This window comes from Callithrix jacchus, chromosome 9 (genome assembly GCF_049354715.1).
Source record: "Callithrix jacchus isolate 240 chromosome 9, calJac240_pri, whole genome shotgun sequence".
Classification (NCBI taxonomy): Eukaryota; Metazoa; Chordata; class Mammalia; order Primates; family Cebidae; genus Callithrix; species Callithrix jacchus.
Window position 1 is genome coordinate 87,503,847 of NC_133510.1, and position 144,179 is coordinate 87,648,025.

Below are 144,179 nucleotides of genomic sequence, written 5' to 3' on the forward strand. Positions count from 1 at the left end.
ACAATATTTTTAAGGTCTCTTTGTCTTGCCGAAGAGACCTAGGAAATATATTTTCCCAAAATTGTTTCCCTGCGTGGTTCCAGGTTAGAGCTGAGCAACTCATGGGAGAAGGGAAGCCATGATTCTCTGGAGGCAGATGCGGCCTGATGCACTGGCAGATGTGAGACTCAAAGAAACTTCCTGGTGAAAGCACGAGAACTACTCTTTTTCCTGTTAGATTCTAATGGAGTCAGTAAAAGCTTTTTAGATACATTTGAGAATAGCAAGAGCTTCTTGAAAATTGTTTTACTTCCCCTTAAGGCTGAGTCTCTCATATGTCTATCTTCATCTTACCTTCAGGAATGACTTTCTTGGGATTGTCCCTAAATATGCCAATGTTTGTGCAAGTCCCTAATGCTATATTAAACCTTTTGTCCTGGTATATGTGCAATAGCATCTGATTTCCTGAGCAAGTCCTTGTAGATAAAAGCTATTAAAAAAATGGGGAGGAGGAGAGGAAGTGGAAGTGTGAGTGCTTCACAGCAATCAACAACATTTAGAAATGACAAAACAGAAAGCATCCATATGAGTGGACTGGGAGTGGGGCAGTAAGATAGGGGATGCAGAGACTCCTTTGGTAGAAATCCGTTTGTATTTCTTATTATGTATTTGTATTTACTGCTTTCATGACTTCCCTTCTGTATTACCGGATTTTTCCACATAGTAGTTAGTTTCCTACTGCGCTATAACAAATTACCATAAACTTAGTGGCTTGAAACAATGCACATTTATTATCTTAGAGTTCTGGATGTGAGGGGGGTCTAAAATGAGTCTCATTGAACTAAAATTAAGATTTCAGCAAGGCTGTGTTGCTTTTTTTTTTCTCCTTAGGACAGAGTTTCACTCTTGTTGCCCAGGCTGGAATGCAATGGTGTGATCTCTTGCCTCATCATAACCTCCACCTCCTGGGTTCAAGTGATTCTTCTGCCTCAGCCTCTGGAGCAGCTGGGAGTACATGCATGCACCACCACACCCAGCTAATTTTGTATTTTAGTAGAGTTTTCTCCATGTTGGTCAGGCTGGTCTCAAACTCCTGACTTCAGATGATCCTCCTGCCTTGGCCTCCCAAAGTGCCAGGAATACATGTGTGAGCCACCACACCAGACCAAGCTGTGCTACTTCTGAAAGCTCTTGGTGAGAATCAGTTTCCTTGCTTTTTCCAGATTATAGAGACTGCCTGCATTCCTCAGCTTATGGCCACTTCTGTCTTCTGAGTGAGCAGAGCAGCACATTCAAACTTCTTTCTCATTCTGACTCCATTCTGCCTCCCTCTTCTATTTTAAAAAGACCCTTGTGATTGCACTGGGCCCATCAGGATAATCCAAGATAATCTTATTTTAAGGCCAACTTAAAATAAACAACCTTACTTTCATTTGCAACCTTAACGACTCACTGCTGTTTCCCAACTTATCTTTGAGAGAGGCACAAAATTATCTCATATTAAGACCCTTCTCCATTCTTAAAATCCTTTAGTATAAAAGGAACATTTTGAGGGGGAAAGGGAAGCATAGAGCCTGTTCTGTAGATAAAACACTTATTTCATTATTTCAATGCATATGCGATGTTAATCCATATCTGCTATGCTAAGTATTTGAATTAAACAAAGAACAGTATATAAATCAATTAATTAAGTGTACTTTTAAAATACCTACTATGTATGAGACAATGTGCTAAACACTGGGATTATGAGTAAATATGTTAAACACAGTCTTGGTAATTGAAATGAGTAGGAAAATAAAATGTACAACTGTAAGTTTAAATATGTCTTTTTTTTTTTCTTTTTTTTAAAGTTTTAAGTTCAGGGATACAAGTCCAGATTTGTTACATAGGTGAACTTGTGTCATAGGTATTTGTTGTACAGATTATTTCATCACCTAGGTATTAAGGCTAGCATCCATTTTTCTTCCTGATCTTCTACCTCTTCCCACCCTCCACCCTCCAAAAGACCCCAGTGTGTGTTGATCTCCTCCATGTGTCCATGTGTTTTCATAATTTGGCTCCCACTTATAAATGAGAACATGCAATGTATGGTTTTTCCATTCCATCATGCTTAGGATGATGGACTCCAGCTCCTTCATGTCCCTGCAAGGGACAGGATCCAGTTCTTTTTTTATGGCTGCATAGTATCCTATGGTGTATATGTACCACATTTTCTGAAGTTACACATATGTCTTTATAATAGAATAATTTATATAAAGAAAATGTGTCCAGCCAAACTGAGCTTCAGAAGTGAAGGAAAAATAAAATCCTTTGCGAACAAGCAAGTACTCAGAGATTTTGTCACCACCAGGCCTGCTTTACAAGAGCTCCTAAAAGAGGCACTACACATAGAAAGGATCAACCAGTACCAGCCATTCCAAAATCAAACTGAATGCTAAAGAGCATCAATATAATGAAGAATCTACAACAACTAACAGGCAAAACAGCCACTTAGCATCAAAATGGCAGTATCAAATTCACACATAACAATATTAACCCTAAATGTAAATGGACTAAACGCACCAATCAAAAGACACAGACTGGCAAATTGGATAAAAAGCCAAAACCCAGCAGTGTGCTGTATCCAGGAAACCCATCTCACATGCAAGGATACACAAAGGCTCAAATTAAAGGGATGGAGGAAGATTTACCAAGCTAATGGAAAACAAAAAAAAAGCAGGAGTTGCAATTCTCATCTCTGATAAAATAGACTTTAAAGCAACAAAGATCAAAAGAGACAAAGAAAGCCATTACATAATGGTAAAAGGATCGATACAACAAGAAGAGCTAACGATCCTAAACATATATGGACCCAATGCAGGAGCACCCAGATACATAAGGCAAGTTCTTAATGACTTACAAAAGGACTTAGACTCCCACACAATAATAGTGGGAGACTTTAACACTCCACTGTCAATACTAGACAGATCAACCAGACAGAAAATCAACAAGGATATCCAGGGCTTGAACTCAGACCTGGAACAAGCAAACCTGATAGACATTTACAGAACTCTCCACCCCAAATCCACAGAATACACATTCTTCTCAGCACCACATCACACCTACTCTAAAATTGACCACATAATTGGAAGTAAAGCACTGCTCAACAAATGCAAAACAACTGAAATCATAACAAACAGCCTCTTAGACCATAGTGCAATCAAGTTAGAACTCAGAATTCAGAAACTGACCCAGAACCGCACAGCTTCATGGAAACTGAACAACTGGCTCTTGAATGTTGACTGGGTAAACAACGAAATGAAGGCAGAAATAAAGAAGTTCTTCAAAACCAATGAGAACGAAGACACAACGTGCCAGAACCTCTGGGACACCTTTAAAGCAGTCTCTAGAGGAAAGTATATAGCAATAAGTGCCCATATGAGGAGAATGGAGAGATCCAAAATTGACACCCTATCGTCAAAATTGAAAGAGCTAGAGGAGCAAGATCAAAAAAACTCAAAACCCAGCAGAAGACAAGAAATAACTAAGATCAGAGCTGAGCTGAAGGAGATTGAGACACGAAAAACCCTTCAAAAAATCAATAAATCCAAGAGCTGGTTTTTTGAAAAGATCAACAAAATAGACAGACCACTAACCAGATTGATTAAAAAGAAAAGAGAGAACAACCAAATAGATGCCATAAAAAATGATAAAGGGGAAATCACCACAGATTCCACAGAAATTCAAACCATCATCAGAGAATATTACAAACAACTCTATGCACATAAACTAGTAAACCTGGAAGAAATGGATAAATTCCTGGACTCCTGTGTCCTCCCAAGCCTAAACCAGGAGGAAGCTGAAACTCTGAATAGACCAATAACAAGGTCTGAAGTTGAGGCAGCAATTAAGAGCCTACCACACAAAAAAAGCCCAGGTCCAGACGAGTTCACAGCTGAATTCTACCAGACACACAAGGAGGAGCTGGTACCATTCCTTCTAAAACTATTTCAAACAATCCAAAAAGAGGGAATCCTTCCCAAATCATTTTATGAGACCAACATCATCCTGATACCAAAACCCGGCAGAGACCCAACAAGAAAAGAAAACTTCAGGCCAATATCCATGATGAACATAGATGCAAAAATCTTCAATAAAATATTGGCAAGCCGATTGCAACAGCAAATCAAAAAACTTATTCATCATGATCAAGTAGGATTCATCCCAGGGATGCAAGGCTGGTTCAACATACGCAAGTCTATCAACGTAATTCACCACATAAACAGAACCAAAAACAAAAACCACATGATTATCTCAATTGACGCAGAGAAGGCATTTGACAAAATTCAACAGCCCTTTATGCTAAAAACCCTCAATAAACTCGGTATCGATGGAACGTATCTCAAAGCAATAAAAGCTATTTACGACAAACCAACAGCCAATATCATACTGAATGGGCAAAAACTGAAGCATTCCCTTTGAAATCTGGCACTAGACAAGGTTGCCCTCTCTCACCACTCCTATTCAATATAGTACTGGAAGTTCTAGCCAGAGCAATCAGGCAAGAAAAAGAAATAAAGAGTATTCAAATAGGAAAGGTGGAAGCCAAATTGTCTCTATTTGCAGACGACATGATAGTATACCTAGAAGACCCCATCGCCTCAGCCCAAAAACTCCTGAAACTGATAAGCAACTTCAGCAAAGTCTCAGGATATAAAATCAATGTGCAAAAATCACAAGCATTCGTCTACACCAATAACAGACTTAAAGAAAGCCAAATCAAGAGCGAACTGCCATTCGCAATTGCTACAAAAAGAATAAAATACCTTGGAATACAACTCACAAGGAATGTAAGAGACCTCTTCAAGGAGAACTACAAACCACTGCTCAACGAAATCGGAGAAGACACAAACAGATGGAGAAACATTCCATGTTCATGGTTAGGAAGAATTAATATCGTGAAAATGGCTATACTGCCCAAAGTAATTTACAGAATCAACGCTATCCCCATCAAGCTACCATCGACTTTCTTCACAGAACTGGAAAAAACCACCATGAACTTCATATGGAACCAAAAGAGAGCCCGCATAGCCAAGTCAATTCTAAGCAAAAAGAACACAGCGGGGGGCATCACACTACCGGATTTCAAACTATACTACAAGGCTACAGTAATCAAAACAGCATGGTACTAAACAGAGATATAGACCAATGGAACAAAACAGAGGCACCGGAGGCAACACAACATACATACAACTATACAATCTTTGATAAACCTGACAAAAACAAGCAATGGGGAAAGGATTTCATGTTTAACAAATGGTGTTGGGAAAACTGGCTAGCCATGTGCAGAAAGCAGAAACTGGACCCCTTCCTGACACCTTACACTAAAATTAACTCCAGATGGATTAAAGACTTAAACATAAGACCTGGCACGATAAAAACCCTAGAAGGAAATCTAGGCAAAACCATCCAGGACATAGGAGTAGGCAAGGACTTCATGAACAAAACACCAAAAGCATTGGCAACAAAAGCCAAAATAGACAAATGGGACCTAATGAAACACCACAGCTTCTGCACGGCAAAAGAAACAGTCACTAGAGTGGATCGGCAACCAACAGAATGGGAAAAAATTTTCGCAATCTACCCATCTGACAAAGGGCTGATATCCAGAATTTACAAAGAACTCAAACAGATTTACAGGAAAAAAGCAAACAAGCCCATTCAAAAGTGGGCAAAGGATATGAACAGATACTTTACGAAAGAAGACATATATGAGGCCAACAATCATATGAAAAAATGCTCATCGTCACTGGTCATCAGAGAGATGCAAATCAAAACCACATTGAGATACCATCTCACGCCAGTTAGAATGGCGATCATTAAAAAATCTGGAGACAACAGATGCTGGAGAGGATGTGGAGAAAAAGGAACACTTTTACACTGTTGGTGGGAGTGTAAATTAGTTCAACCATTGTGGAAGACAGTGTGGCAATTCCTCAAGGCCTTAGAAATAGAAATTCCATTTGACCCAGCAATCCCATTACTGGGTATATATCCAAAAGACTATAAATCGTTCTACTATAAGGACACATGTACACGAATGTTCATTGCAGCACTGTTTACAATAGCAAAGACCTGGAATCAACCCAAATGCCCATTGATAATAGACTGGATTGGAAAAATGTGGCACATATACACCATGGAATATTATGCAGCAATCAGAAATGATGAGTTTGTGTTGTTTGTAGGGACATGGATGAATCTGGAGAACATCATCCTCAGCAAACTGGCACAAGAACAGAAAATGAAACACCGCATATTCTCACTCATAGGTGGGTGATGAAAAATGAGAACACATGGACACAGAAAGGGGAGTACTAAACACTGGGGTCTATTGGGGGGAAAAGGGGAGGGCCAGTGGGAGGGGGAGGTGGGGAGGGATAGCCTGGGGAGAAATGCCAAATGTGGGTGAAGGGGAGAAACAAAGCAAAGCACACTGCCATGTGTGTACCTACGCAACTGTCTTGCATGCTCTGCTCATGTACCCCAAAACCTAAAATCCAATAAAAAATTAAAAAAAAAAAAAAAAAAAAAAAAAACAGGGATTTAACTTGGCTAAGCTCAAATTAAGAATTCCTGTTTTCCTTTCAGTAAAAATAGCTTAAATCTCAGATCATTTCATTTAGCCTCCTCTGGACTGCTTGGAAACGTCCCCCAAGCATACATATTGAGGAGTCATGCAAAGATGTGTGAAGAGTTTACATATAGAACTTGGGATTCCCCTTTTTACTTTCTTCCTCTCAGGACTTCACCCCAGCTTTCCAGTAACTTTGGTTCTGAGCTCTGCCTTGTTCTCACACAAGCAAGACTGAAGGTTTTTCATTGAAGTTTTAACTGAGGCACATGTATAGTCTCAGACATGCCTCCAGGTATGTAGTATACTGTAAGTGACAAACTGTAGCTATAAGATTACCAGTACCCTTAGGCCCACTCAAACATCTTGCAATGCTGACACTATGTGTCAGTTAGCAATATAACCCAGGGATTTTCAGCCCTGGCCCGAGGACTTCAGGAGGCAAGATCACCTCAGCACAGATGAAACTCTCAAAAACCTAACCATAAAATAAAGCTTACCCTTACAAGTATACTTTAAACTCCCTTTAAGAAAGAAACATCTGTTAAATAACCTACACTGAACACTGGCATAAGAAACAAAGATGTATCCTCCAAACTCTGAGAATGGTCTCCAGATGTAGACCTTCTTGGGCAGACAGTCCTCTGACCTCTAAATACATCTCTATATCTGGCCCATACCACAAGCCTGCTTACACTATCTGTGGTGGCATCTGCCAGAATAAAGTGCTTGAGCATCAGAGGGTACCTGAATCTCTTTTGTTGTTTGTTTGGTTTTAGACATGATCTCACTCTGTTGCCTGGTGGCACTATTATACCTCACTGCATACTTCAACTTCTGACTCAAGCAATCCTCTGATCTTAGCCTTCTGATTAGCTAGGACTGCAGGCACATTGCCACCTACCTAGCTATTTTATCTGTGATGGAATTCAAGCTGAAAGTGAAAAGTAACTCCTGGGGAAGCTGATTAACTATGATCATCCAAGAGCCCTGTGTATGACAAGGTAAAAGCTATAAAAATGGGGAAAATCACCTAGCGTAATTCTTTTCTTTTCTTCCCAGTGTGACCTCCTTTTCTGTATCTACCTACTTTTGGCCACCTTCCAGTATTCTGGTAGTGGCTTATATATTTTCCAGAGGTTGTGGTTATTCTTGGTGGTATGGCTGATACTGATTCAACAGGAGCTGCACAACCCTAGATAATTATGTTAAATAAAGACACTAATTGTTTTACATCCATTTATATGTAGTAAGCCTTTTCCTCCACCAATAAAATATATTATGATGTAGTGTTACTTTTCAATAAGATTGATGATTTTATTCCAATTTTGTAAAAATCAATGGAAAATACTAGGTTTAACAGAATATTAACTGATAGTGGAAAGGTAAGCCTTAAAGGAAAAAAAAACAAAAATAAGTTTCTGTTTTGTTTGATAAGTTTATGCCAAACATGTAAATAATCCAAGAACAGCACTATTTCCTTTACTTTTACTTTTTAGAACTAAGTATATTTTATATATCCAATAGACAGCATTTATGCTAGTCTGAAAATATCTTTGCTATCTGAGAGAAAACAAATATTTTAAGGCCAATGCCTTAAAAAAAAAACTTAAGATTGGCATTTGGAAAGAATTAGAAATAAGAAGTTATAAGATGTAAAAGTGTAAAAGGTAAAAGTAATAAAATGCAAATAAATGAAATCCAAATCAAAACCAGCTTTGCAAAAATAAAATGAAAAATGCCATTTAAAGGTTGGAAAGAACATATGCTGAATATGTTTATAACACACCAAAGGCCCAATCACAGGGCACCTAAATGTGAAGTCCAGTTGATGTAGCACATAGTAAACATAATTGTAGTTAAAATTGGAAAAAATAATTAAGATTGAATTGGTTAGAATATGAGTTTGAAAAATACACATCAAATAAAGTAAATAAAAGATAAGTAGTCTATAACAAGTTGGAATAAACAGTGCTTGAAATACATCACTTTCCAAGGGTCCAGTTTCAGATTGGATTATGCTTTCCTTCTATAGATGAAAGAATGTCAATTGATATTTGTTGCTTTCTATCTTTTTTATAACTTTTATTTTCTTAGTCTCAATTAGAAAGCTTATGTTCAGATATACTTAGAATGGGGTTATAGTACACTATATTTTTTCAGCCTGTGACCTTAAAGAAGTCTTCATTTCCAATCCTAAGGGAATTCAATGGATTTTTTTTCTCTCTTGAACTCATAAAAATGAGTAAGTCTTCTAGTCAAACAATAAAACAAAAAGTGTTCCATTTTGAAAAATCTTCAGTGAGATTTGGTTTACACACACACATGCATTTAAGAAAACTCCCCATTATATGGACTCCTAAAATTTCCAAGTTATACTGTCTACATTTGATTTATTAGCCTGCTTTAGATTCCATTTCCTAAAGTAGATAAACTATGTAATAAATGATTTAACTACATTCTTCAACATAATTCTTAGATAAGAAAAATGTTGAAGATTTTTGCATCTATGTTCATCATGGATATTGGCCTGAAGTTTTCTTTTTTTTGTTGAGTCTCTGCCAGGTTTTGGTATCAGGATGATGTTTGTCTTATAAATGAGTTGGGAAGAATTCCATCTTTTTGGATGGTTTGGAATAGTTTCAGAAGGAGTGGTACTAACTCCTCTTTGTATGTCTGGTAGATTTTGACTGTGAAGTCATCTGGACCTGGGCTTTTTTTGGTTGATAGACTATTAATTGCTGCCTCAACTTCAGCCCGTGTTATTGGTCTATTCAGGGTTTTGACATCTTCCTGGTTCCGGCTTGGGAGAATGCAAGTGTCCAGGAATTTATCCAGTTCTTCCAGGTTTGCAGGTTTGTGTGCAGAGAGTTGTTTGTAGTAATCTCTGATGGTAGTTTGTATTTCTCTGGAATTGGTGGTGATATCCCTTTTATCATTTTTTATTGCATCTATTTTATTCTTCTCTCTTTTCTTTTTCATTAATCTGGCTAGCAGTCTGTCTGTTTTGTTGATCTTTTCAAAAAACCAGCTCCTGGATTTGTTGATTTTTTGAAGGGTGTTTTGTGTCTCTATCTCCTTCAGTTCTCTGATCTTAGTTATTCCTTGTCTTCTGCTAGCTTTTGAGCTTTTTTGATCTTGCTCCTCTAGCTCTTTCAATTTTGATGATAGGGTGTCGATTTTAGCCTTGCTTCTCATGTGGGCATTCATTGTTATAAGCCACTTGCTTCTCATGTGGGCATTCATTGTTATAAGTTTTCCTTTAGGCACTGCTTTAAATGTCTCCCAGAGATTCTGGTACATTGTGTCTTCATTCTTTTTGGTTTCTAAGAACACCTTTATTTCTGTTGTAATTTTATTGTTTATCCAGTCAACATTCAAGAGCCAGTTGTTCATTGTCCATGAAGTTCTGGATTCTGAGTTAGTTTCTTAGTCCTGAGTTCTAATTTGATTGCACTGTGGTCTGAGAGAAAAAACATTTGTTATGATTTCTGTTCTTTTGAATTTGCTTAGGAGTGATTTACTTACAATTATGTGGTCGATTTTAGAGTAGGTGTGATGTGATGCTGAGAAGAATGTGTACTGTGGATTTGGGGTGGAGAGTTCTGCATATGTCTATTAGGTTTGCTTGGTCCAGATCTAAGTTGAAGTCCTGTATATCTTTGTTAATTTTCTGTGTCATTAATCTGTCTAATATTGACAGTGGAGTGTTAAAGTCTCCCACTATTATTGTGTGGGAGTCCAAGTCTCATTGTAGGTTGTTAAGAACTTGCTTTAAGGCCGGGTGCGGTGGCTCACACCTGTAATCCCAGCACTTTGGGAGGCCAAGGCAGTGGATCACGAGGTCAAGAGATCAAGACCATCCTGGTCAACATGGTGAAACCCCATCTCTACTAAAAATACAAAAAATTAGCTGGGCATGGTGGCGCATGCCTGTAATCCCAGCTACTCAGGAGGCTGAGGCAGGAGAATTGCCTGAACCCAGGAGGCGGAGGTTGCAGTGAGCTGAGATCACGCCATTGCACTCCAGCCTGGATGACAAGAGCGAAACTCCATCTCAAAAAAAAAAAAAAAAGAACTTGCTTTATGTATCTGGGTGCTCCTGTATTGGGTGCATATATATTAGGATAGTTAGTTCTTCTTGTTACATTGATAATTTTAACATTATGTAATGCTCTATGTGACACATATACACCATGGAATACTACGCAGCCATAAAAAATGATGAGTTCATGTTGTTTTTAGGGACATGGATGAATGTGGAAACCACCATTCTCAGCAAACTGACACAAAAACAGAAAACCAATCACCTCATGTTCTCACTCATAGGTGGATGTTGAACAATGAGAACATGTGGACACAGGGAGCGGAGCATCACACACTGTAGTCATTTGGTGGAGGGCTAAGGGAGGAACAGCAGGGAGTGGGAGGGTGGGGAGAGATAACATGGGGAGAAATACCAGAGAGAGGTGACAGGGGATGAAGGCAGCAAACCAGCTTGCTATGTGTGTACCTGTGCAACAATCCTGCATGATCTGCACATGTACCCTGGAACCTAAACTATACTAAAAAAATAAAAAATAAAAATAAAGAATCACTTAAGAATATGGATACCAGTAGTTACCTGAAAATGTTCAATTGGTACCTTCTGGCAAAATCAACAAAGTGCTAGGATTAAAAGTTAGAGTGTTTATCAGTGCCTTGTATGAAAATCCTGGAGATAATGGTGAAGCTCTTTTAAGAAAAAGAGCATCAACAACCTTCTTGATGACACAGAAAAATGATACTGTAAGGAAAACCATAGAAATTGAGGACTAATGTAGAACTGATTAAAAAAATTCAGACTCTAAGTGGGAAAACATTTCAGTGAAATCTTAACCAATGTATTTCACTTAGATTTTTCTTTATATAAACACACAAGATGTGTGTGTGTGTGCATGTGTGTGTGTGCGAGTGTGTGTGTGTGTGGTAAAAACTTTCAAAGACAGAAATAAAACTTAATATTGATTCTAAATGTTTCTCTTCTTCTGTTAGAATATCTGAAATAAATTATTATTACTGAAACTTAGTAACTAACAGTTTTTGTTTCATATGCAGTACACATATACTACCTTTTCCTGTAAAAAGAGGGGACTTCTGAGGCCAGACTTTGGAGTTCAAATCTTTTCTTTGAATGCTTAACCTAGTTACTTAACTTTTTCAGTTTCAGTTTTATTATCTGTAAGATAGGTATAATATGTTATATCATAGATTTACTATAAAATTAGCATGTGTAGAGTGCTTACAATAGTGCCTCCTATATCATTACTGTTACAGTTATGTGTATTTACTATGCAATGAAGAGGAACTGAAAATTTAAAACTATGAATATTACAAACCATTAAGTTTTTACTTATCGATCTTTTCTTATCTTTTCATCAACGTGATCTTTGAAACAAAGAGTGAGGGATGAAACATATGGAAGAATATCAGAATCAAAAGAGAATTATTTTATCCAAAATTCTGCCTAGAATCCACATAATGCCTACTGATTCAGCATTTGGAACAGGGATGCGGTAAAGAATAGAGATAATATGTGTGGGTCACCCTTTTATCCCCAATTATTGAAAGTCATTTTTTTAAGATCTAGGTTCCAGAATGACTCACAAAAATGAGACTACCCAATGTTTCAACATTGCAACCTCCTTTTCTGTTTCTTAACAGCCACTTTGGAAGAGAAAGATGTGGCACATTTTTAGTTATTTTCCTCTAGAGAGTCAAGGAAAATAAAATTTTGATAGCTCATGACCTTCTTTGTTTCCTTTGCCTCATGGAAGTTTCCCTCTTTCACCTGAACTGTAATGTTACAGAATGCCATGACTCTTTCTCTTTGATAATAACAGTGAACATATTAACATATTTTATTTACAAGATCAAAAAAACAGGAAAGCAAGGCATTTGAGTTGCTAGCTTTAGATTCTAAAAAGTAAAAACAAAAAAAAATAGCTTATCTTTAATGATTGTTAGTGTGATGTGTTGTGCTTTCCTTAAGAAAGGGTAAACCAAACTTCTTTAACAACAAAAATTTGAAAACTTGAACCAAAAATACAATTAAAAGTAGGTAATGTGTTTACCTTTCTGTTCCTGATTTATTTCACTTAGTGTAATGTCTTCCAGTTCCATCTATGTTGGCATGAATGACAAGATTTTGTTTGTTTTTTTATTGCTGAATAGTATTCTGTTTGGGTGTACACCGCATGTTCTCACTCAGTGTAGAGGCTTTAAAATTTTGATCTCACAGAAGTAAAAAGTAGAACAGAGAATATCGGAGGATAAGAAGGGTTGGGGAAAAAATAGGAAGAGATTTGTTGAAAGATACAAAATTAAATCCTGATAGGAGGAATAAATTCCAATGTTCTATATTTCTGTATGATGACTATAGTTAATATATGAAATAGTTTCAATGGCTAGGCAGAGGATATTGACTGTTCCCAACACAAAGAAATTATAAATTTTGAGATGATGCACATGCTAATTACAGTGATCTGACACTACTACATTATATGAATCACAACAACTATTATGTGTCAGTGTAAAAATTTAAGAAAAAAGAGTTGGTATATATACTCTCCTCTTAAAATATTGCTAATAATAGTCAAATATCACTTTATGTTTTAAAAATAACTGGTAAATAACTGATAACAAACTTAGATCATCAAATTTTGCCCCAGTGAATATGCCTGCTTATAAATAACTTGTGTAACTTACTGTAACTGTACATTAAATTGTATAGCAGACTAACTTTTCTATGAATCTAAAAGTCTTGCTTATAATCTTTAACCTTAACTAGGGATCCAGAAATTCCATTTAATGTCCAATCTATATGCATGGATAAACATCAATAAATAAAACCCTCAAAATTTAGGTGCAATTTATTATTTTTTCCGGTCTATAGAAAACACATTATAACTGAAACTCACTCTAACTAAGATTGCATTAGGCTCCTCTCTAGATACATATGATTATTTCTGAAATGTTAGCTCTGTTTGGTTCTTTGTTAATTTGGAGGCTGCTCTTCAGTTCCCTGTATTCGTGTGGCTCCTTCCACACAAGGGAAGAATTAATGGATCCTTCATTTATTCATTGAACGTAATTATTTGTGAGCTTATTATGAACCTGACAAAGCAAGAAACCAGAATTCAGAACCCTGTCTTCTGAATCACTGGAAGAAGAGTCTACGCTTTTGAAAAAAGAATGTAAGGGAGCTCTCAAGCTAGGTTTCCTTGAAGGAAGAGTTTCACTAGGAATTGAGAATTTCAGGTTAAGATCTGAGATGAAGGGGAGATACTGAGAAGGAAAGCCCAGCATTTTAAGCAAATGTTTTCCCTTGGTTTATAGGTGACTTTAGAAGCAACAGTCATGGGAATCCTATCTGAATAGAGAGAAATAATTTCTTTTGAATGCACCAAAAAGGTACTCAGAAAGAATCTTGGTGTTCATAAACAGCATTAATTTAGTAAAATTCATACATTTTATTTATTCAGCCATTTAACAAACACTTTTGAGTGTCTATAATGTAGAACTATGATAAGCTTTAGGAAACAGACCGAGTAGGTGAATTCTTGCAGTTTATACTTTAGAAGCGCCAAAGTATATTTTTAAATATACTTACTGTGATACATCCTGTGATAGAGAAAATAAAGCAAAAAACGTTTCTTCAGTATCTATCATGTGTGTTCAGATATAACTCTAAGTAAACCAGAATGGCTCCCGATAGCTGAGGAAAACATACCAGTCAAATACATAAACAGATATGCCAGCCGACACATGCAACAAAGTGAAAGTATGGTGTGTCACATGAGAGTACATAAGGGGTGACTGACAAGACTGGGGACTCAAGGAAGACGTTCCTGAAGAAATGATGACTCAGCTTATAACCAAAGGACCATTAAGAGTTAATAGTAAAGCGAGATGGTGAATAGGGGTGGAAGAAGCAGGCCTAGACCAAAACCTTTAGCAATGGAGATATACCCCAAAGGCCTGATCTAATACTTTTCATAGCCTGAGTTCTAATCCACTATAGTGGACACTAAAGTTACCGTCATTCTGCTACACTTTGCAAAATGAGATACTGAAAAAGACTAGAGAAAACAAACAGTGATATTTCTAGGAAGAAACATTCCTTAGCAGAATTCTGTAGGAAACTATTTTTCTCCATTCGAAACCATCAAAGTGAGGCAAAAAGTCCTTCATTGGGTTGATACAGAAAATGCAGGTAGGACAGATTATGGAAGTCTTAGAAACCAAAATGGACATTTTATTGTGTGTAAGGACAGCTCTGCCTAAGCCATAGAGTTAACATGTGGGCACTGAGACCTATGGACCTGATGACAAAAACAAAAGGAAGAGCATGAAGCCCGAGACATTTTAGGAGACCAGATGGCAAACTAAGTAAAATATCTCTTTAACAGCAGGCACAGAATACGGTGTGAGGCAACCGAAGTCAAGCAAAACCAAGGCAATGTTAAAAAGGAGGAGATCAAGAAAACATAGCAGTGGCAGTAACAAAAGAAGCCATGCTGGAGAGCATTTTGTGGTGCAGTGCAGCAAGCCCTTGCACTGTGGCACTGTGAGGCTATCCCTGAAAGTCACTGAAGGCAGCCTAAGAGCTCCAGCATTAACTGAAATGGATTATGTATTTATTCATCAGTTGACCAAATATTGGTTGAGTTCCCACTCTATTCTTTTTTTTTTTTTTGAGACGGAGTTTCGCTCTTGTTACCCAGGCTGGAGCTGCAATGGCGCAATCTCGGCTCACCGCAACCTCCGCCTCCTAGGTGAGCTCCCACTCTATTCTAAGCACTGTGCTGGACATAAGGGATATAGCAGTGAACAACAACAACAAGAAAAACCTAGCCTTTATTCATTTAAAGAAGATCAATAAAAACGTATAAACCAATCTCTAGTACAGCAAATATTTATAAGTCCATGGGGGAAATAGGTGGGATTAGGAGCTTTTTATTGTTGACAACGGACCTTAATATCTTCATGAACTTTTCCCCAAAGAAGATGAAATTAACTATAATGCAAGTAACATGTAAAGATTGATTGCTATTTCAGTGTTTTTTTTTTTTTTTAGAAAATAGACAGGGACCACCTGTTCATTGAGCCCATCTCAGATGAAGTGATAGAATTATAATTGCCTGTTCCCATGAGCCATTGTTTCTGCCCAAGAGGAAGTCATAAAAGTGGCCAAATTCCTCCTTACTTTGCAACAGTCACCTGGGTGTAAGCAACACCAGAACTTCCCTCTATGGGAAGCCCAGAACTTCTCAGAGATTTAGAAAAGAAGGAAAAAGAGATGTAGTCATTCTAATTAGAAGTAAGGGATGAAACCGGTGGAGATAGAAACTGAATGTGTTTAATGCTGGTTTGGGATAAACAACAAAAAGGCACAGTAGACTGATTTCTGCGTCGGTGTCATTTTTGTTTCTTTTAGAAGAACCAAATTATATGTATATGTTTTCTGATGTTTGCTTTAAAATATTCTAGAAAAAAGTTACAGAATAGACTAAACAAGATTGGTAATTATTCAAGTTGGATGAATAAGGGTGCATGAGGGTTTATTGTTATCCTTCTCTCTTCCTTATGTATGTTTGAAAATTACATAATAAAAAAAACACTGAGTTTTAGCTTAGAAAAATGGTGTCATCTCTGATTTTAGGTAGCTCTAAAACAATGACTTTAATAAAGTGCCCCCGGCCCCTGCCCCGAGTCGCCTAGGGAGGTCTGGCCTTTTGTATAACAACACCTCTGTTGAAAACATTTTCACATATACTGGGAAGGGAAATGGTCCTGAAGCTTTAGACCATAATCAGTAAAGAAGTTGCATGCAGTGAGTTCTGTTTTAGAAGTGAGAGAATTGAGAAAGAACACTTAAAAAAATCTGCTTCCAAATGATCTAGTTAGTTGAATATATAACTACCTTCTCTTCATATATAGTAGCAGAGAACGATCCTTGAGGAATACCTGTGTATTTCTACACGTATCTGAGTTCCATAATAAGTTGCCAACTGCCTCTTCTTTGAAAGGGTTGCCTTCAATTCTGACAGTATATTCTTCCTCCATTTTGTATTCCAGTGCCTTTTCTTTATGAAGTGATGAGGCTAACATATGGTAGTGTGGAAAATTTTTGAAATCTCATTTTGTATTGTTCTGCAACACTGTTTTGAAATTTTTTTTAAATCCAAAAATACTGTTTTTGTTCAATCTTTTTTGTCTATTCCATCCCATCATCTCCTTCCTTTAACTGCTTCTCCCATTTATTTACTTCTATATTTTTTCTCCTCTATTCAATCAAGTCTCATCATGTTGAGAAGTTTGTACAATCACAGTTATTTTTCTAATTTTTTAAAAAATAACTATTCATTCTGGTCACCATCTAAGAGATTTTCACCTTTTTATATCCAACATTTTTTTCAGAGCTGTGTTGGTTGATGGTGATTACATTAATAAAGTTTAGTTTAAAGAATGGAAATACTTAATGTAGATGACAAGGAGATGAATGCAGCAAACCACCGTGGCATATGTATACCTATGTGACAAACCTGAACATTCAGCACATATAACCCAGAACTTAAAGTATAATTTTTTTAAAAAAAAAGAACGGTAACTATACTATTTATTTTATAGACATAATTTAATATATGTAATTTGTTAAAGAGGTATTGGTAGGCCCAGAATATTTAAAAATAAAAAAGATATCACTGGCTGAGTGTGGTAGCACATGCCTGTAATCCCAGCACTTTGAGAGGTCACGTCCGGCAGATATCACAAGGTCAGGAGTTCAAGACCAGCCTGACCAACATGGTGAAACCCTGTCTTTACTAAAAATACAAAAAATAGCCAGGCATGGAGTCACATGCTTGTAATCCCAGCTACTCAGGAGGCTGAGCAAGATAATCGTTTGAACCCAGGAGGCAGAGGTTCCAGTGAGCCAAGATCATGCCACTGAGCTCCAGCCTGGGTGTCAGCAAGACTCTTTCTCAAAAATAAATAAATAATTAGGTATCACAAAGTGAGTAAAGGGAAGAAGCAGCCACCATCCTTTCACTGGAGGAAAGGGAAGAAGTTGAAAGGATTAGAACTTAGAAGTTTGAAAAAGGAATCCTGTAGTTAAGGCTTGGTCTTCTTAGAAAGGAAGAAGACCAAGTAGTGCTAATATTTTAGGAGACAGGGAAAGGAACTTGGCTAAGCTAGGATGTAGGCCTTGGGATAAAGATGCTGCTTGGCTGGTGCTGGTACCTCAGGAGCTCAGATCCAGTGCTTTGCAAAGATGGGACTCAGATCTCTAAAGAGAGGACTCTACTAGTTGCATCTGGAACTAGTACCTCTAGGGAGACATAATAAGGCTGTCTGGGGAAGAAAGTTATTGCTGAGGTAGCACTGTCAGGAATAACACTAGCATCACGGAGCAGAAAACAAGTGTATGTTCGGAGATAAGAGAAAATAAATGACCAACAGGATGAATCCCTTCTGCTGCTAATCACCTGTACACACCTTTCTACATATATTAAAATGTCCACATAACAATAAGAATAATTTTATGCAAATAAAATAATTTTAGGCAAAACCTCAAAGTATTCAATTATCTTTTATACACATGAAGATGTTCTCATCTACTCCCTAAAAAGGCAGACAAAATCTAAACAGTCATAGAATCCATCTCTGGATATCATTCATTACTCCATACCTGAAAATACTGTCTGTAATTTACATTACAGACTTTACAGTCTTTACAGACTAAACTATAAAGCTGACCACCCATGATAATCCTTAATATGATAAGGATAAGAGTGGGGTACAAAGTAACTGGTACACACACACACCCCACATCACAACATGCTAGGAGAAACACAAGCTTAGCTGCTATAGTACTTGTTTTTGCAAGCAGTCATAAAGCCTTAGTTGATATTATGCCCTGATTTGTAGTGATAGCTGAATTCTGTGCAGTAAATATTCTCACAAATGCCAATTTCAAGATGCCAAGGTGATGTCACTAAAAACAGTTGGGACATGTTGGGAAATGACGCACATCAGTGATTCTAGGGAATCCATATGAACCTGTTACAGCGTGACACCTCTTTCATAGCATGGAGGTTAAACTACACCTACCCATCTTGCATTTGGCTATTTTCCACTCCTCATGCTATTGAAACAAGATGCAAAGAGGATAACATACAGGCCAGGGTGATAGATCCTAACAAACATAAGGTGGGATTGCAACTGCACAGGGGAACAAGAAAGGCTGTGTCTAAAACCTGTGGGATTCTTTAGAGGCTCCCCTCACTCCTCCATTCCAATTGGTAATGATTATTTAAAAACAAAAAAAACCCCTTTAATGAAAAGTTGGAGCAAAGTGCAAAACAAATGAAAACAAAACAAGAAGCCATAAAACAGATGAGGCTGGTCCGCTCATGATTCAGAGCTTTCACAAATGAAGGCTGAGATCACTGCCAGGTAAAGAACTTCAGCAAGCTGAGACTCCTAACAGAAAAACAGGGACATACAGAATATGTAATGAAAAAACAATACTGACTAATCCTATTTTTGCCCCAAAATCCAAGAGTGTTTTCGCACACTTAAATGCTCGAAAAAGTATCTCCCAACTGAATAAAATTTGCCTACCAGGCTAATTATCTAAATTAACATTAAATAAGTGATGTTTTCTGAACTAAATGTTCAAATATATTAATGTCTTTGGATTTGAAATCCCATTGCCTGATACAAGTGTGTGAAAATATAACCAAAAAGTGACAAAACTAATTTTACTAACCTGAAAAAAATCTTCTGAGTAATCCTGTACAGAAATACCCAAATTTATCACTTTGCTTTTTATTATATTGATGTGAAGATTTTTGAAGCACTAAAGATAAAACATTTATCTTCACCTGACTTGAATGGCAGGTGCTGAATAATAGCAATTAATTTGGACACTGAGCTTAAAGAAGAAATAACACCAATCCACCTGTAATAGACATTGTTTGCTAATTCTCAGTATCATCACTATCCTTCAAATCTCTCCCCAAAACTGCAGGGGTAAAAAGCTAAAGGACCCATTTCCCTAATCCCCTGCCACCCTAATCCCCCGTCAGTAGACCTGAGAAATACTCATATAATTCTGGGAGGTAAAAGATAAGGAGGAGTATTCTGCGACAGCAGTGGGCAAGTGTGAGGGCATCTGCAGCCAAGCAGCAGATGAAGAACATTTAGGGCAGGAATTTCACCTAAGGATTCTCCATATTAGTGTTCTATGACTTGAGATAATTAGTAGAGGCTCCCTGAGGCTTTCTCGGGTCCTTCAGAAAATAACTCACCCTAGCACTGCAGGCACTGAGGTCATTGGAAATAACTTTCCTGCTCTACTTTCATTTCTCAATTTTCTAAAAGTCCCTTTCTCAGCCCTTATAATGGTTTTTGGAAGCTACTTGTTATTTATTTAAATCTTTTCCCTGTATTACATTAATCTATGATCACCTATGCATGAAACACCATGTGATCCCATACTTTTCCTTCATAATGGCATAATGAAGACAGATGAAGCAGAAGGAATAAGCAGAAAAGGCAAAATAGATCAATATTTGCTTATTTTATTGGAAATTAATACAAAGATTTCCAAGTCCCAGGGATATTTACAGATGGATCAGATGAACATTTGTCAGAAAATACTAAAAACCAGTATTGTTTTAGGAATCTAATAATTATGTCTAAAATTAGCTTTAATGCTACGATATTCTATTTATATGAACCATCATTCAATGGTAGGCATTCTGGACCATTGTGAAATTGTTACTACGTTATCTAAAATGTGATAGAATAATAGCAGTAATAGGATTGATAGCTTATATTAGCACTTAAAACTATTTCAAGGTACGGGATTGCATAATTTCCTCCTAAAACTTTCCCTGTGGAAGCATTATTCTACAAATCTTTTCACTCTTCTGATTATTTTCAAATGATATAAAAATCACAAATAAACTTATATATAACACACACAAAGTATTTTATACAGGCAAGACTCTATTCTATACATGTACTATGGGACCTAGCAAAGAATATAATTTACATGCTCCCTGATTTTACAGAGAACCTCAGAGTAATTCATAATAGCCAAGGGCCTGCCTCCTCACCCCTGCATCAATAGATTTTCCTCCCCATCCCACCAACACCAGCAAGGCAATTTAAACTCAGCATGGAGAGTGCAGCTTTAAAATAAAGCCAGGATTATGCCAATTGCCTAATTTAAAACTTTCAGGACTTCCACTTTTTTAAATGACAACATCCATAAGCCTTTGGTCACCAAAGTCCTGCAAGAGAGGGCTCATGCACATCTCTCAAGCCTTATCTCATAATAATGCACCATTTCCCTTCCTATGCTGCAGCCACTCTGCCCTGCCCTTCTATCAACCACCTTCCTTTGCGTTAGCATCTTGGCATTTTCAGTTCTCTCCCTGGTAAAATCACTGTTGTCTTTTTAAAAAAGTTATTTTGAAATAATTTTTGAATTTACATAAATGTTGTCAGATACTATTAATAACTCCCAGAAAAACTTTTTCTAGATTAGGACCCTTGGATCGATAACCACAGAAAAATAATAACAATCATGAAATTATCATTGATCAATATTGATTAAATATTATTATCTATTCCACAAACCACATGCAAATCTCCTTGATTGTCCTTGTAATATGCCTCAAAGGACTAGAATCCAATCCAATATTGCATCATGCATTTAATTGTCATATTTTATTAGCTTTTTAAGATTGGAACAGTTGCCTCAGGCTCTCCTTTTATTTCATGGCTTTGAGAGATTTGAAGAATGCAGGCTAGTTACTTTTCATGATGTTTTATATTGATCTGTATTCTCATTACATTGTATCAGAAAGTACACAATAAGTAATTGTCATTTTACTGATGATGTTAACTTTTATCTTTTTGTTAAGATAGTGCCAGATTTCTCCACTGGAGAATTAACTAATATATGCATTAATTAATACATAATTTTAAGCATTTTGTAGAAATATACTCTGTCTTGTTCCTCATCAAAATTCACCCAACAATTTGCATCCATTTATGATTGTGATGATTGCCAAATGCTGATTATCCAATTCCAGCATTTCTTTTGCACTTTAAATTAGTTAGCAATCTTAAGCAAAATTTGCCCTCTTCTCTTTAATATTTATTTAATTATTGTTTATTTATTTATTTATTTATGGGTTTTGGATTTCTGTTTTACTCAAAATGTTGACATTGTTACAGTTATTTTGACATTCAAATTATCATATTTTGTCAGTGTAAGCCCCTTCAATGTTGTTGCTGTATGTATTTGATACATCTCTGTTACTCTTTGAGCACATTCTTACTCCAAGCCCAACTGGTTCCCAGCTCATCTTGTATGTCCCTGCCCAAGCCTTGGAGTCAGCCACTTCTTCAAAGAAGGTTTGCTCATTTTAGTGAAGAATTATATTTATAAACCAAGACCTATGTGCTAATGTGCACATTTCAAATGAATCATCATTATTTGATGATCTGTGGAGAGAGATTATATTGGCTGGTCTGTGGAGGGATTTGAGAAATATGCATATGTATATACTCACAAACACATATATATACCAACTCATACATGTGTATCTATTTTAATATCAACCATTCTAAAATTTATTCTTGAAAATTATAATTTCACACTGCTACTTCCAATTCTAGCCATTCCATTTCCAGTCTGTAAATCCATTTTTTAACAGTGTAAAACTTAGTTTCCTTTTTCTTCAGTTTGTTTGCTTATTTTCTCCATCCTCTTATATTGTATTTAGCAATCTTCCAGCAGTCTTGGCAAAAGCTCAACACCTATGGAGGGAGGAAAAAAGAAAAGGAAAAGGAGAACGAAAGAGACGATCTCACCATGTCTTCCAGCTAATTCTATTTCGCTCTTGAGGTCTTAGATCAAATGCAACTACCTTTTAAAACTGGCCTTTTCACACAGGGCCCCACAGGGCCCAAGTAAAAATATAGGAAAATTGACTACATGGCTTTTATAATATTTTATTTTTTTAATGTGTCAAATGTTTGGTGCTTTATCCCAGTATACTGGGTTACAGTTATGATCTTAGAGTTTTTGAGATTTGATTCTACCATTTATTAGCATTGTGAACTTGGGTGATAGATTTTAATCTTCAGTTATAAAATGGAGCCCATAATACAAAGACCATACAGATGTTGTAAAGAACAAACGAGATCAGAACTTAAAGTTCTTGACGTGAGTTCTATCTGGCATGTAGTAATCACTTAACCAAGAAATGGTAGTTGTTGTTGAAGTCTATTTGGGTGGTATTACCGTTGTTGCTATCAGGTTCAATTTATGTTAATATTACCATTAACATGCTTCAGATGTTTTCCTGCAATAATTTATGTATCTTCCAAATCATAATCATATATTGTACAGTTATCATTAAACTATCTGAAGATTTTTTCTTAAGAAACATAATAAATTTACAGCAATAAAAATCTTGCATACTTTCAGCATATTATTCCTAATGATGTTGGAATATATTGATTGTGATAGCCTACCTGTTACATACAGATTATATTATTTTCAAAGTTGTTTCATGACATTTTACACACACTAATACACACACACACATATAGACAGATAATACATGCCTAAGAAATGATGAAAAAAGTGGTGAATTCATCTTTTAACTGTTTATATTTTAATCAAAAGTGTTTTTACTATATATTACTAATGTCCAGAATTGTTACTAAAAAATCAATACATTATGTCAGTTTTCTCGATGCTTGCTTTTATTTAGAAAACCAATATGTTTAATGATTGTATCTTGTTTTTAGGAATCAATAATGTTAGTCTCTCATGCTTTTTAAGTAAAGATTTTATTTCTATGCAGAAATAAAATACATTTTATTTGAAAATTGCAAGATAATAGAGGTATACAAAATAAAGCTTCAACAAACAAAAAAACACAACGACAAGAAGAGGGTTTTACATAAACGTGCACCTTCCAAGGAACCAATTCCCATAAATTTACTTGGACGTAACATAAATGAAAATACTTGAAAACCTATTGTTATGGAAATGTGCCACTGCCCTCTTATGGAAAATACGTGAATGACACTCCGTGGTTTCACACAACAGTTTTGCAGTGGAGATATAAATAAGATTAAACAATATAGTTCGATTCGTTATTCTTTATTCTGTTCACTTATTGTTTTGATTTTTGTAAGGTAATTTCCTGACTAAAAATATTTTACAATTATATTTTTATCATGTTAAAATTCTTAAACTAATCAGTATAAAATTTTGACAGATTTCCTTCTTACATAGTGTCCTTCAAGCTTGTATCAGAATTATAATCATATGTTTAGTAAAAAATTAAAATATAGTAGTTGAGCATTTATGTTTGAAGGTGGGTGACAATACTCATTTTAATGTTTAAATTATAGCTGGTTAACACAGATGGAAAAGCTGGATAGATGTTGAAAATAATAGTTAACCCTATATAATAGGTATTATTTCACATGCATCGTTCTAGGTATAAAGCATTCTACGTTATTAATCTAATGTATTCTTATATCAATCTTATGAATGAAGTACTGTTATTATTTCTAAATCAGATTGAGGCATGGAAAAGTTACATGAATTATTCAAAATCACTTGGATTCAAAGTAGCCGAGCTGGTATTTGAGCCAAGGCAACCTGGTTCTGAATAATTTATATGAAGATCTTACACAGGCCTAACTTGTTTTATTGCACTTTGCTTTACTGAGGTTTGCACGAACTGTGGTTTGTCTTTTACAAACTGATGGTTTCTTCCAACCCTTAATCCAGTCTATCAGAACCATTTTTCCAACACCATGCTCACTTCATGTCTCTATGTCATATTTTGTTAATTCTTGCAATATGTTAAGCTTTTATATTATTATTATAACTTCTATGGTGATCTTTTATGTTATATTGGTGTTGTTTTGGGGTACCCCTAATCTTCCCCTTATAAGACAGCAAACTTAAACAATAAATGTTGCAAGTGTTCTGTTTTATCAACTGGCTTTTGCCCAGTCTCTGTTACTACTAGGGACTCCCTATTCTCTGAGACTCAAGAATATTAAAACTAGGCCTTACAATGTCCTCTAAATGTTCAAATGAAAGGAAGTGTTGCTCATCTCTCACTTTAAATCAAAAGCTAGACATGATTAGGCTTAGTGAGGAAGGCATGTCGAAAGCTGATAGAGGTGGAAAGCTGATAGAGGCTGAAAGCTAGATCTCTTCTATTAAACAGTTAGCCAAGTTGAGGATGCATAAGAAAAGTTTCTTAAGCAAATCAAAAGTGCTGTTTTCGTTATCATACCAATGATAAGAAAGCAAAATGGCTTTATTACTGATATACAGAACGTTTTAGAGATCTGGATTGAAGATCAAACCAGCCACAACATTCTCTTAGTACAAATCTTAATCCAGAGCAAAGCACTAACTCTCTTTAATTCTATGAAATTTAAGAGTAGTGAGGAAAAAAGAAAAAAATTGAAACTAACAGAGGTTGGTTCATGAGTTTAAGGAAAGAATCTATCTCCTTGACATAAAAGTACAAGGTGAAGCAGAAAGTGCTAATGGAGAAGGTGAAGGAAGTTATCTGGAAGATCCAGCTGAGAAAATTAATGGGATAACTATAACTGCATTTTCAGTGTAGGTGAAACAGCCGTGTATGGGAAGGAGGTGGAATCTAGAACTTTCATAGCTAGGGAGAAGTCGAGGTCTAACTTTAAATCTTTAGAAGACCGGCTGACTCTCTTGTTAGGTAATGCAGCTGCTGACTTTCAGTTGAAGCCTTTACTCATTTATCATTCCACCAATCCTAAGACCCTTTAGAATTACGCTAACTCTACTCTGTCTCTGCTCTGCAAATGTAACAACACAGCCTGGATGACAGCACATGTGTTTACAGCATGGTTTACTGAGTACTTTAAGTGCATTATTGAGAGCTCCTCCTCAGGAAAAAAAAAAAAAATCCTTTCAAAATCTTATTGCCCATTGACAATGTACCTGTTTATCCAAGAGCTCTGATGGAGATGTACAAGATTGATGTTTTCATGTCTGCTAATACACTTATTCTTTAGCTTAAAGAACAAGGAATAACTTTGTCTTTCAAGTCTTATTATTTAATAAATACATTTTGTAAAGCTATAGCTGCTATAGATAATTATTCCTTTGATAGATCTATGCAAAGTATGTTGAAATCCTCTGGAAAAGTATCACCATTCTAGATGCCAATAAGAACATTAATGATTCATGGGAGGAGGTCAAAGTATCAATATTAACAGCAGTTCAGAAGTTGATTCCAACCCTCATGGATGACTTTGAGGAGTTAGAGACTTAAATGGAGAAAGGAAATATAGGTGTGATGGAAATAATAAGTGAACTGGAATTAGTAAGTTGAATCTGAATTGCTGCAATCTAATGATTCAACTTCAATAGATGAGAAGTTGCTTCTAGTGGATGAGCAAAGAAAGTGGCTTCTTGAGATGGAATCTAGAATCTACTCCTAGTGAAAATACTATGGACATTGTGTAAGTTCTGGAAACACAAATCTGAACAAAATAAAACATCTCACTTTTGGGAGTTCACAAGCTAATGTAAGAAACATAATTTCAATATAGCATGATGAATGCTTTTCCAAGGGTGAACAGAGCACATAATCTTGTCAAACAGCCCCAGAAAAGAAAATACCATCTAAACTGAGAACTGAAAGATATGTTGATTCTAGTAAAAGATTAAGGGAAGTATGTAGAGGAATGTGGATATAAGTATTAGCATGTACAAGGAAATGAAGTAGAATAAATTTAGAATACTTTAGAAAAATATAAGTATAGCAGTTGCCAGTTCTGTAAGAGGCAGAAACTTATTGCAAGGAAGGAAGGTTACCATCTTAAAGACTTTATACTGAAGCAAATACAAAGATTCAAAATGTTTTTGCATTTTGGAAGGTGTATGTTTATGTAAAATCTTGTTTATTTGTGTTTTTTTAGCTTTATACATTATTTTATACACCTCTACTATATGTAATTTTAAAAGAAAATGTACTTTTATTTCTCTGTAGAAATAAAACCTTAGTAAAAAAAATTAAAAGGCTAACATTATTGATTCTTAAAAACAAAGTACAATCATTAAACGTGTTTTCCTAAATGAAAGCTAGCATCAGAAAACTGATATCATATATTGATATTCCAATAACAATTCTGGACATTAGTAAAATATTTTGAAAACACTTTCATTAACATATAAATAGTGAAAAGATGAATTAGTAAGTTTTTTTTTCATCATTGCTTTGGCATTATTTTGTGTGTGTGTATGTGTATTCTGTGTTAAATGCCACAAATCATCTTTGAGAATAATAGAACCTCTTTTTTGTAGTAAGCTAGCACAATAAATTTATACACATCATTTTGAATTACATGCAATATAAATCTAATACTACTAAGAGTAATAATAAAGTATAGACTTTACTATTTTCCTTCATATTTCTAGAGAAAAATACAGATAACTGAAAAATTTTAAAGTGTAATTCTGATCTGATTATTCTCTTAAAAATCTAACTCAGCCTTGATAGTTATTCAATGAGCCAGACAAAGTTGCCATGCCTGGCTGATCAGTGAAGGCCATTGAACAATGGAAAACAGAAGTAGGAGCTCATAGTCCATTCCTCTGTCTACTGCACACTTTTCTTTAATGATATTGCACAGCTAACACTACTTTATATTAAAAGATAAAAACTCATCCACCTGTAAATTAGTCCCTCCTCTCTAATGATTAAAACTCTAATATGAAGACAGAAATTTGTAATTCTATTCAGTCTATTGTCAAGTATTTATTGTCATAATTTTCATTAAGACAAAGCATAATTTAATGTCAAAAATATTTTCTTCCCATTTCAAAAACTTCTTTTATGGTCTTAACATTACCTGAAATTCTATGACTATAGTTTTAAAAAGTTATTATGCTTCAATAATATACAACTATTGAATTTTCTGAAACAAACTACTTGTGAAATTTCAGATACTTTCATGTAGTCATCAAAAATTGATGAAAAAGAAAATCAGCTGGTAGAATCAAGGAAAAAATCTCAGAATTAATGTTCATCAACATTATATGCATCATGAAATGTACACTGATGATGAGAATATCAAAACAAGGGAATGTTTCTACCCATCATCCCCATCATAGAGGTATTTGTTCACTCTGCCTAAGTGAACCAGTTCTAACAGCTTGATTTAAACAAATTGGAAATTTGAAAATTTGGAAACTCTGGAAAATTGAAGTTTAATATTGAACTATGGTATTTACTAAAAACACACAGGTAAATATACAACAAAGTAATGACAAAAAGGGAGTGTTGGTTTTGTTATTACAATGAATCAATCGCAAAACCAAAAGACAGATTTATCTACTTGTTTTGATTGAAATTTGCTTGAATATAAATATTTCATTAACATGTAAGAAAAAATAAGAAATGAAACAATCTTGGATAAGACAATGCTTCTTGTGCTTTATGGATGAGTTATTATTACTAAGAGTTACAAAGTAAAAACATAATAGAAAATGAGTTCCATATCATGATATTAAAGCGTATATAATTCAGATAGTCAGATTTATTTTACAAAAACTAACTTCCAGAACTAGTTTACCGGTGGCTTCATTTGCCAAAAGAAATGGAGAGTAGGGTTGGGCATGGTGGCAATTGCCTATATAGTCTCAGTTACTCGCAGGTGAGACAGGAAGCTGGCTTGAGCCTAGGAGTTTGAAGCTCTAGTGGGCAATTATCACGTTTGTAAATAGATACTGTACTCTAGCAAGACCTTGTCTCTGAAAGAAAAGAAAGAAAGAAGGAAAGAAAGGGAAGGAAGATGAAGAGAAGAAGGAGGGAAAGGAATGGAGCAAGAAGGAAGGGAGAGAAGGAAGGAGGGAGAGATGAAAAAATAAAGGAAGAAAACAAGGAGGGAAGGATGAAGCCAGGAAGGAAGAAAGGAAGGAGGAAGGGAGTGGAAGGGATTGACAAAGAAGGAGGGAGGAAGGAAGAAAAGAAAGTGAAAGAAGAAAAAGGGAGAGAAAAGAAAGAAAAAGGAAGGAAGGAGAGAAGGAAAGAAGGAAAGAAAGAGAAAGGAAGGAAGGAAAGAAGGAAGGAGGGAAGGAAGGAAGGGATCTATTTAAAATCACTGGTTCATTGGTTGGTTGTCTACTTTAACATTGCATTACTTGATACAAGAACATAGAAAAAAATGAATTCGATATGATTAAATCTCTATTAGGAATCCTTACAGAAAGGAAGAATATAAATTATTATTTCCAATAGTGGATTCAGAAAGTATAGAGTGAATAAACTTTGATTGGATTTGTTTAGCAGAGACTTGGACATCCAGGTCCCTTCTGCTCAGACAGGCTATCTTCCTTGTTCAGTTCTATCAGATATTAATTTAATTGATGCTCATATGTTTCAATATTAATTAGCTTAATATTTGCACAAATTAAAATATTTAAAATGGAGGTTTAAAAGGGCATATTCCTGTTGAGACAGAGAGTGCTCTGAGGGGAATGAATATAAGCCAGGTGTCTGGATTACAAATTCTATTGCTCTTGCAGTAATGTGTGTAAATGCTAGTGATGAGAAGATAGAATGAATGTCACATTGCTATTGTGCTTGAAAACTTTAAAATATACCCAATATTATCAGATCAAGGTGTGCTGGAGTTTCATGTTCTACTGTTTTTGCTTTTCATAATAAAATATTCCCTAAAAGGACACTGAAATAACCTATTTTGCAACTGGTATAATCAACTGTTTCTGAAAATATTATATTCTCAGAAAAATAAATGTCAATCTCTACTAATGAGGTTTTTTTTTAATCTTCTTTACTATGCAACTGAATATACCCTGACAAGGCAATTGATGAAAAAGCATAGCAGCTGGAATGTCACCACTCATCTATAGGGCATGGGTTCCTTTATTTACCAGTCACCACATATGGTATTGCACATATTTACCAGTCACCACAAATGTAACACCACATGATACATTTTGCTATTCCAGCAAATCAGGTGTTTTTGGTTTTGGTGGTGATGGAGTGTGCACATGTTTTGATGGTGGTGCTAAAAATGACTGTGGTGTGTTACAGCAATAACCAAATCCAAAGGCTTTTAATTTAGGACAAAATAATGTTTAGTTATTTTTTTCTTTTCACGTCCACATAAGAAACATTCTAAAGACAACCTTTTAGGTAGAAATTCATGCCATAATAACTAGAGGATTTTTAAAGTTAAGCATTTGAGGCAAAGTAACATATGGAACATTTTATTTCAGTTCCAAATTATGAAGGTGAAACTATGCTATACTCAATAGCTTGTGGGAAGTTTTGTTTTAATATTTCCAAAGTTTTCAAAGTTTTCTAGAGTTTTATGGTTATCTCGTTTTGTCAAAACTTTATGGCTCAAAATTTTACAAATAAATTTGTGGAAAACTCCATGTAATTGATATGCATGGTATTGATTTATTTATACCCAACCAACACAGATATTAATTTCCTGAAGGATGCTCAAGAAATACAGTGACCACAAAACAAGCTCAAAAGGAGAAAAATATTTTACTTTTTAAAATATTTTTTATTTCTAATTCCACCTTCTCCTCCCCAAAATAACCCCCACTCCCAATAATCATCGTTAAGCAGTTTTTATTGTTTGAGAAATGGCAATATTAATTAGTCTTATTTCATTTTGTGTTGCCATAACAGAATACCAAAGTCTGGATAATTTATGAAGAAAATAATTTAATGAGCTCATAGTTCTTCAGGCTGGGAAGTTTAAGAAGCATGATGCCACCATTTGCTAGGCTTCTTGTGAGGGGTTTTGTGCTGGTCACAGCATGGTGGAAGGTCTAAAGGGAAGAAGATGTGTGAAAAGGGAACAACCAAGAGGAAGTTCCCCCTACAACAACTCGATTCACTGGCACTAATTCATTCTGATAAGAACTAATCAAGTCTCACAAGAGTGAGAACTTGCTTCTGCAAGAAAGGCATCAAGCAATCCATCAGGGGTCCACCCCCATGACCCATACGTCTCCCCTCAGGCCCCATATTCCAATGCTGCCGCACTGAATAAAATTTCCACATGTATTTTAGTAGGGGATAAAGCATATCCAAAGAATATCAGAATTAATATTTCACTTGTCATTTTTTATGTTCTTTGCACCCATAATTTTTAACCAAGAATGCTTATTAAAATAACTGTGATGTTTTAAAAATATACTCTTGTCCTGCTACCAATCCCAAAAGAATTTTTATTTAGTAGGTTGGAAATTGATGATTTGGGTCTGTGTCCCCATACAAATCTCATCTTAAATGTAATCCAAATTGTAATCCACATGTGTTGCAGGAGAGACCTCATGGGAGGTAATTAGATCACGGGGGAGGTTCCCCCATGCCATTATTGTGATAGTGAGTGTGTTTTCACAAGACCTGATGGTTTTATAAGGGGTTCCCCCCACCTTCAGCCAGCACTTCTCCTTCCTGTGAAGAAGAATGTGTTTGCTTCCACTTCTGCTATGATTTTAGGTTTCCTGCAGCCTTCCCCAGCCCTGCAGAACGGTGAGATAATTAAATCTCTTTCCTTTACAAATTATGAAGTCTCAGGTATTTCTACATAGCAGTGTAAGAATAGACTAATAAAGAGATATAGCTTTAAAAAGAGTACAGGTGATTGAAAACATAATTATAGTTAAGGAGCACTATGCATTGATCTTGAGCTTTCTGGGACCACATACTCATTTGATAATTTGTTGAAAAGAAGTAACTTCTGCATAAAAATGCACATAAGCACGAACACATGAAAATGCAAATATATTTCCACAAAATTATGTTCTAAGATCTCACCTTATCAAGACATTAGACTCTCTCATTATGACTCTAATACCTTACTGATTACATCTTCTCCTTCACTCATTCACATGTTGTAATTTTTAAGTATTATGGGTACATTGTAGGTGAACGTATTTGTGGCTGATATGATTTGGCTATGTCCCCACCCAAGTTTCATCTGGAACTGTAAGTCCCAGAATTACACGTCATGGGAGTAACCCAGTGGAAGGTGATTGAATTATGGGGGCGGATTTTTCCTCCATTATTGTTGCAATAGTGAATGAGTCTCATGATTTCTGATGGTTTTAAAAGTGGGAGTTTCCCTGTCTAAATGTTCTCTTTGTTTTACCTGCCACCATCTACATAAGATGTGAGTTTCTCTTCCTTGCCTTCTACTATGATTGTGAGGCTTCCCCAGCCATGCGGAACTGTAATTTCCTTAAACTTCTTTCTTTTGTAAATTGAAAACCAGTCTTGGGTATGTCTTTATCAATAGCATGAAGATGGACTAATACAGTGACATACATGAGACATTTTTATATAAGCCTTCAATGCATGATAATCAAATCACGGAAATGCGGCATCCGTCCCCTCAAGAATTTATCCTTGTGTACAAACAATCCAATTACATGCTTTTAGTTATTTTTAAATGTATAATTAAATTATTATTGACGGTAGTCACCTGCTGTGCTATCAATAGTAGATCTTAACTCATTCTTTATAACGATTTCTTTTGGCTTATTAAGCATCCCCACCTCCCCACATTCCCCAATCTTCCCTCTACCCTTCCTAACCTATAGTAACCATTATTCTACTCTCTATCTTAATGAGTTTACTCTGATTTTTATATTTTACAAATAAGTGAGAACATTCAATGTTCATATTCTGCGTCTGGTTTATTTCACTCAACAAAATGACTTCCAGTTCCATCCATGTTGTTGCAAATGACAGGATCTCTTATTCTTTTTTATGACTGAATATACTCAATTTTGTATAAGTATCACATTTTCTTTAACAACTTCTCTGTTAATGATCACTTAGGTTGTTTCCAAATCTTGGCTATTGCTGTGACAAATATTGGAGTCTAGATGTATCTTTGATATACTGGTTTCCTTTTTTGGGGGGCATATACCTAGCAGTAGGAGTGCTAGATCATATGGTAGCTCTATTTTTAGGTTTTCAAGGAACCCCCAAAAGATTCTTCATAGTGGCTATACTATTTTACACTCCCACCACCAGTGTACAGAGTTCCTTTTTCTCCACACCCTTCCTAACATTTATTATTGATGGTCTTTATTTTTCTGCATTCTCTATTCTGTTCCACTGGTCTATGTGTCTATTGTTATGTCAGTATCATGCTTTAAACTACAGCTTTGAACTATAATTCAAAGTTTAATAATGTGATTCCTCTAGTTTTGTTCTTTTTGCTGAGGATAGCTTTGGCCACTCGGGGTCTTTTCTGAAACTGATTTTATATGTTGATTTTATATCTTGCAACTTTACCAAATTTGCTTATCAGTTCTAACAGGGTTTTTTTGGTGGAGTCTTTAGGTTATTCCAAATATAAGATTATATCATTTGCAAAAAAAAAGATAACTTGACTTTTTCTTTCCAGTTTGGGTGCCCTTTTTTTTTTTTCTCATGTCTGATTGCTCTAGCTAGGACTTCCAGTATGATTAATTTGTTGAATAATAGTGGTGACAGTGGGCATTCTTGTCGTGTTCGAGATCTTAGAGAAAAGGCTTTTAGGTTTTCCCCATGCAGTATAATACTAGCTATGGATCTGTTTTACATAACTTTCATAATGTTGTGGTAAATTCCTTCTATATACAGTTTTTGAAGGTATTTATCATGAAGCAACATTGAATTTTATCAGATGCTTTTTCAGCATCAATTGAAATGATCATATTATTTTTTTCTTCATTCTGTTGATATGATATATCACATTGATTGACTTGCAAATGTTGAATCATCCTTGAATCCCAGGAATAAATCCCACTTGGTCATAATGAATGATCTTTTAAATGCATTTTTGAGTGCTGTTTGCTAATAGTTTCTTCCGGATTCTTGAATCAATATTCATCAGAGATACTGGTCTGGCATTTTGTTTTCTTGATACATCTTTGTCTGGCTTTGGTATCAGAGTAATACTGGTCTCATAGAATAAGTTTTTAAGTATTCCCTCTTCTTTAAAATAGTTTGAGTAGGATTGGTATTATTTCGTTCTTTAAATGTTTGGTGGAATTCAGCAGAAAAGCCACTGGGGCCCAGGCTCCTCCTTACTGTGTGACTTTTTTTTTAATTGCATTATAGGTTTTGGGGTACATGTGCATAACATGCAAGATAGTTGCATAGGTACACATGTGGCAGTGTGATTTGCTGCCTTCCTCCCCTTCACCTATATCTGGCATTTCTCCCCATGCTCTTTCTCCCCAACTCCCCACCTCCCACTGTCCCTCCCCTACTCCCACCAACAGACCCCAGTGTTTAGTGCTCCCCTCCCTGTGTCTATGTGTTCTCATTGTTCAACACCCACCTGTGAATGAGAACATGCGGTATTTCATTTTCTGTTCTTGTGTCAGTTTGCTGAGAATGATGTTCTCCAGATTCATCCATGTCCCTACAAAGGACACGAACTCATCGTTTTTGATTGCTGCATAATATTCCATTGTGTATATGTGCCACATTTTCCTTGTCCAGTCTATCATCAATGGGCATTTGGGTTGATTCCAGGTCTTTGCTATTGTAAACAGTGCTGCAATGAACATTCATGTGCATATGTTCTTATTGATCTCTAGTATTATTCCACTGTGGCCAGATAAGATGCTTGATGTTATTTCATTTCCTTGAATGTTTTTATACTTGTTTTATGACCTAATATATGATCTATCTTTGAGAATAATTCATGTGCTGAGGAGATAAATGTGTATTCTAAAGCTGAGTCATGACATTTTCCATAAATATCTATAAAGTTCATTTGTTCTATAGTGTAGATTAATTCTGATGGTTTTTGCTGTTGTTGTTGTTGTTGTTGATTTTCTGTCTGGGAGATCTGTTCAATGCTAAAAGTGGGGTCTTGAAGTCTCTGGCTATTACTTTACTGGAGTTTTTATCTCTCTTTGGATCTAATATATTTGCTTTATACATCTGGGTTCTTCCATGTTGGGTGCATATGTATTTATAATTGTTATATCTTCTTGCTGAATTTACCCCTTTATCATTATACAATGACCATCTTTGTATTTTCTTATAGTTTTTGTACTGAAATCTATTTTGTCTGATAAGTATAGCTACTCTTGGTCTTTTTTATTTGTTTCCAGTAATTTGGAATAGCTTTTTCCACCTTATGTTTTTATAGGTGAAGTGTATTTCTTGTAGGTGACAGATCATTTGTTCTTGCTTTTTCATCCATTCAGCCACTCTATCTCTTTTGATTGGAGTGTTTAGTTAATTTATAATCAATGTTACTATTGACAAGCAAGGACTTCCTCCTGCCATTTTGCTAGATTTCTTTTTTGAGTTTTTTTATGGTCTTCCCTTTTTTCTTTCCTTCCTGTCTTCCTCGTAGAGAAGATTGTTTTCTCTGGTGGTATGATTTAATTTTTTGCTTTTTGTGTATCCATTTTATGTTTTTCAATTTGAGGTTACCATGAGGCTTGCAAATACTATCTTATAATGCATTATTTTAAGATGATGACAACTTAATACTGATCGTTAAATGAACAAATATGCCAGAAGAAAGCTAACAAAAGCTCTACACTTTAACTTAATTTCCTACTTTAAAAATTGTTTTTGTTTCTTTTCATATCTGATTGTACTGTCTATGTCTTGAAAAGTTGTTATACTCATTTTTAATGGCTCATAATTTAATCTTTCTACTTACATACCCCAATTACAATGTTATTATATTCTATGCTTTTCTATGAGCTTACTATTACAAGTGAGTTTTGTACCTTCTTGCTTATTAGCATCATTTTCTTCAAAATTGAAGAAATCCCTTTAACATTTTTTGTAGAAGAGGTCTAATATGAATGAAATCTCTCAGCTTTTGTTTGCTTAAGAAGGCATTTATTTATTTGTTTGTTTGTTTTTCAGGCTGAAATATATACCAGATACACCATACTAGGGTAAAGATTTTTGTTTTTGTTTTTGTTCAGCACTTTGAATATGGTATGCCACTCTCTCCTGGCCTGTAATGTTTCCATTGAAAAGTCTGCTGCCAGTCACAGTGGCATAAACATGTTATTTATTTCCTTTCTCTTGCTGCTTTTAGGAGCCATTCTTTATCCTTGACCTTTCAGAGTTTGATGATTAAATGCATCAAACCACCATTTGTTGATTAAATCTTACATTGCCTGGGAAAGGGCAGGTCGTGGGTCACACTGGCAAAGAAGAGAAAATGGAAAAAAAGATGAATAATATTTATACTCTAAGTATACTGGTTTCTTGTATAAAGTACTTAGAATAAGTTAGAATTTTAGTTACTACACCCTGAGTGAATAAATCAATAAATAAGTGTACAGTTGAAGAAGTGACTGCATTAAAGAAGCAAAAAGAAGAGAACTGTGTTCATTTTTCTTTAACTTCTTTAGCCAGATTTCCTTATCTGCCAAGTGAAACCATAATAAGGGATTTAAATTCTATTTCAACTCAAAAATAAGATTCCTACATTGTTATATTACTCAGTGAATAGAAGGTTGGAGAAGCAATTCCTAGTGCAAGGCAGGTACTGAAACTGTAGATTATATCAAAAGGAAATGAAATCAGCCTCATAGAAATACCTGTGCTCCCACAGTTATTGCAGCATTATTCTTACTAGCCAAGATATGGAAACAATTTACGTGTCCATCAACAGATGAATGAAGAAAGAAATGATGGTAGATGTACACAATGAAATATTGTACCATTTGTGAAACATGGATAAACTTGGAGGACATTATGCTAAGTGAAATAAGCCAGACACAGAAAGACAAATAGATCATGACCTCACTTATATGCAGAATCTAAAAAAAGAAAGTCAAATATATATAAATAGAGAGTAGAACAGTGGATTACCAGGAGCGGAAGGAAGTGAAAATGGGGAGAAGTAGGTCAAAGGTTTAAGGTTGTATAGGATGAATAACTCTAGAGGTCTCATGTAAAACATGAGGATAATAGTTAATAATATTGTATTGAATACCAAAAAATTTGCTAGAATAGTAGACTTTAGGTGCACTTGCCACCAGAAAAAAAGTAACTATGGGAGGTTATGGGTAAGTCAATTTGCTTAACTATGCCTATGTATATTAAAACTGCATATTGTACATCTTAACTATAGTACGCCTTGGATAGGTACTTTTTTTAAGAGCCTCCATGGCAGGTGAGGGAGAGAAGACAAATGGTGCTATTTGGCAATGCATTATTGTGTTATGGTTACAGTCTGGTAGGTTAAGTATTTGCTACAACTTTTTAAGATTAGAGCACCTTACAAAAATATTGCCTCAACACAAAAATAAACAGAATGTTTATTAATTCAACCTCTGAAATAATGAAGCACATCTGTGAGTATTCATACATAAAATGCTGTTCAAAATAAATTATTTCTTGAAATAAGTAAGATACAGAAGAGAGACTATAGGATGCTGTCATTTATGCAACATACTGTATTTCCAGAAGAAACTGGCAATGGTGATTGCCTTTAAGGATGGACAGTGGATGGCCGGGAGAAATGTTGGATGAGAACTTACTTCACGCTGAATTGTCAGAATTTTGTAATTTTGTATAATGTGCATATACTGACTATTTGTGAACTATTAAGCATTAATAAAGTGATATAAAACATAATATTCATGAATATATTTTTAAAAACTAAAAATTTATTCACCAGTGGAATTAATATTTTAAATGTTGTGTTATAGATGATCAACATCTATCTATAGCAGAGCAAGAATACTGGCTGAAATAAGTCAATGGATATGGCATGTGTATTACCTCACCTATTTTGCTGCTATATCCATCTTTATTTTAAAAATGTTACTGATCTGGTGGTAGGATAGTTATAAATGAAAGATTTTTAACTGGATGGTACTCAATGAGGTCTCTCTGATCTATCCAATATCATGTATACAACAATTTTATTTACAAATCATAGCTCTTTATACTTTACAGACAATATTGACCCAGCAAGCAGTCAATTGTATACATGGTTTCTTGGGAGGCTATGAGTACTTTTTCAAGAGCCATGAGACTACATAAGAACACCATTCAACCATAATACTCTGTTTTTCATTTGTCTCTGAAGTGGTGGTAAAGCTATTAAATTAATGTAATTAGTCCCACTTGGAATGCGATGTTTAGTTATTATGAAATGCCTAAGTGCTGACTGAAATGAAAGACAACCCAGTTCAGGTGATACAAAGGAAATCAATGTGAAAAACAAACGTCATTTTTAAACTTTGTTTATTTGTAGATTAAAATGTAATGCATTACAATTTTAACAATCACTTAAAAAATGATTTATATCTGCATAAAACAGAAGCAAAACAGAAATACATGAATTAAAATGCCATCTTGCTTCAAGTTTCCAAATCAGTACTTTAAGTACTTATATGCATTGCAAGTATATTATATAAATATACTATGAATAATCTTGAAACTACAATAAATATCAAGTAGGTTTTTAGGCACACGGCATAAGAAAAATGCAGACTCTGCATAATTCATGAGAGTGCTGAGTAACTCACTCTTAGTTCATTTTCACACATATATTTTACACAAAATATACAGCCATCACTCACATGATCCTCAATCACCTCTGAATCTCATCTTTCATCCCAGCATTAGTGCCTTCTTATGCTTTGATGCTATTGCTCTATACAGCTATTACATAAGAAAATACTTTGCAGTTTTCTTCAACTAATTGCCTAAGAAGGTATCAATGCTACCAGAATCAATACAGCCTATCTACATGATATATTCATGGAAAAGTGCTGAGAGGCACCCACTTAAAGAACTGCTCATTGTGATACTGGAAGTTACCCTGAAGGCAAACTTATAAATTTTAAGGTATACCATTTTAATTGCCAACACTACTAAACCCAGAAATTATTAGAAACTGAGGTAACACCAGTTTTATTATTATTATTAAGAGATAGAAATACTTGAAAATACACCAAAGGTACTTTAAGAAAAATCCTTACAAACATAGACCTCAGCCATCCTAAGATTTGTCTGCAATCCCCTTTCTGCACAAATGTAAACCAAAGAATCCAAAGGAATGCTCGAGTTGAACTGACATATAAGGATTAAAGATCACAGCCACGGAACACCTGAGAGCGCTCTCTGAGAAGTGAAGCCTAATGCTTCTCTTAGTAGAGCCAATGTTCATTGGTAAAAATGAACCAAATAAAACCCACTGACTTTTCCCCCAGCTACAAATCAGATTCTGGCATATCTGGCATAATATCTGCCATCAGGTACCCTATTCCATACCGTCCATTGGGAGCAGTATCCAGAGTTGGGGATCCACTCTGTTTTCGATAAATATTTTTACCAAAATTTGGAGATGGCACATCAGTTGATGTTTTTCCGTGAATGAGGCTTGTATCATCTCCCTCTAAGTTTACAGGCTCTTTCAGGACCCTTCCTCTCTTATAGGTCACAGATGCTAAATTACCGGAACTATCATCTACAAGGTTGAAGCGACGAATAATGAAAACTACAGGGACCGGGAGTATTGCAAGGACAACCAGAGAGATACAAACAGCCATTCCCCATGCTGGATAGCTCAGAAATTCTTCAGATGCCTGTTAAAGTAGAAAATAATAATTGTTAATAATCTTTCCTTGCACATACATAAAATATTGTACTGGCTTCAGGTTTGTAAGCAGAGAATCTGGGCTGGCTTTGTGACTTGCTTTGACCAATAGGAAGCAGTGGAAGTGACAGCAACTTCCAAGACTAGACTTAAAAGCCTTCCAATTTCTGCTTCTGTTTCTTAGAATGTTGCCCTGATTTCATACTGCTTGAAAAAGTTATAAATGAAAGACCATGTAAAGAGAGAGCCTAGCCTCCTCCAAGCTGAATGCAACTGCTTGAGTTGGCCCAGGCAAGAAAAGAACTGGTCAGCGCAGCCACAGAACTGGACGAAATAATAAATCAATGTTGCTTTTAGCCATTAAGTTTTAGGGTAGTTTGTTACTAAGCAATAGATACCTCTTACATGTGTCATATATCTTTCTAAAATCTGAAAACAAAACATTGAAGCACATCTGGTCCCAATGGTTTTGGTGAGAGAACACATGAATTTATGCCTTAGTCTAGAATTATTAACCATAGGATAGTCAAAGGTCAGAGGTTTCTCTAAAAATAAGCACTTCGATTTTACAGCTGACACATACCTCATGATTACATCATAATTCAGCTTGAGAATAGAAATTAAAATAGTTATTGCTAATAATGTAAAAGTTATAACAGAATTTTACTTCAAAATTTACTTATTTTATATTGTGTATTTTGATAATGCATACTTTCATTGTTATATAGTATCTGAGATACAATTTATTTTGGTTTTTGTTGTTTGTGTGTATGGTTTGTTTTCGTTTTATTTTGTTTTGTTTTGTTTTGTTTTGTTTATGGATAGAATCTTGCTTTGTCACACAGGCTGGAGTGCAGTGGTGATCATAGCTCACTGTAACCTTTAACTCCTGGGCTCAAGCTATCCTTCAGCCTGAGCCTACTGAGTAGCTAGGACTATAGGCATGTGCTACCATGCCCAGCTAATTTTTTTTATTTTTTGTAGAGACAGGGACTCTCTATGTTGCACAGGTTTTTCTCAAGCTCCTGGCCTTAAGTGATCCTTCTGCCTTGGCCTCTCAAAGTGTTGGGATTATAGATATGAACCACTGCACCTGGCCTGGGATACAATTTATTAAAACATTTCTGGAGTTTTGATTAATATGTTTTCTAGAGTCAAAGGCCCAATAATTATTGGTTCATCAATGTTAAGATGGATATATCTTCTTTAATAAGGACAAAGTCAGTGTTTCACATGTGTTAAAACCATCCACAATGTATTTAAACCATCATATATGCTTGGGGCAAGGCACAAATGTAAATCTCATATATTTGCATAAAAGCTATGCCATTCATTAAACAGCGAAAAAATACTGTGAAGGAGACAAAAGAAAAAGCCCTCTAAAAAAGCTTTTCATGTACCTTTTTAAAATTTAATTTCATTATTTTGTGTTTACCTTATTTTCAATCCATGCGTTATAGCCAGGAGGACTCAATCCCATATTCACGATACTAGCTATTAGAAGTGATAATAGCATTAGAGGAGAAATATATTTCCACATATAGTAGTAATATCTGCAGGGAGCAAAGCCCAGCATATCTTTTAGGTCTTCCATAAACCTAAATAAAAAGAAAGTATTTAATTATTCCTTAATATAATATTGCTAAACCTTAAAAATGTGCATTGTATTAATGGTTTGACAAAGACTTAGCCATGGATACCCTATGACATTTTATATGACTGTATCAATGTTTCTATATAAAGATGACTTATAAATTAAGAAAATTTATACAGTAAAATGAAGCCAGTTAATTCTTACATTGAAGATGTCTTTTAAGATTCTAGAGAAGTTTGGAAGAATCATAAAATACTATAATTTTTATTTAGTGAAAACTCTCTTAAGCTAATTATTGAATTATCCTCCTACTGGTAACTTTCTATTCAATAAACACTATATTTTCAGTACATTAAAAATTTCTTGTCTCTTTTTTTGTGACACAGGTAATAATTACTAAAAGGAATTATTTAGAAATTATTACTTTTAGTAATTATTCCTTATTAAGGAATATGAAGTAACTATATATTAAGGAATCATTATTATGCTATTAATGCTATGACATTAAAGAATTATTACTTTCAGTAATAATTATTTTTCAGTAAATAATAGTTTTACTAATTATTAATTTTACTAATAATTTTACTATTACTTTTAGTAATAATTAGCAAAAGTAATAATTTATTAGTATCACAGTATTAAAAGCATAGTTATAATTCCTTAATATTATCAAACATACCTAACTGATGTTTGTATTTACTGAACTCTCGTTTCTTTTTACAGTCTGAATTTTTTAAAACGTCTACATATAGTACCTAATTGTTAGGTATCTTGAATCCTTTCCTTTCTTATTTTACTTTTTTTTTTTGAGACGGAGTTTTGCTCTTGTAACCCAGGCTGGAGTGCAATGGCACGATCTTGGCTCACCGCAACCTCTGCCTCCTGGGTTCAGGCAATTCTCCTGCCTCAACCTTCTGAGTAGCTGGGATTACAGGCACGCGCTACCATGCCCAGCTAATTTTTTATTTTTAGTAGAGACTGGGTTTCACCATGTTGACCAGGATGGTCTCGATCTCTTGACCTTGTAATCCACCCACCTCGGCCTCCCAAAGTGCTAGGATTACAGGTTTGAGCCGCTGCGCCCAGCCCTTATTTTTCTTTTCTTTTTCTTCCTTCCTTCTTCTTCCTCCTTCCCTCCCTCTTTCTTTCTTTCTCTTTTCTTTTCTTTCTTCTTTGAGACAGTCTCACCTGTTTCCCAGGCTGGAATACAGTGGCACATTCTCAACTCACTGCAACCTTGGCTTCCCAGGTTCAATCAATTCTCCTGCCTCAGCTTCCTGAGTAACTGGGATTAAGGGCGCCACCACCACCCCTGGCTAATTTTTGTATTTTTAAGTAGAGATGGCATTTCACCATGTTGGTCAGACTGGTCTTGGACTCCTGACCTCAAGTGATCCACCCACCTCAGCCTCCCAAAGTGTTGGAATTACCGTCATGAGGCACCGTGCCCAGCCCAGTCTTAATCTCTATGTTTCTCCTCCCTTTTGTATTTCTTCCAAGTTGCTCCAGAATCTTAAAGGACATCTTTAATGTAAGAATTCTATACCTGCCCTTTAGACAAAATACAAATTTGAAGAACAAGAGACCTCATTTCGAATCACAGTCCCATGTTCTTTTGATGTATATTTTAATCTCTCGAGGCTTCATTTTTGGCATTTTGCAAAAAGATAATATAATACCCACCTTTGAGGGTTATTGTTAGAACCATAAACAATGAATGCATAGCATACTATCTCACATATGGTGCAAAATCAATAGATGCATCTATTAGTAGGATTATTTTTTTCTTCTGTTGTTATAAATAGTGTTATTCAGGATCATTAGTGATTAAAAATAGAGATTCTTTAGTAAGTCTATCATAAATAATGAGCTGTCTAAAAGGAAATCTATATTACAAAGGTATTCATAGATCAGTCCAATAACAATATCAAATTCCATCATGGTACAGGTTACTAGTGTTGAGTAGCCTAGTAGAATTTAGAGAAATCTGGCCTTGAAATGAAGGTCAAGGTTACAATACTGGCTCTACAGCTAACACATTGTATCCTCCTGGAAAAGAAGGGGCAGTAAGATATGGGTCATACTAGTTAACACAGAGTTTTCTTTTTATTATAGAGTTTATTTTTTAAGAGCAGTTTTTATGTTCACAGCAAAATTGAGCTGAAAGTATAGAGATTTCTCATACAGCTCCAACCAATACACTTGCATAAACTTCTCTATTATCAGTATCCCCCATGAGAGTGGAACATTAGTTACAACTGATGAACCTAAGTTATCACATAATTATTACCTAGAGCCCACAGTTTACATTAGAATTCACTGTGTTGTACATTCTCTGGGTTTGGACAAATGCATAATGATATGTGTCCACCATTACAGTATCATACAGAGTAGCTTCACTGCCCTAAAAATTTTGTGCTCTGCCTATACATCCCTCAAGCTGGCCCAACCCTTTCAACTGCTGATCATTTTGCTGCCTCTATAGTTTTATCTTTTCCATATTATAATATAGGGGAATCATACAGTATTTAGCCTTTTCATAAGTGGATCCTTTCACTAAGTAATCTGCATTCACATTTCTTCTGTGTCTTTTCATAGATTGATAGACTGTTTGTTTTTAATGCTGAATAATATTTCATTATCTGGATGTATCACAGTTTATTAATCCATTTACCTACTAAAGGATATCTTGGTTGCTTCCAAGTTTGGGCAGTTATGAATGCAGTTGCTATAAATACCCACACGCAGAATTTTAAGTGGGCATAAGTTTTCAACTCCTATGGGTAATAACAAATAGTATGATTCCTAAATTACATGGTAAAAGCTATTACTACTATTATTATATAGTACATGATTATTAAATGCAAGTTCCCCTACCCTTCCTGGCCTGGTGCTTTTGGCAATCATAAAAAACAGTCTCTAATCTTTGTTACACTGCTCATTCAATACCAACAATATTCTTTATGTTTCTTAAAAGGACTCTGGTCTTCACTTAAGGTGATTTCATTACTACTTTACATAGAGCTGTAATAAGCTTGGTGATCTTCTTACCTCTCAGTCCATATATGTGATTAGAGACAGTTACTATAAAAAGTATTGAACAAATCCTCCAAAGGTCTTTTCCCTTGAGATTACTCTGATGCTTCATGTCATATCAAATAATTCAAAGGTTTGAACAATGTACCTGATTGATATGAAAACTATATGTATTTGATATGAATTTATGAATAAATAGTGAATTTGTTCACTGTTAATGCATATAGTGAATTAAGTAATGACTCCACATAAATATAATGTTTGTGTGCAGCAAATGACATATACATCTCAGAGCTGGGAAAATATCATTACCCGATATTGTCCTGCTGTATAAAGCATTGTGACACATGCACTCCCCTCATAAAACAATTTAGCAAAATAATTAGGAGATAAGCTTTAGAGTTAAGTAGAAATGGATATGAGTCCCAGATCTGCTGCTGTCCGGGTGGGTGATGGGCAAGTACACGGGGTGTCTCTCTAAGCTTGATTGTCCTTATCTGTGAAATGCAGATAGCAACTCAAAAGAACGTAAGGTTCTTTGAACACTGTCAATATTTACTAGATCCTGAGAGTTACCATTTGATAACAAGGAATAAATCAAAGCTCTAAAATTCTACACACTATTACATCCTACACGATTCTACTTACCCAATAGATGAATCTACTTTACCAAAACTTTTGAATCAATAAAAGCCTGTAAAATATTTCATTTTAAAAAGAATTGTTCCCTCTATTCATTTCTTCTTCTAAATGAAAAGAATAATAATAATTGGTGTTTTCAAAATAGAGATAAAAGAGAATACATAAAAGCAAATATACTTACTTATCTATGCCATAAACAAAGCATACAGCAATATTCTCCAAAATTACTACAATTAGCAGAGGCAATGTAGCAGAATAATCATCAAACATTGTAACAAAGTAATTTCCAGAGCGTTGGACAAATATCAGGCCAATACAAAATGCCAGAAGACAACAGATGACTAGACAAAAGAAACAAAATGAAAAAATGAGATTCTATTCAGAGCCAAGTTCTTTAAACGGTATTATAAATTATTATATATAAACTTTTATAACATGACCATCGTATAAATAGGTAATACCTTTCCTGATACATGGTACACAACGTATTAGGAATTAGGTTGCCTGGGTGTGGCCACAACAGTCATACAAATTTATTCTAACACAGCAATTTCTTTCACTGAGTCTGTGGAAACTCCTTTATAAGTACAATAATAAATGAGACAAAATTTAGAGAAAATTTTAAAAGTATAAATTTTCATACTCTATTTCTGTAATTAATAGCAAAGTGACTTCTTCAGGCAGCAAATATTCATAGGTCATTTCTTCCTTTAATAATGTTACATAGTATTGAAATAGATACAAAATTTTTAAATTAATAATGAGACTAATGAGGTTTGTAAGATTATAAAACATATATATTATCTATTTGATTGAAATAAGTTACTTGTAAAGTAAAACTGGAAAAATCTGACCAGACTTAACCTCAGCATCAATTCACATTTATATCTTTATCTTTGACTGAACAGGTTAGTTTGGAAACAAATTATAATGGAGTTGAGCAATCTAATCATTCAAATAACATCTAAGAAAAATTATCAAAAAACTTTCCCCAGTAATATTTAAGAAACAGATGCATAAATTTCTGACCAGCTACTCCTTAGAGAAGTTTCTGAAACACATATGATATTCCCATATTTTTGTTAGATTCTTTATTCTTTTGTGCTTATTAGCAGAGAAGCCCTCAAAATTAATAGATGACTACATTCCATTTCTCAACCACACTTTGGCAGAAGTGAGTAAACTTGAAAGTAGAATAGTAATGGCAGCTAAGGAAAAAAGACATCCATGTATTCAATCATGAGTGTAGTGTTCCCTAACAATTTCAGCAAGTATGTGTTAAATGAAGAAACTATCTCAATCTCTTAAGTACTAATCCTAGTGCTGTGAATTACATCATACAGAAATGAATATAATATGTGAACATATAATGTAGAACTAAAAAGCAACATTTACTTGTATTCCACTGCATATTAAATTTAAATGCTTACCACAGTATAAAATAAGATTGCATTATCTCACTTAATTTTTATAACATCCCAATTGAACAATGTATTGCTTTGTTTACAGATGAGAGAAATGATCCTGAAGAACATTAAGTAATATGCTTAGTCTCAGGCTGGAAGTAGCCCAGTTTGTATTTGCACCTTAGTCTGTCTGCCTCAACAGCCTCTGTCCCTTTCATTATCTCCTAATTACACCACAGTATGAGGCAAATATTAAAAAGTGCATTATAAGTGGTACAGACAGTAAGAGTTTTGCTGGAGATGTGAGGGGAAAAGATAATGAGTAATTCATTTTCCTAAACCTTACTGCACTAAAAGAGAAGAAAGCACACCTACCAAAGAAAATAATGTAGTATTTCACTGCAGTCAAGTATGACTACTATTTGAAGCATCAGTATGATCCTAAAACTCAAGAAGTGGGAAAGAGGGTGAATTCCCCTTTGCTCTTTCCAAATAAGTCTTCTAGAAGGAGTTAGAAAATACTACTTTATGTGATTTTCCCTTTACACTGTTACTTTTTTCTTAACTTGTAAGCCCTTTACTATAGGAGGGAACAGTTTGGATATGGCAAGCAATGACAAGAATACAAAAATGACTTTAGCCTGCATGTCAGGCAGGACATGGATTTTCAATTTTCCTATTAAGAAGTAGAAATCACTTTCTTGAATAATATAAAGCAGTTTCTCACTTTTATTCAGCTGAATTGTGGATACATAGCTATCAATATTAACAAACTGCTGAAATTGAATTGTTTTATACACACACATACATGCACATGTACAAACACATACAGACATACTTATCACAGCAGCAAGCAATAAAGGTATATATTTCACAGTTATTTACACATAAATTATCAGGAAATTTTTTATGGCTAAAAAAGAGCCTTGGGGATTTGCACACCACTGCCCAACACTCAGTGTTATCTGTATAATTTTTATCCAGTCTTATTTTACATCACTTACCAATATTGTGTTTGTACTCTTGTCTGGTTAGCTTTCTTACTGTTGCCTTTATCTCCATTTATGTAAGTTTACTAAAGTCATTCTCTGACCCTTGATAAGATCCTTCCTCTTTCCAATTCGGCTTCCATCTCTTTCTCTGAGAGTTTCATCATATATTCAGATGACTTAGACTTTCTGAATTCTTACATGTAAAATCCGTTATGCTCTCTATCAGTATTTTACATGCTTTAAGTCTTATTGATGCAATCTGATTGTAATTTTAGTGTTACTGTTTTTGGAGAAGACTTTTATATATATATGTATATTTCTTATAATTTCTTTTATATCATTTAAATCCCTTAAATGGGAGTATGATGCATTAAACTGGTACCTTAATAATTGTAAGTTGGACATATTAACTACTACCCATATTGGTAAACCGTTTTATTTTGTTCTCTACCTGGAGACATTAACTACTAGTAAATCACTATTGCTGCTATATACAAAAACTGGATTTAGGTTTATCATTTTCAGCTATGCACTTTTTGGATAGGAATATTGCACCTGAACTTTTCTAATTATGATTATTTGACTTGTTTACAAAATTATACACAAACACTCCATGAGTTTAGTGTCAGTTATTCATGATAATTACATTACCATTAATAAATTATAACAATAATTATTAATAAATGATAAAATATAACATGTTTTAAAATCCATATTATAGAATATATAATAAAATTTATATAATTACCATTAATTAATAACAATAATTATTAGTAAATTATAATATAATAAATTAAAATATAATAAATCATATAATGTATTATATTTATATAACATATAATAATTTATCATGTTTAATAATAAAATATTTAATAATATATTATATTTATTATATTAATATATAATAATTTGTTATATTTAAATTAAAATATAATAAAATAAATCAATAAATTATAACAATAATTATTAACAAATGATAAAATATTTATATTTAAAAATCCATATTATAGAATATATATAATAAAATTTATATAATTATAATAAAATAAATTTATACAAAGTACACAATGATAAATAAATAATAATAGACATTAATAAAACTTAAAATATAAGACTTTCCAGCTTTTAACTCTAACTTTCACCAAGAATAAAATGGCCTGAATTCGTTCAATCAAAAGTCAAATACTAAAAACTCACCAGTAAGAATTTCTTTTCTCACTTTGAAAGTGTCCACAATGGGTGTGACAATCCCTTCAATAGTTCCAAACATGCTTCCAAGGCCTAGATTTACCAGCATGAGGAAAAACATCACTGACCAGAAAGGAGATGCAGGGAAATGTGTCATTGCTTCCGTAAAGGCAATAAAAGCTAAACCAGTTCCTTGAACAGCCTGCAAAATACACAAAATAGAACATTAGTACTGAATAACAAATAAACAATGGTTCTATATATCAGTTACAATAAGGAGGAAAATCTGAATAATGGCCAGGACTGCTGGAAATAGACAGGCTCATATCAGTTCTTAACCTGATAAATCATGTTATTATTCGCAGAACCTGGATTTAATTAGATCAAGCAGATCCAAATAATGAAACTCTGTTTACAGTTACTAAATAGAGTGAACGATTATGTTGCATATACTAAATATTTCAAAAGGCTACAAAAATGAAAAATTATATTAAATAATACATAAAATTTTTGCTTTTGTTAAAGCTTATGAATATGAATAGTGACTTATAAATATATAAATATGAATTATATACAACTATTGTTGGCTTATATATAAAGATTTAAAAATTTAGTTTTATCTTACCTCAAACTAGCTCAATTGCTGTAAAAATATATACATACCATGAATAATAAACTTGTTTTTATTTAAGAGAAAACTGCAAATGCAAAATGAAATGATGTGAACAGAATAAGTAGATTATAGGAAGTCAATTTTCAATGTAAAAAAACCTAAATCTTTACTTTTCTTACTTCTACTATTCCTACCTCCCTAATTTAAAAAGATAAAAAAACAGTTGGGCTGATATGCTGGTTTTAATTCAGAAGACACAATGAACTTCCAGTCAAATCTAATAACAAAATGAATAAAAAGACAGATATTCAATTGGGTGGAAAGAAATTGAATTCCTTAAAAATATTAACGTGAGTTTATTTTTATAAATACCACAAATGTTGAGTTCTAAAATAACAACTTACTTCATCTATGTAACTGTACCTGTAACCAAAATTCAAGTTCAAGTTGATTGTATTGTCTCAAAAATAGATGGAATTAAAAAAAAAAAAAACCTCTGAATGGCACATTAGTACTTATTTAAATATTTCCTTAAGGAATTTGAGGTTTTTATATTCATGATGGCTTTACATTTTTAATGAATAATATCCACACATGACTTTTTAGTTTCAAGTATAGTTAGCTATCATAATGTAAATTATTTAATGACTAATTTGTCCATTATGTTTTATGTTTTGACATACGGAGACAGTGGCAGCAAATACAAGGACGTTTCTTAATGGTGATCTATTTCTTATTTCATACAACATAGTTAAGAAAAGGAACTTGATCAGCTGGGTGCAGCGGTTCATGCTTGTAATCCCAGCACTTTGGCAGGCCAAGGTGGGCAGATCAAGAGGTCAGGAGTTTGAGATCAGCCTGGCCAACAGGGTGAAACCCCGTCTCTACTAAAAACAAAAAAATTACCCTGGCTGGTGGTGCATGCCTGTAATCCTAGCTACTCAGGAGGCTGAAAGCAGGAGAATTGCTTGAAGCTGGGAGGTGAAGGATGCAGTGAGCTACAATTGCGCCACTGCACTCCAGCCTGGGTGACAGAGCAAGACTTCAGCTCAAAAAAAAAAAAAACTTGACAATGACTTGTGGAACACAACTATTAAAATGTCTATTTTAAAATTATTCATGCATCAAAACAATCATATAATGTATATGTAGATGAGAGCCATAATTCTAATTCTGTGTTGAACATTATAGCAAGAAATATTTCAGACTAATCATCATTTTATGATGAAAAATCACATTATATTCATATTTTAAATTATTGTGACTCAATAAATGAAATAACTTTTTAAAGTAAAGCAATTTTGATTTAATTTAATTTAATTTGCCATTTAAGAAAACATATTGTCTAAAATGAAGAATGTAAATTCTAAAGGCCTTAAAATGCCCAGGAGCTTCTCTGGGCATTTTAAGAGATATCCCGGACATTTTAAGGCCCTTTTCCTGAAGGAAGTCTGCTGGATAATACATATTTTAACTTAATGATAATTATTTTATTGCTCAAACATGGCTCACTAACTTTATTTAGCTCTTCTTCAATTTGACAGGAATTGAGATGTAGAGCAGAAAACTCTTCTTCTTTCACTTTTTGAATGATGTCATAAACTAAATGATAATCTTCTGTGGTAATAGCTGAAAGGTTGATATGATGGGGAATAATATCCTCACTAATGTTTCCCATTTTCAAAAATTTCATGATCATCTCTGAATTTCTGAAAAATAAAACATACAAAGGAGCATATACGAGTTCTTTAGTGTATAGTTTATAAACAACTATACCATTATAAGCTAATGAATGTGGAATGTTCCCAGCACAAAGAAATGATTAATGTTTGAGGTGATGACTATTTCAATTACCCAAATTTGACCATTTTACATTGTATGTTTCTGTCAAACTGTCATATGTATCTCATAAATATATATAACTATCATGTATACATAAAATTATAAATAACAAAATAAAAAATAAGAAATAAAGCAAATGGAATTTAATATCCATACTGTGTTATGCATTTCTCATTTATGACATTTGCTTTGAAGCCCAGAACTGCAAACACCACCAGCGTTGCCAGGACAGAAGTGAAAAAATTGATGAAGGACACCAGGACAGCATCAAAGTGGCAGTTGTTATCTCTCTTGTTGTAGCTTGAAAAGGCAATGACACCACCAAATCCCAGCCCTAAGGCAAAGAACACTTGAGTAGCAGCTTCTCTCCAGACCTTGGGCTCCAGCATTATTTCAAGCTATTTAAAAATAAACATAATACAATCAGATACAATATAATATTTCAGAATAATTAAGTTTTATGGAATTAACTCAACTGTTTAAATATATTACAGTGATGTTTATGCACCCAAAGGTTATTTAAATCTGGGAAATAATATGATCTTAAGACTAAATAAACAACTTTTTCTTTTTTTAGGTAAGAAAGAATATGAATAAGAAAGTTTATCAGGTCTTCACATGGAGAATTTAAGTACATGGAAATTTTATACTTACACAGTGATTTTTAAATATTTTAAGACTAATTATCAAAGTAAATATGAAATGAGATATGAAGAAAAATTAATTATCTTCAACCATTTTCCATTATGTCTTTTTTCTTCCCATAGCAAAACATGTCAATTACCAATAAAAGTCAGTAAATTAGTTCACTTATACTCCATGTTTTGTGTTTTCTGGTGTTAAGCTAATGGTTGAAGCAGAAGACAATTACAAATTTGGTAGAGTTGAACTATTTGTACTTTGCATATTCACATATGTATTCTTTATTTATTCAAAAGTCTAAAAGATTTTTCTTTTAAAATAGAAGAAATTCATTTATATTGTCTATAAGATACTCTTCAGATCCAAAATTTATATTCTGAACCTGAAATATCAACATACGAAGGAGCACATGAGTTCTTTGGTGTATAGTTTATAAACAACTATGTCATTATAAGCAAAGGAATGCGGAATGCTCCCAGCACAAAGAAGTGATTAATGTTTGAGGTGATGACTATCCCAATTATCCAAATTTGACCATTATATATTGTATGCTTCTGAAATATCAGATTCCAAATATTGAACAGATATTTCATGTAGTTGTACTTTACGTCTTAGGTAATTATCACTGTTTATAATAAAAACTTAAATGAAACTGTACAGATCAGCCACGTGTGGCATACACCTCAATAAACAGTTTCAGTAATAATATCATTTAAATTGGCATTATATCTCTCTTTACTATTATAATAAAATTGCCTTTACTGAAAGCAATGTCAAACATGGCTAAAAACATGAGTTCTCCAGAGAGTTTCAGATTCTGATTCTGCCTGAAACTCTCTGGAGAACTCATGTTCTCCAGAACTCATGTCCTCTCTGAGTTTTCACTTCTTCAATAGAAAGATCAGAGTAATTAAGAAGTGTACCACTCACCACGGTGCTTACCACACTCTAAAAATGTTCAGTAACTGATCACATATATCAGGTATTGTGGCAAATACATGAACAAGCATTTTATATGGTTTACCTCATTTAATATGCACAACAACCCACAATGTTGTTGCTACTATTAACTGAGTCTTAGGAAGGTTATGTAACCTGCCTAAGGTTACACAGCAGCTCTGAGGTAGAGATAAAATAAGAACACAGGTAGATTCCAAAATCCATGGTCCCTCAAATAATAGGATGTATTACTTCAACTAAATTCAGTTATTCAAATCTATGAAATATGCTTTTTAAACATAATCATGATTATCTTCATAATTTATTAGCAATTAACATATGCATATTGTTTATTGACCGTTGCTACATTGTATTCTATTAAAATAATCTCAACTGTCTATCTCTACTTTACCCACTAGATGGCAGGAAACACATATTTAATAAAGACATTACTAGGATCCCTTCCAATTTCTGAACTAAATCTCCACTCAGTTTGAGGAGTATTTGATGTGCTTACGTACTTTCTCACCTACATAAACAATGGAAATTTAAAAAAATTTACAACTACTTCTCATATTGACTATCACATCCTACAGAAATGTAATACAGAGTCTTATCAACACTCAATTGAAAGTTAGCCAAAGAAAAATTAACACTGCAATAGTGACCCCCTGGTCCAGGTCAAAAATGTTAATTCATGCTGCAGTTTTCAGTACTGGGGCTATATATAATTATTATATCAAAGCATTGAAATTCTAAAATATTTAGTTAAATCAAAATGTTCAGAATTTTGTCACAAGCAATTGCCAATTTAGAAAGAGAATGTATTCTAAAACTTCACACAGAATTTGGTTGTCTTGAACTCAGAAAAGATTTTTTTTTTAGACATATAAGTTTTTTTGGTCATTAAGTATGGCCCATTTGAAGTAGATTTAAATTATAGTGTGGCTGAAACTCATAAATTTTAACTAGTTGTTCACAGAGAAGTTGCAAGAACTCTAAATGTTAAACAGGACTTTTAAAGTAGCTGAGAAAACCAGACACCAGAGTCAGCATTTTTGCTACTACAGAATGAATACCAACTCAGAACCAGACACACAAAGAACACAGCTTCTTTTACGCAGTATCAAGGCAGCTGCCAGGAATGACAAAGAATTCCAGAGAAGCTAATCCCTTCTACCCAAATCTCACAGCACATTGCTGGCTGCACATTCATCCTTCGGATAACTTTTAATTTCTAAATTAATTTTGAAATCATATCTTTAGACAGTTTCATCTTTATGTCTGCCTATGATACAATTAGCAAACTAATAGTGGGATGCAACCTCATTTCAGTGAATAACATGTATATATATATATATATATACACACACACATATATACTCAACAACTTATTTGTTTCCTGTTAAATTAATATAAAAGTTATGATTAAGTCCACAGTTATGATGAACCAGGTTAAATGTGCCCAGTGTTGAGTTTAGCTCTACTAAATTGCATGATAGATTATAAGTTCTAAGCCCTTGATGGAGTCTAAAGAGAATTTTCCTAAAATATACATATTTTCCTAACATCTATAGAAGTTACATAATTTCACAAGCTGATCACTATAAACATTCTTCCAGAATATACAAAACCTCAAAAAAAATTAACTAAGAAAACACTGATTTTTCTCTGAGAGAGTAATTTAGGTTTCTTAATCTGAGTTCATGGATTCTAGATGATTGGTCAACCTCTGGAGCCATTAAACAAATTAATATGTTCATTATTTTTTTGGTAAGAAAATCCTTGTCACTTTTTCAAGAGGGTCCATGACACACAAAAAAGGTATAAATCACAGGAATAGAGGGGAAAGAGTAAATGAAGACTGAAAAATTCTAAAGTTTAATCAATATAAAAATTGGAAATACATTTATTACAAAAGAGGGACTTTTGAAGTTGAAATACTGGCAGTCTTACTGTAAAATCAAAATGGAATATTAAAAAATGGGGATAAATGAATATAATTATGTTTTTCCATACTGGTTAACAACTATAACTTAAAAGTTTAATGTACATATATTAGAACAATTAGTTCTTAAATATAACTTAGAACATTTTAACAATAAACATAATGCTTTCATGATCATAAACTTTAAATAGAAATATGGTACATACCCTTGGGGTAAACATGTGGCGAATTCCATCAACTGAGCCATTTAAAAGGAATGCTCTGATTAAGAAGCATATAAGTACCACATATGGAAACAGAGAACTAAAATATACAATCTGCAAAGAAAGAAAAATAAAAATAAGTGAGATGAAATAACAAATATATGTTTTATAGCTAAGATTGTATACATTATATGTTCTGTTCTGAACTTTGACAGTCACTGCTTCATGCACAGAATTATTAATAAAACTATTAATAACTTCCAAAGCCATCTTTTGAGAGTGGTTTAGGAGTCATCATTCAGTCTTAAGATCCTATTAAAGATATAATTCAAAATTTTAAAAACTTTATCTCCTGTGAAAGAAATCCATAAACTATGTTGTAGCTTGAATAATGTTGATTTCTTATAGTTTGTAAAACAAGGAATATTTAAGACAGAAATGAACAGGACTCACTACCTAATAAATTCCTGCTTTTTTTCGTTCTATGTAGCAATTTAAAGTCCTTTTTCTTTCTTTCTTTATTTCTTTTTCTTTCTCTTTTCTTTCTTTCTTTTTTTCTTTCTTATTTCTTTTTCTTTCTTTTCTTTTTTTTTTTTTTTTTTGGAGGGAGTCTTGTTCTTGTCGCCCAGGCTGGAGTGCAATGGCACTATTTTGGCTCACTGCAACTTCCACCTCCCGGGTTCAAGTGATTCTGCCTCAGCCTCCCAATTTCTTTTTTTTTAACCAAAGTTTCATTGCAATTCTTTAAAGCTTTCATCATAGCATTGTCCCTATGCTGTATCCTCCAGAACCTAATCAATCAAACATAAAGATTTTACTTTCCACTTCAGCAGTTTTCACCATTAAACAGTTCAGCAAATATTTAAAATACAAAAGGAACTGTGCTACTCAGACATTCACTGCCTCCTTGACATCCTCTGAAGGTCTAACAGGTCTCGAAAATGTTTCAGGTCCAGAAAGAAACTTCTGAATTTCCCTCAAAGTTGTTTGCACCCAACTCTATTACAGAAAATGGCCCCACCCTCCATCCCGTTAGTAAAACCAAACATCTAGAAGCTGTTCTGCACTATTCATAATATTCTCCTACCTGAACTTCTGGCTGCCCCTTGGTTTATGTCATACTCTGCTTAAAACACTTGAGGAATTTCCACTGCCATTGGAGTAAAGTGCTGATTCCACCCTCTGGCCTAGAAACCCTTACGCTAGAGTGCTTGCCTGCCTGCCACTTAGGCCCTTGCTATCCTGTGAGTCTACCAAGCTCTGCCAGCCTTGGAGTGCAGAAGCACCCTTCCTTATTTGCACATGACTTGTCCCTCCTTATTATTTTAGTCTCATCTTCATCTTCTCTCTGAGATCTTCCCTAAACACCCAAAATAAGGTAATGCCTTTTACCATCTTCTCTCTTCCATCTGTCCCCTGCCAACCTTCATCGATATTACTTTGGGTTTGTTGTTGTTTAGAGCACTCAGCACTGTTGGAATTTTATTTATGTTTCTGTGTTTATTTTTTATACTCTCTACCAGGATATAAGCTAGTGAGGGTAAGGATCTTTACTGCTTACTACCATGTCCCACACGCCTAACACAATTGCTGGCATCGTAGCTCTATAATATGTATCTGTGGAAGGAAGGAATGGAAGGAGAACAGGAACAGTGGAGAATAAAGTGTCATAGCAGATGATGTGTCAGGGCAGGAAAGAGAGATATCAAGTCCAATAACAACTGCAAACAACATTAATATAAGGCTACACAATAACGGGCACTTTCTCTCTAGTTTTACCCACTTAATAATCATATTTAAACATGTGGCACACCCTAAGAAAAAAATATGGATAAAATGTCAGCATACTTCAAAATCAGTACTTTAAAAACAAATTATATTTTAATTAGTTGTAACAAACATAATTTTTAAATCATTTCTGATTCAATCCTTTGAGTAATCCTTCACTCAAAGTTTTTGACTTTGAAAAAAATCAGAATACTTTCAGATGGATTACTCTTTCTCTTTCTCTCCATCTCTCTCTTTCCTTCCTTCCTTCCTTTCTTCCTTTCTTTCCAGAGTCTCTCTCTGTCACCCAGGCTGGAGTGCCATGGCACTATCTCAGCTCACTGAAACCTCCGCCTCTCGGGTTAAAGTAATTCTCCTGCCTCAGCCTCCTGAGTAGCTGGAATTACAGGCATGTGCTGCCATGACCAGATAATTTTTTGTATTTTTGTAATGGCTGGTTTCACGATGTTACCTAGGCAGGTCTCAAACTCCTGAGCTCAGGCAATCCATCCTCCTCGGCCTCCCAAAGTGTTGGGGGCATGAGCCACTGTGCCCGGCCACTATCATACACTTCCTATGTGCTTCTGTTATTCCACCTAGTATGTTCTAATCATCATTAGAATATGTTGTAATACTGTTGTACAATAACATAATACTAAAAATTTTGCACATTAAGATAAGACTTACAAGAATTTAAGTTTTTCTTCTTGTAAACAATTCACTCATTAAATTATGGGTTCCATGAGGGCAGACTGTGGCCTATTTATCCTTGCATATCCATCAATGTCTAACAAATAGTAGATACTAAAATATAGTGTTCATTGAGAGATTTATAGGAATTTGAGTTTTTCTTCCTGCACACAATTCCTAATAGTGTAAACTCGTCTTTATTCTGCAGTATTTTGAAAATTATATTCTAATTATATATCCAGACATTTCAATTTTTATTTATGAATTCAACAAACATTTAAATTCTTAAGGACACCGAACTGAATTCAATAAGAGTCTAACACAGTTTCCTAAGAAGGAACAAGAACATTTCAATCATACAATATGTAGAAAAATAAGTCAATATTTTAAACAATTAAGTAATGTTAAGAAAGCAACACATCAATTTTATTCCTCTGTGAGTAGGTAAGAAGACAAAGTATTTCATTATTAAATTCCATGATTTAAAAAGATGTGTTTTAGGAGTCAGCATTTTACATAGATATCTGTGTCATTTTTAAACACAAATTATTTACATTCAGTCATATAACTCCAATCTTATGGGACCAAAATGGCCAGTTGCATAATATGATTAAAAAATAGGTTAAATTCAACCTACTGAATGTATTTATACCATCACTTTCTCCTTTCCATGCTTTATGTCTTGTAACCTGAAGTTATTTTATAAATTTGTTTATTGGTTGTTGCCTCTGCCACTAGAATGGAAACTCCATGAGGACAGGCACGTTGTTTGCTGTATTTCCAGACTACATCAGTGTCTAGAACATAGTAAGTGCTTAACAAATATTTGTTCAAAAAATAATAAATGGGTGAATGATTCTTACACATTGTCCAAGAAGTATACATTTTTAAAATTTGAAAATGATACAATGAAACATGTTCCTTTGAGTGATTTTTAAGAACCCCCCTGGGCCTTGACAACTGTTATGCCTGTCAAAGCAAGTACATTAGTAAGAGAGACTATTTTAACATTCAAAAGGTTGTATAAAATATTTTCATTTTACTAAACTGTTAAAAAAATCAAAAACACAAAACATTGTTTTACATATTAAAATGTGTATTATAAACATACCTACAGAATGTATCATTATCTGAAAATTTTGTAGTCTAGTTTTAGCTTTGTCTGTCATGTATTGGTTGTTTAATTCTGGCCAATTTATTTTATTTTTCCTAAGCTTGTCAACTTCGCAGTCATATGGGGATAAAATATGCAAATTATCTAGCCAATAGAAAGAATAAACAAGCTAATGTTTGCATAGTACTTAGCACAGTAGCAGTAACAATAGCAAAGTAATCGGAGTAAAAATTACTATCTTAGAGTTAGAAGAAAACTTAGAGCTTCTCATTTATATCCCCCATCTTTGAGGCAGGCATCCCCTTAATAGATGCTATAACTAGGGCACATGCCACTTCTGTGTGACCTCCTCCAGTGATGCTGAGCTATCTACCATGGAGGCAACCGATTTCATTATTATCAAGTTTGATTATTAAAAGTTCTTTCTGTCTTTGAAGACTAATCACCGTCACAGCCTCCTCCATAATACCTAATATTTGACCATAGGTTTGTTTTCTGTGGCCACACAAAGCAGCCTTATTCTTCTTTTGATTTAACTGTTTGAAGACTTTGATCACAGAGCTGAAATTTCTCATATTAAAGAGGAAAATACAAGAATTCAGTAAAATTCATCATTGCAGATGTGGTCTAACTGAGGTGTGCCTATCTAGCTCAGAAGACAGTGTCCCTATCATACCTCTTTTAATTCATGCAGTTTCCAATTAGCATTTTGGGGTATATGCATACGCATGTGTGATTGTGTGTGTTTTGATTGAGCACATCACCAGCTGATTCATTCTTTTAGCTGCTGAATCATCTAAGTTGTTTTTCCATGTACTAGCTTTAAATGATGTTTCTCTATTCTGTACTTGTGACACTGTTTATTTGGAAGCATTTTTTGTTTGGTAGGTAAACACAAAGCTTAACATTTAATTCCTCATAAAGTCGTTCTTATTATATTTAACTCATTTTTTCAGACTGAGGAATTGTGACAATTTTGGCTTTCACATCTTTGCTCCCATTACCTACAGGTAGCTTTTTCCCCATCAGTGCCTGTTAAATTCTTCAAATATTGCCCAAATGCTAGTCTTTCCCTGAAGCATTCTCATTGAAATAACAAATGTATGTACTAAATAAACTGTATTGCATTTTCAAAAGTTATACCACATGGCATGAGAAAAACAACCCCAAAATGCTGTGACAAGAAAATTATAAATAGTTCTTTAAGTGATGCTAAGACAGAGACTTAAAAGAAACAGAAACAAAACATGGTAGTAAGAGAAGTTGAGTACCAGGGTTTTTGCACTTCTCTGGATGACCACAGTTAGTTTTCTACCAAATGATATTCTATTAGGAATCATATAAATATGGGTAGGTCTTAAGAATCTATTCCTTCTCTTATAATATGGTTCTGATATAGTGGATGACACACGCAATTGAACAAGTTGATTGAAGTTATTTAGTCATACAATACAATTAACATTTGCCAAAGACTTAATAATATTTAGATGTGCTATCAAGTATATTTACAAATTCAAAAGCCAACATAGTATAGAAGTTCCAGCAGGAAGGTAAATGTAAAATCAGCTACAATTTACAAGTTAAAAGTCATTAAATATTTTAATTAAATATAAAGTAACAGGAAGCAAAGATGAATTAGACAGACATCAGCCCTAAAAGATTCCACTAATTGGTGGGAATAGGATAGTGTGAGACGTTAGAGTATTGCAGTGAAGGAACATAGGCTCTAGATTTAGACAGACTTGCATTTGACTCCACATACTAGGACTTAGTAGCCATGAATCTTTGGATAAGTTAACCTAACTTCTCAAATCTGTTTATTTTAAATCTGTAAAATGGTTCTGAAAATGGAAATTACTTCTTAAGAGTTGTTTTTAGAATTAAATGGGATAAAGTATAAAAAGTAGTTACATAGTACCCAAAGCAAAATAAACTTGTAATAAATATTAGCTACTATGATTGTACTTACTCTAATTCTTACCAGAGACGTCTTTATTATCATTTACTACTACTACTGCCATTCCTGCTAGTACATGATGAGGAGTGGTAATAAGTTAGCCTGAAATCAGAGGTATACTTTGAAAATGAAAACAGCACAGCAGTACTGTTAAAGGGCAGAAAGAAGAGCCAACAGTAAATTCTTGCTATGATCCAGCCAAGAGCTGTAGAGAGCTTTAGAATAGTGGCAGTGACAATGAAAACAAAAGTAATATGGATGCAAAATAGTGAATAGCAATTACTTTACTAATGCATCTTTGAAAAATAATAACAAACAAGCTATCTAGAATTCACTTAATGTCTTTTTCAAAAACATCCATTCTAATTTTCAATTTGCCTTAGCAGGAATGATATTTAGTCTTTTACATTACTCTGAATTCCTTGTTGGAATTATCATTAACTACTTAATGATGTTCACAGTTTTAAGAAACACTCCACATTACATTATTTCAAAATGTCTTACACAAGTATTCCTTATAATACCTACAGCAGAGAGAAACAAATGATATCAAACAAACAAAATGAATAAATTACTCATCCTACCACTTTCTCCACCTTCCATAATTTAACTACTTGGTAATCAGAGAACTGAAACATTAGGGTTAATTGAAAAAAGTGGCAAAAAGAAAAGACTTTTAAGTACTAACAAAATTTGAAAGATCTTTTTGAAATAAAGAAAGATTATAATTAACTTTAGATTTCACTATAAAACGCTTACGTTTTTTTATCTTTTTTTTTAATTTAAGCATACTTTTAAAGTATCTGTTTCCACTAATCTTTAATTATCTAGAATGAAGTGTTACGTGTGATTTGCCCACAGAAATTTGTAACAGAATTTGAGAGAGGAATGATACCAGAAATGCTGATTAGCAGAACAGGGAAGGACTCTAACATACTAACTTTTCCAGAAGACTGAATGCCTTTGATCATAGCCAAGCAAACCATGACCCAGGCAGCCAACAAGCAGATGGTCATCTTCCAGTTTAAGCCTCCACTTTCAGAAATGGAACTTGAAATATTCAGTGCTTCCCTGTACCAGTAATAGGTAGTGGCAGAACTTCGTTCACATTCTGGTTCTACAACTGTAGAAAGAAAGGTAACACACAATCATTTCATAATATAAAGAGCAATGAAACAATTTTTTTCCAATAAACCTATAAGTGAGTTTTTAATGCTCTCTAGAAAAGTACTACCATTGTATAGCAGCATGGAAATTCACAATAAACAACCAAAAACTCAACTTTGCAAAAATTTGAAAAACCAACAGAAATGTATCCTGTTGTATTATTTCTTATGCACTTCTGCAGTAAGAATATGTGAATTTCCTATTATTATGTATTTATGTATGTATGTATGTATGTATGTATGTATGTATTTATTTTTGAGACAGAGTTTTGCTCCATTGCCCAGGGTGGAGTGTAATGGGGCTATCTAGACTCACTGAAACCTCTGCCTGCTGAGTTCAAGTGATTCTCCTGCCTCAGCCTTCTGAGTCGCTGGGATTACAGATACATGCCACCACACCCAGCTATTTTTTGAATTTTTAGTAGAGATGTGGTTTTAACATGTTGGCCAGACTGGTCTTGACCTTTGACCTCAGGTGCTCCACCTGCATCAGCCTCCCAAAGTGCTAGGATTACAGGCGCAAGCCACCACACCTGTCCTCTTATCAAAGTAAATTAAACAAATCAGGTTAATCACCACTTCTACCCCTAGAATTGTTGGATTGAATCCCTGGGGAAGCACTGTCAAATATGCTAGATGCTGGCCACCCACCACATATAGGTTTTGAAATAGGGCCAGCCTAAAGTGACATGGGCTATAAATGTAAAAGTTAACTAGATTTCGGAGGACCGACTCAAGATGGCACCGTGAGAACATCACAGGATTGAAGCTCTCGGTGAACGCACGGAGGGTGAGTCAGGGCCGAATTTCCAGATGGATTTTTGTTGCCCACAGAACGGGGAAATTCCCAGGTATAAAAGAGAAGCGGGACGCCAGTGCAGCAGTTTTGACTGGTGCAGCCAGCAGCTGGCACAAAAGCGCAGCAGCGCTCCACAGCGCTCCGCACAAAGCACACTGCTCCGGGTGCCCTGTTTAACCGGCAATCTGAGACTTGAGAGGGCAGAGTGCCATATCCATCTGATTGAACGGGACTTGGACAGTGAGCCAGGCCAGGAGATTTCAGGGAAACAGCGTTTGGGCCAGCACAGTGGGACAAACAAAATGGCGATTCCAAATGCTCCGGGTGGAGAGTTTCACTGCAGGCACAGCTGAACCCAGGATGATGCAGCTCGGTGGGGGAGGGGCAATCCGCCCCTACTGAGGTTACACTCCCATTGCTGATGCAGCCTGCCATTGCCGAGGCAACCCACCACAACAGAGAGACTCCGCCGCAGGGCATAGCCCATGGCAGCAGGGCAGAGACCGCAGCAGCAGGGCAGAGCCTGCAGCAACAGGGCGGACCTCACACAAGCAGGGTGGAGCCTCAGCAGGCAAATAGTGACTAGACTGCCTCCTAGCTGGGCGGGACAGTGCAACGGAAACTCATAAAGAAAGTCCCAACCCCCTGAGACAGAGCACCTGAGAAAAAAAGGGTTTTTTTAATGAGTTCTGCTGCAGCAGAATTAAACATAGCAGCCTAACAGCCCTGAATGAACAATAGAGCTCACAGATCAGCACTTGAGCTCCTATAAAGTACAGACTGTCTCCTCAAACAGCTCCCTGACCCCTCTATATCCAGAAGACTGACATTTGGCAGGCATCATTCTGGGACAAAGATAGCAGAAAAAGAAATTGGTAGGATCCCTCACTGTTCTGCAGCTGCTATAGGTGCACCCCAGACAAGCAGGGCCTGGAGTGGACCTCAGCAGTCATACAGTGGAGGGGCTAGACTGGTAGAAGGAAAACCAAGTAACAGAAATACTTCATCATCAACAATCTGGGTGTCCACTCAGAGACCCAATCGAAAAGTCAGCAACTACTCAGATGACAGATGGATAAATCCACAAAGATGGGAAGAAACCAGTGCAAAAAAAAAGGAAAACACCCGAAACCAGAATACCTCGACTCCTAAAAAGACCAAAACTCCTCACCAGCAAGGGAACAAAGCTGGACGGAGAATGACTGTGATGAAATGACGGAATTAGACTTCAGAAGGTGGATAATGAGAAACTTTTGTGAGCTAAAAGAACATGTTTTAAATCAATGCAAAGAAACTAAGAACCTTGAAAAAAGATTTGAGGTAATGATAACAAGAATGGACACCTTAGAGAGGAATATGAATGAATTAAAGGAGCTGAAAAACACAACACAAGAACTTCACAAAGTATGCACAAGTTTCAACAGCCGAATTGACCAAGTGGAAGAAAGAATATCAGAAGTCGAAGATCAACTCAATGAAATTAAACAAGAAACCAAGATTAGAGAAAAAAGTGCAAAAAGGAATGAGCAAAATCTCCAAGAAATGTGGGACTATGTGAAGAGACCTAACCTACGTTTGATAGGTGTACCAGAAAGTGATAAAGAGAATGAATCCAAGCTGGAAAATACTCTTCAAGATATTATCCCAGAAAATTTCCCCCACCTAGCAAGGCACGCCAACACTCAAATGCAGGAAATACAGAGAACACCACAAAGATATTCCACAAGAAGAGCAACCCCAAGGCACATAATCGTCAGATTCACCAGGGTTGAAATAAAGAAGAAAATACTAAGGGCAGCCAGAGAAAAAAGTCGGGTCACCCACAAAGGGAAGCCCATTAGACTCACAGCAGATCTCTCGGCAGAAACTCTTCAAGCCAGAAGAGAGTGGGGGCCAATATTCAACATCCTTAAAGAAAAGAACTTTCAACCCAGAATTTCATATCCAGCCAAACTGAGTTTCATAAATGAAGGAAAAATAAAATCCTTTGCAAACAAGCAAGTACTCAGAGATTTTGTCACCAGCAGGCCTGCTTTATAAGAGCTCCTGAAAGAGGCACTACACATAGATAGGAAAAACCAGTAGCAGCCATTCCAAAATCACACTAAATGCTAAAGAGCATCAACATAATGAAGAATCTACATCAACTAACGGGCAAAACAGCCAGCTAGCATCAAAATGGCAGTATCAAATTCACACATAACAATATTAAGCCTAAATGTAAATGGACTAAATGCACCAATCAAAAGACACAGACTGACAAATTGGATAAAAAGCCAAAACCCATTGGTGTGCTGTATCCAGGAAACCCATCTCACATGCAAGGATACACAAAGGCTCAAAATAAAGGGGTGTAGGAAGATTTACCAAGCAAATGGAGAGCAGAAAAAAGCTGGAGTTGCAATTCTCATCTCTGATAAAATAGACTTTAAAGCAACAAAGATCAAAAGAGACAAAGAAGGCCATTACATAATGGTAAAAGGATCGATACAACAAGAAGAGCTAACGATCCTAAACATATATGGACCCTATACAGGAGCACCCAGATACATAAGGCAAGTTCTTAATGACTTACAAAGAGACATAAACTCACACACAATAATAGTGGGAGACTTTAACACTCCACTGTCAATATTAGACAGATCAACCAGACAGAAAGTCAACAAGGATATCCAGGGCTTGAACTCAGACCTGGAGCAAGCAAACGTGATAGACATTTACAGAACTCTCCACCCCAAATCCACAGAATATACATTCTTCTCAGCACCACATCACACCTAATCTAAAATTGACCACATAATTGGAAGTAAAGCACACCTCAGCAAATGCAAAACAACTGAAATCATAACAAACAGTCTCTCAGACCATAGTGCAATCAAGTTAGAACTCAGAATTCAGAAAGCAACCCAGAACCACACAGCTTCATGGAAACTGAACAACTGGCTCTTGAATATTGACTGGATAAACAATGAAATGAAGGCAGAAATAAAGAAGTTCTTCAAAACCAATGAGGACGAAGACACAACGTGCCAGAATCTCTGGGACACATTTAAAGCAGTCTCTAGAGGAAAATATATAGCAATAAGTGCCCATATGAGGAGAATGGAGAGATCCAAAATTGACACCCTATTGTCAAAATTGAAAGACCTAGAAGAGCAAGATCAAAAAAACTCAAAACCCAGCAGAAGACAAGAAATAACTAAGATCAGAGCTGAACTGAAGGAGATAGAGACACGAAAAACCCTTCAAAAAATCAATAAATCCAAGAGCTGGTTTTTTGAAAAGATCAACAAAATAGACAGACCACTAGCCAGATTGATTAAAAAGAAAAGAGAGAACAACCAAATAGATGCAATAAAAAATGACAAAGGGGAAATCACCACAGGTTCCACAGAAATTCAAACCATCATCAGAGAATATTACAAGCAACTCTATGCACATAAACTAGTAAACCTGGAAGAAATGGATAAATTCCTGGACACCTGTGTCCTCCCAAGCCTAAACCAGGAGGAAGCTGAAACTATGAATAGACCAATAACAAGGGCAGAAGTCGAGGCAGCAATTAAGAGCCTATCACACAAAAAAAAGCCCAGGTCCTGATGGGTTCACAGCCCAATTCTACCAGACACACAAAGAGGAGCTAATACCATTCCTTCTGAAACTATTCCAAATAATCCAAAAAGAGGGAATCCTTCCCAAATCATTTTATGAGACCAACATCATCCTGATACCAAAACCCGGCAGAGACCCAACAAGAAAAGAAAACTTCAGGCCAATATCCATGATTAACATAGATGCAAAAATCTTCAATAAAATATTGGCAAGCCGATTGCAACAGCAAATCAAAAAACTTATCCATCATGATCCCAGGGATGCAAGGCTGGTTCAACATACGCAAGTCTGTAAATGTAATTCACCACATAAACAGAACCAAAAACAAAAAACACATGATTATCTAAACTGATGCAGAGAAGGCATTCGACAAAATTCAACAGCCCTTTATGCTAAAAACCCTCAATAAACTTGGTATCGATGGAACTTATCTCAAAGTAATAAAAGCTATTTACAACAAACCAACAGCCAATATCATACTGAATGGGCAAAAACTGGAAACATTCCCTTTGATATCCGGCACTAGACAAGGATGCCCTCTTTCACCACTCCTATTCAATATAGTACTGGAAGTTCTAGCCAGAGCAATCAGGCAAGAAAAAGAAATAAAGGGTATTCAAATAGGAATGGTGGAAGCCAAATTGTCTCTATTTGCAGACAACATAATAGTATATCTAGAAGACCCCATCGTCTCAGCCCAAAAACTCCTGAAACTGATAAGCAACTTCAGCAAAGTCTCAGGATATAAAATCAATGTGCAAAAATCACAAGCTTTCCTCTACACCAATAACAGCCTTAAAGACAGCCAAATCAAGAATGAACTGCCATTCACAATTGCTACAAAAAGAATAAAATACCTAGGAATACAACTCACAAAAAAATTTAAGGAACCTCTTCAAGGAAAACTACAAACCACTGCTCAACGAAATAAGAGAGGACACAAACAGATGGAGAAACATTCCATGTTCATGGTTAGGAAGAATCAATTTCGTAAAAATGGCCATAGTGCCCAAAGTAATTTACAGAATCAATGCTATCCCCATCAAGCTACCATCGACTTTCTTCACAGAACTGGAAAAAACCATCATGAACTCATATGGAACCAAAAGAGAGCCTGCATAGCCAAGTCAAGTCTAAGCAACAAGAACACAGCGGGGGGCATCACACTACCAGATTTCAAACTGTACTACAAGGCTACAGTAATCAAAACAGCATGGTACTAGTACCAAAACAGAGATATAGACCAATGGAACAGAACAGAGGCATCAGAGGCAACACAACATATCTACAACCATACAATCTTTGATAAACCTGACAAAAAAAAGTAATGGGGAAAGGATTCCCTGTTTAATACATGGTGTTGGGAAAACTGGCTAGCCATGTGCAGAAAGCAGAAACTGGACTTCTTCCTGACACCTTACACTAAAATTAACTCCAGGTGGATTAAAGACTTAAACTTAAGACTTGGCACCATAAAAACCCTAGAAGAAAATCTAGGCAAAACCATCTAGGACATAGGAGTAGGCAAGGACTTCATAAACAAAACACCAAAAGCATTGGCAACAAAAGCCAAAATAGACAAATGGGACCTAATCAAATTCCACAGCTTCTGCACGGCAAAAGAAACAGTCACTAGAGTGAATCGGCAACCAACAGAATGGGAAAAAATTTTTGCAGTTTACCCATCTGACAAAGAGCTGATATCCACAATTTACAAAAAACTCAAGCATATTTACAGGCAAAAAACAAACAAGCCCATTCAAAAATGGGCAAAGGAGATGAACAGACACTTTACAAAAGAAGACATATATGAGGCCAACAATCATATGAAAAAATGCTCATCATCACTGGTCATTAGGGAGATGCAAATCAAAACCACATTGAGATACCATCTCATGCCAGTTAGAATGGTGATCATTAAAAAATCTGGAGACAACAGATGCTGGAGAGGATGTGGAGAAAAAGGAACAGTTTTACACTGTTGGTGGGAGTGTAAATTAGTTCAACCATTGTGGAAGACAGTGTGGTGATTCCTCAAGGCCTTAGAAATAGAAATTCCATTTGACCCAGCAATCCCATTACTGGGTATATATCCAAAGGACTATAAATCGTTGTATTATAAGGACACATTCACATGAATGTTCATTGCAGCACTGTTTACAATAGCAAAGACCTGGAACCAACCCAAATGCCCATTGATGATAGACTGGACTGGGAAATGTGGCACATATACACCATGGAATATTATGCAGCAATCAGAAATGATGAGTTTGTGTCGTTTGTAGGGACATGGATGAACCTGGAGAACATCATTCTCAGCAAACTGACACAAGAACAGAAAATGAAATACCGCATATTCTCACTCATAGGCGGGTGATGAAAAATGAGAACACATGGACACAGGGAGGGGAGTACTAAACACTGGGGTGTATTGGGGGAAAAGGGGAGGGCCAGCTGGGGAGGGGGAGGTGGGGAGGGATAGTTTGGGGAGAAATGCCAAATGTGGGTGAAGAGGAGAAAGGAAGCAAAACACACTGCCATGTGTGTACCTATGCAACTGTCTGGCATGTTCTGTACATGTACCCCAAAACCTATAATGCAATAAAAAAATTTAGAAAAAAGGTAACTAGATTTCAGACGTAGTATAAGAAAATTATTGTAAATTATATTAACATTTAATTATTTGTTGAACTGATAATATTTGTATATATTAGATTAAGCGAAGTATTTCATCTATTTATTTTTACTTTCTTTAAGTGTGATTACTTGAAAAATACAAACTAGACCTATACATATACAGTATCTGTTTACTAGACATCATTGCTATAGGTGACTCCTCTTTTTAATATTTATGTTATATTATGGTATTTAAAAAATGTTGGGAAAAGTATGAAACAACAGAACCAAAGACATAAAAGCAATTATTTCCATTCAAAGCAACTATTTAAAATTCTTCTTACTGTCCCCTTTGTGTTAGCTTTAATGAAAATGTAAGGCATCAATCAGGGCATACAAAATAAAGATTATCAAAGTTAATAAGTGAAGACTTATAATATTTTACCCTAATATCATAGTGCCGAGTAAAATAACTTCGAAAAAGCTAGAAAAATTAGATGGTGTGAAAAGTCTCTCTCTCAAGAGTATGTCAATCCTGAAAGTGAGAAAAATCTGTTATAATGATAATTTTGACTGATGTGTCCATATTACTTTTAAAAAAGAAAAAAATCTTGAAAGCTTGTGCCTTTGACACTCTTATAATCTTTAAATACCAAAACACTATATTGTACATATCTTACAAGTGTGTGAAGCATTTTTCACTAAAGGACACTGATCCCAAGGTAGAGGTTGCTGAAAAGACTGAGAAAAATAAAACAAACTCCAGCCAATGATGACGTTGTAGTAGAGAGCCACAAAATAGCACACCTGCAAAAGAAAATAATGAGATTCCATTAAACCGCTCATGCCTCTTCCCTTAAAACAATGAGATCAAACGTATAAAATTCTATTTAACATTTTTTAAATCCTCTTCATTTCATTTTTTATTTTGAATACATATCTTTTCTAAAAAGTTAATGTCTTTCTCAAGACTTAGAATAGGCATTAACAACACTGAACTATATCAATATTTATAGCTTGTTTTGTGTGTTAGTTCATATGCCAGTAATGTTTTCTAAAATGCTGTAAGAGTTATTTATTAACACACACTCTGAAGTTTCATTTATAATTTCAAAACCTGTAAATATTATAGCATACACGACACCAGGAAACTTACTACGCAACTTGCAAATCCAATCCCGCCCAGTTTAGGGCTTATATAATTCCATACACCAATGCTGCCTCGCCGAATTCTTTGACCCACAGAGAGTTCCAGGAAAAAAAGGGGAATACCTATTACCATAAGTAGTATTAAATATGGTAAAAGATATGCACCTAAAGAGACAAGAACAAAAAAATAGATTATATTTTCAATAGTCACAGTAGAAAATACACTAATTCAGTTTATCTCATTAAAGATATTTGAATTACTATATAGTGTAATTATAGAGAACTCTGAAGAAGACACAATTACATTACTTTGCATTTTCTAGATTCTGAAACTTGAATTTGATTGCTACAAAGAGTTTATGATTAAAAAATAATTAGGATAAAAGTAAGGCTATTAATAGTTTTAGTTTAATTTTATTTAAAGAGTAAAACAGTTTCATTTTTCATAAAAATAATCATTTAAAATTCATTCTTTTCTGGGGCAGGTCTCACAAACTCCTATAAATCTTATTCACACAATGTTTATAAACTCATTTATTAAAATTTATACAAGCTTATTGAAATAATACATTCTAAATCCAAAAAGTTTCAGTGAATGAGATTTTATAGCATTAAAGCTGACTTTTTTCCCCAAATAAAATAACATCATAGAAGAAGAAATGTGTGCTTAGACTGAAAAAAAAAACAGCAAAATAACTTCTACCAGAGACAAATGTAATTTTTCCCATAAATACCACATAAAAGAATAACACAAATAGTTTTTTGTTTTCCAAAATTATCAGAGAAGGTGGTGAGAGTCATTAAGAAATTGACACATTTAATATCTATTGTAAAAATGCATATACTATTATCCTTTTAATAAAGTTTCCATATTTCAAAAAGTAACTATTTTTAAGTTAAATCACAAATTAAGACATATGACTATGACCAGTGATTTTAAAAGGTACCTGAATCGTTTGACAATGTTAATACTAGATTCTATTAACTAAATTAAAAAGATAAAAGATAAATGTAAAACCTTCACTCATTTCTTTGCTTCTTTCCTTCTTTTTTTTTTTGTTTTTTTTTTCTGGAGACAGAGTCTTAGTCTGTCACCCAGGCTGAAGTACAGTGGTGTGGTCACTGTTCACTGCAGCCTCAAACTCCCCTGCTCAAGGGATCTTCCCACTTCAGCCTGCAGAGCTCATTCCTACATGTGGCTACATATGCAAATTATTATTTAATAACCTCTGAGCTAGACTTTTTACATTCCAATTTCTAATTGCAGTTTTGTCCAACTAGATACTGTTAAATGTAAATGTCATAATCAATGGTAACTAACTCCTATTTTGTACAAAGAGGCTCTTATTATACATTTCCTGCACATTTATCATATGTTTAATGGCACTGAATAGATTTTGGAATCTATTCAAATTGCCTTAATGAAATGTTTAGTGGAATACAAATATTTAGTGAATAACTGTGTTCAGTTGAACCAGTAAAATAATGGATGTTTTTCAAATTATTTATCTCAGCATCTATATATCTCTGTCATAGTCTTTCATATTTACTTGATTCTAACAAAATTATACAATGTAAAACATGGATGCATGAACTTAGGAAACAAAATTCTAATTTTAAAATGATTAGCAACATTCAGGAACTGCTGACCTGAATATTGTTCCCAAAGACTGAAAGTGAATTTTCACACCTGTATTAAATCTTAAATTATGAATGGATTGTTTATATGTATGTTAATGAGTAAGAAAAAAGAGAGACAGAAAATATGACTTGACTCATTGGGGATCTTTTTTCAGTTATGTGTGCATGACATACTGTTGGATCCTTAGACTTTTCTTCTATCTCAAATTCCTCTACAGAAAACAGAATGAAAATTCCTTAAAGACCTAAAAATAGACCAACATTTGATCCAGCAAGCCCACTCCTGAATATCTACCCAAAGGGAAAGAAGTCATTATATGAAAAAGATACTTGAGGCTGGGCACGGTGGCTCATGCCTGTAATCTCAGCACTTTTGTTGCTGAGGCTGGCAGATCACTTGAGCTCAGGAGCTCAAGACGAGCCTTGGCAACATGGTAAGATCCCAGTCTCAACTTTAAAAAACACAAAAAAATAGCTGGTCCCCACTACTCAGGAGGCTGAGGTGGGAAGATTGACATTTGAGCCTGGGGAGGGGCAGAGGTTGCAGTGAGGTGACATTGCACCACTACGCTCCAGTCTGGGTGACAGAGAACTTGTCTCAAAAAAAAAAGGAAGTAAAAAAACAAAACAAAAAAACAGAAACAAACACTTACACGCATATGTTTATAGATGTGGAACCAACCTAAGTCCCCATCAACTAATGAGTGGATAAAGAAACTGCAGAATACTACTCAGTCATAAAAGGTACAAGATAATGACTTTCCTATTAACTTGAATGGAGCTGGAGGCCATTATTCTACATGAAGTAACTTAGAAGTAGAAAACCAAAAACTTTATGTTCTCACCTATAAGTGGGAGCTAGGCTATAAGTATGCAAAGGCATACAGTATGATGTAATGGACTTTAGAGATTCAGAAGGGACAGATTAAAATGGAGGATAGAGTTTTAAAAATACCTATTATTTACAATACATGCTACTTGGGTGAGGAGCGTGTTAAAATCTCTGAATTCACCACTATATAATTCGTTCATGCAACAAAAATCCACTTGTACACAAAAACTTATTGAAATATATTTTTTAAGCATGGCACCTTGGCATGCCAAGTACCTTGAACTAAGGGAGATTGGAAGGACCTCAGAAGCCAAGACTTCCTTGCCTCTTCTTTTATTCCTTCTCCCACTCCTTTTTTGTCCCTGAAACAAGTCGTAGAAACAAGAATTCTTTTCCCCCAGGATGGGCCATAGAAACTAGAATGCCTCTTCCTCAAAGCAAGCCCCAACACCTAGAAATGTCATTTTCTCCCTTCTCCCTTGAAGATCCTCATTCCAGAGGGGTCCTATTTCATATCCAGGAGGAAGGAATGCTACTCCAGAGGCCAGAAAGAATCTGAACAGACAGGACTTGCTGTGCTTTCTTCTGTTAGTCTATTCTCATTAGATCATACCATTTTATCCAATCACATTTCTACATGACTGCCTATTCTTCACATATTCTAAGTATAAAAACTGACAGTTTTCCCTTAGTCTTTGTGTCTTCCTTTCTGAAGGTTTTCATGTCATGTAAGACTATGATTAAATAAATGTGTTATGCTTTAAATATATATATTTGAACATTTACTATTTACCAGCCACATTTCTAAGCACATTACATGTACCCTTCTCCTTACAAGAATCCTTGGAGATAGATACCATTATTAACCCTATATTACAGAGTGGGAACTAAGCCTGAGCAAATGAGGTAGCCTGTGAAAGATCACATGGCTAATGTGAAAAATAACCAGGCTTCAAACAGTCAAATTTACTTCAAAACCTGATCTGGAAGCCTCTATGCTATACCACCTATTACGCTTAAACGTTGTGCTTTAAAAGGATAATATCATTAGGTAAATACACTTATATTGACTCTAATACCTTTTTTCTATTATTCAGAAAGTGCTTAAATGATTCATGAATACGATTTTTATAGCCTGAGGCCGAGGACTATCTTCTGGTTGCTTAGTCAGAAGATATTCCTCCAACAGCTAGAAGACCCAATACTATACTGTATGTTGAGTACAATTTTTGGTACTATAATAACCATTCTGAAATGAAAAATCAATTTGTATTTTATAGTATGTACAGTACTACTTTCTCGTATTTCCATTTTGAAGAAAATAAATAATACTAGAAAAGATATTTTGACTTTTTTAACATACGGAAATAAGAAGGAGGAGCCATTTTTGCTAAGAACCAATTACTAAATATAAAGTCTTTTAGCATTCTCAACCAAAATAGAAGTTGTACTAAGTGGAAGTCAATCTGACTTTTCAACCAAATCAGCCATCCTTCTTAACAGTGTGGCCAATAAAATTTACAAGGTCAAAAAGTCTCAAAACCAGAATTTATCTTCTGCTTGCCTTGGCAAATGGAATGATGTGTGAGAACAAAAAGCAGGATAGTACATAGTTGCTTACAGCTGATTTGATAAATAATTCATATGTGACATTACCAGCTAGCCAAGGAGCTTTTCAGTATAGGGATGCATAGTGCATCACTGACTCTATTTATCAATCTTTATCTCTCAAGCAGATTTGCCAAATGGGCAAACCTTTTTCCAAACCTTTTGTTTTGTGCCTGTTTGTATTAAATGAAAAATATCTTAAACATATTTTGTCACCATAACATCTTAGTGTTTCATGTTTCAGTGGCCAACAAAAAATTTACATATGCATGGATTATATTGTTTGATGTAGGGTTTGTAGATTACAACTAAATTAAAAATAAACCATATTTTTATCCAGTCAATAAAACTATCACAAACTAGAATCAAATACCAAAATATTATTTATATACTTTGTGCCCTGAAATGCATGACTTATGGAATATCTCATTTTCAGCCACACTTATTTTAACAGCATATACATAGACATAAATAATATCTCATATATATAGATAATAACATTTTAACCCAATGTTAGTTAAATTCAGTTTGATTTTGGTGTACTATAAAACTATCATCATATATGAGCAATTTTCTCCTTTGTAAAGTTTTTTCCATAGACTTCTAAGATAATTTTTGCTAAGTAAGCCTTTATAATTACATTCACAAATGCAAATATTAATAGCAAGAATATCAATGATGTTATAGATAATTTTGTTTAAAATTAAAGTTGCTAATTCTTTAAAATTTTCTTTGAAACTGAACATTGTCCCAAAATATCATAGAACTGGAAATGAAATATATAAAATGCCTAAGGATGAAGAATGTCTAGCATTATATTATCTGTTTATATTCTTTCTACTGGGATCTAAATGTTCTCATCAGCATTTGACAATCATAATTATTCTTGATTACATATCTTTTTTATTTTTTGAAGAGTGAGGCAATTTAAAATTAAGAAGTAAAAAATCATGGAGAGAAAATTCTCTGTTTTCCTTCACCAGTATTGTCATCTATCAGAAGCTTTAGGTTATTCTTCAAAGGGAATAACTGACAGGCATAAATGATGCAATATTTGTTAGAAAAGTTCCAGTCAGTAATTCAGAGATGTTTATAGCTTCCAGAGAAAGAATCTGAGAATGTGTTACCCTTAAGGAATCCCTGAGTATTCACAGCAAGCCCATCTGCTCCTATGGAAACCTAATCCAAAAACATATCTGGGCTCACTTCTCACAAAGAAGTTTCCCTAGTTTTACAACGGAATTGAAAGTTTCAAAAATAATGAGACTACAGCAATAATAGGAGCTATTTGAGACACCCAGTTGCAGTTTACTACAGTAATTTATCACTTAAAAAAATAACTTACCGCCCCCATTCTTCTGACATAGGTATGGAAATCGCCACACATTTCCTAAACCTACGGAAAATCCAACTTGGGCCAGGATGTACTGTAGTTTACTGTTCCAAGCTGGTCTTTCATCTTCGACTTCAGATCCTTCTTCGACATCTGTATCTTTCTCTTCTTGGCCATCAACAATTAATTCGCTTGTCTTAAAAGCATCCTCAGCTGAGTCTTCATTGGAAAGAAGGTCTTTGACAGACTCAGTAACATCATCATCTAATTCTCTTTTTACCACCTTGCTGTTTTTAGGCATTGGAAAGTATAGGAAGTATTATCAAAGAAAAAACAAAAAACTCCTTTATGGCAAATATGTTAATTCTGTTTTTTGAAACAATGTTACTTGATATGACGACCAAGAAGGTACCAAATAAATCCTTGATTCCAGGTGATAAAGCCTTATGGATTCTGAATCCGTATGTCCAATATTCTGTAGGTATCTGTAAAATTATAAGTTGAAATATGACCGTATTTGATTATGAAAAATATTTAAAATACCAAATTATTCTTTTTTGTTCATTTTTATTATAGAAAATCTTTCTACAGAGTATAAAACATATAATTGTCTTTAGCTTTTCAGAGCTTAATATTCTTGTAAGTATAAGAATTGCAAAGCACATATGAGCTTCAAATACAATCTTCTTAGCTAACTTCCTCCTTCTTGCAAAACTCTCAGATATACTCCAATGCATAATGAATATCTGTTCATTAGTAACTAAACTTTTATGACTCTTTTTCTTAATTCTTTCTATTTTCCTCCCCAACTAAAGCAGATAGATCTTTTCCTATATATCCCTGATTTTGTTCCTTGTAGAATTGTATACCCAATTGCATAACAACTCTGTAAATTTGTTTTATATACAACCTCTTCTGTTCAAATATTCATTATTTACTCATTTGATATTAATTGTTCTTTTTACAAAATTTAATCTAGTTTATTTTAATTTTGGAGACAGGGTCTCTCTCTGTGACCCGGGCTGGAGTGCCATGGCACAATCAGAACTCACTGCAGCCTGTACCTTACCCAGAGATCCTCTTGCCTCAGTCCCACAAGTAGCTACAGGTGTGTACTACCACACCCAGCTAATTTTAGTTTTCCTTTTTTTTTTTTTTTTTTTTTGTATAGATGAGGTCTCACTATGTTGCCCAGGCAGGTCTCGAACTTACAAGCTCAAGCTAGATCCTGCCTTGGCCTCCCAAAGTGCTGGGATTATATTGCATAAGCCATCACACCCAATCCATTTGAATTTATTGTGATTGGGCTTTATGTGATACAATAATCAATGAAATGTACAGAGCATGTTTTTAAGGATCTTATATTTAATAGAAAGAAAGGTATATCAAATAGCAATACGTAATGAAGAAATTAAATGACCCAACATCATTACAACAGAAAAGATCAGGAATGTTGAATAAAATGGAGTGAGGTCATACCTAAACATAAGGAAAAGTATAAATGAGATGAGAAATGGTAAAAATGTACATTATGTATGTGATCAGTCTCTTAACAGCTCAAGAAAAACACTGCAAACACGTTGGGACTTTTTTTCCCTTTTCCTATTTGTATGTTACATCTCCTATCCTTCTCCCCACTCAGACACAGACCAAGTAAGTATACAACACATGTCTACAGACCAGCGACACTGTCTGTGTTAAAAGTGAATAAACATGTGAGTTTTCAAAGCTGGATCAGGAAGCTTCCGAAATGGTAGCCCAAGAACTCTGCCCTTTATTTCTGGAACAAAATAGAATTTCTTAAGAGAACTGCTTTTAGATTTACATTAAAAGTCAAAGAAAACAGCTTTCATATTTCAATCTATAATCTTAGTGAGAAAGACAGAATATTGGATATCCCAATAGAAAGAAAAATTTTTAACTTACTATGTAACTAATTTGTTGCCTTTAGGCTGTGATGATGTTTAGTTGTTTCTAACATTAAAATACATACCCTAAGAGCAAACACTTCTCATTTAGGATTTGGCGACAATTAAGAGAAAACTGTTTAGAAAATTGTGAAAGAGATGCATTCCCAAAATATTTTCAGTGATAGACACATCTCTAGAATAGGTGAAAAACTTCCCACAGTGATTATTTTAAACTGATGAAAACAGATAGTACACTTGATCTTAGTGAAAAGGCTGAGAAGCGATCACAGTGACTAAAGAGACCAACAAGGTTTTGATATGAAAATAATTCAGGAGATTTGGGGTTGTGTCTGTTTAATTTATATTATTTTTCCCCACAAGTCAATAAATATTAGTTGAATACGTTAATAAATATAGCCATTGAAAAACTGAAATAAGTAAATTTTCTAGATAGTATTCACTGGAAGAAAACAACCTGATATATAAAAAATTGTGATTTGTAAGACATGAATTATCCAGAAAAAAAAGGTTTACATTTATTAAACTAAAGATAAAATTTGTTGGCATAGTAACAAGTGACATACAGATAAGAGCGTGGATTTTCATCTGACAAATTTGGAGTTGTGTTCTAGCATTACAACTTATTAGTTGTGTAAAAGCTGGTAGCTATGTCTCTCTTAACTCAGTTCCCACAATAAACATTGATTTCTTCTTCCATTTGCTTTTTCCATACAGATAGAAAAGGAGTATATCCAATCTTAGAGATATTATTATAGTAAAAACACTCAACATTTTATAAAGAAAAAAATTTTTAAATAGTGTTAACCATGAATCTCCCCCCAAACTTTTAAAGAAACTACTATATTACTTCTATACATTTCTATTCTTTGCAGAAAAAATACACAAAAATATCAAAATAAAAGGTAATACCTTTGGCTACTACTGTATGTTTTTTGCATACCAAGTCACCAATCTTCACCAATTTACGTAAGATATCCTTCGGCAAAGTTTACACTTAAAAATTCTGATCAGACTACCTGAAGTTCATATTTTCTGTTTTGAAAAAATCAGCATCTAATGTAGACAAATTGTAAGTGCAATGTTATAAATACTTTGAATATATATAAATATACTATAGATATTGTATAATAACAACCCTAGCCAAACTTTATATAATATTTATTAAAAAGGGAGTTAAAATGGGCATTTGCATGCATTAAGAACTCCTTTCTAATACGAGCAAAGAAAATAATGAATACTTAACGATATTATAAATAAAATAAGCTTTCTTTTCTTATTGTCTTATTTTTCTTACTGTCTCCCACTTCTTGGTCTGTCTGGGGTGGCTGTAGGAATACAGGGGAAGTATTGTAATTAACATTAAAATGTTCACAGTAACATATAAGTCTAGGAGAAAGTAAGTCATTGCCTTGAGAATGACTTGGTTTATCTTACCTTCATATGATCAATGTTTAAACTTGTTGGTTAAATGAATGAATGAACTAAAATATTTGAAGAGTAAGATCATATAACTAAACAAGTATTTTACACTATTAGATGTTTTCATTTTTGTTTGTAGTTTAACCCCAAGACCATGAACTCATTGAACATAAGAATTCACTTCTTGGGCACACGTTTCACAGAGCCAAAAGTAAATAAATAAATTTAGTTTCTGAAGAGATTAAAACTAAATAAAGCGACAACAATTTGGAAGCCAGATCAATTTCAAATGTTTAAGACATTTTTATAAATTCCAAAACGCTGCCTAAAAACCTTCGTCTATAAATGTAGTCCATAAACACAGACTAAAAACATAATAGCAAGAGAGGTTGACAATTGCCGAAAATACTCTACCTGGGAATAGAAGAAGTGAACAGAAATGTCCAGGAAGAGAGATAGAGTGGTAAATTATCAGTGCTTGATAGGTTATATGGGCAGTAGTAGAATCAGTTTCAAGTAACAGCACAGCCTCTGCCAAGTTAGCAGCATTCATTCTTGTGACAGAGAATCAACTGAGGAACAAACTATCACCCACTACACTTCATCTGCACCGAAGAATTGTAATACTTGTCCTCATCATTATTTGGTAAAAGCCTCCTATCTTCAACTGCACAATAGAGCAGGAGACAACAATATTGCTCCTGAGCCAAATATAACCCACCATCTGTATTTTGTAAATAAAATTGTATTGGCATATATCCATGTCCATAGATTTACATATTACTGCAGCTGATTTTGCGCTACAACAATGGAGTTATTGTTAGGGACCTTAAAGCCTAACATGTTTACTAACTCTTTACTGAAAACATTTGCCAATCTGTCTTTCAGAGAACAAATCTAAGTTGAAAATGTGATTTTTGCACATTGATTTTGTATCCTGAGACTTTGCTGAAGTTGCTCATCATCTTGAGATTTTGAGCTGAGATGATGGAGTTTTCTAAATATACAATCATGTAATCTGCAAATAGAGACAATTTGACCTCCTCTTTTCCTAATTAGATATCCTTTATTTCTTTCCCTTGTCTGATTACCCTGGCCAGAACAACCAATACTATGTTGAATAGGATTGGTGAGAGAGGGCATCCTTGTCTTGTGCCAGTTTTCAAAGGAAATGCTACCAGTTTTTGCCTATTCAGTATGATATTGGCTGTATGTCTGTCATATACAGATCTTATTATTTTGAGGTATGCTCCAGAAATACTTAGTTTATTGAGTTTTTAGCTTGAGGGCGTGTTGAATTTTGTCGAAGTCCTTTTGTGCATCTATTAAGATAATCATGTAGTTTTTATCATTAGTTCTGTTTATATGATGGATTACATTTATCAACTTGCGTATGTTGAACCAGCCGTGCATCCCAGGGATGAAGCTGACTTAATCGTAGTGGATAAGGTTTTTGATGTGCTGTTGGATTCAGTTTGCCAGTATTTTATTGAAATCTTTCGCATTGATGTTCATCAAGGATATTGGCCTGAAATTTTCCTTTTTTTTGTTGTTTCTCTGCCAGGTTTTGGTATCAGGCTGATGCTGACCTCATGAAACAAGTTAGGGAGGATTCCCTCCTTTTGTATTATTTGGAATAGCATCAGAAGGAAAGGTACCAACTCCTCTTTGTACCTCCAGTAGAATTTGGCTGTGAATCCATCTGGTCCTGGTCTTTTTTGGTTGGTAGGCTATTAATTACTGCCTCAATTTCAGAACTTGTTATTGGTCTATTTAGAGATTGGACTTCTTCCTGGTTTAGTCATGGGATGGTGTATGTGTCCAGCAATTTATCTATTTCTTCTAGATTTTCTAGTTTATTTCCACAGAGGTGTTTATAGAATTCTCTGATGGTAGTTTGTTTTTCTGTGGGATCAGCGGTGATATCCCCGTTATCATTTTTTTACCATGTTTATTTGAGTTTTTTCTCTTTTCTTCTTAATTAGTCTGGCTTGCGACCTATTTTGTTAATCTTTTCAAAAATCCACCTCCTGGATTCACTGATTTTTTGAAGGGTTTTTCCTGTCTCTGTCTCCTTCAGTTCTGCTCTGATCTTAGTTATTTCTTATCATCTACCAGCTTTTGAATTTGTTTGCTCTTGCTTCTTTAGTTCAGTTCATTGTGACGTTAGGGTGTTGATTTTAGATCTTTCCATCTTTCTCTTGCAGGTATTTAGTGCAACCAACAAACATATGAAAAAAAAGTTCATCATTATTGGTCATTAAAGAAATGCAAATCAAAACCACAATGAGATATCATCTCATGCAAAGTAGAAAGGCAATCATTAAAAAGTCAGGAAACAACAGATGCTGGAGAGGATGTGGAGAAAGCAGAACACTTTTATACTGTTGATGGGAGTGTAAATTAGTTCAACCATTGTGGAAGACAGTGTGACAATTCCTCAAGAATCTAGAACTAGAAATACCATTTGACTCAGTAATCCCAATGCTGGGCATATACCCAAAGGATTGTAAATCATTCTATTATAAAGACACATGCACATGTATGTTTATTGTGGCACTGTTCACAACAGCAAAGACTTGGAACCAACCTAAATTCCCATCAATGATAGACTGGATAAAGAAAATGTGGCACATATACACCATGGAATACTATTCAGTTATAAAAAAAGGATGAGTTCACATCCTTTGCAGGGACGTGGATGAAGCTGGAAACCATCACCTTCTACAAACTAACACAAGAACAGAAAAAGAAAACCAAACACCACATGTTCTCACTCATAGGTGGGAGTTGAACAATGAGAACACATGGACGCAGGGAAGGGAACATCACACACTGGGGCCTATTGGGGGGTTAGCGGGGTAGGTGAGGGATAGCATTAAGAGAAATATCTAATGTAGATGACTAGTTAATGGGTGCAGCAAACCACCATGGCACATGTATACCTATGTAACAAAACTGCATGTTCTGCCCATGTACCCCAGAACTTAAAGTATAATAATAATAAAAAAAATGGAGCTCACCAGCTCACTCTATTTGTATGTCACTACTTTCCATGCCAAAAAAATATTCCAATATAAAACGTTTCCTATTCAAAATGAGTAGCTTCAAATAATGAAAAATGCATGTATGAAAATGGAGAGCTAGAGGTGATAGTGGAAAGAGGAAGAAACATAAGCAAAAGACATATACAGAATATAAATATATACCCAGAAACAATGTGCTTCAGAGTTACAAAAAGATCATTTATTCAAAACATATCTCATGGAATTGAACATAAAGATTAACTGAAGGAAAAAGGTAAGTGGATGAACACAAGAAATGGGAGAATTCATCATAGGATTAGAAATCACAGTAGAAACAACTGAAGGCTGGACATGGTGGCTCATGCCTATAATCCCAGCACTTTGGGAGGCCGAGGCAGGTGGATCACTTGAGACCAGGAGCTCAAGACCAGCCTCGCCAGTATGGTGAAACTCTCTCTCTACTAAAAAAAAAAATACAAAAATTAGCTGGGTGTGGTGGTGGGTGTCTGTAATCCCAGCTTGTAATCCCAGCTATTCAGGTGGCTGAAGCATGAGAATTATTTGAACCCAGGAGACACAGGTTGCAGGGAGAGTTTTTAGAGATCAAGCCATTGCATTTCAGCCTGGGTGACAGAGCAATACTCTGTCTCAAAAAATAATAATAATAAATAAACAAAAAGAAAAAAAAACAATGAAAACTATAGCTGAGACTCAGAGGACAGATGTAAAGAAAATTCACAGAAAGGAAATGAAAAGTTATAAATATCTTAATGTAATTTAGAAGAAAGCTAATGGAAACAGAAGTCAGCTAAAGGTAATCCAACAAACTTATAACTGGTATAGCGAAACACAATAATAGAATTAATAAAACACAGAATACTTAAAGAAAAGCAGAGATTTTGCTTTTTAAATCTCTCTATATATTTGCAAATAATAATAACAATACAGAAGAGTAAACACTGATAAATTACTAAGATAAAGAATTCCTAGGGATTTCAAGCAGAAGTAGAAAGGTAAAATTTAAAAATATCTCATAATATTTATTAATTTATATAAAAACTAAGAGAAAAAATATATTATTTTCAATTTTATACCCAATTAGTTTGTATTCCAATTATAAAAGCCACAGGCAAATATTCCTATGCATGACAGAACTGATGAGCCCTATGAGGTGAAGGAGTGGGAATGGAGGGAAAGACTACATAATCATAAAATTTAGCCAAAGAGAGAACACAAAGTAAAAGATCTCAGTAACAGAGAAGCCATGTTAAAAAATAGAAGTAGACTTTAATTTAAACAAGGAGATATGGTTTATATTTTATAGAAATTATGTGGAGGGGACAATTACAAATTAAATTATAAAAATAAAAATTGAAATGAGAGAAGAAAAAAAGAATTAAAAGTGTTAAAGTATGCTCATTTTTCATGCAGAAAGTAATTGATACTGTGTAAATGACCGGGTTGGGTGCAGTGGTCACATCTATGATCCCAGCACTGGGAGGCTGAGGTGCAGATCACTTGAGGCCAGTAGCTCAAGACCAGCCTGGCCAACATGGTGTAAACCCGTCTTTACCAAAAACGACAAAAATTAGCCGGGCCTGGTGGCATGCACCTTTAGTTCCAGCTACCTAAGTGTCTGAGGCACGAGAATCACTTGAGCCCAGGAGGTGGAGGTTGCAGTTAGCCAAGATCATGCCAATGTACTCCAGCCTGAGTGACAGACCCCCACAAAAAAAAGCAAGAAAACTTACAATGTAAAAGAGTATACTGAACTCAATCTCTTTATGTTCTCATATAATCTTTCTTATTTAATTGTAATAGGATATTATAAGAATCAATGTCTTGATGTGAATAGACATGCATTGGTGCCAAACATTGATACATAGATTTTAGAAAGAGACTGAGTTCAAATAGTAATTCTGTCACTTATGGTTTTATGACCCTGGGCAAGTTACTACACTGTGCTTCAGTTTCTTTATTTACAAAATGAGAACAATAATATACTTATCTACTAATAAAGTGCAGAGGTCAATGTCAGCACACTGAAAGGACTCAATATATACTCTCTTTTATTATTATGATTATCACCACAGTAAGACTATATTGTAACTGATTTGTTATATATCCTTCTGTAACATTAAGAACAATATTAAGTCCAGAGCCAATGCTACATGTTTTTGCTTTCTCCTTAACACAGCTTTTTGTATCAGTTATCCATTGCTGCACATCAAATTACCTCTATATTTAGTGATTTTGAAAAACAACTTTATTTGCTCATGATTCTTTGAATCAGCAGTATGAGTTAGGCTTACATGATCAGTTGTTCTTGAATCGGGTCCAGCACTGCAGTAATCTGTCAGTTCCAGGGAGGTGATCCAACATCATCTAACTGGCATTCTAGCAAAAAGCAGGCTATGAGCTGCAGTACTGTGGTTCACTTATAAGTAATCTCTCCAAAATGCAAGCTACAAACTTCATATTGTAGCTCAGATTTCCAGCCGTAGCCGAATAAAGGTGAGCCCAATGCACAAGTGCTACTGAAGCCTCTCTGTATTTCACATTTGTTAATGCCTCAGTGGCCAAAAAAAGTCTCAAACCTAAGTCCATACTGATTCAAGAGTAGAGAGATAAACCTTACTTTTTGATGGAAAGGGTAACAAAACCCTACTGCAAAAGGCATGAGTAGACAGGAGAAAAAAAAATACTGTCCTTATCTTTCAAAAAATATTTCAACATTTGCTTAGTTTCCATCTCCCTGGAGTTTGAATCTTGAGGAGAAGAACAAAGAGATCAAAGAGTGGGCATGTCACCCAATTCCATCAAAGGCATTATGCCCAGGCTGTAAATACTACCGTAGTCATGGACCTTGGTTCCTGGTGTTCAGAACTATTTTCATTCTTGCCCTTTTCCATCTCATTGCCAAGCACCCCATTTTTCTTTGAGCTCCTGTGACTGCCAATATTACTTTTCTTTTGCCTCTTATCCAGCATTAGTTTCTACAGCTTGCAAAGAACCCAAATGGCACATGAATTAGGAATCAAAAACTACTGCTATCTTTCCATTCACCTATCTCTGTATATGAACATAAATACACAAATATGTTGGGAACTTTATATTATTTAAATTTGAATTTATATTTACATCTTTCTCATTAACCCATTTTTTGTATTGCTTTAGTTATCTTCACGTATTTTTCAAAACAAATCTATTTTGAAGCACTTAAAATTAGATCCCAAAGTTTTTTAAACCATGATAATAAATTTCCAACTCAGTGGTTCTCAATCCCAACCATTTTACTTTTTGTGTTCTTTCTCAAGACTGTTTCACCTATTCTAGGTTCCTTTATTTCCACATACATTGTGAAATCAGCTTGACAATTTCTACAACAACAACAAAAAAATCAGCCTACTGGAATTTAAAATGGAAATACATTGAATTTATGGATCTATTTGGGGAGCAACGACCTTTAAATTTTTGAGATTTCTAGTCTATAAACTTGGTTTATCTTTTTCTATTCATGGTATATCTTTATTTCATGTCTCTAATTTCTCTCAACAATGTTTTAGAGATTTCAATGTATTGGTCTTGCACATCTTTTGTTAGGGTATGATTGTAAATTTTTAGTTTGTGTTTAGGGTATGATTGTAAATTTTTTTCTTAGTTTCAGGTTGTAAATGTATTTTGCTTGTATATGGAATATAACTGATTTTTAATATAGGCTTCTGCCCACAAAGATGTTAAGTTTTGTATCTTTCTAAGACCCTGGTGGACCCCTACTTACATAATCATGTCATCAATAAATAAAGAAAATTTAACTTGCATTTTTATAATTGTTTACCTTTAATTTCTTTCTTTTTATATTGTACTTTAGATTCTGGGGGTACATGTGTAGATCATGCAAGATTGTTGCATAGGTATATTCATGGCAAGGTAGTTTGCTGCCTCCATCCCCCCATCACCTATACCTGACATTTCTACCCCCATTATCCCTCCCCACCATCCCTCCTACTGTCCCTCCCCTAACCCCCCGACAACGGACCCCAGTGTGTAATGCTCCCCTCTCTATGTCCATGTGTTTGCACTGTTCAACACTCACCTATGAGCGAGAACATGCAGTGATTGATTTTCTGTTCTTGTGTCAGTTTGCTGAGAATGACAGTTTCCAGGTTTATCCATGTGCCTACGACATCCACCAAAACATTGAATAGAAATGCTAAAGGCAAACATCTCCAAATGTCTCAGTGTTATTTGGGAAGTAGTACAATGTTAGTTGGGCATTTTGTTAATAGATCCTTTTATTAGTTTAGAGAAGTTACTTTTTATTCCTAGTTCAGTGAGGTTTCTATTTTGAATTAGTGTATTAAATTTTGACTAATAATTTTTGCCTTTATTAAGATAACCATATCACTTCTTCATGTATTGATATAGAGTATCACACTCATTGCTTTTGTGCCATAAAACATTATTTCATTTATGAGATAAACCTCACTTGATCATAATGAATTATCTTTTTAATATATCACTAAAATAAATCTGCTATATTTTGTCACAGATTTTCCTTCAACTACATTCATGGGAAAGTGGGTGTATATATAAATATAAATACATACATATATGTATATAATATATACATATATATACAATATACATATATATATACAATAATATATATGTTATTTCGGTTCTCTGACTTTGGTGGTGTCTTAGAAAGCTTTAAATTGTTTCTCTTTTATTTTCTAATGGTATGTGTGTAGCATTAGTTTTATTTCTTTTTTAAATGTTTGGCAGCACTTACTAATAAAGCCATGTGGGCTTGGGGTTTTCTTTCTGGAAATGTTTTAAATTAAAAATTCAATGTATTTCATTGATACATAGCTACTAACATTTTCCTTTTCTTGTTTTGTTACTTTTGGTAAGCCATCTTTTTGAGGGATTTGTCCATTTCATCTAAGGTGCCAAACTCATTGGCATAAAGTGTTTCATAATATTCTACAGTTTCTAAAAACATGTATAGAATTCATCATCATATCTCATTTTTATTACTGATATTGGTAATAAGCCTTTTTCTTTCTGTCTGTCTTGACCAATATTGCTATATGTTCCCTACAAAATTAACTCAATACTTTCTGCAATTCTTGTTCCATCTTTCAAGACTTTCTACCTCCCAAGCTATTGTTACAATCTCTTTTGAAATTACATTAAATTTTAATTAACATTTCCAGTGAAAATATGCAAACACTTGAAAGAGCAGGTAGATATCTGCATCTGACTATAATGGATGACTCAAACAAATATATCTGCACTGGCTAATTTTTGGCATTTGTTACAAGCTTAGTATTCTATAATAAAGTACTAGAACACCAATAAATTATCTCCCTGACTTTGGCAACTTAAAATTTTACTGAAAAAATGTGTTATTTAAATATAAACTAATCTGAATATGGAATTTTTAATTTTTTATAGATTCAAATTAAATGCAATTTTCTATTTTCCAATACAGGACAAAAATAAAGACCATCTGAATAAAATCAAAATTTGGACCATATTGTAATGCTCAAGAAAAACTGTATTATGCTGATTAGTTTATAGCTATGGTATAATCACAGAGGAAAAATATTTTCATCAAGAGATTTGATGAAATAGTGAAATAATCTTGATAAGTAATATGAGATATTTCTAACAATACAGAATTCAACCTAAAATTTATTTCGCAAATTATTTCCTCCTTTACATAAAATTTTTGCATTGAGCTAAAAAAATAAATAATTACAGAACCAATCAAAAGGAAGGGAACATTTTTTATAAGTAACAATACAAACTCACAATTTATATTTCAATAAATATATGTTTTTATCCCAAAAGTGGGCTATAAATAACACACCTATCAGAATGGCTAAACTTTGTTTTAGATTAATAACACCCAGTGTGGTGAGGATCTGTAGAAATTAATGTTCCTGGTGGAAATGAAAACTGGTGCAACCACTCTGAAAAACACTTGGTTACCTCTAACACTAATAAAGACTTCTCATGGTAACCAGCAACTATATTTCAGGAATAAATCAGAGAAAAATTAAAAACTTACAAAACTTGTATACAAATGTCTATAATTGCTTTACTCATAACAGCCAAAAATTAGAAACTACCAGTATGTGTTTTAATGAGTGAAGGGTTAAATTCCACTAAATTCAAACTGTGAGCTACTACTCAGCAGTAGAAAAAAAACTACTGATACATGCAACAATTTGCATGTACCTAAAGGCAATGATATTTAGTGAAAAAAATATATTAAAATGCCAATTTCAAAGAAATACACATATAATTTTTTGTTTATATAACATTTGTGAAATAACATAATTACAGAGATGAACAACATATTCATGGTTTGAAGAGTTGGGGATGGGGAGAGTGACTGGGTGTGCTTATGAAAGAGTAGCAGGAGAGAATCATATGGTATGGCACAGGTTACTATCTTCATTGTGGTCAGGAATAACACAAAGCTACATATTTTATAAAATTGCATAGAGCCATAAACATAGACATACTATGGATTACACCAACATTAATATGGTGGTTTTGATAGTATACTGTGACTTATATAAGATGTCAAAGTGGTGGGAAAGTTGAGTAAATGGTGCACAGACCTCTATGTGCACCCTTCTGTGAAATTGTAATTATTTCAAAATTAATTATAATTATAAAGCAATTTACATAAATTGGTGTGGGGATCGCTCCCGTGTGAGGCCCCTAGGAAATGGGCCTCACAATACGGTGAGCTTGAGCCCAGACACAGATCCCTGGTCGGGGGAGTTGAGCTGAGGGAAAGCAGGAACCGAGAGAGGGACTAGGTTATTCTAAATAATTAACAGACATTACTTTATGGATATGAGGACTTGGGAGGCAATGTATCCACTTTCGGCTCCTTATGGTTTATTGCTTGATTGTGTTCATTTTTGGACCCTTGTTACCTTCATTGTAAAATATTAACTTAAGTATTTATACTTGGTAACTTACTTATCGTAACTTAGTGGGTGAAACTGTAACTTACTTACCATAACTTACTGGGGGTGACTGTAACTTACTTACCTTGACCTATTGGGCATAACCTACTTACTGGAAGTAACCTACTTACTGGGCATAACCTACTTACTGGACTTAACTTACTTACTGGGCGTAACTTAGTGGGCATAACTTGCTTACTGTAACTTAAGTACATTGATCTGGCGTAAACAAGTTTGACTTCAGAAAAGTATATAATGAAACGTATTGCAAAAATAAAATTGCTGCTTGGACATAGCCTAAGCCAGCCCTCCAAACTCGGCTTTTCTCTTTTCTTTCACTTCTGCGCACTCTCTCCCTCAGGTTGAACGAGACATCTAAGTTGGCAGTCTTGGGGACTCCCAGAGGTCGGTAGCCCCCCGGCAGACGTGCCAGACGCCAACAAATTGGAGTATATTTTTGTTGATTTCTGTGAACCAAAGATAGACAATTTTTCAAAGTCTTTTTAAAGATTTCTGAAGTAGACAAATATTTTTAAAACAAAGTTTTATTAACATATTAAAAACTTCAGACTTAGGCATGATATTTATTTCCTGAAGATTTCTTTTAAAAATTACTTCAAATTTAATGATTCTAAACAACAGAAATGTATTATTTCATACTTCTAGAGACCAAAGAAGCCAAAATAAATTTTAGTCAACCAAAATCAAGTCGTTAGCAGGTAGGTATTTTCTTGGGAGGCTCTAGGGAAGAGTGTGAACTTTGCCTTCTCCAGCTTCTGCTGCTGGCATTCCTCAATTTGTGGCCTCATTACTCCATTCTCTGTTTCTGTGGTCACATTGCCTACTTCTTTCTACTTGAGTCTAATATCCCTCTCCATCTTTCTTATAAGGATGATTGTAATGGTATATGGGGCCTATCTAGGTCTTATGAAATCGTATCTTCATCTCAATACTATATGTGCAAAAATCTCTCTTTCAAATTAGGTAACATTTATACATGTCAGGGAGTAGGAACTGGACACATCTTTAGGAGGCATATGCTATTATTTAAATTAATTTATATTATGTTTTCTAAATATATTAATTTAAAGGCACTCAGCATGTCTTATTTGTTCACAAATCTTCATAAAACGTTGATCTTTTATAGTTATTTGCTGTAGTAGACTGTTTTCCTCTTTTAAATCTGGGTTAACTTTGAGCTTGCTTTGACCATAAGGCAGAAGCAGTGAAACTATGTCAGTTCCAAGGCTAAAGAAGCTTGGCAGTTTCTTCTTTCCCTCTTTTGGAAGCTAGGCACTGTGTAAAAAGTCTACTCCATCAGGCATGGTGGCTCAAGCCTGTAATCCCAGCACTTTGGGAGGCCGAGGCAGGTGGATCACGAGGTCAAGAGATCGAGACCATCCTGGTCAACATGGTGAAACCCTGTCTCTACTAAAAATACAAAAAAAATTATCTGGGCACAGTGGCGCGTGCCTGTAATCCCAGCTACTCAGGAGGCTGAGGCAGGAGAATTGCCTGAACCCAGGAGGCAGAGGTTGCAGTGAGCTGCGATCACACCATTGCACTCCAGCCTGGTTAACAAGAGCGTAACTCCATCTCAAAAAAAAGAAGTCTACTCCTCCTGCTAGAAACCCCATATGGAAAGAGGGAGACAAAACGGAGGGAAAGGGGTGGGGGGTGGGGTGGGGAGAGAGGGGGAGGGAAAGGGAAGGGGGTGGGGAGAGAGAGAGAGAGAGAGAGAGAAAGAGAAAGAGAGTGTCTCAAGCAACCACCATCAGAGGTAAAGCTCCAAGCATAAGACCAAAGATATTGATATTCTAGCCCTAGCTGAACTGCCAGCTAACACCAATTAGAACAGATGAAGCACCCAAATGAACCCAACCACCCCACAGAAGAATGATTTAAAAAGTCACTACTGTTTTAAGATGCTATGTTGCAGAATGGTTTGTTTTGTAGCAATAGATGCCTGAAACATTTCTCTATGGATAAGATTAATTATGCATTGGATTTAACTAAATTATACATACTTTACTGAAATTTAAAATATTGTCCAATAATCTGTTCACAATGTGGCTAATATGTAGAGAATATGTGGTTTAGGTGTTTAAATACACACAGTGATTTTCTTTTAACCACAAAATAGGTATTAACTTTCAAAGCCACATTTTGTCAATCATATGTAAAGTTGCATATAATCAATTTCATGCTTAAGGCACCTTGGATATCATAAGTGAAAGAGGAATTTCATTGCAAAATCTGCAGACATCAAAATGACCGTGGAGAACACTAACAAAAACTCTACAAATGTAAAATTAGTAACTTAGATGTAACCAATTGGTTCCTTAAAAAACACAAAGTACCACAACTTAACTAATATGAAATAGATATTTTAATAGCTATATAACCAATAAAAAGGTGAATGCATAATTTTAAAACTTTCACAAAAGAAGTCTCACTGGAAAATTCTACCAAACATTTAAAGAAGAATTAACATCAATTCTACACAATCTCTCCAGACAATAGAAGATGATAGAATAATTCATATTTCATTTTATGAAAGCAGTATTACTCAGATACCAACACCAGGGAAAGATCATACCAAAAAAGAAAACTACATATGAGTATTCCTGATGAATATAGACACAAAACTCCTTTACACAGTATTAGAAAACAGAATTCATAGATATATAAAAAGAATTCTTTTCCATGACCAAGTAGGGTTTATTCTAATTATTTAAGGTTGGTTCAATATTTAAAAATCAACAGGTAATCTACAATAATAACAGGCTAAATGAAAAATTACATGACCATATAAACTGATGCAGAAAATACAAAATTCAACATCTATTTATGATCAAAAATGTCAAAAATTAGGAATAGAGGGAAACTCTCTCAACTTGATCAAAAACATCTACCAAAAATGTACAGTTGACATTATATTTACTGGTGAAAGACTAAATGCTTTTCCTTTAGGATGAGAAACAAGATAAAAACATCTACTCTCACACTCTTACTCAATATAGTATTAAAATTTCTAAGCAGTGGCATGAGGCAAGTAAAAGGGAATATAGTCACCCCTTAGTGTCCAAGGGGCATTGTTCAACAACCTCCCACAAATATCAAAATCCTCAGATGTTCAAGTTGCACATTCATCTGTGGGTCCAGCATCCCACAAGTACTATACTTCACATCTGCATTTGGTTGAGTCTGTGGATACAGAACCTAAGGATACAGAAGGCTAACCATACAAGTCACATAAATCAAGGAAGTCTGCACTTTTCATATTTGCAGACATCCTGATGGTCTATGTTATAAATTCTAATGAATCCACAAAGATACCTTCTATAGTAACAGTCCCAAGAAGTCACAGAATACAAGGTAAACATACACAAATCATTTATAGTTCCATATGTTAGCAATAAACAAGTGGACACAGAAAGTAAAAATTCAATAGCATTTACAATCATTAAAAATGAAATAATTACATGAAAATGTAACAAAATTTGGATGATATATTTTTGCTGAATACTACAAAGTGCTGATAAAGTAAATGAAAGAAGATCTAAACATATGGGAAGACATGTCATGTTCATGGATTTGAAAACTACATAGGAAATACGTCAAATTTTCCCAAATTTATATATGGTTAAATAAAATTCCTATCAAAATACTAGTGACATTTTTCTATAAAGAAGATTATAAAAAATTAGAAGAACTACAACAATTTTAAAACATAAGAATAAAGTGAGAGGAAATATTCTACCTAATTTTAAGACTTATTATGTATACAGTAATGAAGTCTACATGAGGTTGGCAAAAGGATAGACAAAAATGAATGTAACAGAAGAGGCTACCCAGAAAGAAGTGTACACAATATGCCCAACTGATTTTTGATAAAGGTATTTCAAAGGAATTTCAATGGAGAAAAAAATAGCTCTTTCAACAAATCATTCTGGAAATAATTGGACATCCCTAGGCAAAAGTATAACCTGAACCTAAACCTCACACCTTATACAAAAATTAATCAAAAATAAATCACAAACTTAAGTAGAAAATACAAAACTTCGAGAAAAAAATCATCAGATAACATCTTTGAGATCTAGGGTAAACCAAAGAGCTCTCAGACATGACAAAAGCAGGATTCAGCAATACGAAAATTGATAAACTTGGCCTCAAAATTCAAAACCTTTGCTCTGTGAAAGAACCTATTAAGGGGATGAAAACACAAGCTTAAGAATGGGAGAATATATTTGAAGATCATAAAGGACTGGTATTTAGGATATACAAAGAACTCTTAAAGCTCGACCATTATTAATAAAATATGAAAATGGGTAGAGATACTCTATTGAATATTATACATGATTGACAAATAAGCACATGAAATGAGGCTCAACATTATTAGCCATTAGGTAAATGCAAATTAAAATTACAATGAGATGTTGCTATATACCTATCAGAATGGCCAAAATATAGTGACAACCAAATTCTGGCAAGGATGCAGAGAAAATGGGTCATTTACTCACTACTGGTGAGAATGTAAAATTGTACAAACAACCTGGAAAACAGTTTGACTGTTTATTTAAAAACTAAACACACAACTACAATATAACTGAGCAATTGCTCTAATTTATCCCAGATAAACAAAAACTTACATTCCACAAAAGGCTATGCAGGAATGGCCGCAGCAGTTTTATTTACAATAACCCTAAACTAGAAATAATCCAGATGTCATTCAATGGGTGAATAGTTATAAATTCTGGCACATCCATACCATGAAGTAATACTCAGCAAAAATTACTGATATACATAACTTTGATTAATCTACAGAAAATTAGCTGAGTGAAAAAACATCAATCCAAAAACATTTAATAATGTATGATTACATTCATATAACATTCTTGAAACGACCAAAAATAAATACGGAGAACAGAATAGAGGTTGCCAGGAGTTAAGGAGAGCCTGGGTACTGAAGCGAAGGGGTTGTGGTTATAAAAGGCCAACACTGGGAATCCATATGTGATGGAACTCTTTTGTAATTTGACTGTATCGATGTCAATATTCTGATTAGGAAGCTGTAATGTAATTATCAAAAAATGTTATGTTTGCAGGAAATTTGTCAAGAGCTCTCAAGGACTCTCTGTGTTATTTCTTAACAACGACCTGGGATTCAATACCCATCTCAGAATTAAGACTTTTTTCTTATACCCTAAAATTATGCTTTTTTTGCTGGTATAATTGGCTAACTTTACTAAAACAAGTTCTAAATCTGCTCCTCCAATATAATTTTATTACTCAAAATCTTGAAAGAGGAAGCTTTCTTGTAAATTCAGAAAAAACAAAAATCAGGAAGTCATCAAAATACCCATTGACTTTTGCATCTTACTAATTTCATAACATCTAATGAATGAATAGAACTCTATCAAAGGTGTTTATTTGCCTCTGTCTTCACTTTAAAATATTTTATATATTTATATTTTGAACACAGAACACTATAATATGGTATTAAAGTGCACAGAGTTTTATATATATATGAGATATTTATATATATAAAACTGTGTATTTTAATATATATAAAACATATATATGTCCTTGCTCCCTAGAATATACTGTATCATCTCTACCTCCCAATAAGTAATCAAAGTCTTCCATAAATTTTCTGTATATTCATGCTTATATATATGTGTGTGTCTGTATATATACACACTTAAACACAGGATGTATATTCAAGCTAATATGTGTTTTCTCCCTACCAGCCCCCTAATCTGCTTCTTTTTACACAACTTACTATATGCGTAATTCTACATCTTAGTTTCTCACTCAAATATATTCTTCAAAATTTTTGATCTCAATGTAGTAGCTTCATTAAAAAAAATTGATATGATATTCCTTGGTATAGGTACATCATATATTTAGATCATTGCTACTAAAATGTTTCAACAAATTACTTTGTATAATCTTGCATCTCCATATTTGTAGAATAAATTCCTAGAATGGGAACAGCTTGATCAAAAGGTATGAGATTTTATAATTTTGATAAATATTGCAAAACAGCCCTTTATAAAAATTGTGTCCATTCGCACTATACCAGCAATGTATGAGAGTGCCTGCTTTCTTTTACCCTCTCCTATATAATACGTAATCTCTTTGATCTTTGCCAATCTGATAGGTGAAAAAGTTCCTAGAGTATGTATTCTATTTAAAAATAAAAATCAATTAATCTTATGTGAAAAGATACCTTAGCAGATGAATCACAAGGAAATAAAGTGACCTTCAGGGCTGAACACAACTTACAACTCTGCCCTGTGTCAAGAGAAATTATCCATTTAAAATTGCCCTATATCCCAGTCTATTCTTGGGGCTTGTTGTTCACAGAAAAAGAGATGATAATTACTGGTCAAAATTAATATTTAAGCAGACAAATGTATCAAATTGTTTTTACTAAAGACTGCCAGAAGAGTTGTGTTATAAGCAAAGTGGAAATAAATTGAAGATTGCTGCTATGTAAACTTGAATGTTGTTCATGCTTCCAACTATGAATGTGGATTTTTATTAACACCATTTTCTGAGAAACCATTTCAAAATCTACTCTGCATAGGAATATATTAATATATCCTATCACGCATATGGATGTAGTAATAAGAATTAACATACTCTTCCACAAGGTGTGAGGTCAATTGAGAAGTGAAAGAAAAGTTTTTAGGATCTTTTGTTAGCCACGAAGTTCTCTTTTGAGTCTGCCATTCTAAGTAAATGATTCAATTACCTAGATGATATAACCCCAGAGTTTAAAGGAATGCAAATATCGTACTTATTCATATGCAAATTTTAATTTAAGACAGGAGAAGCATATTTATAATTTGAACTATGATTACTGGGTAAGGAAATAACTATGAATATGGACGTCAGATTTTAGTAACTATTCTGACTTATTTTAAATGTTTCAGTAGATGATAAGGCATCTCATCTGATTATTGTGTCTCTCATAACTGTTATCCAGTTTTAAGATTCTGCATTATTTCATATTTATTGAGTGATAGAGTACTTAGCTCCTAGAAACATATATAAATACCTCTCTTAATTCCATTAAAATATATCTTGAGTTAACTATACTAGAATATAAAATAATTTTTCAATCAAATATATAATGTGCAATCAGAAAAAAGAAAAGCTTATCAACAGTAAAAGATTATCTTCGTTAAAAATTCTATTAATTCCTCTCATCCTAAATAAAAACAGACTGGAAGCTTCATTTGGAGAAAAATGGTTCATAAATTCCATTTCAAATTTGTTGGGATATGTTTTACTCCAACAAATATACATGGATCATTGATGATGCCAATAGAAAAGGCGACAACGCACAAAAATAAAATCGCCTGATTTTGATAGTCAAATATATTGAATTTAATATGAGAGAAAAAAATACATATTGCTTGTTAGTCCAAACTGCACCATGTTGTAAGCTCCCTGCTATTTGCAAATCTTGGTCAAAGCAAAACATTTCACAGCGGTTCCAGCTGTGAGAAACATCCCGCCTAACCACTGAACACAAGGCAGACAAAAGCCTAACTGAAGAAACATCCCTATCATATCTTGATGGACAAAGGTCCAAGGAACACCCGGAACATCAGAATGACATCCCGCTGCAACAAGGGCTAGAACGGCCTCTTCATGGGAGCATTGTATTAATATCCTGCCGGGCTGCAAGCCACCCTGCTCAGACCCCTTCTGCCCATACCTGTAAATTGCCCCAGCCTGTAAGCGGTAGTGGGCTCTGGCTTTAGGCTGGTCCCCCACTTCTGTAGGTTTTATGCTGGACATAAAGCCTGCATTTGCTGTTGAGCCGCCCTCTTTCTGTGTGTGTCTTTCTTTAACCCACACCTTCCCTTCAAAACCTAACACTGTTCAAAGAAAATTTAGTCCATCATTAAGTATTTATTAAGAACGTTCAAGACAAGCCCAGTACTAGGCGCCTAAGACATAAGTAGGTCTGCATTTCAGCACTGTTCTTGCAGAAATGAGGCTGGGTGAGTGAGAGGCTTGATGGGGCTGTGTCTGCAGAGAATAATTCCTCAAAGCGAACACTTTGTTGCTGGTATCCTGGAAAAGCAATCAGGTATTGACAGGTAGAAAATAGCTTTTAAATGGACGACGAGGAGCCCAAAGGCAGCATATAAAGCAAATCCTTCCCATCTCCCATACTTCTTAAGTAATGATGGTGCAGACTAAGACTGGGTCTACCTTTAAGATCTGGAGGGGAAAATGGCAAGACCAGAAGAAACGGTCGCAGTCTCATTTGCATAAGCACCCAAACACTGCTTACGTCACTGCGCCGGAGTCCGGACCCCGCCCCGTCTTACTCCAGCCTTTCCCGGCGAGGGAGGGGAATGGAAAGGGAAAGCAGGACGCGGGAGAGCGCGTGCCTGTGGGCTTTGCGTTCCTCAAATATATATCAAAGGCTGCTTCTCAGCTCAGAGAAAATTAATTCCCGCTCCCTCAGCCTGAGGCACTGGGTGGGTCTCCTCTGCCCCCGGAACGCCTCAGGCGTCTTGATTTATTTTTATGTATTAGGCTGGTGCGCTACGTTACAGTGCCAGGATTTCCCAGTACTCAAAACCGTCTTCCCGACCACACACAGACCAGCCCAGTGAAAGAAAGGTAGAAACGGTCTGGGTTTCTAACTGCTTCCTATCTTCTTAAAATCCCAGCAGCACCACCCTCACCGCCACACACTCAAATTCCAGGATGCGCAGAAACACAGCAGCCGTGATTTCTCCAGCAGCCACGTGCCTTGCGCACGGCGAAAGGCCCCCTTTCGGACCATTTATCACAGGATACCTCAAGCAAAAGGGAACTGTGGTCACGTGAAAACACTCTGTCCTCGGGAGTCGCCTTCTGCTTTGGCAAAAGCGAACGGAAGCTAATGAGTAATAAGGCTCTGCTCTCCCAGCCCCATCGCCCACCTGCACGAGATTTAGCTTCCAATTCGCCTCGCGCCTCTCTCTGTCCCGACCCTCCCAACTTTCCTCTTGGACTTCCCCTTGTTGGACCCCACCCTTCAACCCAGACTTGACTTGGAAACGAGTAGGTCTCTGGGGATGCCGTGGGCAATTTCCACGACGGGAAGAAAGGATGGCGGCACGTTTCTACCCATGTGCTTCCCCTTACATGTGCAGCCTGTCGCTCCCCCAACCCTGTTTGTGCAGAAGTGCAGAGTTAGAAGGTTGCTTGCCCAGCCCAGCTTCTCCCTCCCAGGGCTTTTTGAGCTGCCCTCCCTCCTCCCAGCCCAGGACGCAGCGAGTCCTTCCCGGCATCCATCCTTCAATTCGTTCCCAGGGCTGGTGCCCAGGCTCCTGGGTGGCTAATGGCGAGCCCCACCTCACCCCCAATTGTGCCCTTAGCGTAGGAGCTTGCCATTACCGTCAGGGTGTCTTGACCAGCGTCAAGTCTCTTGCTGCCTCCACGTCCCGGCAGGAGCAGCAGCACTCGCGAAAGGTTAGGGTCCAGGTGGCTGTGAAGGAGGCCGAAGAGGAGCTATTTGTAGGGAAGCAGCTTCTTGCCTAGGCTGGGCCCCGGAGCTGGGTTTTGAGGGTCGCTGCCTGCAGGCTAGCAAGGAGAGACTCGTGAGCGCCTGTGTGTCTGCCAGGGAAACAACACGGGATACAGGAGCGCGAGTGCGGGTGCGCGTGTGCATGCGTGTGTGTGCGCGCGCGCGTGTGTATATGTGTGAGGGTGTGACGGAGGCGCCCACGTGCCCGGCCCACCCGTGCTGCGGCCGCCTACGGGCTGCGGAGGAGAAGGGTAGGCAGTGGGCGGCGGCTGGGCGCGGAGGGGTAGCCTGGAGCCTAGGCCGGGCGCCGCAGTTCCCCGCGGCAAAACCCAGTGATGCAGGGACCACTGCGGCTGCCCAGCGGCGTCTTCCCGGCGGCTGGATGCAACTGAGGAAGCCCTCTCCAAAGCAAAACAAAACAAATTCCTCCAGCCATCCCATCTTCCCCCAACCCACTCAACCGAAAGAATGGATACTAGTTGCCCGCCCCTGGCTTTTGTCTCCGTGAGAATGATAGGCATGGTTTTACCTGGCACAGTCTGAATATTCTCTAAGAGTCAGTAATGGGACTAGAAGAAATGGGTGACCCAAAGAACCCTTTTCCTATCTCCCCAAGCCGGCCATGTACATCTCTTGCAAAAGAAAAAGCCTCTGGGCATTGGCTTCTCCGTCAGGCGGTGGCTGATAGCGCTCAGTGATTCTCGCCAGATTATGAAAGGCCATTTTAGAAAGCTGGTTCTCACCCCCCATCCTGTGTTGGTGCCTCAGCAGCTGACTCTTTTCCAAGGGGTCTCATTAAAAGATGAAGTCTGACTTACCTCTGCTGACAATCAAGGCATGCTTATAATTAAGCCACGTGGAGAATTCCTAAAATATATATTTCTGAACACAAAGCTATAGCCTTCTTTTGAAAATGGCTGAACTGTCCCCTAAACAATGCATATGCCCTGGGGATGAAATTTTCCGTCCTTGAAAGTTCAAAATTGGAAAGAAATGCAAAACGTACCTAGAACCTAGATAGAAACGCAGTAACTTAGCAAAGTACATTTTCACTTCCAGATGATTAGTATTACTATTAAAAAATACTAATGTGCACTTTCAGGCCTTCCAACAATTCCTTAGATTTTTACGGTTGGTATCCAATTAAGATTGAATTAAATAATAAGGCCATTGCAGACAGGTTTTTCAAGCAGTGAAAAATCTCTTGGAAAGAAATCACAAGACCTAAATTTCAGGTCAGAACATTGCTACTAATCCTTAGCTTTCACAGCAGCCAAGAGAGCTTTTTTTCTCAGCCTCTCTTCCAATCCTAACTTTGAAAAATTAAAAGTTAAGAAACTAAATTAGATTTGATCCCCAGACATCCCTCACCTGCCATGAGTAAACGAATGCTCTTTGATAAATGCACCACAGGAAAAAAATTAAACCAGCCAAAATAAACTTTTTCTAGACCTTTTTTTTTTTTTTTTTTTTTTTTTACTTTTTGCTTATTAATTCACATATTGGTGACCGGCAAATAATTTATGTTGGTATATATCATTTTTTATATAAATAAACTAAAATACAGTACCAACATTACAAATAATAACTGGGAAAATTAAGAAAATAAGGAGAGCTGTGTCTAGCATAATCAGGATTAGGTTTATCTGTGAGAAACAAAGTTAAACATATGTTCACAGAAAGAGTTTACAGTAGTACCAAGAAGTACTTAAATTATTTCCCTCTCACGCTTTTTCACTAATGTCTGATACCTAATTCCAATGCATATGCATATGTCACAAAATATTTGTAGAGTGATGCCCTCCATAATGACTGATACTAATTTATGTCTCAATGCCAATGAAGAGAAATAGGAGAAAGAAACTATTGTTTTAAGCTTCTCACTAAGTACCTGGGGCTTTATGATATCTTACTTAATCCTCTCAACTAATTAATGAGGTGATTTTTCTTAATTTACAGATTAGAGAGGTGATACTCAAAAAAAAATTGCAAAAAGTTACACAACTTGTTCAATAACCGAATGGAGAAATAAATTCAGATCTACTGGCCTTAGAGTTCATGTGTTTATACTATCTTGTAATCCTTTAACAAATTTACAGATTTTTAACAGGAAAAAAGAGTGGAATATCAACACAAATGGTAGGAAACTTTGAAAACAGTAAGTAGAGGAGGAATGGAGAGACCCCAAAAAGAGAGTCTGGAATCCCAGACAAAGGTAAAATGTATCCATTTTAAAATTTTAACAACAATGATTCTTCAAAGATTTAAAATTCAGTGGCTAATTTTTTTTAGGCTAATGATTATAGAGTGCTTTCTCTGTCACAGTAGGGCAAAATGGCCAACATGATATTGGTGTGGGAGAAAGGGGCGGCACACAGAAGGTAAAAACAGAACTTGGAAGAATTAACTACAAGTTAAGGGGGACAAGTGCTTCTACCCACACTGTATTTAATAATATTAACAAGAATCGATTGATAGTATTATGTCTTTGCAATGTACAGAATACTTTATATGTTTTATGAATCTAAGTTCTTAATTTTTACACCAAGCCTGTGATGTAGGTATAGTTATAACCAAACATTGCCAAGGGAAAAACTAATTCTTTGAATGTCCAAGGTCATACAGTCAGAAGACATCTGTTAGATACTGTAAAAATAAAAACCTGCCCCTATCTAAATCACTTTCTGAAATTAATACCTACTTTTAAACAGTTAATATTCACTTATTATTTTTTAAAACTGATAAAAGATCACATGAAGGAAAAGAGTATTCTCTTTGACTAGAGGTGGGAAGGAATCTAACTCACCAAGCCTTTCTACCTTAGAATTTCTTAAACAAAATCACTTAGAATGAAAATATTATGTAAAAACTTCCAAAGATACAGCACTACAGTTCAGAAAAGTAATTCAAATATTTACTAAAAGATGATTTTAAGACCACAATACTAAAGAAAACATTGAAATCAATTCACATCATAAGATTACATGAATTCATTTGCTTATATTGCTATATGTGCAGTATGGTATATTGCAAGGATCTTTTTTTTTTTTTTTTGCATTGTAATACAATTTTTATTCGAATTTCCTCCATGCCAAATCTTGCTTGAAATATGGTCTCCAAAATTTTATGAAACCAAAGTCTGCACAAGCCCAAAATATCCACTGACTATTCCATTCTGTTCATCCTACTGATGAAGAGCTGAGAGGTAGATCAAAGGAAAGTAGGTTTTCTGATTTCTCTGTGGGTAGAGGACGGGTTAACTGAATTTACAAATGTCAAAGTAATCAAATCAGTTTTTTTAACTAATTGGCTAAGATAGTAAAACATTCAAGACAATGTAGAAAATGATAGAATTTTACCGTTTCTGCACTCTGAAGATAAAGCCTAAACCGCGCTGGTAAGTAAAAACACCAACACAACTGTCATTTTGTTGACAGAGAAATGCACCCCCTACCTCTGTGAATTGATTATAATCAGTAAGTTTTAAGTTTCTCTTTTATTACAACTTTTAATATAATAGCAGACTGTGTCTCTAAAACATTTTATTTATGTCTGGTACTATACTCAGCATTAATCTATATAGCTACTTAAATATCCAAAACCAAAATATTTAATGGTATTTATTTTGAATATAGTATATGAGTTGCCTTTTCTTTTACTTGCTGCACAATCTTATTGATATATACAGATTCTATAGTGTCCATGATTTTTATAGTTATTTCTAAAATATAGTTTGCAAACAAAAGTGATACTTGCTCATTGAATACATTTCAATCTATAAACTTGTTCATGGTGAAAAGTTAAGGCTCCTGTATTTATGTTCTCCTGATTTTGAGGAGGGTCCCAGGAAAGAGGGTAGAGTTAGATTTTGAATAGAATGGTCAGGGCATGTCTCATGGAGATGTTATTGGTGCAAAGACATAAGAATTTGCAGGAATTAGCCTTGAAAGTATTGGGAGATGGGGGTGAGTTCTAGGTAGAGGTCAGTGAAAAGGGTCCTTTCGTTCAGTTTAAAAAGATCTTAGGATCAGTGAATAGACCCTAAAAGAATTTAACTGGCATATTTGAGGAAGAGAAAGGATACCCAGATATTACAAATATGTCTTACTCCATAAAGACAAGCTTATAGTTTTTATAATTTATTTTATAAAATTTATATTTATAGATTTTCTGTTACTGAACCATGTTTGCATCCCTGGGATAAATCCTACTTGCTTGTGAGATACTATTCTTCTTCATATGAATTGATGGACCCAACTTTTTCATATTGATAGGGTTTATCTATATACATAAATGTAATTGATAAGTGATTTATGTTCTCCTTACAAAGTTATTCTAGCATTGTAAAATGAGATCCAAAACTTACACTTCTAGATTCTCAAATACCCTTTTATGAGATAGACATTGTTTCTAATTCACCTGATAAATTAAGGAAAATAGGAAAGGGGTAAGATGAAGCTATTCTAGTTATGCTTTTTTTTTTTTTTTTTTTTTTTGAGACAGGGTCTGGTCTGGCTCTTTCATCCAGACGGAAGTGCAGTGTTGCAATCACAGTTCACTGCAGCCTCAACCTCCCAGGCTCAAGTGATCCTCCCAACCAAGCTTCCCAGGTAGCTGAGACTACAGGTGCATGCCACCATGCTTAATTTTTTTTTAATATTTACTTTAGTAGAGACAGGGTCTCACCATGTTGTCCAGGTTGGTCTCAAACTACTGGGCTCAAGCGATCCTTCCACCTTGGCTTCTCAAAGTGCCAAGATCACACTTGTGAACCACAGTGCCCAGAAATATATTTTATTATTTATTCAGTTTTTCTGTTGGTCTATTCAGGTTAACTATGTCTTCTCAAGCAAACAAGTAAATGTTGGCAATTCGGTTCTCTTAAACTGTTCATTTCACTTAATTTTTAGAAGTGCTTCAATAATTTTTATACTATTTTCTTTGGAATTTTAAATCCTAGATTATAGATATACAAACTTCTCCATAAGGTTTGTTTCAAACTTTTCTTCATTTCTGTTTTGATCAGTTAAATGTTATACACCATCTATTAGTCTTTTCAAAGAAACAACTATCGATATTAATGGTGTTGTAATTTTTTATTTTCTGTAATTTTCTTTTCTTGTGTTATTTATATATTTATTCTACCTTCTTGGAGTTCACAGTCTTTTTCTAGCTTTTGAATTTTAATAAACACATTATATTTTAATTTCTACATTGCTTCAAGGTTATAATTTATTTTATAAGCATAACTTTAGCTATAACCGAAATATTTTGGTTATATAATACTTTAATTAAGTGCTCCTTTAAAATAATTTCAGGAGCCTCTATGAACCTATTCTGCTTGAGAAGGCTGCCCTATAAAGTAATAATCATAATTTCAATTATTATTAGCTTAATTTATATTTTAAACTTTTTTCCTGTTTATTAATTATAGTGACATTTAAGTGATATAACTTAATCTTTATGATATCAATTCTGTTGGATTTATTGAAACATTCTTTGTGGCCTCCTTGTTCACTTTTATTTACATTAACTATGTTGGCTTCCAAGGAGCATATATGTTTTATTTGCTGAATCTAGTTTATTTACTGTGGATCTTAAATCTTCAAATATGTAGCATAGACTTTTAAGTCTATGATTGCATAATCCTACTCAAACTAGATTTAATTTTTGTTTGTTTTGAGAAGGATTTTTGCGCTTGTTGCCCAGGCTGGAGTGCAACGGCGCAATTTTGGCTTACTGCAACCTCTGCCTCCTGGGTTCAAATGTTTACCGTCTCAGCCTTCTGCGTAGCTGGAATTCCAAGCATGGGCCACCACACCCAGCTAACTTTGTATTTTTAGTAGAGATGGGATTTTACCATGTTTGTCAGGCTGGTCTAGAACTCCTGCCCTCAGGTGATCCACCCACCTCAGCCTCCCAAAGTGCTGGGATTACAGGCGTGAGTCACTGCAGCCAGCCTAGATATAGTTTTTGTAAAAATGTTTAGATTAAAAAACTAAAATGTGGGAAGTTGTTTCTTTCTTTTTCTTTTTCTTCTTCTTCTTCCTCCTCCTTCTCCTCCTCTCCTTCTCCTTTTCCTTCTTCTTCTCTTTGACTTCTGTACCTCCCAGGGAAGACTTTGGCTATGTTAGATCACATTCCTTCACCTGAACCAAGGCAGCTTCAGAAATGAAGTTTATGGTTCCATATGATATAACAGAGTGGCATAAACTTCTCCGTGTGGAAGAAGGCACTATTAACAGAAAAAGGGCAAGAGGGAAAAAAACATTTTAAATGCTCAAAAACATGAATAAATAAAAGATCTCTTACACTTCATAGTATGAAAATACCTTCTACAGGGAGTATGGCTACATTGGACACTAGGAACTAGAGAGTATGAGTCATTGAGAAAAAGTTTGAGGGTTCCGTGAAGAGGGTCGTTGGTAGCTTGATGGGGATAGCATTGATTCTATAAATTACTTTGGGCAGTATGGCCATTTTCACAATATTGATTCTTCTTAACCATGGGCATGGCATGTTTTTCCATCTGTTTGTGTCCTCTCTTATTTCCTTGAGCAGTAGTTTGTAGTTCTCCTTGAAGAGTTCCTTTACATCCTTTGTTAGTTTTATTCCTAGGTATTTTATTTTCTTGATAGCAATTGTGAATGGGAGTTCACTCTTGATTTGGCTCTCTGTTAGTCTGTTATTGATGTATAGGAATGCCTGTGATTTCTGCACACTGATTTTGTATCCTGAGACTTTGCTGAAGTTGCTTATCAGTTTCAGGAGATTTTGGGCTGAGATGATGGGATCTTCTAAATATACAATCATGTCGTCTGCAAAGAGAGTCTACTTGACTTCCACCTTTCCTAATTGAATAAAAAATGAGTCCACATCCTTTGTAGGGACGTGGATGAATCTGGAAACCATCTTTCTCAGCAAACTGACACAAGAACAGAAAATCAAACACTGCATCTTCTCACTCATAGGTGGGAGTTGAACAATGAGAACACATGGACACAGGGAGGGGAGCATAACACACTGTGGTCTGTTGGGGGGGCTATGGGAGGGATAGCGTGGGGTGGGAAGGTTGGGGACGGATAACATGGGGAGAAATGCCAGATATAGGTGAAGGGGAGATGGAGGCAGCAAGCCACATGGCCATGTATGTACCTATGCAACAATCCTGCATGATCTGCACATGTACCCCAGAACCTAAAGTACAATAAATAATAATAACAATAATAAAATGTTTGAGGGTCTGACATGTAATGCTGGTGGCAAAAGGATATCGTTTGGGCCTGACTTTCTCAGCTGATGGTGTAATCATGAGTCATGGTGAGTCATGGGGACTCAGATGAATGAAGAGCATCATCCCTGAGTAATGGTATACTCTGGCCTCCCAGTGTTATTTCTGTATCTCATCCTTGCCCCCCACTACCACAAGCAATATAATAGGGGTGGTCTCATAGGTCACTAGTCTAGTAGTTTAGAAGTTGGCTTTAGACCTAGAGAATTTGGAATTCAAGGTATAGAGGGATTCAACATGCATAATTTTATATGGATAGTAAATATTTACTCCTCTACCTCCCAAATCCCAAGCTGACATATGCTAGAACCTCAGTAGATAAATGCCATAAGATTATCAGACCACATTCAGCAGTACAGTAGTCCCCCTTTTTCCAGGGAAAATATGTTCTAAGACTTTCCATGAATGCATGAAATCACAAATAGTAACAAACTGGATTGTCATCAGTTGGGACATGTTTCTTTTAATGTCCTTTATCCACAAATCTGATGCCATTTCCATCCCATCTAATCTCTTACCATGTTTTGTGTCTGCAATTTTTCCAGTTTGAGATGCGAGAGCAAAATCAGCACAAATTTTTTTTCTTCACAATGTAACACATAGAAAATTTATTCCTAATATAGATCTTAGCAACTTAAGCCTACTTTTGTTTCTTCTTTTGTATTAAGAGTTTTCATCTTTTTATTTTTAATTTTTAATAACTGAGAGAGAATCTCATTCTGTTGCCCAAGCTAGAGTGCCATGGTTCAATTATAGCTCCCTGCAGCCTCAAACTCCTGGGCTCAAGCAATTCTTCTGCCTCCAACTCCTGAATAACTGGGACTACAGGTCTACATCACTACTCCCAGCCTCACATTTTACTTAAAGAAAACACTTTATTCCCTTTCTCTGGAACATCGAAATTGCTAGCGTCACTACCCTTGCACTTTGGGGCCATTATGAAATAAAATAAAGGTGAATTGAACACAAGGAGGGCCATATCATGATGGTCTATTTGATAACTAAGGCTGATACTAAGTGACTAATGAGTAGGCTGTGTCTACAGCATGAAGAATCTGGACAAAGGGATGATTCATGTCCTAGACATTTATGTCAGGACATTCATGTCCTGACAGCATGATACAGAATACAATTTCATCATACTATTCAGAAGGGTGTGCAATTTACAACTGATGAAACTGTGGATAACAGGGGCCACTATAGCTGCAACTCTTATTTCTATAAATAACTAAAATTCTAACTCTGAACTCACATACAATGTAGCTGGAAAAGAAAAAAAAAGTATACCTCATTCATTCTTGGGGCCTCCTTTCAATCTCCAAGCATCCTCTGTACCCCCACCTCACTCCTGTATTTTTATATCAAGGATTTTGGGACTTCATATAGGGCCCAAGCAAAAGAGTATCATCTGATTATTGGGTTATCTGTCTGCAGAGACAATCACTAAGATGTACACTGTCTTTGCTCATATGATTCCTTCAGATTCTGTGGGGTACCACTGTTCCCATTCCAAGTTTGGGACACAAGTCTCTGCTGAGGCAGAGAAACTTGTGCTTAGAATTCCCTCCAACTGCAGATCATCTGAGTTTGGGAGTTCAAGACCAGCCTGACCAACATAGAGAAACCCTATCTCTACTAAAAATACAAGATTAGCTGGGCGTGGCGGCACATGCTTGTAATTCCAACTACTCGGGAGGCAAGAGAATCACTTGAACCTGGGAGGCAGAGCTTGTAGTGAGCTGAGATTGCGCCATTGCATTCCAGCCTGGGCAACAAGAGCAAAACTCTCTCTCTCAAAAAAAAAAAAAAAGAATTCCCCCAAACCTACAATTAAATTTTGCTGATTTCCTCTTGCCTCTTTGGCTTAGCAGATGCTAATACTAAGCCAGAAACTATTAGGGTCTATTAATTATGTAGGCAGTTTGCTTACTATCAAATAAATACCCATGTGTACTTCTTCACAGACCCACATATGCTGCCATGTGGCCCTCCCTAATCACTCTCAGTATTTCTTTACTGGAAACCACATGCCAAAGAATGACACCCAGAGAACTTAAAACCCTGGATAAGATTTTGTGATGCCCTCAAATTTCCCTAAAAGGAAGGGTAAGTAAATAGAATTGCATTATAACATCTTCCATAGGGAATTGTCCAATAATTACAATGACAAGATTGTAAATTAATAAAGTGGTTATGTTAATCTCTTTTGCATGAGGAACCCAAAACTAAACAAAAGCAAAGTGACTCACTGTACGAGAATAAGAGATAAAGGAGGGAAGCTTGTTATAGTGGCAAAGGGGCTATATCATTCATGAGTATCAAAGGGGAAGAAACAGTTGAAATCAAGGTCAAATCTCTACATTTGCGTTTTAAATATTGCATTTGTAGCTCTTATTGCTTGAGTTTGGTCCCTCAGTTCATACTTCGGTGACACTTCTCAGGCTCAGTTTTATACCATTGCTATTTACTCTCCTAATATTAGAGAGACTGTCAGAATCACATTTACCATTGGCAGGGAAATCACTAAAGCGTTTTAACGTAAGAAGATTCTAGAACCACTCTCAAACTCCTTTCCTTAAAGTCAGTTCCCCTATAATCATTCTAGTATGAACATTTTTGTTAGTCCTGCTTTGGTAAGCAAAGCAGAGCCACCACACATGTTACAGGAATAAAATATTTAATATGAGAAACAGGACTTCAAAAATTTGGTGGGAATTAGAGTAGGTTAGTAAAGGTCTAGAATGCTACAGTCAGATAATGAAATGTTAACCAACAACTTTAGCTTCAGGCAATGTAGCAAGCAGGTGGTATGACCTCCTGAAAATTGTGGCTTCTACTTCTGGCTTCAAAACACATGCGCACATTTATTTTATGTCAAACCCTAAAAACCTATGGGGAAGAGTATTCCTAGACATGTAGTGCCCACTATACTAGAAGAAAGTAACGGTAGCAACAAATTGACAACAGCCAATCCAGTAAAGTATTTCTATCTATAACAGAGATTTTTTTTTCATGAGTGTGTGTGTGTGTGTGTGCACATGCACGCGCATGTGTGTGTGACATTTTTGTTAGATGTTGTTATTACAGCTATGCTGATTTTTACAAAATGAATTGGAGATTTTTTGTTTTACTAAATTGTCAAAAAACATGGATGTATTTTCCTGGAAGTATCTCTTTTTGCAAGTTTGAAATAAATTAACTTGTAAAGCCATCTGGCCTGGTAGTCTTTGGGAGGTAGTTCGTTCACATTTTTTCCAAGATCTTCTAAAAAAATCTGCCTATTTAGTTTTTTTCTTCTTTTTCTGTAGCCATTTTGGATTTTCTTTTCAGAAATTAGTACTTCAAGAATATTACTCTATACTTGAAAAATCAATTTTGTTGCTAAGCTTGTATTTGAGTTAGTTCAGGTTGCTATAACAAATTACCATAGACTAGGTGGCTTAAACAAGAAACATTTATTTCTCACAGTTCTGGAGGTTGGGAATCCAAGAGCAAGATGCGGGGAGGTCTGGTGTCTGGTGAGGGACTGCTTCCTGGTTTGCAGATAACTGCGTTTTTGCTGTATCCTCATATGGCAGAGAGCAAAGAGAAGGAAAACGAACTCTAGAATCCCTTTTATTAAGGACAGTAATCCCATTCATGAGGGCTCCACCCTTGTGATCTAATGACCTAACTATGGATCAGTTCATGGCAGCTTGTCTCACACAGCCTTACTGCACAACTATTTACTGAAAGATCTGAGTTGCTTATAACACAGCATGCATTTATTACTTACTCACATTACATTTCTTCAACTGGAGTTTACTCAGCTGTAGTCAGCTCTGCTCCACTTTGCTCCATGTGTCTTCTCATTCTGGAACTTTGCCTGAAGTAGCAAACTTTCTATAGGACATACTTATCCTCTTAGAGAATAGGTGGGAATGGAAGAACAAGAGGCCAAATAAAACCACACAAGTACAAATAGAGCTTCTGTTTAGATGTAGTATGTTTCACATTTTTCAATTTTCATTGTCCAAAACAAGTCAAGTTCATTTGTGGCTGCTCTTAATCTATATACATAGTATGGAAGGAAAACCGAGTTGTCTAGCCTTCTACTCTTGCCACCAAACCCCAACAATACAAATCCAATACTTAGTGGCAGAATGGGCACAAGATTAGCTATGATAAGTACTACCATTTTAGAGTATTTGCTGGTTCATAGCAATTCCGCAGTCTCACTGAGCTAACTTTGTTGAGTGTTCCTACCCTGACCAAGGAAATGTTACTTAGAGGTTATGGTTTTCCTCCCTGGAAGCAGCACACTTCTCTTGTTCACTATGGCTCCTGGGTTCCCAGTTTTTAATTAGTCTCCTTTTCCATTATTATCTTTGGCCATATCTGAAATGGAGAGTTTTGTGCCTAAAATATCTCAGTCTCTAACTAGAATGATGGTGTTAGGGAAACGAGCTTATAAGAGCCAGAGTAATGCCATTTTCAAATCAACTCCATTTTGAGACTAGCAAAGCACATTTTTTTGCCGATCACAGTCCATATTCACGGATGCTCATAGCAAAGGAAGCAACCTAAGGATACCTGCAAGGAAACGCTCCTACAATGACAAAGTCCAGATCTCTCAAAACCCGTAACAATTTATGTTCTTCAGATAATAACAGTTATGCTTTCATGTACTCACAAACTAGTGTCAAGGCTAGTTCTCTTTAAATAAATAGAGTAATAAATTTGTCATAATGACTGCATACCCACACGTGAACACAGCTTAGCTTAGCCTTTACATAGACAAGTCCCTATATTAAAAAGAAAAAAAACAAGCGTACTTAAAGCCAGGCCATTCCTCCTCTTGCTTTCCGAGGGCACCCTACTCTGCAATGGAGTAGCATTATTTATTTATTTATTTATTTATTTTTTTTCTAGTTTTTGAGACAGAGTCTCACTCTGTCACCCAGGCTGGAGTGCAGTGGCCACTCTTGGCTCACAGCAACCTTCATCTCTTGGGTTTAAGTGATTCTTTTGCCTCAGCCTCCTGGGTTAGCTGGGATTATAGGTGTGCACCACCATGTCTGGCTAATTTTATTTTTTTTTTTTTTTTTAGTAGAGATGGGGTTTTGCCATTTTGACCAGGCTGGTGATCCCTTCACCTTGGCCTCCCAACATGCTGGGATTAAGAGCTTGGAGTACCTTTAATAAACTTATTTCTTTCACTGTCTTCTGTAGCCCATTTTGGATTCCTTCTTGTACAAGACCCAAGAACCCTCTCTGGGTGTCTGGATCAATACCCTTTACTTTTCTTTTCTTTCTTCTTTCTTTTTTTTTTTTTTTTTTTTTTTTTTTCTTTTTGAGACAGTTTCACACTTGTTGCCCAGGCTGGAGTGCAATGGTGTGTTCTTGGCTCACCGCAACCTCTGCCTCCCGGGTTCAAGCAATTCTTCTGCCTCAGCCTCCTGAGTAGCTGGGATTACAGGCATGTGCCACTACACCTGGCTAATTTCGTATTTTTTTTTTTAGTAGAGACGTGGTTTCTCCATGTTGGTCAGACTGGTCTGGAACCCCTGACTTCAGGTGATCCACCAACCTTGCCCTCCCAAAGTGCTGGGATTACAGGCGTGTGCCACTGTTCCCTCCAGTTCCCCTTTTTCTGGTAACAATGGTACTTCTAGAAGTATAACTCTAAAAACATTTTTAAAAATTATTTGCTTCCAATTAGCTCTATGTATTAATAGTCACATTCACAATACTTTGAAGACATGGTTCTCTCTTTAGACTTAATTATAGGTATTTTCTGAGCTTATCAGGTATCTGTGAGATCATGTTTGACTTCTTTCCCATAGAAAATCTGTGCAGCTGAAAGAATTTGATGAGGGCTAGGGGATAGGCAAATTCAGATATGATTGCAGGCCTTTGCTTTGTTCATTGAAGTTGCTCAGAACAGTTTTTGGTTACACATTTTTACTCTTACAATTAGAGAACAACTTATGTTTCCAAATCCTGCAAGTCTTGAAATTTCTAAACTGCTTTTCTTTTTCATCTCATTTTGAAAATGAGCTGATTCTTCCTTGAACTTAACTCTTTCTTGGAAGGTATCTTATTAAATGCAGCTAATACTAAAAGCTCATTTAATAACATTCTATTTACAAACTCCTTTTCCCAGAGCCACAGGTTCATTAGATACAATTATGAGTTTTTTAAATTGTTGCAAATGACATATTTACCAAACATTTTACCATTGAATTATGTCTGTTGCCATTTTTCCCATCTTGAGTAACTGTTTACTATCTATACACAACCTGATCACAAGCCAAAGTTACATGTGTCAGTTTTTTGTTGATATTTGCTTATTTGTTAGGTGTTACATCTGAACCCACTTCTTGTATCAGTTTCTCTGCTAATTGGCTTTATAAGCAAACATGCTTAATGTGGCTTTTTCTGGAGCTCATGTAATAGATGCCTATGTACCCAGGAGAAGAGAGGCAAGAATCTAAGCAAAACCACGCAATCATATTCATAACTGCTAAGATATGGAGAATGTTTTAGTTTGTGAAAGACCCAACTCTTAAACTTATTTATATATTTTGTTGATTTTTCTATTTTCTAGTTTACTAAATTTGGCTTTAAGTCTGTTATGTTCTTCTTCTGCTTTTATCGATTTGGTTTGTTTTTCTATTTCTGACTCCTTAAATTAATAATTTATTTTCCTTTCTTCCTTCTGTTCTTTCTTACCTTTTTTTTTCTTTGTTAATAAGGAATGGATCTTATTACAGTTACAAAGTAATGTGTATTCAGCCTCTTTTCTAGAGTTGTTGCCTCAGTGTCAAGAACTTTCCCCAGATGCCCTTTTATTTCAGCTTTCTCTGAAAGTTACTGTCTGTTGTCTGTTGGCTTATTGGCTTATGGTTTGAAGTCCAGCTGCTTTCAAATTTATACAGTTCCATTATAGGAAAAAAAAGATAAATGATATGTCTGCCACCTAGTTCACTGAAGATTTTACCCTTTGCTCTACAAATTGGTGTGCACTTAAGATGTTCTGAAAAGGTATGTCTTTGTTATTTTGAAGTGACACAACATTTTCAAGAAGAAAAAGAATCCTCTTTATGTCATCATTTGCTGTATCTGGTTGAAATTCTTCACAGTTATTTTTTAACATCTTTCTTTAGTTTTCAGTTTATATTCAGAAATTCCTTCTTTAAAATTCCCTTTGATCATTGCAGTGAGGAGCCAAGGAGGACTTAATTACTTGTATTCCTCTTACCCAAAACGTCTCTTTTGAATCATACACATATAATGCAATACTAAATACACTGAAGTTGTTGGGAGGCAGAGATTTGACTGGTGGAGAACAATGTTACAAATAAGCAATGCTGGAAGTCAAAGAAGGCAAAAAAGGTAAAGAAGAACTCTCTACTGTTATAGCAAAATTGCAGGGATCAGAATAAGTTTATTACTTAAATGTATAATTTAAGCTTTAAGTGATTAAAAAGAGATGTGAACATTCAAAAGGATACAGGAGATAGATAGCTTGAAAGATTTCCAACCTGACACACACACAAACACACACACACAGTATATGTATGTACTTAAAAAATATATATAACTTGTATATATATGTACACACATACATATATATTACTTGTATGTATATGTGTATATATGTACACACATATGTATAAAATATACATATATGTATACACATATATACACATATACATATGTGTGTACATATATACATACATATATACAAGTAATATATATATGCTTGAACTGTATATTTTATACATATATGTATATGTGTGTGTGTGTGCATGTCAGGTTGGAAGTATATATTACTTCCATATACATATATGTATAAAATATGTACACATTTGTGTGTACATATATACATACATATATGATATAAGTAATATATACATGTTATAACTGTATATTTGAATGGAAAATCAGTGGAATTTTATGAATTTTATACTTGAATATAGAATATATAAATTTAAAAATAAAATATATTTATAAATCATAATATATATCTGTTTTAAAATAAAATTCATGAAATTTTACTGAAAGAGCCTAAAGTCTAAGCCACATCTAACAATGAGCATACCTAGCAGTCAGATCTTGTCCTCCTGATATTATTCTCAATTCACAAGAATCATAGTTTCTGAAAGGAATGGCTGTGTCGAGATCTGGGACAGAGACAATACAAGATTAGCTTGAAAAAAATCCTTTGCCAAAAGTGATTAAAATGGGATAGGGATATATCTAAAGCAAAAACAGGTAGCTTGGAAATTAGTAATAACATCAAAGTAGTATCATTCAGGAAGTAGAATAAGAATAAATCAGACCATGCTCACAAGGAGTAAATCAATAATTATGGGAGGATTTAAAAAAAGCATTTTCTTACAATAAAATACCAACTAATAGATGTTAGCAGTTTGAAGGACTTAGAGAAACTATTATTTTGCAACCAGGAGAGTAATCCTAGATTTGAGTAAGAATATGATTTTGGAAACTAGTATTTTTCCCAATACTTATTATTAAAAATTTCAAACATACAGAAAAGTTTAAGGAATTTTCTAGTAAATACTGATAACCCACCACTTAGATTCTACCACTAACATTTTGCTACACATGGTTTATCACACATTGAGGCATAATAAGAATGTGTATTTGGTTTCTGCCCCCAAGAGCTCCTCAACTGCTTGTAATTTCCTGGGTGACAGAAGGATTTTCTTGTTCTAATGAGGGAATTCTTGGTGGGCTCCTGATAGCTTCATAATGGGGGCTGGTTACCAGAAAAACCAAGCCATAATTAGAAACTTGTAACTTTCAGCCCTACCTTCTATTCTCTGGGAAAGGGAAAGGGGCTAGAGATTAAGTTAATAATTGATCCAGCCTATGTGAATAAACCCCTATAAAACCCCTAAACTGTGGAGTTCAGGAACTTCCAGGTTGGGGATGCATCCATGTGTCTCGTAGGTGGCACTCCCCAACTCCATGAGGACAGAAGTTTCCATGCTGGGAGCTCTTCTAGATCTCTCCCTGTATGAACCTCTTCATCTGGCTGTTCTTTTCTATATATATATATATATATACACACACATACACACAAAAGTTTATTCTTAAATGTACAACAGCTCCAAGACAACACTTAATTCCAGCTATAGGTGGCACTGGCTGTTCATTTTTAACTTTTATAGTATTCTTTACAATGAGCTTGTAAACATTAATAAAATGTTTCCCTGAGTTTTGTTGGCTATTATAGCAAATTCTCAAACATGAGAAAAAGGTTGTAGCAAGTCCCAATTTGTAGCCAAGCCATGTAGAAGTGAGTTCCCTGGGCATCAAATACTTGTGACTGGTGTCTGAAGTGGGAGCAAGTCTTATGGGACTTAGTCCATAAACTGTGGGGTCTTCACTCTCTTGGGATAGTCAGTGTCAGAAATGAATTAATTGTAAGATACCCAACTGGAATCCACAGAAAATTGGAGCATGGTTGGTGTGGAAAACCTATATCTTTGGTGGGTATTGGGTGTAAAGAAGTAGTTTTCTATATACATCAGTCCATCTTTTCATCACTCTACCTAATCATCAATCCATCATATTTTATTGAAGCATTTTCAAATAAATTTTAAACATCAATGCATTTCCTCTCTCAATACTTCAGCATATATTCATAATATGTTTATCGTTATTTATTTTTCTTTGGAGATAAAATTTACATAAGACAAAGTTAACAAGTCTTAAGCATATCATTTAGAGTCTTGACACAACTGGGTAACCCAGTACTTGTCAAGATATAAAACATTGTCATCACTGGAGAAAATTTGTTCTTTCCTTTTCCCAGTCAGCACCTACGCCATTCCCCAGAGGCAGCTACTTTTCATATATTTTTCCAACATACATACATTTTTACTTCTCCAAAGCTTTATGTAAATAAAATTAGTGTTTTTATTAATGCTACTTTCACTAAGCATAATACTTTTTGATTCATAGATGTCGTTCAAGTTACTTTTTATTGCTGAGTAGAATTCTTTCAGATGAATCCAAATATACAATGATTATTCATACTTTTACTGATAGATACCTGTAATATTTTCAGTGTGGAATGTTTTGAATACATTTGCTACAAATATTCTTGCATACTTCTTTTTCTGCACTTTTTTTTCACGTCTTTTAGGTAAATTCCTTGGAGTAGAACTCTTGTGCCATACAATAGTTACAGTATTTAGCTTTAAAGGAAACTGATGAAACTTCAAAAACGGGTTTAGCTTCCAAGTTTGTACTGGTAATGACTAAGCTATGGAGTTGAGAGGGGCGTTACAGAAAAATAGGATTTTTTTCGAGCAGGAAATTCAGAGAAAGATATTTCAGATCAAGGGAATATTACCCAAAAAAAGCACAGGCTTGGAAGAGTACATTTCACCCATAAGAAGAAATGAGGTATGTTTTTGGGTAAAGGGAGAGATGAGATTGCAAAGGTAATTAAATCATGTCCTAGAGATTTGCTTGATCACAGTGCTAAGGACTTGGGACTTAATGCCACAAAAAAGTCAGCAATCCATAGCGTTTTGGCAGAGAAGGAGTAACCATTTATTCATTCATTCCTTTTTTTTTTTTTTTTTTTGAGAGGGAGTCTCACTCTGTTCCCCAGGCTGGAGCGCAGTGGCACAATCTCTGGGTTCAAGCAATTCTCCTGCCTCAGCCTCCTGAATAGCTGGGACTGCAGGTGTGCACGCCTGGTTAATTTTTTGTATTTTTAATAGAGATAGATTCTCACTGTGTTAGCCAGGTCTCGATCTCCTGATCTCACGATCCACCCACCTCGGGCTTCCAAAGTGCTGGGATTACAGGTGTGAGCCATCACACCTGGCCCACTCATTCTTAATAGAAAACATTTCCAAACTGCTAAGCATACATAAGCACTATAGCAGTCTCTCTAGTTGTTTAAGAAGAGGTGCAAGTGTTCTGGGACAGTAAAATCTCAGGAAAGGAAAGAACATCGTTGAGAAACACTGAAAAGGTGAAATCTAAGGGATTTGGGGGTTAATTAGACTAGGCTTTCTAAAAGAAAATAAGGATCTGTTTTTATCCAAAAATTAGAAGAGTTGGGAAGGTGACCTTGCCTTAACCAAAATAGGAAACTTAAAACATAGTCAAGTTAGAACCAGAAAGCTGGAAGCAGAAAGTGTATTTAAAGACACACCTCTTAGGAAACACAGTAGTTCTGTTATAATAAAAAGTACCTCATAAAAGTGCTTCTAATTGTAAGAGTTTGTTTCCAGGTTTTATATGAGAAAATAAAACTTGTTTAAGCAGTTCTTCAATAAACACCTGGCTATTTTAATTCCAAGTTGATATGCCATAATCTGGTTACAGTTATAAGGATCTGTCAAATAATTTGTTAGAATAGTTTTGTTTGCTGTAGGAAAGAAATGCAGCAAAGAAGACCAGATTTCCTTTTAAAATAACAATGTGCAGTGATTTTAAATTGGATTTCACATCCACTGTGGTGGCTTACGCCTGTAATCCCAACACTTTGGGAGGCCAAGACATTTATTTAGCTTTAAAGGAAACATCCTTGATGGTTCACATGAGCCCAGGAGTTGGAGACCAGTTTTAGCAATGTGGCAAAACCACATCTCTACTAAATATAAAAATTAGCCAGGTCTGGTCATGTGTGCCTGTAGTCCTAGCTATTTTGGGGGCCTGAGGCAGAAGGATCACTTGAGCCCAGGAGGTAGGGGCTACAGTGAGCTGAGATCATGCCACTGCACTCCAGCCTGGGCACCAGAGCAAGATTGTATCTCTGAATAAATAAATCATTATATATATATATACACATATATATATATGTATATGTATATAGGATTTCAGGGCTTTTAAAATTTATTAATGTATTAGTACTGGTGCCTTTTTGGACTTAGACTAAACCAATATGCAAAACTAAGAAATAGAGGGAGATATATAACATTATATTTCAAGGAAAAGCAGTATACCATCATAGTTAATATGTTACTTTAATTTTCTGCCTAGAAAGGATTTGGGGATTTGTGTAACACCTGAGAATTCAGAGTGAGTCAGAAGTGAATCTACAGTCTCATAAAAGTTCTACTAACAATTTTTCTCTTTGATTATTTTAAGATGCCCTACCTTGAGTCTAATTGTCATATTATCTTGTGAAAAATACTTCTGCTTTTTTCATTATCTAGATTCTTCTTCTATTTGAGAATGTGGAGACCACGATTTAACGGACCCTTTTTACCTGTGTGCTCGGCTCTGTCAATTTCTGATTAGGAACCTTATAATAAAAGTCATAATGTTAAATAATATAGCATTCAGGAGTATATAGGAGGGACCTGGGACATTCAATTGAAAAATAGTGCTAATTCGAGAAAAAGGTAAGGAGCACAGAGAAAATCAGCTATTGCCACAATAGTGCTGCAAAACAAATCATTCCCAAGCTCAAAATCTTAAAACTACAATTAATATATTTGTCACATGTCTATGTGTTTGTTGGACAGTACATTTTCTAGACTGGCCTGGATCTATTGCTTCTAAACTTTATTCAGGACTGCTTCACAAGTTCTTCATCCATATTAAATCAGCAGTGTCAAGGCATATTCTTCTCATGGAAAAAGGCAGGAATGTAAAAAGGGTCAACAAAAACGTGGTAACTCTTAAGGCCAGGTTAGTTCTGGGACGCTATAGGAACTGCTGATATTTTACTGGCCAAAGCAAGTCACTTGGCCAAGCTCCTCATAATGAGGTAGAGAAGTATATTTCTCCCATAGTGTTAGGGGAAATAACTGCATATTTGGGAAGAGTAATCTAACACAACACAAGCACTTAGGTAAACTAGAATATTTTCTGCAACCTAGAATTATCTCTCTTGAATTTCATACCTATACAAATTCCTACCTAGCTGCTCCCCAAATACTTCTCCATCCTTGACAATTCTGATCTTGCCCAGTAACATCTGTTAAGGAACTTTTATTTGTAGGCACAGCCTCACCTGGTCCCTGAGTCATCAATAATGAAATAAAGCAATTTATTATCATCCCATTTCTGTTAAGTCTTGCTGTAGAAAGTAAATATCATTAAGCCATAGGTCCTACAGGCTTGCTAGGTATCAGACTCTGTTTTTCTTAAAAAACTTTTGCAAAGAAGTGGGAAGCTTTAAAACTAGGATTCTGAATCACTTTTCCAAAGCACATGCTAGAATTCATCCTCAATATCATCACGTTAGAAAGGTCTAATCTATGTTTCTAGAGATTGATCTGTTTCTTATGCCCATAGTGCCTGGACTGAATTCTTTTTCAACCTCAGAAATGGATCCACATGTCTAAAATATTGCTTCTGGCAAGGATTCCCTGCTTGAAAACCTACTTGGCCAAAATATTGCCTCTGAAGAGTTTCTTTTTTTTTTCTGTATACTACATGGCAGATAAGCCCTTGGATGTTGACTTTATTCTGATTAAAGAAAGGTCCTAGGGGTCACAGTCAAGTATCAAGAAAAACATTAAAGTTCATGGAGCTACCATTTTTTTTCAACTTTTTCTATGTACAATCACACACCACATAACATTTCTTTCAATCAAAGATGGGTTGTATATGTGATGATAAGACTATAATGAATCAGAAAATTTCTACCACCTGGTGACATTATAGCCAACATAAAAGATCATAATGCAATGCATTACTCAGATGTTTGCAGTGATGCTGGCTTAAACAAACCTGTGCTGCCAGTTGTATAAAAGTGTGCCGTAAGTGTCCTAGGACTTCACATTCATTCACCACTCGCTTACTGATGTACCCCAGAGCAACTTCCAGTCCTGCAAACTCCATTCATGGAAAGTGCCCTATAAAAGCATAATATTTTTAAAAAATCTTTTATACTCATTTTATAGCACCTTTCCTATGTTTAGGTATACAAATGTACCATTGTGTACATTTACCTGGAGTCTTTGGTACAGCAGCATACTGTACAGTTTTATAGCCTAGGAGCAATAGGGTATACCACATAGATTATGTATATAGTACCTACATCATCTGGGTTTGTGTAATACACTCTGATGTTCACAGAATGATAAAATCACCTAATGATACATTTTTCATGATGAATCCTCATTGTTAAGCAACACATGATTATACAGTATATCAGCAAATCTTCCAGCTATTGATCAGATTGATCAATTTTTAATAATTCTTTCTACTATTATCTCAATAAACATTTTACTTATGAAACAGCTCTGGTCACTAAGCTATAATCTCAGTGTAAGTAAGTAAGCTATCCTTTCTATGAACCTACCGAACACAGCTAGACATTTTATTTGGACTTTTGGCTGCTCTTTTCAGGCATGTTAGTCTTGCTAACCTTGATACTATACAAATTTGACAGGCAGACAACACTGTTTAAGACTATGGACATAGAAGCCTCTTTTGTCAGGTTCGAAGCTCAGCTCTGCCATGTACTATCTGTATAGCTTTGGAAACTCATTTAAAAGTTTTGTGTTTCAGCTTTCTCCTCTGTAAAATGGAGATAATAGCATCTACCTTACAAGATAGTTATAAGCATTAAAAGTTATGTAAGGCATTTATAAAAGTGGCTAAAATCTAAAGGGGTCTTAAAAAGTTCATTGAAAATGTGTATTATGAAAAAACTATGCATAAATTTCAATTTTTTTGCACCAAAAGAAACTTATGCTATCTTGAGATAACATGCCTGAACAATATATATATAGTGTCAGGTACTCAAAAGGATAAAATATAAGTATGAAAAGAACCCCAGGCCAGGCATGATGACTCACGCCTGAAATCCCAGCACTTTGGGAGGCCAAGGTGGGAGGATCACCTGAGCCCAGGAGTTTGAGACCAGCCTGGCCAACATGGCAAGACCCAGTCTCTACAAAATTTTTTTTAAATATCTGAGTTTGGCAGTGCATGCCTGTGGTTTCCGACACTTGGGAGGTTGAGGCAGGAGAATCATTTGTGCCCAGAAGTCCAAGGCTGCAGTGAGCCATATTTGGGCCACTGCATGCCAACCTGGGTGACAGAGCAAGACCCTGTCTTGAAAAAAAAAAAAAAAAAACAAGAAAAAAGAAAATAAAAGAATGTGAACTCTGCTGAAATTGAAGCAAAAACAAATATGAAATTCATGGTGGAACTTGGGTGGGAGAATGATGAAGCCATTGATGCTTTATGAAAAATGAATGCAGACAATGCCCTAAAGAAATTGGCGCTTTACAAATGGACAACTTATTTTAAGTAGAGACAAGATGTTGAAAATGAATTCTATGGCAGCAGATCATCAACAGTAATTTTGAAGGAAAAACATTTTTTTTGCTTCTTTATGCCCTGGTTGAAGAAGATTGAGGATTCACAGCAGAAACAATAGCCAGCGCTGCAGACATCTCCATTGGTTTAGCTTATACAATTGAACAAGCTTTTCACTTGATGAGTACCAAAACCATTATATCCACATCAGCTGCAAATAAAAGCACAGTTCTCCATGGGAATTTTAAACAAATGAAATCAAAATCCTGAAGCATTTCTTCAAAGCATTGCAATAGAAAAGAGAACATGGCTTTACCACTAGGATCCTGAAGACAAAGCACAATCAAGGCAATGGCTACCATGCCAGTCAAAAGCAAACGTCATGACAATAGCCTTCTGGGATGTTCAAGGCATTTTGCTTGTTGACTTTCTGATGAGCCAGGGAATAAATAACATCTGCTTTTTATGAAGGTTTTGAGAAAGTTAACCAAAGCTTTAGCAGAAAAACACTTGAGAAAGCTTTACCAGAGAGTCTTTCTCCACCATCACAATGCTCCTGCTCATTACTCTCATCAAACAAGGGCAATTTTGCAAGTGTCCTAAAGGAAAATTATTAGGCATCCATCTTTCCATTTGGATTTGGCTCCTTCTGACTTCTTTTAGTTTCTAATCTTAAAAAATTCGTAAATGGCACTCATTTTTCTTCAATTAGTAATGTGAAAAAAACCACATTGGCATTGTTAGATTCCCAGGATCCTCAGTTCTTCTGGAATGGACTTGAACGGCTAGTATTACTGCTTACAAAAGTGTCTTGTCTCAAACATGATAAAATTTATGCTGAAAAAATTGTTTTTGTTTTTATCTTTTAATTTCATCTTTTCCATGAACATAATATATACAAGCTCCCTTGTGTATATATTATGAATTTGTTTCACTTTGCTCATTCAATGCTAAAATTTTACACCTTATTTGGAAGACCTAAAGAATCCACACTGGAAAAAAATAAAGTTTCCACTACATAAAAACAAACAAAATAAATATATAAAGCCAAAGAGACCAAATGTAATGTCAAATTCAAAAAAAATTAAATATGATGAAGTATTTACCATGTGCCTTGCTTTTTCTTGCCTTTGTATAAGCTATTGCACTTTCTTTCCTTCTCCAACTAACAAAAAGCTACTTGTTTTTTAAAACGCAACTTATTTTTCAGTGGCATAACAGAACAAGGGGGATAAAAGGTAAAGGGAAAGTGATGAAAATTTCAAGTATTCAAAGTGAATAGTAAAATATTGGGGCATCAATTATAGCAATAAAATTATCAGATAGCAAACCATTTTTGAAGAAAGACAACAGAGATCCAACTGAAAGATTTTAGGAAGCTTAACAATTATATACAACAAATTCTACATTGTGTCAGAAAAGAACTCTTCAGGCCAGAGACGTCAAATAATTTGTTTATTGTCACATGGCTAGTTAAAGAATAATTTGAGAAAAACACCCTAAATACCTTTCACCTACACTGTGCTACCTTCCAAGTAATATACATGAGGTCAAAATTGGACCTCCAGGTAGACAGGCCATGAGAGAACTAGATGAAGGGTCACTAGATATGATACTAGATCAAGTGTCAGGCCTGGATATTTAGAGAAACAAAGATCTACATTAAGGGTGAGAGAACATAAGTACAAAACTGTGTACTTATGTGATTGATATCTTAAGAAATAAGTCATGGAGGGAAGAAAGAAACTATAAAAAAAGAAAAGAAAAATTCTGAGAGAAAGTAAGCACAGAATAAAAACAACAAAGATAATATAAAAGAACTTTGAGTAACTTCTTCATTCTGTTTGTTTGTTTGTTGACAGAGTCTTTCTCTGTTACCCAGGCTGGAGTGCAGTGGCACAATCTCAGCTTACAGCAACCTCCACCTGTTGGGTTCAAGCAATTCTCCTGCCTCAGCCTCCAAGTAGCTGGGAATACAGGCCACCATGCCAGGACAATTTTTGTATTTTTAGTAGAGGTGGGATGTCACTACATTGGTCAGGCTGGTCTTGACCTTCTGACCACAGGTGATCTGCCCCCATCAACCTTCCAAAGTGCCGGGATTGCAGGCATGAGCCATCATGCCCAGCCTAAATAACTTCATTCTGATGGTCATCTGCCTCTGTTAGGGGTTCTATTTGGTTTCTGTGGTATTAGGAGAAAAAAATAGAGAAAAATAATTAGTGACAGGATAATACAGTGTCCTAGAAATTAAAGGAGTAATCAGGCAACAGGGTTTTGGTCAAAAAGGAAGTCATCATAATTTATCTTAAATAATGCATTGTTAGTACAAGAATAATAAGGAAAGAAATCATTGTCATTCTTATTCATTTATTCAATAAATGAGTGTGGGAAAATCTAGTTTGTCCTCGGCACTTGTCTAAACATAGATTTTGGAAAGCTGAGAAAGAAACATTTGGACAGGAAGTTGACCTTGAATCTGGGAACAAAAGAAAAAACAAATGATAGTGTCAGTAATAAAATAATCATATGATTTTTTTTTTTTTTTAATTGAGACGGAGTTTCATTCTTGTTACCCAGGCTGGAGTGCAATGGCGCAATCTCGGCTCACCGCAACCTCTGCCTCCTGGGTTCAAGCAATTCTCCTGCCTCAGCATCCTGAATAGCTGGGATTACAGGCACGCGCCACCATGCCCAGCTAATTTTTTGTATTTTTAGTAGAGACAGGATTTCACCATGTTGACCTGGATGGTCTCAGTCTCTTGACCTCGTGATCCACCTGCCTCGGCCTCCCAAAGTGCTGGGATTACAGACTTGAGCCACCGCGCCCGGCCTGGTTTGTTTTCGAATTCAACACACTCTGCTCTGCAGCAAGCTACGTATTACTAGCACATTCGTCTACAAAATCTATATGTAGATGTATAAAAAGTCAGCAAATTAATGCTGTTTTATTAAAAACTTCATTTTTCAATACTAAGGATTTCTTTCAATGTTGAAATTGATGAAAATAAAATGTTAATATGCATTATGCATAACTGAAGTGTCCATGATACTGAATCTTAGGTAGGTCTTCCTGATCTTTGAATTTTTTAATTCAAAAATTATTCCTGATTACTGTAAAAATAACTGAATTCAAAGATATGGCCAAGTGTGACTATTTATTTATTTATTTATTTTTGTTGTGGCAGAGTCTCACTCTAAGGGCTGGATTGGAATGCAGTAGCATGATCTCTGCTCACTACAACCTCTGCCTCCAGAGTTAAAGCAATTTTCCTGTCTCAACTCCCCGAGAGCTGGGATTACAGGCTTATGCCCTCACGCCCAGCTAATTTTTGTATTTTTAGTAGAGATGGTGTTTCACCATGTTGGCCAGGCTGGTCTCGAACTCCTGACCTCAGGAGATCCACCTTCCTTGGCCTCCCAAAGTCCTGAAACTATAGGCATGAGCCACTGTGCCTAGCCAAGAAAACCGTGCCTAGCCAAGAAAAACATATACCAATAAGATAAAAAATAAATATAAGAATAAAGTAACTTTATTCTTTGTTTTGTGACAAAGGTTGGGTCCTTTTTCTCTGTATTCTTGTGAATACTACTATATTCTAGGACATAATATTGGAAAAGTAGGTCTTTATACACATAAATATATCACAGTACAAAAAAAATCAGTAATAACTATTATATTCTACCATGTAAATGGTGATTACATGGAATATGATAATTTGTACTCTGTAAATAGCTGGATAGATTTAACAGTGCTAAGTTTGTGATTTGAAAAAAAACTTGGCCCAATTTAAAGAAATAGTTCCCATCAGCGTCAAAAATGGCATTTTTATCTTGTCATACTTTTTCTTTCTAAAGAAGTGATTGATGTGAACATATTGCATTTAAAGTGGTACTGCAAAACTATGCCAACTTCATTATATTTGAATTAGTAAAAAGGTATCATTTTATAAAAACATTAGCTAAAAGGAAAAGGAAAATTAACCTAAAAGTTAACACCTTTAAAAATTATAGTTCTATCAGAAAACGTTCTTCAAATTCATACAAATATATCTTAAAATCAGGGGCAATATAATTGGAATCAAGCTAAATAGATTTGACAATGCTTATTATATATATTTTTTAATTATTTACTCAAAATTTTTTTAATTTAAATTTTGTGGTTAAAAATTGATTAGGAAGGTTACTGATTTCCATAAAAAACTGGCTTATGATCATACCAGCTGCTGAAAAATTTGTGAAACAAGTTTTGGGTTGGCAAGCAGAACTACAGACTGCCTTCTATGTAAAAATATCTGCAAGCATGAAAGATGTTTTATGCAATTAGAGAAGAAGTACAAACCCAAGTTTTCAATTTTTTAGTGTTTCTCATGTAGATAATTTTCATTCTCAGTGAAGACAGGAAGTAACAAGAGTTGACCTGGCAAAGGTGGATATCCCGCAAATAAATTGACCTCTTCCCAGGTAAAAATATTATTATAGATAGGATACAGGATCATGTAAGCTTAATTAATCAGCATGCTACCAGAAATAGATGTGCATTAAACATTTTCATAATAAAATTAAATAAACAGGTAGTTCAGATTTTATTTTAAAGGCTTTTTATCCTTAATCCTGAGGGAATTCGGAGTTTTAAAACGTATCCATGTGGTTTCACCTATTTTCCACTCAATAGTAAAATAGTCAAAGTTTAAAATATCTTTTCCTACAAAACATTTCTCTCTTTTTTTTTTGCATTCAAATTTTTGACGGACCAAAATAAAGCAAAAAACAAAAAAAAACCTCACAAGGATGTTTCCGAAATAGCTTCATGATTTGCATAATGTTATCCATTCTGTGGCATCCACTAGAGGTGATTTTTAGAAGAAAAATTATCAAATTATCCAGTGAACTCAGTTTTTCAAAGAGCAGATGCCTCCAAAGTATTTTTAAACTCCACTCCTTGTGTTACATGAAGTTCTATAAAAACTTATCACCAATCATTTTATTCAGTGCCCTAAATATCTTCAACCTATCATTTATATTTACAAGTTAAAATTTAAAAAAAAGAAAAACACTGGTTTTAATTACATTGAAATATCAATGCCAATTTAAAGGTACATGTAGGCATAGTCAATATAAGCAATATGTGGTTAGCCCAGTAATACAAACGAGATTCTTTGCTTTTCTACTGATAATACAAATAAGATTCCTTTGCTTCTCTATTGACTATGTATGTTCCCCAAGGTACTGGATTAGTTATTTTCATGACTGTTACGGGCTTTAGATAAACATAGTTTAAAACTAAAATTAAGCTAACATAATTACATTTCCACTTTATATAAGCATATGTCCTTTTTTTTTTTTTTTTTTTTTTACTTTAGGACCCTACGTATTTTCTCAGATCAAGACAAAAATTCATATTATCATTTTTAGATGGTAAAAACAGGGTATGTTTCCAACTTGTTGTCAGATTTGGGAGGTATATTACTTGTTTTTTTCTTAACATATCACTTAAATTTATAGAGGCTATTGGAAATTTCTGTTCATTTTGAGCTAAGTTTAACATAAACTTTACAAACTGTGAGGTCAAATGTAATCATATTAGTTGCACAGACTTTTGTATTTTTACGAAAAGAACACTATCCAAGAATACTGTATTAAATGTTCTCGAGAATATCTTATTGGCTTAAATTCACATTACCTTCCAGAAAATATCTTGTGTTTAAAATAATTTTTCACTTCGCCTTTTTTTCATCCTTTCTCTTTCACTGGTAGTGTCTCTTTCTTGATTGCGTATTTTTGTTAAGAATACAACAATATTACACTCTCTCACCATAATAATAATATGGATGAAAGGATTAAGTCAATTAGCCTTTGTAATTCTTTTATTGAAATAAACACAAGATCATTAGATGTCACATATTTTTCATTACAATACATATAATAAACAAAATAGCTAAGTAATTAAAAAATTTTTAAAGCTTTCTCAAATTATTTAATTTAAGAAACTTTAGAGCAATGTCAAGATGGCAGAATAGAAAACTGGATGATTTGTCCCTGACACTGAAACATCACAATTTAGAAACTATCTGCACACAGTAAAGCACTGTCACGAGAACCACAAATCAGGTGAGCAATCACAGTACCGCATTTTAAAATCTCACATTAAACATTGCACATGTGCAGAAAACAGTGGCCTTCTGGGGTGTAGAGAAAATCCATGCATTTTGGGGAGGGAGAGCACAGTGACCGGGGACTTTTCATTGAACTAAATGCTGCCCTGTCACAGCAGAAAGAAAAACCATGCTGAGTCCAGTTAGTACCTGTGCACAGAGGGAGGATTTAGACCAGACATAGCAAGAAGGGAATTGCCCATCCCAGCAGTTAGAAATTGAGCTTCTTGGCAAACCTTGCCAACATAAGCCAAAGCACTCTGGGGTCCTAGGTAAACATGAAAGGCAATGTAAGACACAAGGACTGCAATTTCTAGGCAAATCCTAGTGCTGGGTAGGGCTCAGAGCCAGTGATCTAGGGTGGCACGTGACCTAGGGAGACACCAGCCTAGGTGGTTAAGGAAGTAGTCCTTGTGCCACCACTTCCCCAACCCCAGGCAGTGCAGCAAAAGCGACTTCTTCCTTCTGCTTAAGATCAAAGAGTAAAGAGGACTATCCCTTGCACCTTGGATACCAGCTCAGCCACAGTAAGACAGGGCACCAGGTAGAGTTGTGAGGTCCCCATTCCAGACCCTAGCTCCTGGATGACATTAATAGACATATCCTGGGCCAAAAGGGAGCCTGTTGCCTTGACGAAAAGGACCCAGTCCTGGCAAGATTTATCGCCTGCTGACTAAAGAGCCCTTGTGCCCTGAATAAGGAGTAGCGATACTCAGGTAGTATGCTATGGGTTTTGGGCTCTGAGATACAGTGGCTTCAGGTGTAACCTGAATACTCCTAGCTGTAGAGGCTATGATGAAAGACTCCTTCTGTTTGACAAAAGCAGAGAGAAAAGTAAAGGGGACTTTGTTTTTGGATCTTAGGTACCAGCTCAGCCACAATGGGCCTGAGCAACAAGCAGGGTCTTGGAGTTCCTGAGCCCAGGTCTAGGATCTTGAACATTATTTCTGGACCAGCTCTGGGCAAGAGGGGAGCCCACTTGAAGGGCGAGTCCCAGACCTGTTAGTATACAACACAAGCTGACTGAAGAGCCCTTGGCCTTTAAGTGAATACCAGTGGTTGCCTAGAGAACACTCAGTGGACTGTTGGCGGTGGTTGCCACAGGGAGAGGCTTCTCTGCTTGTATAAAGGGAATTGAATAGCAAGATGAGCTTTGTATTGTGGTTTCAGTCTTAGCTTATCCACAATAGAATGTCAGGGGAACTGCTAAAGCTTTTTATTCCAATTCCTGGCTCCCAGCCAGCATGTCTAAACAAGATCAGATACTGGGATAACTTACTGCCCTGAAGAGGAGGGCCTTAGGCAAGACTCCGTGGTGTGCTGGCTTGAGGTTTGACAGAGCATAGTCCCAATGATGATGGCCACAGAGGTGGTTGCACCACTGTTTCAAGTGGCTCATCACAGAGAGAGGGAGATTTTGTTTGTTTGTCTGGGAGAAAGTAAGGGAATCAAACAAGTGTCTCTACTTGGTTATTCACAGAATTCTTCCAGATCTTATCCAAGACAATCAAGGCAGCCCCTCTGAGTCTACCAAAACCACAGTGTTACTGGATTTGGGGCCCATGACCTTTCAAATACCTGGAAAGCCTTCCCAAGAAGGACAGACACAAACAAGCCCGGGTTGTAAAGACAGCAATAAATACCTAACTCTCCAATACCCAGAGAATGACAAACATCTACAAGCATTAACATTACCCAGGAAAATGTGACAGCACCAAGTGAAATAAATGAGGCACCAGGAATGAATCCTGGAGGAACAGAGATATATGATCTTTCAGATAGATAATTCAAAAGAGCTGTTTTAAGGAAACTCAAAGAAATTCAGGATAACACAAAGAATTCAAAATTCAATCAGATAAATTTGACAAAGAGATTGAATAATCTAAGAAAATCAAGCAGAAATTCCAGAGCTGAAAAATTCAATTGACATCCTAAAGAATATACATTAGTATCAACAGCAGTCTTGATCAGGCAGAAGAATGAATTAGTGAGCTTGAAGAAAGGCTATTTGAAAATACACAGTCAAAGGAGACAAATGAAAAAAGAATTTTAAAAAGCACTCCTATAATATCTATAAAATTACCTTACAAGGGCAAAGCTAAGAGTTATTACCCTTAAAGCAGAGATAGAGAGATAAGTAGGTGCCCTTAAAGTAGAGATAGAGAAATAGATACACTTTCTACCGTATTCAAATAGATATCGGAGAACTTCCCAAACCTAGAAAAAGATATTAACCTTCCAGTATATGAAGGTTACAGAACCTCAAGTAGATTTAACCCAAAGAAGACTTCCTCAAGACATTTAATAATCAAACTCCCAAAGATGAAGGATAAAGAAAAAATCCTCAAGGCAGCAGGATAAAAAATAAATACCATAAAAGAGTGCTCCAATATGGAGATAGTGATGTGGCATATTTAAAGGAAGGGGAAAAATTACACTAGAAGAGCATATCTGGTGAAAATATGCTTCAGACATTAAGGAGAAATAAAGAGTTTTCCAGATAAGCAAAAACTGAGAAAATTCATCAACTCCAGGCCTGTCCTATTAGAAATGCAGAAGAAAGTTTTTCAATTATAAAGAATAAGGAATTGGTTGGTGTGGGTGGCTCATGGCTGTAATCCTGACACTTTGGAAAACTGAGGTGGTTGGATCACCTAAGATCAGAAATTCAGGAAAGAAAAGGGAGTTAAGCAAGAGGAAATCATTTGAAGGTATAAAACTCATTAGTAACAGCAAGTACACAGAAAACACAGAATATGTATAACACTATCTGTGGCATGTAAACTACTCATGTCTTAAATATAAAGACTAAATGATGAACTATTCAAAAATAATATTTACAACTTTTTAAGATATAGATAATGTAATAAGATATAAAGAGAAACAATGGAAAGTTAAAAAGGAGAAAATTTAAATGGTAGCATTTTTAGTAGTTTTTCTGCATGTTTGTTTGTTGTTTATGCAGTCAGTGTTGTCATCAGTTGAAAATAATGGGTTAGAAACTTACGTAATAACTATTTGCAAACCTTAAATCACAGAAAATAAAAAGCAAGAAATTAAATTACATCACCAGAGAAAATCAATCACATTGCCTAAAGGGATAACAGGCAGGAAGGTAATAAGGATATGAAAACCACAAACACACCAGAAAACAAACAACAAAAAGACAGAAGTAAACTCTCACTTATCAATAATAACATTGAATGTAAATGGATTAAACTTTCCAAACAAAAGGCAAAGAGTGGCTTAATGGATGAAAAAAACAAGAACAACTGTTCTGTTACCTAAAGGAAACATACTTCACCTATAAAGTTGCACATAGATTGAAAATAAGGGATGGAAAAAATATTCCATACAATAGAAACCAAAAAAAAGCAGGAGTTGCTATGTTTATATCAGATAAAATAGATTTCAAGACAAAAACTGTAAGAAGATACACAAAAAAAGGTGATAATGTAAAGGCAAAGGGCTCAATTCAGCAAGAGAATATAATAATTGTAAACATATGCACCCAATATCAAAGTACTCAGATATATAAAGCAAATATTATTAGAACAAAAGAGAGACATAGACTCCAATAAAATATACTGGAGACTTCAAGTTCTCCTTTTCCAGATTGGGCAGATCTCCCAGAGAGAAAATCAACAAAGAAACATCAGAATTAATCTGCGCTATAGATTAGATTGACCTGATAGATATTTACAGATAATTTCATGTAATGGGTGCAGAATACATGTAATGGGTCTCCTCAGCACATGGATCATTCTTAAGGATAGCCCAAATGTTAGATCACAAAACAAATCTTAATGCATTAAAAAAATTTTGAAATAATATCAAGCATCTTCTCCAACCGCAATAAAATGAAACTAAAAATTAGCAAGAGGAAACTTGGAAACAATACAAATATATAGAAATTAATTTGTTTTAAACAATATGTTCCTGAATAACCAGTGTGTCAAAGAAGAAATAAAGAAGGAAATAGAAGAACTTTTTAAAACAAATGATAATGGAAACATAACATATCAAATCCTATTGAATACAGTGAAAGCACTTTATAGCTATAAGTGCCCACACCAAAAAAGAAAGAAAAACTTCAAACAAATAACCTAACAAGAAAACTTAAGGAACTAGAAAAGCAACAGCAAACTGAATCTAAAACTACTAGAAGAAAAGAAATAATAAAGATCAGAACAGAAATGAATGGATTTGGGAAATAATGAAAACAATGCAAAACATTACCAAAACAAACAGTTGGTTTTTCAAAAAGATTTTTAAAAATTGACAAGCCTTTAGCCATACTAAAGAAGAAAAAAGGAAGAAGACTCAAATAAACAAAATCAGAGATGAATAAAGAGATATTGCAACTAATACCACAGAAATTTAAAGGATCCTTAGTGGCTACTATGAGAAACTAAATGCCAATAAATTAGAACACCTAAAATAAATACACAAATTCCTAAACACATGTAACCTACCAAGATTAAACCATGATGAAATCCAAAACTCAAATATACAAATAACAAGTAATGAAATTGAAGCTGGAATGAAAAGTCATCCAGCAAACTAAAGCCTGATTGCTTCATTGCTGAATTCTACCAAATAGTTAATGAAGAACTAATATCAATCTTACTCAAGTGATTTCAAAAAAGTAGAAAAGGAATACTTTCAAACTTATTCTATGAGGCTAACATGATCCTGATACAAAAATCAGACAAAGACATATCAAAAAAGGAAAATGACAGGCTAATATCACTGATTAATATTGATGCAAAAATCCTCAACAAAATACTAAAATGTAATTCATAGTACATTAAAAATATCATTTATTGTGACTAAGTGGATTTACTTGAGAGATGTAAGGATAGTTCAACATATGGAAAGCAAGTCAATGTGATGCATCCTCTCAACAGAATAAAACACAAGATAAAAACCATCGAAATGTGGGTACAGAGGGAACATACCTCAACATAATAAAAGCCATATATGAAAGACATGCAGCTAGTCTCATATTGAATGGGAGGAAACTGAAAGCCTTTCCCCTAAGATTTGGAACATGAAAAGGATGCCCACTGTCACCACTGTTATTCAACTTATTACTGGAAGTATTAGCTACAACAATCAGACAAGAAATAATAAAAGCCATCGGATTTGGAAAAAAAGAAGTCAAATTATCCTTGTTTTCAGATGATATGATCTTATATTTGGAAAAACCTAAAGACTCTACAAGAAAAATAGTAGGACTGATAAACAAATTCAGTAAATTTTCAGGATACAAAATCAACATACAAAAATTAGTTTCATGTCCATGAACCACAGTGAACAATATGGAAAAGAAGTCAAAAAAGCAATCTCATTTACAATAGCTACATATAAAATAAATACATAATCAAAGTTTGTAGAGACATGGATGAACCTGTAAACCATTATTCTCAGCAAACTGACACAAGAACAGAAAATCAAACACTGCATGTTCTCACTTACAGGCGGGTGTTGAACAATGAGAACACATGGACACAGGGAGGGGAGCATCACACACTGGGGTCTGTAGTGGGGAACTAGGGGAGGGACAGTGTGGGGTGGGGAGTTAGGGAGAGATAGCATGGGGAGAAATGGCAGATACAGGTGATGGGGAGGAAGGCAGCAAATCACACTGCCTTGTGTGTACCTATGCAACAATCTTGCATGTTCTTCACATGTACCCCAAAACCTAAAATGCAATAAAATAAATAAATAAATAAAAATTTTTGAAAAAAGAGAGAAAATAAAATACCTAAGAATTAACTGAAGGAGTGAAAGATTTGTTTAATGAAAAGTATAAAACACTGATTAAAGAAATTCAAGTGGCACAAAAAATTGAAAGATATTCCACATTCATAAACTGGAAAAATCAATATTGTTAAAATGTCCATACTACCCAAAGCAATTTACGGATTCAATGCAAATCTCTGTCAAAATACCAATGACATTCTTCACATAAATAGAAATAACAATCCTAGAATTGATATGGAGCTACGAAAGACTCAGAATAGTCAAAGTTATCCTGAACCAAAAGAACAAAACTGGAGGAATCACGTCACCTGACTTCATATTATACTACAGAGTTATAGTAACCAAAACAGCAAGGTATTTGCATAAAAATAGACATGTGGAGCAATGGGACAGAATGGAAAACAGTTTGGAGATTCCTCAAAAGCTAAAAATTGAGCTACCATGCGATCCAGAAATCTTACTGCTGGGTACATACCAAAAAGAAAGAAAATCAGTATATTGAAGAAATATCTACACTCTCATGTATGCTACAGCACTGTTCACAATAACCAAGATTTGGAAGCAACGTAAGTGTCCATCAACAGACAAATGGATAAAGAAAATGTGGTGCTTCATTTGAACTCAGGAGGCAGAGGTTGCAGGGAGCCAAGGTCACGCCACTGCACTCCAGCCTGGGCAACCGAGGGAGACTCTGACTCAAAAATAAAAAAAAGAAAGAAAAGTAAAGAAAGTATCGTGCTTATACAAATGGAGTACTATTCAGCCATAAAAAGAATGAGATTCTGTCATTGCAACAACATGGGTAAAAATTCAGTGTCATTATATTCAGTGAAATAAGTCAGGCACAGAAAGATGATCACTGCAGGTTCTCACTTATCAGTAGGTTCTAAAAATCAAAACAATTGAACTCATGGAGATAGAGATTAGAAGGGTGGTTACCAGAGCCTTAGACGGTTAGTGGGAGGCTGAGGGGTAGGTAGGGATGCTTAATAGGTACCAAAAATAGATAGAATAGTTAGAATGAGTTATGACCTAATGTTTGATAGTACAACAGGGTGACTATAGTCAATAATAATTTAATTGTGCATTTAAAAATAACTAAAAGTGTATAATTGGATTGTTTGTAGCCCAAAGATAAGTGCTTGAGGGGATGGATACCTAATTTTCCATGATGCAATTATTACACATTGCATACTTGTACTGAAATATCTCATGTACCCCATAAATATATACTCCTACTATGTACCCATAAAATATTTTTAAAAAGTAAAAAAGAAACTTTAATGTGAAAGTATTTACTGAGTACCTTGTAAAGTTAAGGCAAAGTGATACGCGTAATATATACCCTGTCCTCAAGCAACTCACTCACTATTCGCATGAAAGACAATACGAATTATACTTAAAAGGAACAATAAATGCAACATTTTGAGTAAGTTATTTAACATTATGCAGCCATTTTAAGAATGTAATCTCTAGCTAAATTTATATAAGAATACATTAAGCATTTTAAATGAAACTTAAGAATTGGTATGCATTCAGTTGCTAGTTACCTCTCTTTCTTTCTCCATCTATGATCCCTATATGAATCACCATCTTATCTCTCATCTGAATTATTCTCATAGCCTCCTTACTGCTTGACCTGATTCTGCCCGTTCTGCACATCATTTGCAATAGCACATGTAATAAAACTATACTTAGAAAAATGGAAGGTATATTCTATCTCTTCCTTGCTTAAAAAGCTGCAATGACTCCCCATTTCATTCAGAGTAAAGTCAAATTTTATCAAATGACCTACAAGATCTTCCATGATCCCCAATCCTTTCCTTGTCACACCACACAGGCTTATTATGTGTGATTCTTCTTTGCTCATCTCCTCTGCTCAGTTAGTTGCTGACACACTGTCTTCCTTTCTTTTCTTGAACACTCCATGCATGCTCTACTCTTAGTAGGGCCTTTGCAGTTGCTCTTTCCTCTGCCTGCAATACTCTTCCTCCAAAGTCAAATGTTCTGACCTCTCACCTTTAACTGCCTGAGTATCCTTGACTATATATATATATATGTGTGTGTGTGTGTGTGTGTGTGTATACGTGTATATATGTGTGTGTATACACACACACACACATATATGTTTTTTGTTTGTTTGTTTGTTTGTTTGTTTGTTTGTTCCCCCAAGATGGAGTCTCACTCTGTCACCCAGCCTGGAGTGCAGTGGCATGACCTTGAGTCACTGCAACCTCTGCCTCCCAGGATACAAGCCATTCTCCTGCGTCAGCCTTCTGAGTAGCTGGAATTACAGGTGCATATCACCAGGCCTGGCTAATTTTTGTATTTTTAATAGAGATAGGGTTTCACCATGTTGGCCAGGCTAGTCTTGAATTCCTGACCTCCAGTAATCTACCCACCTCGGTCTCCCAAAATGCTGGGATTATAGGCCTGAGCCACCATACCTGGCCAACCATCTTTTTTAAATTGCATACTACTCCTTAGCCTGGCATTCTTAATTCTCTGTAACCTTCTCTACTTCCTGGTTTTCCATAGTACTTTTTACATTCTAATGAACTGTAGTTATTTAGTTATTTATTATGCTCAGTGTTTACTTTTTCTCCTTGATTCCATGAGGCTAAGAGTCTTTGTATTGCTTGCTGATACATTTCAAATCAGTAGAGTAATGCAGGACTCAGAGGGCACTTAATAAAAATGTGTTAGGTACATGAACAAATGATTATATGAATGTATAGGAAATACCACAGTTTGATTTTTATAGAAAGTCAACTTTTACTATAATGAAAGTTACCTGTATTGTATTTGATATTTATTTATTTATTTATTTCTAATCATGAGCTTTTGCTAGAAAAACTAAAATAACACCATTATGTATGTAGTAGAAACAAGAAATAATACAAGAAAAATAATCAGTGAACCTCTCTTATTATTAATTAACTATAAAATTTTAAAGTTAAAGTCTAATCATTTTGTTATTTGCTATTCAAAAAGGAATATCTCTTGTGATTCTATGTTAGATAAATTATTAGTCTGATATTCCAACATGCAGATCAAAGCCGGGGTTTGGGCCACTTTGTAAGAGGGGCACCTTATGGACGTTTGTGGAATGATGATACTGAATAGCTTTTCCCTCTTGATGAGAACAGATCTCTGCACACCTGTTTTGTTCCTACTCTCTCTTTGTTGGTGATGGCACTTTTTTTTCCCTGCCAGGACATAGGCCATGGATACATACTTAAGGGTATAAACAGAACTATGTGAAATTCGTTCCTATTTTAACTATGGCTTTTCCTCTTTCTCTTCTACAGTAGTAATAATAAGCGTATCAGAGTGTGAGTAACATTAGCAATTTAACATGTAATCCAATTGGTTTATACAAATATTTCAAAATTTATAAATGTTAGTTTTACTACCTGCAAATACGTGGTAGAAATACAGATGACAAAGCAACAAAGTGTTTTAACACTAAGTGAAGAACAATTAGCTGATCAGTTTCTAAGCATGCATTTGAGAGAACAGCAGGAAGTGATAGGTTCTACTGCTACACACTGACATCAGGCTGTAGAACGCATATTGATTCACTAATTATTCAATAGATATTGAATCTTACATCTCAGAAAATATATCGTTATAATAGGGTGCAAATTTAAGACATCGTCTTTACTTTAAAAAAAAGAAAATATGAACTAGTATGAAAAGGAGAGATAAAAAGACAGAGTACAATATGCTAATTTATCTAGGCAGCAAAATATAAGCAAAAATTCTATAAACTAAATAGAATAGAAATGTATCCCCTCTGAAACTAAATAGCCAATATTCATTATAAATTTAGCTCAGTCAGTTCCCTATTTTGATCATCCTATGATTTGGACTGTGGAATAAATTCTTTGACTTCTTTTACACAAAAATATACATGTATAAACTAAATCTTTTATGGTGATACGGACATGGAATGGACATCTGATTATTTCTTTCATTGCTAAAAGCATTCCAATGCGCTCTATTTCTGCCAGTAGACTACATGCTGGAGTTTCACTCTTGTTACCCAGGCTGGAGTGCAATGGCGCGATCTGGGCTCACCGCAACCTCCGCCTCCTGGGTTCAGGCAATTCTCCCGCCTCAGCCTCCTGAGTAGCTGGGATTACAGGCACGCGCTACCATACCCAGCTAATTTTTTGTATTTTTAGTAGAGACGGGGTTTCACCATGTTGACCAGGATGGTCTCGATCTCCTGACCTCGTGATCCACCCGCCTCAGCCTCCCAAAGTGTAGGGATTACAGGCGTGAGCCACCGTGCCCACCCGACATTTTATAACTTGAGGCTCAACCTTTACATCTCCTGTTCTGCCTCCACATCTTGCTTTTCTAAAGTCAAACTTCTCCCCTTTCCAAAAACCTTTTGATTCAACAAGGCAGAACCACATATAGCTTCCTGAAAACAAACTACAATTTTTCTGCTTCTGAATTTTTGTTCATGCTCTTTGCTATTTTCCATGCCTATAATACCATTGTAACTTTCTCCCAAGTAAATTCTACTTATTTTTTAAAAACTTTTAATATCTACATTTTGTGAAGTTTTCCCTGAGGTCAGAGTCACCCACTTCTACTTAGTACTCTTGAAATTGCATTTAAAAGTTTTTATTTTGCATTTACATATTACGTTTTAAATATTCTCCTATTTCTGTTTCTAGTTGGCTAAAACATTCTGAGAATAAGAGATATAACATTCATTTATGTTTTCACTGTCTCTCATAGTATTGTTATATAGTAGCTGATCAATAAATATTAAAATGAGCTCAATTTGACCATTATATAAGGGTTTTTTTTTATGTCACAGGAAACTTTTTTTCAGCATCACATTTGCCATTTACTTCTCAGCAAATAATTAATTTGCCTTATTCTCCCAGCCTAAATGACTGCATGACTTTATGTTAAACTCATACACAGCTAATGTTTTTTCACTATATCTTTGCCCAGAACCACATTTTAAAACTATCAACATTTATCTAACTTTCATTCACAACTCCAAAGCAGGAAACTATGTATCTTTGTTTCTATATAAAGTATCTTCTAACTACTTCTGAAACACATATATGTTTTTGCATGATAGATTAGCTCAATCTGGCAAAGACAATCTGTTACTTTAGAAGATACATATTCATTTTTCTATTAATAAGAAAATAAAATTAATAATGACCTAAATTACTCAGATTCTTATGGTTTTAGGCAAGAAGAAAAATGTAAAGAACCCACCATATTATAAAAAGAGCTGATCCTAATGCTTTCTGAATATTGGCTTATTTCAGTGTGTCACATTTCTGTCTTTTCACTGAGTTAACACATTGGTGCAGGTTTATGAATCCCGACTTCTGAAGAAATGGTCCTGTGTTGACTATCTGAGAATATTTGAAACATTTGTGAAAAACAGGATACTTTATTTTCCATTGAGAAATATTTTTGTATTTATCAGATCATATGAATAAAATCACAGAATTAACTAAAATATATATATATCTAGGCCAGAAGGTTTCCTTAGTCATTATAGTAATTCATTTAGGGTGGGAGTGGGGAGGACAAAATTCTTTAATGTTCCCATATTTTGAAATTTGAAGAAAAAAATTGCAGTCTTCCTAAATCTTGGGCTAATTTTAGTACAAATAATCAATTAGTTTAGATATAAGGTAAATAATATATAGCTAGAAATAATATAGCTAGTAAATAATATTGCTAGAAAAAATAGCAATCAGCACCAAAACATAAAGACATAGGAGTTCACTCTAGAATAAATTTTGAGTTGGTTTATTCTACCCTGATTTAGGAAATTTTTATAAGTTTTGTGGTAATTACGATTTCCAGCCTAGTTTTAAAAGTCAAAAGATTTATATGATCTGAAGAGAAACCACAGTCCAACCTAGTTTTAATCCACAGAGGAGGTACGTGGATTTATAATAAAGGAACAGCAGATATTCACACATATTTTTACCCATGAAAGTAGCTTGATTTTTGAAATTCAATACAATACTGTTTTATGATTGTGGAGATGTGGCAGGAAATGAAAACAAATGACTGTGTTTTCACAATCAGTTTCAGCTAGTTTCATTGAGCGACATAACAGTATCAAACATTATCCAGATTCTATGATTTTTGTTTCCTATACTGTATTAACATCACAATCTCTAAAGTCCCCAACATTTGTATTTGTAACTTTTATCACCCACCAACCAATTTCAAAAGGAATTTCTACATAATCTATATTCCTAACCTTGTGTTCTAGACCCAGATGTTAAAGTAATTGTTTGATTTTATTCTCAACACTCTCACTGTCTGAAAATGGACACAGAGTATGATTTTATAGGCAGATATCTATAGACAGTATTGAAAGAGGAGGCTAGCAGCATGGACATGTTATTTACCTGTACAATACAATACAGGAAGCTTGGTATTTTGCAAACCAACCTTGTTACCATCCTTTACGTGCATGTAAGAAAATGTAGAGATCTTCTTATATACCCAACAGAATTCTCCATAAACACTGCTGCAAATACATAGATTCCACTCTGTTAGGAAAATGTGTTGTTCATTAAATACAAAGCTGCAAATGATGTTTGTGAAAACAAATCCTGTGATTGACATTCTCCAGGGAAAGAAGAAAATTGCTACAAACATGTTGTCAAGTCCAGTATACATTAAAAAAGGGATTTATTAACAATGCCACCTAGCTAGTGCTTTCAGCCAAAAATTTGGTAAATGACTCACTGTTGTCACCTTAAGACAGTGTTAGTGTGGCAGGTTGTCAGAACTCAAATGCATTATGTCTAGAAACAGAAGCTGACAGTAGCCTTAGGCATTGGAAACATTGTAAAAGAATAATATCCTTTTTGATACAATCTCAAAAGATTGACAACTCCAATGGTTACTTTTATTTTGAAATGTAAACCTCTCTTTAATAATTTGTTAAAATTTAATTGCTAAGGATGTCAGGATATGCAAAATGTTTCATAAAGTCAAAAATGCAAACTGATCAGGCAAGTACAAATAAAACCAAATTAAATAATACTACCTATACAACATTTTTCTTTATGTTATTTGTGTTGTGAAATAATATTTGAAATTATTTGGCCACTTGAGGATGTGAAAAAATGACTGCAGTAAGTTCAGTGTAAACTTATGGAGCAATATTGTGTCTGTCAGATTGTGCTTACACTTTTTTTTCACTTTATAATCTCTTTTTAATTTTTTTAATTAAGCTATAACCCAACCCAACAAACCTGGCACACATTTCCTTTAAAATATAAATCATGCTTCCAGAAAAATTTTTACAAGTTTAATCAAATGTTGGAAAATATTAAGAAAGCTGTACTTGGGTAAAATGAGTTTAATATCAATATCCTATCATAAGGCACTTAGGCAAAATGGAATGAAGATTTCTAAATAAATTGAAATGTTCAAACCTTCTCATGGTATGAGTCACTTTATGCTAAGACATGCTCCCCTTTTCAGCTGAATGTGTGCTTGATATTACAAGACAATCATTTATAGTAGCAGAAAAGCATTTATTTATCCATCTATGTGGTTGATATTTATTCATTGGCTTATATATGATCTACAATGAAATATATAGTTTGTATCTGATATATATTTTTTCTTTATCCAACATCAGTTTCTTTAAGAGTGATTCCCTCCACCTTGTTTGGGGGCATAGACTCTCTATCACCCAGGCTGGAATGCAGCAGTGCAGTCTAGACTCGCTGCAGCCTCTGCCTTCCAGGTTGAAGTGATTCTCCTGCCTCAGCCTCCCAAGTAGCTGGGATTACAGGTAGACACCACCAGCCCTGGCTAATTTTTGCGACTTAAATAGAGAAGGGGTTTCGCCATGTTGGCCAGGCTGGTCTGGAACTCCTGACCTCAAGTGATCCACCTGCCTTGGCCTCCAAAAGTGCTGGGATTACAGGTGTGAACCACTGTGACCAGACTCTCTTTCTTATACCATGTGTTGCTGGTAGAGTTGACTATTAATAAGCCCTAACTACCCCACCACAGAGGTGAGCACATAATACAGGCTAACCAGAAAAACAAAACAAAACACAAATCCACTACTCCACTGCACATGAACAACTGTTCCATGATGGGCACATAATAACTTGAAATTGCTGTTAGCCGAGAGGTTGCCTGAGAGTAAAATCTACACAGAAGTAAGCTCAGATGTAGAGAAGAAAGAATTTCCTATTCAATGAGCGGTACTGGCATAACTGACTAATCATATGCAGAAGATTAATATGGGACCCCTTCCTTCACCATTTACAAAAAATCAACTCAATGTGGATTAAAGACTTAGATGTAAAACCTAACACTATAAAAGCCATAGAAGAAAATCTAGAAAATACCATATTAAATATAGGCACTGGCAATGATTTCATGATGAAGATGCCAAAAGCAGTGGAAACTAAAATAAAAATTGACAAATGGGACCTAATTCAACTAAAGAAACTATCAATAAACAGACAACATACAAAATGGGAGAAAATATTTGCAAACTATGAATTTGACAAAAGTCTAATATCCAGGATCTATAACGAACTTAAATTAACAAGCAAAACCAAACAACCCCATTAAAAAATAGGCAAATGATATGAACAGACAGTTCAAAAAAAAAAAAAAGATATACATGCAACCAACAAACAAATAAAAAAATTAGCATCACTAATCATTAGAGAAATACAAATCAAAACCACAGTGAGATACCATCTCACACCAGAAAAAATGGCTATTAGTAAGTCAAAAAATAACAGATACTGGTGAGGTTGCAGAGGAAAGGGAACAGTCATACATTGCAAGTTGGAGTGTGAACTAGTTCAGCCACTGCGGAAAGCTGTTTGGAGATGTCTCAAAGAACTTAGAACTACCATTCAACCTAGCAATCCCATTATTGGGTATACACCCAAAAGAATATAAATAATTCTGTCCCATACCCACGTATGTTCACTGCAGCATTATTCACAATAGCAAAGACATGGAATCAACCTAAATGCCCATAATAGTGAACTGGATAAAGAAAATGTGGTACATATGCATCGCAGAATACTACACAGACATAAAAGACTATCCTTAGAAGATCATGTCCTTTGGAGTAGCATGGATAGAGCTGGAAGTCATTATCCTAACCAAATAAACACAGGAACAGGAAACTAAGTCCTGCATGATCTGACTTATAAGTAGTCCACAAACATTAAGAACACATGGGCACAGGAACAATAGACACCAGGGCCTACTTGAGGGTGGAGAGTGGAAAGAGAGTGAAGATGGAAAAACTACATATTGGGTACTATGCTTGTTTACCTGGGTAATGAAATAATCTGTATGCCAACCCCCCACGAGACGCAATTTACCTATATAACTAACTTGCACATGTACCCATGAACCTAAAATAAAAGTTGGAAGAAAAAAAAGGAACAAAGAAAATTATGCAGAAACTGTCTAAATAAATTATCTCTCAGACATGAGATGGAGGATATGCATAAAACTTACGTCTCATAATAAGAAAAGGAAAGAAAAAGCAATCACATTAACTTGAGAATGATTAGAAAAATCATAAAATTAGTCAGATTTAAAACAGATCTTGAGCAATGGAGAGAATTTCAACAGGTACAGTTGAGTGAGGATGCTACTGCTATTGCAGGACTGGGCAGCATGAATACATGCGGAGTTTGCCTTCCTTCTTTCCTCCCTCCCGTTCTCTCTTCCCTTTCTCCTCCCTCTCTTCCTCCTTTTCTTCTTTCCTCCCTCCTTCCTCTCTTCTACCCTTTCTTCCTTCTCTCTCTCTCACTCTCTCTTCTTCCTTTCCTTTGCCCATCCTCTCCCTTTATCCTTTCCTTTCTTCCTACCTTAAGCATTTTGGGGACAGTAACTATAAACCATAATGCATGCTAAGATTAAAAATGAAAATAAAGAGTCCCTGTCTTCTAGATCATTGGGTAAGAATGCAATACCTTTATGATTTTGATGGAATTTTAAATGATCCATGCAAAATAACTTTTTTCTATTCCTCTTAGAATTTAGATAATACAGCAATTCTATAAGTAGAAATGTATAAAGAGTATGTTTTGTGGAAGTTGGTTTTAAATCTTTGATGTATGCCAAGTGATAAAAAATTATGTATCTCCCTGAGCCTATTTAGAATACGAAAAATTAGATACGAAGTAGAAAATAATTTAATTTTTACATGAAATATATAAATTTATTTGAAACTATAAAATACAATTAATAAACATTGTCTTTCTGATTCTACTGTTTTGCTATGTGATGTGCATCTTTGAAAGAATGGTTTTATCACTTTATTAGAGAACTGTGTGGCTGATGACTTTTCACATGTCTTAAATACTTATCAAATTAAATTTGTAAATATAAAGCCAAATGGAAAAACATTTTGTTTTCAACAAATGAATAACTTGATGAAGAAAGATTGGAGGAATAATACATAGATAAATTAAAAATCACACATACCAAGTGGAAATGTTCTCACATCATAAAAGGACAATTTTACTTTAATGTAATAAAAATTAAATGTCAATTAATATAATGAATCTAAGAAAATAATTCTATTATTTAGACTTCTTCAAGACAGTAGAATCTTCTCTCTTTTTTTTAATATTGGCAACTATGAAATTGCTTTCTATTTGTAGCCAGAAAGCACAGCTGACAGATAAAAAAATTCCTAATTTCATAACTCTTAAAAACTAAATGGAGACTGGCATTAAGATTTGAGATATTCGGCCGGGCGCGGTGGCTCACGCCTGTAATCCCAGCACTTTGGGAGGCCGAGGTGGGTGGATCACGAGGTCAAGAGATCCAGACCATCCTGGTCAACATGGTGAAACCCCGTTCTACTAAAAATACAAAAAAATTAGCTGGGTTTGGTGGCGCATGCCTGTAATCCCAGCTACTCGGGAGGCTGAGGCAGGAGAATTGCCTGAACCCAGGAAGCGGAGGTTGCGGTGAGCCGAGACTGCGCCATTGCACTCCAGCCTGGGTAACAAGAGCGAAACTCCGCCTCAAAAAAAAAAAAAAAAAGATTTGAGATATTCAATGCTATATCTGTTCAATATGTTTAGTTTTTGTTTTCCCAATTTGATGTTGAGATATGGCCCAGTTTTCCTTCCTATAATAACTGTGCTCTTAAGATATGCATTTCATAATTTTTGTCTTTGTTAAATTGAAAAACGTTTCTACATAAATTACTCTCATGACACAAATTACCTAAATTAAATGAGGACAATAAAATGAAAACTTCACAACTATCCATTTCACTTAACACAGAATTTGCACAATATTATTATTTTTTTTTTTTGTTTTATTTTGAGACGGAGTTTTGCTCTTGTTACCCAGGCTGGAGTGCAATGGCGCGATCTCGGCTCACCGCACCCTCCGCCTCCTAGGTTCAGGCAATTCTCCTGCCTCAGCCTCCTGAGTAGCTGGGATTACAGGCACGCACCACCATGCCCAGCTAATTTTTTGTATCTTTAGTAGAGACGGGGTTTCACCATGTTGACCAGGATGGTCTCGATCTGTTGACCTCGTGATCCACCCTCCTCGGCCTCCCAAAGTGCTGGGATTACAGGCTTGAGCCACCGCGCTGGGCCACAATCTTATTTTAACAGATGACGGCTTTATACTTTGTTTAGATACAACAGTAAAGCACTTTTTGTGAGATTTAAACTGGGGAATTTTCTATGAAAATGCAAAATAAAAAAGATGTTTGATTATAATAAAATAAACTTTAATTATTCTAGCAGGTACACATAATTAGACATTATAGGTAATTCCAAAAGTATAAACATAGTGTTTTTCTAAAATTTTACTTGTGAGAAAAAAATTTCTCAAGAAAGGGAAAATGAATGGCTTTTCTACACAATCCCATAAATGTTTACTTTATCCACTAATAAGTTGTCTTGGAGCTTATTAATACTCTGTTAATATATGCCTGTGTATAAGGCTACCCAGAGAACATAATTTTTTAAAACTAATAATACAATTAAACAAAAGTTAACAGAAATTATTAATGAGAAAGAAATGGGACAAAAACATTTATGTTGATTTTTTCAAACATTTATCTGGGTAAACTCATA

General features: G+C 35.1%; 1 protein-coding gene and 1 pseudogene across 1 annotated transcript; both read right to left on the reverse strand.

Annotated features, from left to right (window-relative positions):
- Positions 1–37,957: 37,957 nt before the first annotated feature.
- On the reverse strand, positions 37,958–97,693 carry SLC6A15 (solute carrier family 6 member 15). Its single transcript, XM_035257153.3, has 12 exons — positions 97,452–97,693; positions 74,673–75,145; positions 69,254–69,411; positions 68,778–68,904; positions 60,846–61,027; positions 54,380–54,490; positions 50,801–51,042; positions 50,319–50,511; positions 48,199–48,391; positions 44,785–44,944; positions 40,767–40,929; positions 37,958–39,320 (listed from the first exon to the last, which is right to left on the reverse strand). The coding sequence occupies exons 2-12, from the start codon at positions 74,959–74,961 to the stop codon at positions 38,946–38,948; spliced, it is 2,193 nt and encodes a 730-aa protein (XP_035113044.1). The 5' UTR covers positions 74,962–75,145; positions 97,452–97,693; the 3' UTR covers positions 37,958–38,945.
- LOC118144753 (U2 spliceosomal RNA) lies at positions 76,702–76,855 on the reverse strand (annotated as a pseudogene).
- Positions 97,694–144,179: the final 46,486 nt, after the last annotated feature.

Bases quoted from the DNA above. Each gene is read 5' to 3' on its own strand.
- SLC6A15 (XM_035257153.3), bottom strand. From the start codon at position 74,961: ATGCCTAAAAACAGCAAGGTGGTAAAAAGAGAATTAGATGATGATGTT. The intron at 68,905-69,253 runs GTAAGTTTCCTG...TTTCTTTTGCAG, and splicing joins TTGGATTTGCAAGTTGCGTA to GTGTGCTATTTTGTGGCTCT. The intron at 39,321-40,766 runs GTAAACACAAAA...CTACTTTAACAG, and splicing joins ACGCATGGATTGAAAATAAG to GCATCTGAAGAATTTCTGAG.